Raw genomic sequence first — 144,179 nt, forward strand, 5'->3', positions numbered from 1 at the left:
CAGAGCCTGCACTTGAGTGTGAACATACACATACTATTACTTAATGTAAAAGAAATGGATTTATTGTTATTGATCATCATAGCTGATACCTCAAATTAAATGACACATTTGTCTAAAAAGTTTTCCACTTTATGTTTGTCAAGTGCTTTTGTCAGAGGAGTTTTAAAGGTGCACACGAGGCCATAAGAACTGATCCACTGGCACAATTAAGTGAGCAAGTTGGGATAATAATAAGAAAAAAAAAAGGGGGGGGAATTGAAGAGGGAGTTTAAAGAGCTGTGAAAAGAAAGTGAAAGAACAAACCTCACGTGCCAGTGGTGGAGTCACTCAGCAGTGGGAATAACAAGAGGCGGAGCTGATTCTACAGCAGAGCCCTCTTTATTAGCAGTGCTGTGTGGGCACTCGTGGGACCTGAACAGTTTTCCTTCCTGACAAGAGCTCGTGTGAGTTCTCAAAGTCCTTGTCCATGCAGCCCTGTGCTCTAAGCACATTTGAGGTGGTTCAACACAGTTGTAGAATTTGCTCATAATTTGTGTAGCAAAACAGCTGCAGTGTGAAGCCTAGGTGGTGATGTCCCAGGTGAGGAGAGAATAGAGAGCTGGTCAGCGTGTCTGCTGGGCTGCACTGGAGATCTCAGGACTGGCCCAAAGCAACAGTATCCCCCATCCACAGGCCACCAGTGTATACATGAAACATGAGCTCAGACAGATCTGTTGACCCCCAGGACAGCTACAGCTTGAGTTAATAGCACATAATTCAGCCCCTCACTGAGGTTTTCCTAGAAATTTACCCATGAACTCTATGTGGATTCAGTCCAGTATCTCCTGTCTTGAGAGAGCAAAATTGTGTCTTTTGGTAGTTGTTTATTTGTAGCAGTTAAATGAAGCCTCAGTCACCAGTGTCTACTTTTTTTTTCTTCCTATCTCATATATCCCACTGCTCTTCTTAGAGTGTTATTTGTGAGACATAGTAGGGTATCCCTCCACATTTAGGATTCTTAGCCGTAGGATTTTCCCTTGTGGTGTATGGGAGAGAATCCTGATTTCTTGTCACCAGGAAACAGGGGTATACCTGAGATACAATGAAACTTGAAGGTCAAGGTTTGGGGGGAAAAGATGGAAGAGTGAGTTGACTCAGACTCCTTTCTTCTCTTTAGGTCTAAACATTTAAAAAAATCTTCACCCCACCCCTCACTTTTGGGAACCATCAGCTTGTTCTCTGTATCTATGGGTCTCTTATTGTTTTGTTTATTCATTTGTTTTGTTATTTAGATTTCACATATAAGCTCTATCCCATGGTATTTGTCTTTCTCTGTCTAACTTATTTCATTTAGCATGATACCCTCTAGGTCAATTCATGTTGTAGCAAAAAGCAAGATTTTATTCTTTTTTATTGCTGAGTAATATTCCACATATATATCATATTTATATTTTCTTTATTCATCTATCAGTAGATACCTAGGTTACTTCTATATCTTGGCTATTGTAAATAATGGGACAATGAATATAGGGATGCATATATCTTTTTGAATTAGTGCATTTTTTTCTTTGGATAACTACTCAGAAGTATAATTTCTGAGTCATATGGCAACTCTATTTTTAATTTTTTGTGAAACCTCTATACTTTTTTCATTATGGCTGTATCAATTTATAATCCCACCAACAGTGAATGAGGGTTCTCTTTCTCCACATCCTCACCAACACTTGTTGTTTATTGAGTTATTGATGGTAGTCATTCTGATAGGTGTGAGGTGATATTTCATTGTGGTTTTAATTTTCATTTCTCTGATGATTAGTGAAATTGACCATCTTTTCATAGGTCTTTTGGTAATTTTCATGTCCTTTTTGGAGAAGTGTCTATTCAGGTACTCTGCCCATTTTAAAATAGGATTGTTTGTATTTTTAGTGTTAAACTGCATGAGTTCTTTGTAAATTTTGGATATTAACCCTTTATTGAATGTATCATTGGCAAATGTCTTCTCCCATTCAGTAGGTTGTCTTTTCATTTTGTTGATATTTTAAGTGTACACGTTCTTTGACCATATCTCCCCCAAATGCATGAGGCTTTCAAGGTGACATTTATCTTCTTGGCACTGAAACCTAGAATATTTAGTGTGATGCTATTAAACAAAGCTCCTGTACTGAACCAGGTGTCCTCTTTTTAAAATTCATTTTAATTTTTTAATTGAACTTACTGGGATGACATTGGTAAATAAAATTATATAAATTTCAGGAATACAATTCTATAATGCATCATCTGTACATTGTATTGTATATTGACCAGCCCAAGTCAAATTTCTTTTCATCACCATTTATCCCTCTTTTACCTTCTCCTACCTCCCCCAATACCCTTTCCCTCTGGTAATCACCATACAGTTGTCTGTCTATGAGGTTTTGTTTTGTTTTTGTTTGTTTGTTTTTCATTATATTTTTTTGCTTAATCCCTTCACCTTTTCTACCCTGCCATTCCCAACACCTGTCCCTCCTGATAGCTGTCATTCTATTCTCTGTATCTATGAGCTATTTCTATTTTGTTAGTTTATTTTGCTCATTGGATTCCACATATAAGTGAGATCAAATGGTACTTGTCTTTCTCTGCCTGCCTTATTTCACTTAATATAATACTCTCCAGGTCCATAAGACTGTGTTCTCTTGTATAAAGGGCACAGAAATGGAGAGGAGCTTGATAAGAGGGAGCTGCACATTGCATCTTTTAAAGGTAGTCTCAGAATTTTTTCCTTACATTCTTATTCCCTTAATAATGTGCTTTGCTCTTTGAATCAGAGCCTCCCTGTTCCACTTAAAGTCAGCATTTCCTCTGCCTTTATGATAGCCTCAGAGAAGTTCTCCTGCTAGACAAGGATGGATTTCACATTATGAAAGAAGCAAGAAAAGGCACTCCAGAACACCGTAGAATGGCCAGGGCTCTATTTATTTACTTTAGAGGTGGTGGCAGCTGAAGATGAAGGTTCAAAAGACACAAAGTTGTGTATGAATTATGATGTGATATGTTCAGCTTTTAGCTCACTACTGGGCAGACCTTCAAAGTTAGTTTTCAGTGGATTTTTCTCAGGGGGCCACACCATCATCTTCCAAATGTGAGTTTGAGGATGCTTCCCATCTTACATCACTCTCAAATAACTGCCAGGGCAACAAGAAACAAAAACTATACAATTTACAGTTCACCCTCTTTGATGTAAGGTGGGGTGGGGATGCAAAGCAAAGCCCTCGAAGTAGAATGTTGTGGAGATTGCCACAGAAAGCAAACTTATTTCCTTGAGAAGAGAGCAAGCTGCCCTAGTAAATTAAGAATATTAGAAAGACTTTACTCAGATAAATTGAGCTTGATGTAGGTCAAGGTTGGGGAGGGGAACAGGAAAGAAACCAAACAGCATGTGCCAAGGATTTGCTGAACATGCTTTTTAAAAAAAATGCTGACGGGCATTAAATTAAGTAACAACTGAAGATTACACAAGAGTAAACACTGCTGCTAATGTTTGACTAAAACCTAACTGAGGGCTGGCTCTAAGTGACTCCAGTAAATTTATAGATCATGGCAATAACAGCCCCAGGGGACTAGGGATGCTGAAGGTGGGGGAGATGGTTTTTATAGCCAGAAGCCACATTTTTAAATTTAGAAAAAGAAAACTAGAGCTGAAGGAATTGCTTTAGAAACTTTGGGGAAGGAAGGAGAGAGAGGTGGGGGTTGGGGAGAGAAATTGCTTGTTTGTGGGCTTGGGTTAAAAAAAGAGGGGGGACATGCTACTTTTAAATAACACTCCTAGGAGGAGAGTGTGCTAGGATCAAAGAGTTAACTGTTCCTGTGGGACAAGAGTCTTAATAAATTCTAGATTGTGCCAGAGGTTGCATCTATACCAAATGAGAGAGTGTAAATTCCCCTTGTGATCAAATAAAATTGATTTAACTTTGCAACATTAGCTTCAAGTTAAAATTTAAGTGTACAGTCATGCAGCAAATGATTTTAAAATTATAGTCCCTCTCAGCACAACTTCTTTTGAAACAGTTTTAAGTGCTTTTAAAATGGCATGTGCCGTTTATTTAGTACCAGAGCAGTTGATCCCCTTAGATTGGGGTTTTATCATGTACTTTGATTTCCTAGGACATTGAGGATGACCATAATTGCTGAACAATTCAATGGAATGGAATGGGCTAATTCAGCACTTTTTACTGCATTTTTCCATATGATATCTAAAATCTTCTTTCTCCATCACAGTATGTTTATGAAATGAAGGCATTTAACCCTCCTATTTCCTGGGCTTGAATAATTTTCTTAATAAGGCATTAAAAAGTTTGCAAATTTGCCTCCTTTAGGTTAGTTAGCAGGTCATTACGAAGGAGCTAGCACTGTTTAGTGTGTCAGCGATTGCGTCCTGTCTACCTGTGCTTGGTGACCCTCAGAGGAAACCTAGTCTCTCCAAAAACTCTTTTTTCTCCTCAAGATTTTGTCTTCTCTCAGGCAAAGGAAAAATATCTGCCTTGTTAGTCCAGCCTTTAGTTTAATTTTGGACTCCCTTAAACAAACAATGGTAAAGTCTGGATAACATTGATACACAATTTTCTGTGTTTGCCCAGATGAAACATTAAAAATACTAAAAGCCACCAGAATCTCACCTCTTTCCCTTAATTGCTCTTGATCATCAGGCTGGAGCAATGGAATGGGTGGGTATGTTCCGATGCTATTAAATCTTGTGCTAACTTCACTGATACTGGCCCTTTGACTCAGGAAGTCTACTCTGCTTTCCAACATTCTCCAGGGACCCTCCCAGCATGTTAGAAATCAAAAATCCTGTCTGCAGGGATGGCCCAGGTGCCAGAACTTGTACTTTGCTGGAGAAGCTAGGAAAGAAAAATCATGTTATCTCATCCTTTCTGCACTGTCAGTTGACTCATTTTATTACTTTTATCACCATATCTGAAACTTGATGGGCTACCTGACTTGCATCACCAGCCTCATGGAGCTCTTTTATTTATTTACTTATTTATTTATTTATTTATTTATTTATTTATTTATTATTTTTAATTTTTAAAAATTTAATTTATCTTTATTGTCGAAAGTATTACAGATATTCCCCTTTTTCCCCCATCGATCCCCTCCACCCCACACCCTCCCAGGCTTTAACCACACTATTGTCTGTGTCCATGGGTTGTGCATATATGCATATAAGTTCTTTGATTAATCTCTCTTCACCCACTCCCCCACCCCCACCTTCCCACTGAGATTCATGTCTGTTCCATGCTTCTGTGTCTCTGGATCTATTTTGTTCCTCAGTCTATTTTGTTTATTAGATTCCACACACGAGTGAGATCATGTAAAACTGAATCAGGAAGAATCAGAAAACCTGAATGGGCTAATAACAACTGATGGAATTGAAGCGGTAATAAAAAAAAAAAAAACACACCAAAAACTGCCAGCAAACAAAAGCCCTGGTCTGGATGGCTTCACAGGGGAGCTTTCTAATTCTTTAAGTTGTAGGGTTAGATAGTTTACTAAAAATTTTTCTTGCTTTTTGAGGTAGGCTTGTAGTGCTATGAACTACCCTCTTAGGACTGTGTCCCATAGATTTTTGGATTGCTGTGTATTCATTTTCATTTGTTTCCAGGAAGTTTTTAATTTCTTTCTTGATCTTATTGATAACCCATTCATTGTTGAACAACATGCTATTTAGCCTCCACGTGTTTGAATGATTTTGAGTGTTTTTACTAGAGTTGATTTCTAATTTCATGCCCTTGTGATCTGAGATGCTTAATATGATTTCAGTATTCTTGAACTTGTAGAGACTCATTCTGTGTCCTAACATGTGGTCTGTCTTTGAGCATGACCCATGTGCACTTGAGAGGAATGTATATTCTGCATTTTTGGGGTGCAATATTCTGTAAATGTCAATTAAATCCATCTGACCTAGTGTGCCATTTAGATTCACTGTTTTGTCTGGAAGATCTATCCAGTGAAGTCAGTGGAGTGTTAAAGTCCACGACTATGACTGTATTGCTATTAATCTCTCCCTTAAGGTCCTTAAGGTTATTATTGATAGGTCCTTATTTATTACCATTTTAATTCTTTATGCTTATGCTTCTCTCTCTATGTTTTCTCATTATTACAGCAGTCCCTTTAACATTTATTGCAATGCTTCTATTTCTACTTCTAATCACAGCAGTCCCTTTAACATTTCCTGCAATGCTGTTTTGTTGGTGATAAACTCCTATAGCCTTTTTTCACCTGGGAAACTCTTTATTTCACCATCTATTTTTGAATGATAGCCTTGCTGGATAGAGTACTCTTGGTTTCAGATCCTTGTTTTGCACTACCTTGAATACTTCATGCCATCATCTTCTGGTCTGTAGAGCTTCCAATGAGAAGTCAGCTGACAGCCTTATGGAAGTTCCTTTGTAGGTAGCAGGTTGTTTTTCTCTTGCTGCCTTTAATATTCTCTCTTTGTCTTGGGATTTGGTATTTTAATTATGATGTATCTGGGTATGGGCCTCTTTTGGTTCTTCTTGCTTGAGACTCTCTGTGCCTCTTGAGCTTGTGTGACTTTTTCCTTGACCAGGAAAGGTAAGTCTTCTGCCATTATTTCTTCAAACAGTTTCTCTAAACCTTGCTTTTGACTTCCTCTGACATTCCTATGATGCGAATATTTTTACCTTTCATATTGTCCCACAGCTCCGACTATACTCCCATTTTTTAATTGTTTTTTTTCTTTTTGGTTCTCTGATTGAGTTTTTTCTACCTTATCTTCTAATTCACTGATCCAATACTCTGCTTCCTCTAATCTGTTGTTTATTCCTTCCAAGGTATTCTTTATTTCTACTAAGTCATTCTTTATTTCTGACTGGTCATTTTTCATAGTTTCCATATCTTTTTTCATGCTGTTGAGCATCCTTACAATCAATATTCTGAACTTTATATCTGATAGATTGCTTATCTCCATTTCATTGAGTTCTTCTGGAGACTTCTCTTGTTCTTTCATTTGGGGTTTGTTGTTTTGTGTGTTTTTTGTCCCCCCATTTTAACTGCACATTTGGGCTTGTTTCTATGTATTAGGTAGGCCTGCTAGGACTTCTAGTCTTTTTGGAAGGCCTCTGGTGCAGACCAGTGTCAGGTGCTCATTGTGACTGGCCTTGAGTACTCTATTTGGAGCTACCAACAACCCATGGCTTCAGGTCCCCTCTGCTGGGGCTGGGTGCATTTGGAAAGGACCAAGATGCATACCAAAGTCTGCTTTTCCAAGGCCTGGGTCCAGAAGAAGATTAGGCAAAGACTCAAAGCACCCTGAGGCCTGCCTTTGGTTGCAGGCTGATTAATCTGATTCTCTTAATGAGCCTCAGGCTGTAGAAACTCCAGGGTGTAGGGTGAAAGATTTTCCATCAAGATGGGACAGTTGCTTCCCCCTCAGGCAAAAGCTTCTTGTAAGGTAAATATCTACCTGTAAAAGATGTCCTCTGCAGTATGGAGCTATGACTCGGCACAGGAATCCAGAGGGATGCCCTCTGAGCTCTATCTCCAGAGCCTAGAACCCTAGATTCTCCTCACACAGCTCTAATCCACTCTTCCTTCTCTCTGCTGGAGCCCAAGGTGAGTGGCTGCACACAAAACTTTGTGCCTTGGCTCTTTAAGAGGATGCTTGAATTTCTAGTCATCTCTCCCTGGCAGACTGAAATCTGGCTGCTTTTCACAGTCAGATGTTATGTGGGCCCCTTTCTTAGTTCTGGTGCTCTTGGCTGGGAAGCTGAGCTTGGGGCTTAAGCCCCAGAGTTGTCAGTGGGAACCTGCCACAGCTGAGATATCCCTACGGATGTTCAGCTGCTGCCTGTGGGAGCCCAGCCAAGCCTCTTGTGCTTCTGCACTTCTTACCAGTCTCTATGTGGTCTCCACTTTTCCTCCTTAGTTATGAGAGTGCTCACCAGCTTATCTTCAGTTGCAGTTGATTATTCAGGATGATTTTTCTATATTTTAGTTGTAATTCCAGTTTGGTCTTAGGAGAGTGTCAGTGTAGCTTTGACTTAGTCCGTTGCCATCTTTACTCTTGGGAGCTCTTTATAACATTGAAAACCACTTGGCATTTTCAATTGTTGCCATTTATGAATTTGTTCAAATATTCTGATGAACAATTCTCAAAAATATAGGGCCCTAGTCTGTTTGGCTCAGTGGTTAGAGCATCGGCTTGTGGACTGAAGGGCCCTGGGTTCAATTCCACCCAAAGGCATGTGCCTCGGTTGCAGGCTTGATCCTTGGCCCCAGTCAGGGCACACATGGGAGGCAGTCAATCAGTGTATCTCTTTTACATTCGTGTTTCTCTCTCCCTTCCACTCTCTCTGAAAAGCAATGGACTACATGCCAAAGTGCTTTCAAAGCACTTTATTCAAAGTGCTTTACATTTATTGTTCATTGTGTTTTCACAACATTATGAAATGGATAATTTTTTTAGCTCCATTTTACAGATGAGAAAACTGAAAAAACATATAGGTCATGTCACTAACTTAAAGTCACCTTGATAGGGGATACATAGATGAACTCACACCCAGGCAGCCTGTTCAATGGTCCATGGTCTTAATACTACTCTCTCTCCAATGAGACCAGGCTACTTGAGGTCTAGCAATTAAATGGCTTCAGACAAATAATTTAGACAGTTCTATCACAGTTGATTGTAGAACTGTCCATGTCATCGCTAAAGGGAGCAGCTATGCCTGTGTTCCTACTACTCATATAGCACCTTCTTCCAGAAGAAAGACCCTGGGAGGATCTACAGAGTTCTGACTTATTCTCTCAGCAACTCAAGACTGGCCTATGATTTCTTTTTTTTTTTTTTTTTTTTTTTTAATATATCTTTATTGATTTCAGAAAGAGGAAAGGAGAGGGAGAGAGAGAGAGATAGAAACATCAATGATGAGAGAGTCATTGATCGAGCCTGCAACCCGGGCACGTGCCCTGACCGGGAATCGAACCCCGATCGCCTGGATACTAGGTCGACGCTCAACCTCTGAGCCATGCCTGGCCAAGCTGGCTTATGATTTCTAACTCACGCTTTTCTTCTTGATGCTTTTGTTTTCCTGCCTCAGAATGGAGGCCTAACAATAACCTCTTTTACTTGTACTGTTTTCTAGTTTACAAAGCAATATCTCACACATTTACTAATGTGATGTAAGCCTCACATTCTATAAGTTGTGTGAGCTCTTAGAAACAAGACACCTGCTAAGAAGAGCTCCTTGTGGCTAACTGGGCTTAAATTAAAATGAAACAAAAATCAGAGCATAGCAGCCATTTCTACATGAGGGCCTCTCACACAACTGCACTTCAGGGAGAAGTCTGCACTTAACTACCTACCTCTGCCCTGAACTGCCTGCCTGCACTGTGTTTCTGCCATATGAGCAAGCCCTTATAAAGGAGTTCCTGGAATCCTGTTATTTCAACCAATAGTACTAAGGCTTTCCCCATCTAATTAGGGCTGTACAGCTCTGACCAACCAGAGTGGCCCTATTCTGACCAATCAGGACATTGCTTTTGGGATCACTCAAACTTTGAGGATTTGGAGTCCTTATTTGTTTGAAGACAGACTAATCAGGGACCAGGGTTAGGGACTTCTATCTATATAAGCCAGCTCCCCTCTGGCTCTGGGTGTGCACTTTCCCTTTCCACCTAAGACTGAAGACAACTAGTATCTCCTTGGCTGAGCTGAAACACCAAAGATGACTGAGACCAGAGCAGAGGAGGGTAGGTCAGGGCAGTGCAAAGCAGACCAGCACAGAGCAGACAGACCTTGAGGAGCAGAGCAGAGCTGTCTAGCAGGAGAGAAGCCTGGCCCCAGGACTGCATCACAGCTGTGCTGTTTTTACAAACATGCTGTATCACAATTGAGCTGTTTTCACTGAATAAAGTTCCCGTCTTCTTGCACCCCAAATTGGGGATTCCTGTTGGGGTCGACAGGTGTGATTATGCAATCAAGATCCTCAGGAAGCTGAAGTTTAGAGATACCCAAGGCCACAAAACTGGCCAAAAAAGGATAGACATAAAACCTGGCTTTCTGCTTCTTAGCCAAAACATGTTTAAACCATATCCCCATTTTTTTCTGCAGTAGAAATAATATCTTAAAGCAAGTTTCCCTGTCATGCAGCAGTTTCAGTGGGAGATCTCAAAGCACTTCACAACCCCCTCTCCTTGTTCCTTGTACTAAGTCTCTGTGAAATGGTTCAACTAGCCACCCATACTGGCAGAAGACCCTCCCTTAACTGCTCACCCTGTAGTTTGTACTTGAACCCACTTGTCATGGTAGACATCTACCTCAATAGATGAAGTTATTAGAATTACTTATGTTTAAGAGCACAGATTGGAGCCAGAGCCCACAGACAGGGCAGCAAGGATACCAATCATCAGAGGATGGATGTGTGTTCAAAATATTCTGGGCTTGAGTTTCCACCCTCATGATTGTAGGGAAATGTTGCTTTTTATTAAAGAGAAGAACAAGACCTGTTGGTGGTGAGTGGGGTCAAGTTCAGTGTACACCCCTCCCTCCTCCACTCCCTCTGGCCAGTGTGGGATGCTAGCACAGGGAAGATTAAGCGCCTGGCCTACTTATTCATTGCAATTTGCAGCCCACATGGATTTAGCTTAACTGGAGGTTGGATACTGGAATCCCAGCTCAGAATTTCAGAATAATCTGGGCAGTTTCCACAGATCTGAATTTGTGACCTGGAAACAGGCTCTTACAACCTCTCAGATAATATGACTGGCTGGCTCATACAGTGTTCTTATAAAAGCTGAAATCCTCTGTTCCAACCAGGTGGAGAGAAGGAGTGAGGGGAGGGAAAGAGAGGAAACTTGAGAGAAAAAGGCAAAAAGCCATGTAAAAGGAAAACTCACAAAGCCCCTTTTCTAAGAAGCCCTTAAGCTGAAATTGACTAGTAAAGAACTCACAGACACATCTGGGCAGGTTAATGTCCCTAAAAGCAAGCAGGAGCCAGTAATAACAGAGTCGGGCAAATAGAAAGTTACAGCTGGAGAGGAAGCCTGCGCAGAACCACACCATCAGATACAGACAGCAATTACTCTATATATAGGGCTGTAGAAATGGGTGGGCGCTGCTTCTCATAAAGCATTCTCTCCCTCTGGGACAAATCCCTGGAGAATTAGGAGAGCTTTACAGTAAAATCAAACATTATCTCTACTGGGTTCTGGAGGCAGGCTAGACGCCTGATTATTGCCTACAGCTGAGATGGTTTTGGTCAGCAGGGGCCTAAATATGACAAGTTTCTGAGTGTGGCAATAGCTGCCAATGCTTGCCTGTCTGTCGCCCTGTGCTTTCTTTTCCTAAAGCAGTAGAGTGTCAGCTTCTATTTCACTGGTTTCTATTTCTGTGAAAAACATTTCAGAACCACTTTCCTCATCATTCCCACTAAAAATCAACCTTCCCTTCCTGTTGCACTGGAAGGGTTGACCCACATTTACTCCATCTGTTACCACCAGGCAGTTGGTGCCATTAGATGATGTACCACCCTGGCCAGCACATGTTTTCAAATGACTGAGCAATATCTGTGCTTATAAAAACGAATGGATCTAGGTTGAGGTTCCAGCATGCCGTGGTGATACACCCAAATTCTTTGTCCTGAGTGAGCTGGGCTTTGACTCTCCTCCAGTCAGAAATCTACATGCCCTCATTCAAGTAATTATTTTACTTTTCAAAATAGTTTATGGTGCTCCTAGACATGAAATGTGCACAGGACTCTAGTTCAAAGCATAGGCTTTGAGGTCAAAACTTGACTTGAACTGTGATGTATTCATTTATTGTGTAGGTGCTCCGATGGGTAAGTTTTTTTTAACCTCTATGCTTCAATTTTCCCATTTACAGAATGGGGCAACATTAACATCTGTCTGAATTGGGTTCTTGTGAGAATTAGATGAGATAATAAATGTGAAGGTCTTAGCACAGTGCTTGGTGGTAGAGAGACAAATATTACTTCAATAAAAGTTTTGCTATTTATTACCCCCTTGTTTTACCCAAAAAGTTCCTGATCCTCACATAATCTGTCTATACAGAGAGGTCTGGTGGTTTGGAGGACAGGGAGAGGGAAGCTACAATGCAACAAATGTCACATTTCACTCTATTATCACAAGTCCTCATTCAGCAGCCACCAGCAGCCACTGGTCCACTTGGCCTGACTCCTCCACTTGGGCCCATCCTAAACTGAAACCTAGGGGAAGGTAAAGTTCTGGCTGGCAACAGGACTCTCATGGGAGGGGACGTGGTTGTTCATTAAAGTGTAAACCTTGCTTCACCAGGTTGTCACTTCATACATGGAAGATGATCAGGAAACAGCAAGTGTTGTCCAAGGCATCATTGAAATCCCATGGCACCATGAACCAGATAGGGCCTTCCTCTCCTATAGGAGAAAGTTTGAAGTCTGGGACTCAGTGAAGCACCCAAAGGAAGGCTGGTGATGAAAATGTTCAACTCTGTCTTCTAGGTGATAACTCCTTCCTAAACATCATGCAACACATTCTCCTGAGTCTGTGGTGCCCTTGGTAGTCCCTGTCAGTCAGCAGATCTATAGAGCAGAAAGGCAGAAAACTGGGATGGATGTGGTGAAACACTTTAAACCAATGATTCTCAAACCAGGAGTCCTCTTGGCTCCAACCTTGGGTGAGCTGGACTAAAGGAATTGCCAGGAGCCTTTCTCAAAAAAAACCCAAATAGCCCTGGTCAGTGTGGATCAGTTGGCTGGAGTGTTGTCTCATACACTAAAAGGTGGTAGGTTCGATTCCTGGTCAGGACACACACCCAGGTTGCAGGTTGGATTCTGGTTGGGGTGTTTCTGGGAGGAAACTGATAAGTGTTCCTCTCTCTCTCTTTCCCTTCCTCTCTCTGAAATCAATAATAATAATAAAATGAACCACGTTAGTGAATAGAAGGTTGTTCATTTTAACTTTTTCTCACACCTTTTTTCTTTTTTCTTTAAATTTTATTTTTGTTTAAAATATTATAGATGTCCCTTTTCTACCCAATGGCCCATTCCACCCTGTCCCATCCTTCTCCCCAGTGCCTTTCCCCACCATTGTCAGTGTCCTTGGGTTGTGCATATATGCATATAAATTCTTTGGTTACTCTCTCCCCCTCCACCCATGCACCCTCCTCCATCCCTCTGACATTCGTCAGTCTGATCTATGTTTCCATGTCATTGAATCTATTCTGTTCATCAGTTTATTAAGCTCTTTAGATTCCACATATAAGTGAGATCATGTGATGTTTGTCTTTCTCTGCCTGGCTGATTTCACTTAGCATAACTTTCTCCAGGTCCACCCATACTGTCCCAAAGGGTATGAGATCCTTCTTCTTTATAGCTACATAGTATTCCATGGTCTATATTTCCCACAGCTTTTTTATCCACTCATCTACTGCTGGGTACTTGGGCTGTTTCCTGATCTTAGCTATTGAAAACTGTGCTACTATGGACATAGGGGTGCATATATTCTCTTTGATTAGTGTTTCAGGATTCTTAGGATATATTCCTAGAAGTGGGATCACTGGGTCAAAATTTCCATTTTTAATTTTTTGAGGAACTTCCATACTGTTTTCCACAGTGGTTGCACCAGTCTGCATTCCTACCAGCAGTGTACCAGGGTTCCCCTTTCTCCACATCCTCGAAGCATACAACCTTCCAAAGCTGAATCAAGAAGAGGCAGAAAACCTGAGTAGGCCAATAACAACTAATGAAATGGAAGCAGTAATCAAAAAACTCCCAGCAAACAAAAGTCCTGAACCAGATGGATTTACAGGTGAGTTTTACCAAACATTCAAAGAATAGTTAACACCTATTCTATTCAAACTATTCCAGAAAATTCAAGAGGAGGGAAAACTCCCAAACTCTTTTTATGAGGCCAGCGTCATCCTAATCCCAAAACCAGATAAAGACACTACAAAGAAAGAAAATTACAGACCAATATCCCTGATGAACATAGATGTTAAAATCCTCACTAAAATACTAGCAAACCGGATCCAGCAATACATTAAAAAAATCGTACACCACGACCAAGTGGGATTTATTCTGGGGATGCAAGGCTGGTACAACATCCACAAATCAATGAATGTGATACATCACATAAACAAAATAAAGAACAAAAATCATATGATCATATCAATAGATGCAGAAATAGCATTCAACAAAATCCAGCACCCATTTCTGATAAAAACTCTCAACAAATTGGCAATAGAGGGATCATACCTCAACATAATAAAGGCCATATATGACAAACCTATAGCCAAAATCATACTCAATGGGCAAAAACTAAAACCATTTCCATTAAAAACAGGAACAAGATAGGGATGTCCACTTTTATCATTCTTATTCAACATAGTACTGGAAGTTCTTGCCATAGCCATCAGACAGGAAGAAAACATAAAAGGTATCCAAATTGGAAAGGAGGAAGTAAAACTCATTATTTGCAGATGACATGATAATGTACATAGAAAACCCTAAAGACTCCATCAAAGTACTATCAAATTTAATAAACGAATTTGGCAAAGTAGCTGGATACAAAATCAACATCCGGAAATCAGCGGCATTCTTATACACCAACAATTAACTTTCAGAGAGAGAAACTAAAAAAACAATACCTTTTATCACTGCAACTAAAAAAATAAGATACCTAGGAATAAACTTAACCAAGGATTGTAAAAGACCTGTACTAGGAAAACTACATGACACTGAAAAAAAGAAATAGAGGAAGATTTAAACAAGTGGAAGAATATACCATGCTCATGGATTGGAAGAATTAGTATCATTAAAATGTCTGTACTATCCAAAGCAATTTATAAATTTAATGCAATTCCTATTAAAATACCAACAGCATATTTCACAGATCTAGAACAAATATTTCAAAAATTTATATGGAATCTCACATGTTTTTTATAGCATGCCGTGCCCCTTTTTGTATATAAAAAAGCCAAGTATATGAACAATTAACTGGGGTGTATTAAGAGAAAAAAAAACTGATGAAACAAATAAGGAGGCAATTTCTTTGTGTGGCATACAATTCAGATATTTTATGCTTGAGGTAAAGTAACCTTCAGTGGCCAACTCCAGACTTGAGTAGATTATGAAGTCTGTGTCTTTGGGTTTGAAGTTAAGCCTACCAAATGCTCAGTTCTCCTGCCATATTTTGTACTTCATATTTTTCCTGAGTCAGAATTAATATAAGCTACATATATTCTTCCAGGGCTAGTTATTAATGATGAATATTGGAAGGCCTTAACAAATATGCAATGTTATATATAAACACAAGAGTAAATCAGAGAGTTATTCACATCAAGTGAGACTGAGATTTTTCCTGAAACACTGCAGTCTTTCAGTTTTTCAACAGTTCCAAGGGCAGACCAAAGTTCTGTGGTATAGCTTTTTAATATGGCAGGCCTCAAGGGTAGATTGAGTTAGGCAATTTATCCCCTTTATGCCCTGTATTCACAGACAATACTCCAATGGGGTAACATAAACCCACAGATTGGTTTCTTTACAGTGGTATTTAAGTCAACTAGGAAAGCAGCCTCTGCCATGTGTATAGAACTGGGGAAAGAAGTATCACAGGAGAAAATGGACTTAAAAGAAATGACAAAAACCTCCCTAATTGCTCTAGACATTATGCTTAAAGGTGTGTTTCCTTGGCAACTTGTAGTTTTCTGAAATTGGTTCTCAGGCCTCAGATCTCCCTAAGGTGTTTATGTTGAGATTTGACTCAGTAGGAGCCATCACTTCCCAGACCTTCCAGCTGTCACCAGCAGACCACAAGCTCAAGCCATTCAGAAAAAAGATGACAGAGAAGAAAGGTTTGAAGAGGATAATTTCTCAGAATTAGCTGGCTCATCTACCTTTCAGTATGTTATTCACACTGTAGATGTATAAAACATGTAAAAATATATTGGGACTCTGCAATGTGTACACACACACACACACACACACACACACACACACACACGAGGACCACCCCTCCCACTGGCTCCTCTACCCCGTCAGGCTTGTCTGGGCATGTCAGCCCATCTGAAGCCAGGCTGAGTTTCAGGGGAGGAATTTGCTGGCCTGGAGCTGGAATGCAAGTTTGCTGACATGGAGACTGATCTGTGGGTTGTCAGGAAAAAAAAAAAAAAAAAGGTGACTTTTAAATGAGCAGCAGAGGACATTATGCTAGTTACTAATGGCCAGCTTTGCTTCCAATTGGAAGCTTAAGAAATAAAAAATAATAAGCAGCATATATAGGGACAGAAAACACATCAGAGGTTGCTAGGGGTTAAGGGTAAGAGGAAGGAGGTTGACTACAAAGGGACAGAGGACTCCTCAGGTGTTAAAAATATTGTCTTGATTGTGATGGTGTTACATGACTGTGTATGTTTGTCAAAATTCATACAACTGTGTCCTGAATTCTATCATATATCAGTTATAACTCAGTAAACCTGATCTTAAAACTACTGTAGCTTTGGAGGACATTTAAAACCAAAGAGCATTTTGAGTCTATTGAGTCTAAAATTATCTTGGATTTAATTTTTTATCAAAATGAATATATCCTTTATGGCAAATGTTTACTCTTTAAGACCGTGTGAAAGAATACAATCTATGTGTTTCAAAGTTGTCTATACTTTTTATTTGGTCATTTTATAGACTTAATTTTTTATTTTTTGTAAAAAGAAGTTGGGTTTATGAAGCAAAACACAGCTGTGATTCTGAAAATTGGTTTTGAGATCACAAAGTCATGGATGTGGAGAGAATTTAGGATTTCTAAAGGATAATCTATTTAGAAAACCTAAGCAATCAGCTGTTAGAACTAATAGTTTATTATGATACCTGTATGCAAAATATACAAAATGTAGTGAAGGAAGAGTTTTTTACAATGGAGGGAAAAACAAAGCAAAGCAAACCAAACAACAAAATATAGGATAAGGTTGAAAAAAATGTATAGGGCCGCTATGAAGTTAGGTATAAAACTTCAGTGAATAGTACATAAGCAGCTTTGAATAAATTAAGACATAATCCATATTATCACATGATCTCACTTTTTATTAAATTAATTGTTAGGTCCAATATGATACAAGATTATGCAGAGAGAATACAAAGTTTCTAGTCATTTCAAATCAGTGGAGGAAATAAAAGACTATTCAATGCTTCATTTTTTTGAAGTGAGGAGGGGGATAAATATTATATCTCTAAATAAGTCCTAGATGAATTAAATACATTTAAAAAATAAAAACACAAAGAAATGGAAGAAATTATGGTAAGTAGTCGTCAACTTCCACTGCATGGAAGCAATTTTTAAGCAATTTTAAGCAAAAAGATAGAAGAAATCTATAAAAAGAGAACATAGATTTTTATTTAAAAAAATTTTTTTGTTGTTAATCCTCACCAAAGGATATTTTTTCCATTGGTTTTTTAGAAAGTGTGGAAGGGAGAGAGAGAAAGAGAGAGAGAAAGATAGAAACATTGATGTGAGAGAGACTCATCAATTGTTTGCCTCCCACATACTCCTGGACACAGGCTGGGGATCGAAACTGCAACACAAGTATGTGCCTTTGACTGGAAATGGAACCTGAGACCTTTCGGTACGCAGGCCGACACACTAGCCACGGATCAACACCGGCCAGCACAAGAAGATAGACTTTTAAATATAAAAACTCATGATAAAAAAAAGCAGAAAGCAAAGAGTAATGTGAAAAAATGGCAAAATGCAAGACAAAGGTTAACATGGTTTTTATATGAAGAGCTTCTAGGAATCAATTATTAGAAGATAAATATCCTAAACAGGAAATTTGTCAATGTTCACAAAAAAGCAGTCTGTACAAGCAGAAAATAATTCATGAAAAAATTCCAAGCTTACTACTTATTTAAAAATAATTAAAGGAAGACACTAATTTTTATTAAATTGGCAAATATTTTAAACAAAGAAAACAAATAATTACATGTTTGAGGAAAAAATCAGGAAAAAAAGAAGTATCATACACTACTGGGGGATATATACAGATTTTACAGATTTTCTGATTGGAAATGTGACAGTATATATCCAAAGACTTAAAGCTGCAGATAATATTTTACCTAATAATTCTTCTAAGAATCTGTTCCTAGAAATAAAAAATTTGAGAAGTATAAAGATTTAGGTACAAGAATGTTTATCACAGTTTTATTTATAACAGGGAGAAATTCTAAAACAGTACATCTGTAGGCACTAAAAATTACCTTCTCAAAAGTATTTAAGGTTTTGGAAAAATGTAAAAAAAAATAGTGTGATGTAAAAAAAAAAAAAAAAAAAAAGGATGCAAAGCTGCATGTACATGCTTCTATTTTTTTGTAAAAATGTGGTTTTGGTTACATATGTGTATATATGTACACAAAGAAAAAAAAGACTGGAAGGCTTTGCACAAATGAAATGTTAATAGTGGTTCTCAGGATAATTAAATGGTTTTAAAATGATCTTTATTTGGAATTTCTCCAGATTATCTGCAACAAGAATATATTAACTTTATAATCAGAAACATAAATATTATTTTTGTGACTTTCTTTGCCATCAAGGGCTCCCCCTGCTGCTCACCTAAAAAAATAACGAGGGTTGGCCTCTATTTCTGATTTCCCTCATCTTCTAAATAGCTCCATTCTTGATCTTAATGACCACCTTCTACATCTTATTTGCCATAGGAACAAAGTCATCTAATTTAAATACTTAGAATGATATGTCAAATTCTAGACTTTTTTAAAAACTGAAATATAATTCATCTACACTAGTCATTAAAATGAAGTTTATGATACAGTGGTTTTTAATATACTCAAAAATTGTGCAACTGTCACCATATCTAACTCGTGAGTATTTTCACCCCTCCAAAAAGAAATCTCATATGTATTTAGCAATCACTCCCTATCACCTGTTGTTCGCCAGTCCCTTTCTTTGTCAATGGATTTGCTATTTTGATTATTTCATATAAAAGGAATCATACCATATGTGGTCTTTTGTGTCTGTCTTTTTTTCACTAGCATGTTTGCAAGGTTCATCTATATAGTAACATATATCAGAACTTCATTCCTTTCATGATTAAATAATATTCCATTGTTTAAATATCCTGCATTTTGTTTATTTATTCATTTGTTAATGGACACTTGGGTTTTCCACATTTTGGCTATCATAATTAATGCTGCTATGAATATTTACATATAATTTTTTGTGGAGATCTGTTTTCAATTATATTGGGTATATACTTAGAATTGCTGAGTCATGTTGTAACTTTATATTTAACTTTTCGAGGAACTGATGAACTCTTTTCTCAAAACGATCCTATCAATTTATATTCCCATTAGCATTGTATGAAGTTTCCAATCTATCCTTACCCTTTTCTGATTAAAGCCATCCTCTTGGGTTTGAAGTGTTATTCTGTTATTTTGATTTGCATTTCTCTAATGACTAATGATGTTGAACATTTTTTCATGTGCTTTCAGGCTATTTGTGTGTCTTCTTTGGAGAAGTGCCTGTTCAAATTCTCTGACTTTTTTTTAAAATCTTTATTGTTGAAAGTATTACAAATGTCCCTTTTTCCCCCATTGACCCCTCCGCCCTATACCCCATCCCCCAGGCCTTTACCGCAGTATTGTCTGTGTCCATGGGTTATGCATATATGCATATAAATTCTTATGTTAATGTCTCCCCACCCACTTCCCCACCCCTGCCTTCCCTCTGAGATTCATCAGTCTGTTCCATGCTTCTATGTCTCTGGATCTATTTTGTTCATTGGTTTATTTTGTTCATTAGATTCCACATATGAGTAAGATCAGGTGACACTTATCTTTCTCTGACTGGCTTATTTCACTTAGCATTATACTCTCCAGGTCCATCTATGCTGTTTCAAAGGGTAAGGGATCCTTCTGTTTAACGGCAGCATAGTATTCCATTGGGTAAATGTCTGAGAAGATGCTTGATATGATTTCAATCTTCTTGAACTTGTAAAGACTTGTTTTGTGTCCTAACATGTGGTCTGTCTTTGAGAATGTCCCATGTGCACTTGAGGAGAATGTATATTCTGCAGCTTTGTGGTGAAATGTTCTGTAAATGTCAAGTAAATCCATCAAATCTAGTGTGTCATTTAGAGTCACAGTTTCCTTGTTGATTTTTTGTCTGGAAGATCTATCCAGTAGTCAGTGGGGTGTTAAATTCCCCTACTATGACAGTATTCTGCCAACCTCTCATTTAAAGTCCTCCAGAAGTTTTTCTTTTTTTTCTTTCTTCAGCCTGTGTGAGTCTTTTGTTCTGAGGTGGGTCTCTTTTAGACAGCATATATTTGGGTCTTCTTTTTTCATCCATTCAGTTACCCTATATGTTTTGATTGGCACACTTAGTTCATTTATATTTAAGGTTATTAATGATAGATACTTATCTATTGCCATTTTATTTTTTTATGCCTATGTTTCTCATTCTTTATTTCAACTTCTTATTACATCAGTTCCTCCTTTAGCATTTCTTGCAATGCTGGTTGGGTGGTGATAAACTCCTTTAGCCTTTTTATTTGTTTTTGTTCTGGGAAGCTCTTTATTTCACCATCTATTTTGAATGATAGCCTTGCTGGATAGAGTAGTCTTGGTTTCAGAACCTTGCTTTTCATTACCTTGAATACTTCATGCCATTCCCTTCTGGCCTGTAGAATTTCTGATGAGAAATCAGCTGACAGCCTTATGGGAATTCCTTTGTAGGTAACAGCTTGCTGCCTTTAAAATTATCTCTTTGTCTTGGGTTTTTGGCATTTTAATTATGATGTGTCTGGGTGTGGGCCTCTTTTGGTTCTTCTTGCTTGAGATTCTCTGTGCCTCTTGAGTTTGTGCGACTTTTTCCTTGACCAGGATAGGGAAGTTTTCTGCCATTATTTCTTCAAACAGGTTCTCTAACCCTTGCTTACTTTTTACCTCTTCTTGTACTCCTATGATGCAAACATTTTTACTTTTCACATTTTCCCACAGCTCCCTTATACTGTCCTCCTGTTTTTTAATTGTTTTTTCTTTTTGGTTCTCTGATTGAGGGATTTTTTCTACCCTGTCTTCTAATTCACTGATCCTATCCTCAGCTTCCCCTAATACACTGTTTATTCCTTCAAAATTTTTTTTTTAATTTATTTCTACTACATCATTCTTAATTTCCTTCATAGTTTCTATATCTTTTTTTATGCTGTTGAGCACATTATAATCAGTATTCTGAACTCTAGATGATAGATTGCTTATCTCTATTTATTTATCTCTTCTTCTGGAGAATTCTTTTGTTCTTTCACTTGGGGCTTGTTTTTTGTCTCCCCATTTTTGCTCCCTGTTTGGATTTATTTCTACATATTAGTTAGATCTGCTAGGACTCCCAGTCTTTTGGATGGTCTCTGGTGCAGACCAATGTCAGATGCTGTTTTTGACTGGCCTTGGGTGCCCTGTTTGACTGGCCTTGGGTGCCTCTACAGCTTCTGATTTCTCCTGCTGGGGCTTGGTGTGTTTAGACAGGGCCAGGATGTGCACCAGGGTCTGCTTTTCCAAGCTCTGGGTCCAGAAGCAAATCAGGAAAAGACTCAAAGCACGCAGAGGCTGTTATTCAGTCTCTTAATGAGCTTCAGTTTGTAGAAAGTCCACAGGATGGGGGTCAGAGGCTTTCCAGCAGAGTGGGACAATTGCTTCCCTCCCAGGCAAAAGCTGCTTGGATGGTAAATGTCTGCCTGAGAAAGATATCTTCTGCATATGGGGGAAAGAATCAGCACTGGGGTTCAGATGGGTGCCCTCTGACATCTATTCCCTCAGCCAGGCCCTCTGGATTCTCCTCACACTCCTCTAGTCCACTCTGCCTTCTCTCTGCTGGAGCCCAAGGTGATTGGCTGCACACAAAACTTTGTGCACTGATCTTTTAAGATGGTGCCTGCATTTCCAGCCATCTCTCTCTGGCAGACAGAAACCCTGCTGCTTTTCACATGCAGATATTATGTGGGCCCCTTTCTTAGTTCTGGTGCTCTTGGCTGGGGAGCTCAGCTTGGGGTTTAGACCCCAGAGTTCTCAGTCTGAGAAATCCCTCAGGACCTTCAGCTGCTGCCTGTGGGAGCCCAGGCATCCCTCTCACTCCTCTACACTTCCTACCGGTCTCTATGTGGTCTCCACTTTTCCTCCTTGGTCATAAGGGTCCTCTCCAGCTAGCCTTCAGTTTAAGTTGAGTATTCAGAACAGTTTTTCTATATTTTAGTTGTAATTCTAGTTTGATCCTGGGAGAGTGTCAGTGAAGCTCCCACTCAATCCACTGCCATCTTGGATCTCCCTCTTCTTGTTTTTAAATTGGATAATTTGTCTTTTTATTGTTGAGTTGTAATTGTTTTTATGTATTTTGGGTCCCAGGCCCCCTTCAAATATATGATTTGCAAATATTTTCTCCCATTTTGTGGATTGACTTTTCACTTTCTTAATGGTGTTCTTTGAAACACAAAAGTTTCTTATTTGGATGAAGTTCAGTTTATCTATTGTTTCTGTTGTTGTTGCTTGTGCTTTTTTTGTCATGTTTAAGAAACCATTGGCTAATACAAGGTCATGGATCTCACAGCTGTGGTTTCCTCTAAGAGTTTCATAGTTCTAGCTTTTACATCTAGGTTTTTGATACATGTTGTATTAATTTTTGTATATATTGTGAAGTAGGGATCCACATTTTTTCTTTTGATTGTGGATATCTAGATGTTTCAACACCATTTGTTTAAAAGACTATTGCTTCCTGCATTGAATTGACTTGATATTGATACTCATATAAAAATCACTTGACCATAAATGTATGGGTTTATTTCTAGACTCTCAATTCCACTTCACTGATCTATATGACTGTCCTTTAGCCATTACCACACAGTCTTGATTGCTGTAGCTTTGTGCTATAGCTTTCAAATTTGGGAAATATCAGCTTTCCAACTTTGTTTTTTATGTTCAGGTTGTTTTGCTTATTCTGAGTCCCTTGAATTTCCATATAAACTTTAGGATTAGTTTGTCAATTTTTGCAAAAAAGGCAGCTGGGATTTTGACAGAAATAATGTGGAGTCTATAGAGTAATTCAAGGAGTATATCATTCTTAATAGTTTTAAGTTTTTCAATTCATGAACACTAGATGTCTATTCAGTTATTAAGATATTCTTTAATTTTTTACAATGATATTTTGTATTTCAGTGTACAAGTCTTATACTTATTTTTATAAATTTATTCCCAAGTATTTTATTCTCCTTTAATGCTGCTATAAATAAACTTTTCTTAATTTTATTTTCTGATTGTTCATTGCTAGTTTATAGAAATACAATTAATTTTTCTGTATTGGTTTTGTACCCTGAAAACTTGTTAAAATGGTTTATTAGCTCTAGTAGATATTTTTGGAATCCTTGACATTTTCTGTTTATAAACTCATGTCATCAGTAATATAGATTTGTTTCTCCCTCTCCATTCTGGATACTCTTTATTTCTTTTTCTTCACTAATTGTCCAAGATAGAACCTCCAAAACAATGTTAAGTAGAAGTGGCTAGAAAATACATCTTTTTCCTGGTCTTAGTGGAAAAGCATTCAGGCTTTTAGCATTAAGTATGATGTTTGCTGTGGGTTTCATTAGGTGATGTTTATCTGGTTTAAGAAATTCCTTTTCATTCCAGATGGTTGAGTGCTTTAACATGACAGCATTTTTTATGATGAATGTGGTCAAGTGCTTTTTTTGTGTCTATTGGGATAATCCTGTGATTTTTGTTCTTTTTTTCTCCTATTAATATAGTGGATGACATTGATTAATTTTGGTATGTTGAACCAACTTTGCATTTCAAGGATAAATTTCAGCTCACAATTTTATATAATCTCCCTTTCCTTTTCTTTTTATATTGCTGAATTAAGTGTGCTAATATTTTGTTGAGAATTTTTGCATACATATTCATAAAAGATATTGGTTTTTATTTTTCTTGTAATGTCTGTCTGGTCTTGGTATCAGGGCAACACTGATCTCATAGAATAAATTGGGAAATACTATCTCTTCTTCTGTTTTTTAGAAGAGTTTATGAAGGATTGCTGTTAATTGTTCTTTAAACATTTGCTAGAATTTACCACTGAAGCTATCTGGAACTGGGTTTTCCTTTTGTGGAAATTTTTTTGACAACTAATTTAATCTCTTTACTTGTATAAATTTAGTTATGTTTTCTATTTCTTTCTGAGTCAGTTCCAGTAGTTAATATCTTGTTAGGAATTTGTTTCATCTAGGTTACATAACTTATTGGCATAAAATTATTAAAATAATCCCTTTAATCTTTTTAAATTTTCTATATAAATACTTTTTTTAAAAATTTCTGTAAAGTTAGTGGCAATGTCTCCTTTTTTATTTCTGATTTTAGTTATTGAAGTCCTTTTTGTGACAATTCTAGCTAAAAGTTTGTCAGTTTTGTTGATCTTTTAAACAATCAACTTTTAGTTTCATTGATTTTTCTCAAGTGTTTTTCTGTTTTCCATATTATTTATTTTCTTCCTTTTTGGGGGGAGTGGGTATTTTTCTCTTAGATATATAGTTTCTTAAAGTATTATATTAGTTTATTTATTTAAAATATTTATTTTTTTAATTGCCCAGCCGGGCGTGGCTCAGCGGTTGAGCGTCGACCTGGGATCCAGGCGATCAGGGTTCAATTCCCCGGTCAGGGCACATGCCCAGGTTGCGGGCTCAGGAACCTGCAGGAGGCGGCCAATAAATGACTTTCTCATCGTTGATGTTTTCCTCTGTCTCTCTCCCTCTCCCTTCCTCTCTCTGAAATCAGTAAAGATATAATAAAAATAAAATATTTATTTTTTTAATAAATAGCTGCAGCTGTATGTTCCCTTCTTACTTCTGCTTTAGTTGTATCACATAAGTTTCCATATGTTTTTTTTAAATTTTCATTTATGTCAAAGTGTCTTTTAAAATTGCCCCTGTAATTTCTTCTTTGAACATTTTGCTTAATTTCCATACATTTGTGAATTTTCCAAATTTTCTCTGTAATTGATTTCTAAATTTGGTATAATTTGAATTCTTATCAATTTATTGAGACTTATTCTATGGAGTAACCCTTGCAAAGGGTGTGTATTCTACTATCATGTGGAGTGTTCAATAGATGTCTGTTGGATTTAGCTGATTTATATTGTTATTCAAATTTATATTTCTTTGTTTTTCTTTTGCCTAATTGTTCTATACATTATTGAAAATGGGTATTGAAACTTCCAATTATTATTGTTGAATTGTCTGTTTCTTCCTTCAGTTTTATTTTTGGTCCACATATTTCTGGGCTCTGTTTTTAGATGCATATGTGTTATAAGTGTTATATTTGCTCTATGGATTAACATTAAAATGTTTTTCTTTGTCTCTAGTAACAATTTTTGTTTTAAAGTCTATTTTGTCTACTATTCCTATATACAGTCTACCTCTATTTTGATTACTGTTTGCATGGTATATCTTTTGCATAATTTTCCTTCAATCTTTTGTGTCTTTGAATCTAAAGTGAGCCTTTTGTAGACACCATATAATTGGATCATATTTTCAGTCCATTCTGACAATATCACCATTAAATTGAAATGTTTACTTATTTGCATTTAGTGTGATTACTAATAAAGTAAGATTTACATTTTTTATTTTGCTATTTGCTTTCTATGTTTTACATCTTTTTTGTTTATGTATTCTTTCATTGCTGTATTTCTGTGTATTGATTAGACATTTTCTAGTGTACTGATCATTACTTTTACAATATTTTGTTGAGATAATTTCTTAGTGGTTTCCCAGGGGATTACAATTAACATCTTAATTTGCAAAAATTTTATTCAGATTAATACCAACTTAATTTCAATAGAATAAAAATTTTGCCCCTACAGCTCTATTTCCTTTTGCCTCTTTGGGGTTGTTATTATTAAAAAATTACATACTTGTAAATTGTATGCTCATCAACAAAGTTTTATAATTATTACTTTTTCATACAGATGACCAAGAGACATGAAAAAATGCTCAGTCACTAATCATCAGAGTGATGCAAATTAAAATCACAATGAGATATCACCTCATACTTGCCAGAATGGCTACCATCAACATATCAACAAACAACAAGTGCTGGAGAGGATGTGGAGAAAAGGGAGCCCTAGTACACTGCTGGTGAGAATGCAGACTAGTGCAGCCACTATGGAAAACAGTATGAAATTTTCTCAATAAATTAAAAATGGAATTGCCATTTGACTCAGTGATCTTACTTCTAAGAATATATCCTAAGAACACTGAAACAGTAATTAGAAAGAACATATGCACCCTTATGTTCATAGCAGCATTATTTATAATAGCTAAGATCTAGAAAAGGTCCAAGTTTCTATCAGTAGATGAGTGGATTAAAAAGCTAAGGTAATATACCATGGAATATTATGCAACTGTAAAAAAGAAGGATCCTTTACCTGTTGAGAAAGCATGGGGGGACCTGGAGAGTATTATGCTAAATGAAACAAGCCAGTCAGAGTAAGACATGTATCACATGATCTCATTCATATGTGGAATCTAATGTACAAAACAAACTGACTAACAAAATAGTTCCAGAGACAAGGAATTATTCAACAGAGGGAAGTGTGTATGTGACATTAACCAAAGAACTTATATGCATATATATACATAACCCATGGACACAGACAATAGTGCAGTGAAGACCTGGGGAGGGGCAGGAGCAGGGGAGAGGGAGTCAATGGGGGAAAAAAGGGGGACATCTGTAACACTTTCAACAATAAAGATAAATTTAATATATATATATATAATTAGTTTATAAACTTCAAAAAATAATTTAGGAGAAAAAAGAGTATTATAAACAAAAGTACATTTATACTGTCTTGTATATGTAGGTACCTTTACCAAAGCTCTTTATTTTCCTCATGTGAATTTGAGTTATTGTCTAGCATCCTTTTATTTTAACCTGAAGGACTCTCTTTAGTATTTCTTGTAGGGTGGTCTGCTAGCAATAAGTCATCTCAGTTGTTTTTTGATCCTGATTTCTTATTCAACTTTTGAAGGGCAGTTTTGTTGAATATAGAATTCTTGGTTGATGATCTTTTTACCACCAATACTTTGAATATGTAATTCCACTTCTTCTGGCCTCCATGGTTTCTGATGAGAAATCAGGTATTAATCCAATAAGATTATCGCATCCTTCAATAAAGGATCCTTTGTAATTGATGAGTTTCTTACCTCTTGCTGCTTTCAAGAATCTCTATTTGTGGGTCAGCAGTTTTTTTATGATGTAACTAGGTATGGTTTTCTTTGACTTTATCATACTTGGAGATTGTTGGGGTTTTTGTATGTACAGACAAATGTTTTTCATCAAATTTGGAAGTTTTCAGTCATTATTACTCAAATATTCTTTCTGTTCATTTCCTTCTCTGCTTCTGGAACTACATTTGTGTGTATGTTGGTATGCTTAATGGTTTCTGAGTATCTGTTTATTTTTCTTTATTTTCTATTTCTGTTACAGAGACTGGATAATATCAATTGACCTATTTTAAAATTCACTGAATCTTTATTCTGTCTATTCAAACCTGCTATTGATCTTCCCTGGTGAATTTTTTATTTTATTATTGTATTTTTCAATTCCAGAATTTTAATTTAATTTATTTTTAAATTTTTATCTCTTTATTGATAGTAGCTATTTGTTGTGATATTCTTCTCAAACTTACCTTTAGTTTTTTAGATATGATTTCTTTACTTTTTGCCCATATTTAAAATACTTGATTTAAAGTCCATGTCTAGTATGTCCAATGTCTAGGCTTCCTCAGGGACAATTTCTTTTTGCTATGTTTTTTTCCTCTTTTTATGGACTACACTTTTTTTCATCTTTACATGTCTTGTAATTCTTGATTGAAAATTGGATATTTAAAGTAATATAACTTGGCTGCTCTGGAAATCATATTCTCCCCCCTTTTAGTGTTTGGTGGTGGTGGTGATTTAGTAGTTTTTCTAGATGATTGCTTCAAAGTCTGTAGTTTTTGTTGCATGTAGCCACTGAAGACTCTGCTCTGGTCAGTTAATGATCAGAGAGATTTTTAGTAATTTTTAAAGATTAATTTTAATTGATTTTAGAGAGAGAGGAAAAAGGGAGAGAGAGACAGACATCAATTTGTTGCTCCACTTATTTATGCATTCATTGGCTGATCCCTGTATGTATCCTGACCAGAGATCAAACCCACAACCTTGGAGTATCAGGAGGATGCTGTTACCAACTAAGTTACCCCACCAGTGCTAAAAAAGATTTTTAGCCTGGGACCGTTAAGTTTTTGCTGAACAACTCTGTGTACATGTTACAGTATATCTTCAACACACAGTCAAGACCTTGACAAACTTTACCTTAATCTTCATTTCTTGCTTTTACAGAGCCTTAAGTTTATACAGGGGTGAGAATTTAGGACCTTATCTGATCTTCTTTGAGCATGTGCATAGACATGGGCTTACACACATCCCCACTCATGCAAGTGGCTTTCTAGATACCCAGGAAGTGATTGGAGCTTTGCAAAGTTACCCATGGACATCTCAGATTTTCTTTAAAGTATTTTAATTATTCTATTGTTTGTACCAACTGTTTTTAACTACTTAAGGCAGCTGCAATATTCATCATTTGCCTCTGATCATTTTTAACAAATGCCCCTGATGAAAAGGTACTTTGCATTAGGTGACCTGTGAGTCAGGTCAAATAAAGGCAATCTTACAAGCTGGGATCTACAGGGTACCTCCAGACAAGTCAAATAATTATAATTCTCTGGAAATGAGTATTTGAAGAAATTCTAACCTCTTTCTGCCCCTTCCAGAGGCTATAATGTTGTTGTTTTTCAACATGATGGTGGGCTATTTTTCAATAATATTTGTATTTGTATTTTCAAGGATACCATGGATCTGGGAAGATTGGGTGGAAGAATAATGAGAAGAGGACATGTTAAAATGTCACAAAGTTCTCTATACTTATTGAGATTCAGCTATTTTTATGAAAAAACACTCCTCAGATTGCTCTAAGCTTTTGTTTCATTTCCAGAGTTCTGAAAAGTTAATTGTTACATTTCCCCCCGTTTTCTCATTGCTTTTGTGTAAAAGAGGATTTTCTGAGGTTCTTACTCTTCCATTTTTATTGCCATCACCTTAAGCTCCAGACTTTTAATAAAATAAATATTTTTGGAGAATTCTCAAAATTCCTATTAATCATGCCTAAATGGCCCACCATTTTAAAAAAAATTAAAGTATTTGAAAACTTATTGTCTTAATAATAAAAACTAATTGTCTTTAATTTATTTGTTTAACTATCCTGGCAACCTTCATGAAAAGCACATTCAACTGAGAAAAAAGTAGAGTCAGCAATCCCACTTCTGGGTATATATATATATATATATATATATAAATTCAAACAGTATCTCAAAAATATATTTGTACATCCATGTGCAACACTGAATTATTCACAATAGCCAAGAACTGAAAGGAACTCAAATGTCAATTGAGAGGCAGATGGGTTAAAAAAAAAAAGTGGTGCATAAATACAATGGAATATTATGCAGCCTTAAAAAAGAAGGAAATCCTTTCACATGCTACAACACTGATGAACTTCGAGGACCTTATGCTGTGTGAAATAAGCCAGACACAAAAGGACAAATACTGTATGATTCCACTCATGTGAAGTATCTAAAATAGTCAAAATCATTTAAAGAGAAAGTAGAAAGGTGGTTGCCAAGAGCGGGGGAAAGAGATAAGTGAAATTAATGTTTAGTTGATATAGAGTGTCAATCTTGCAAGGTGAAAAAGTTCTGGGGATCTATTGCACAACAATGTAAACAGATTTAACACTATTTCAATGTACATTAAACAGTTTTTTGCCAGTAATTGAGTTGAACTATTCAATGTACGTGGGAAAGTGGGTCATGGGGTTATTGTTTTTCTGTTTTTATGACAAAACTTTTAGGAAATTAAAATATTTATACTTTGGAAATATCTTGGCTCAGTTTGGGTGGCATGATCTACTCTGACCATCACTAGGCATTGAGTTTTACTTAGAAATTTGGCCTGTATAACTGACATCTTATACTCAGTAGATTGCAAATGCTTACATTTTGCTTCTGGAAGAGGCACACTTTAAGATTGCATAATTTGGATCATGGCACAAGCGTTAGAGATGGAAAGCTCCTTAGGTATCACCTGGCCTTAGGTATCCCAAAAGGTGTGCTTGGGGTATTAATAGGTGCTAAGAACAATTCTGTGAACAAATGCCTTAGGGAAATGATGGTGAAACAAAGTTAAACAAATGTATTTACCCCTGGAATTTTCATAGCCTTCAATATACTATCTTCATTATAAATTTCTAGAAAAGTGATATAGCCTCCTGCATTGGTCAATTAAAGAAAAAATGACCTCTTTTTTAAATTATTATTAAAAATTATCTACCTGAAATAATATTCTGGAAGTTTAGGGAAATACTGGCTTAATCCGATAGAGTTTTTTATTTATGAAGATATTAAAGTTCAGAGAAGTTAAATCAGGGTTGCCAGATTTAGCAAATTAAAATGCAAGACACCCAGTTCAATTTGAATTTTATATAAATAATGAACAACTTACTAGCATTTGCATAAGATAGTCTCATACTACAAATTTGTTTTTATCTGAAATTCACATTTAACTGGGCATCTTGTATTTTACTTGGCAGTCCTACTAATTGACTTGTTTAAAGCCACACAGCAAGTTCATGGAAGAACTTGGGCTAAAATGAAAGTTTTCATACTCTTGTTTAGTGGTTTTATTCTCTAAGGCATGTAAGCATGGTTGATGGTCTAATGGCATTCTGGTATACTAAGGAGATACTGTGATATATACTGAACCATTTCATTCTTCTGTGATGCTTCTTTAAAGAGTCTATCTGACATACTTGTATGATAATACTATGGCTAGTATTACTGTAATTTAAAGATGATAATGATGGCTAGCCTTCATTATTTGCTTACTGCATACCAGACACTGTTCCATGAGGATGCTATCTTGTATTATTGAAGCCTCACAAAAGCCTTATGAGGTAGGAGCTATGACTATTCCATGTTACAGATGAGAAAACTGGGGTACAGGAGGTCAAGCAACTTGTCTGAGATCTCTTCCAGCAAATAAGTAGCAGAGCAGAGAAAGAAAAGATCTTCTGAAAAAGGAAAATAATATTGTCCTATTTCATAAATGACCCTCATTCATTGGGAAGGCATTAAAGTTAACTTTTCCTTTGACCAGAATCTTTGGCTTGAATGAGGCTTGAATGAAGTCACTCATAAGATATAAAACTTTCAAGAAACAGATAAATATTTTTATTGTAAAAGAAGTTCATATAATACAGCTTCTCCTAGGTAAGCAAAGACATAAAACAGATCTGTGATGGGTTGAGGTGTCTCTTTCTAGGTAAAAGTTAGAGGAAGAACCACAAGTTTAAGACCTAGAGCTGCAAACAGCAACAGGTTCTGCAAATGGTACCTATATTTTCAAATTGAAGACAGAGCCACACCTTATTACTCTTCTTTCCTTGCAGTACAGTAGCACAGTACCTCCACTTAGGAGTTCAATAAATATTTGTTGAGTTGAAAGGGAATAAAAGAGAGTGTTTAAGGGTATACAGCAGGGTCAAGGAAACTCTCTGATTCTTTGAATCAGAGTCACACATCCACACATTTCCCAGTGTTGCCACTAAAGCCTTCTTTTTCCACATGAAAGACAGTGTTGGTGTGAGAATGGCTATAGGTTCCCTTTTTGCCACTGGAACTCGGCATTCTTGAGGATTAAGGCCCCAACTAGCTCCCAGATTCCTTGGTTGCAAAGCTGCCTTGGGAGTTTAAGAAAATTGAGATTTCCAGAAAATTAAAATGAGGGGGCTCAAGCCTCTCAAAGCTATAATATAAGAATCAATATGTTGACCTTCATTTCTGGGAGTCAGCCTACAGAGAAGGAGAAGGTGGATTGGGATGCTATAGAATGTGACTTAATTTCAGTGATTAGTCTTGAGTTTATGGGTGTGCAATTCCTCATTCATGTAGTTTTCCTTGCTGATATCCAGCCTTTGTTTTCTAAGTCTCTTTGGCCTTAAAGTGATGGGTTATTTGGATATAAAGCCTATTGAATAGATCCTTAGCCTCTCTTCCTACCTTGAACTGTTGTAGACATTGCCTCTTGAGCTTTTGTCAAAGTTGCTTTAATTATTATATATCTACAGCCCCCAAATCTGAGAAACTATAAATTGGTATCTTAAAATGGCAAGTGAACCCCCTATAGTCTATCTCTACGATTATAAGTAATATAAATAATAATTATTTACTGAGTGACTACTTTGTTTCATGTGCTCTACTAAGCACTTAACATACATTAACCCATTGATCAAATAGGTACTGTTATTTCCCTGGAGGAATAAACAGACTTGGAGAGGTTAAGTGACTTGCTTAAAGTTCTACAGTGAGTTAATGATCTGGTTACAAAAGTACACTAAAGGATTGCAGTAAACATTTACTATTTCTGACTAATGGAGGTGAAGCAACCTGAATTTATGAAACACACTCTTTAATGAACTATATTTAAAGTTAAAGAGTTTACCACCATCTTAGAAACTAAGTAACTTAAACTCTATGGAAAGAGAGCAGTTAGTTACCTCCTAGGGGATCTTGAAAAGCCTACAGATAAGCATTATTTATAATTAGCATGCCATTCTTAGAACATTATTTATAATTAACATGTCATTTTTTTTTTATAGTTGAAGAAATACTTCTAGATTATTTTAAAGGGATTTTAAGAAACAGTTTGTCTTAAGTTATTTAAGTTAGAATTCTTTACTTCCTTGATTTTCTTAGCAAACTTCAGGCCATTCCTGTAACTGACTGAATTAATGGGAGTGTGGACTAATGCAGTTTAATGTCCAGGATTTGTAGCTGTACTTGTTGAGCTTTCTTCTTTAAAATACATGTCTTGTTGACTGGGTCTGGCTGTTTGGATATCTGTGACATTCACTCTTTGTAATGATAATACATTCAAAGCCTCTAAGCAATTAGATTTAGTTCTAAGAACCCTGAGTACTCCTTTGAAGTGACTCTTTAAAATATTAGCAAGTATAGCTTTAATATCCAACTTGTATGCCTCACTGAGTTTTCATGAGATTAGCAGCACTACGAGCTCTCTGTCTCGAAGTTGAAAAGCAAAGAGCTGTAGTGGTCTGAGAGAACTCTCCTGCTCCATGTCCCCACGCCTGCTTTCTCCAAATGACTCAGATATGGTGCTACAGCTGTTTCAGCATTCTTGGGTTTTGTTTGCCAGCTCTATTGGAGACTAAAGCTTATATAAGTAATATAAAACCTCAGCATTTACAACATAAAGGCACCACAAGAACACTCAGACATTAAGCTTTGGTAGGATTTTATTTGGAGGAATTTTATTTTAAAATGTAATATCCTTTTCCTTTCTTTGGCAAATAGAATCAGGAGAACTTGGATGGAACTCTACTGCTTATGAAAAGTCTCACCCTGTTCATATAAGCAAGCCTGTCACCCTTGATTGGAATGTAATAATTCATAAAGCTTAATGTTATTATCATCTCTCTGCCTGGAGTGATAGATATTCTTGAGGTCTTTTCAATAAAAAGTTTAAAATTGAATCTGCAACTCAAAAGATTGGTGGGTTCAAATGTTAGTTTCCTGCTGAGTAACTGTGCAAACAATTCTAAAGTAGCTAGTTGTGTGTTAGGAATGGCAGTTTTATTAAATGTCTTGATGGAGTGCAATGAAAACACACTTTTGGTGACTTTATGCAGCCTTTCCCTCTACAAAAATAATTTTCTTATACATGTTAGTGTTTACCTTTACTCTACTTATTTGGTAATTCTCCCAGTTCAGGTTTTCTGCAAAGTTTTCAGTAAGGAGATGAGATTTGGTTTTATTCATAGCAGAGCATGTGTGAACTGATTGTTTGACACTGCTCACAGATTATTGATTTGCATTTCATCATATAATTTTGTAGAATAAAAAGTCTTATGCCATCCATCCGGTCTAAAATAGGACCACCCAGTATTATGTGCTCTTGGTGATGTGCCTTCTAACACTGCAGATCTTCAGTGAAGTCTGAAGAACCTGGGTCTTGCTGGAAGGAAGAGAACCATCCAGATGTGGGAAGGTTCCTCTCGCCCAGCAGAAGACCAGCAAGTTTATTTAAGAAGGTATCTTTCAATTATAAAAACTGGCAGGCGTCAAAGGACACTTGGCAGTTGAACTTTGCAAAAACATTTGCACTGGCCTCTGAAAGAGGACCTTCCTTTTGGCTGGTTTCATGAAAAAAAAAAAAAAAAAAAGAAAGAAAAGAAAAGAAAAAAAAGAAGAAACATTTTGCAGTTTCACCTCAATTTCCTCTCTTTTTTCCCCACAAAAACAAAAGGTGATTTTTCAAGGTCCCTGTATCAGCATTATTTGACCAAATGACTAACCAAATCAGTCAGGATGAAAATTGGTTGTGATTTCCACCCCTCACCCTCAGTCCTGTCTCCTAGTCAATGGCAAATTGTCTCTTTTCCCAGTTTCTTTATTTTCCCCCCATATGGGCAAAACACTACCGCTATAAAAATAAAAACAGTGAAATTCCAGTCTTGACTAAATTTGGGAATTATTACACACATGAAAAAAATCTTTGTTTCTCTTTGGGAAATTGGCAAAGTGAAAATTGCCAGCTTAGCTCTTCTCACATTGGCACTTTTACTAACTGCAGGAATTGGAGTTTTAAAAGATTTTAAAAATTGCTACTACGTATAAGTGTGGCTTATGTTTATCTCTACACCAAATGTCCTATATGGAGATCTTTATAACCAGACCTGGAGTGTCCTTTTCTTTCTGGACAAGAATGTAGCTGTGTGTGAATGGAGGCATCTTCCTCACTGAGGATAGTATTCCTCGAATCAAGACATTGCCTATTACATCGGAGGTACAGGAGGGTAAGAAAGCCTCAGGCTGCCAACTGCTTGGCCAGTTAACTTCATCCTTGAGTTTCTGGCAGGACATCGAAAAAGCCCTCACATCAGCAAACTGTTAAAATGTTTGTCTATGATATAAAATAAAGATGGATAATTTTATCCATACCATTCAACACACCAGTGGTTCAAGTTTCACTCTATAATTTATGTGTACATGTATGTGTTTTTTTCTTCAGTGTTTATCCTTACAGAATAAAACAGTTGCTCTAAAATTCTATGCATAAACATAGGTATAACAGTGGGTGAGAAGAGAAACAGCAACCCACTCAGATTTTAAACCCCGAATTTAACTCTCTTCTTTCCTACATGTGACTGTTTCATAATTTTGTTCCTAATACCCAAATTAGAAAGAAATTTAGCTGTCTGCTGCAGTTTTGGTGAAGCTTTTGGCCTCATCAGTAAGACATGGAAAGATTGCCTTGCCTTCTGCACTTGAGTGTGCCTGTGAGGAGCATTAGTCCATCCCATTATAAAGGGACAGTGGATTGCTGGGGAAACTGACAGGGAGAAATCTTGGCTATTGCTCATGAGGAGATTAAGACGTTCCCTACTTACCTTCCCACTTCTAGTTTCTGCCCTCCCATGGAAGGCCGAGTCTTCCAAAAATATCCAGGTCCTAATTCCCAGAACGTATGAATATGTTACCTTACACAGCAAAACAGAGTCCGGGGTGGTGGGGCCATAAGCCAAGGCAATTTCTGGGAGCTGGAAAAGGCAAGGAACATTTTCTTCCTTAGAGCCTTCGGAAGAAACCTTCCCTGCTGACACTTTGATTTTAGCTTCTCAAAGCTCCTTTTGGACGTCTAGCCTCCAGAACTGTAAGAGAATACATTCGTGTTGTTTAAGCCGCTAAGTTTGTGATAATTTGTTACAGCAGCCACAGAAAATTAATACACCTTCCCATCTTCCCCTCACTTTCTGTTTAGAATCTCTGACTTTGCTTCCAACTTCATCTTTTTTCTTTCTTGGTCTTTTTATTTATTTACTTACTTATTATTTTTTAAAAATTATCTTTATTGTTGAAAGTATTACAGATGTCCCCTTTTCCCCCCAGTTGACCCCCTCCACCATGCACTCTGCCTCAGGTCTTCACCTTACTATTGTCTGTGTCCATGGATTATGCATATATACATAGAAGTTTTTGGTTAATCTCTTCCTGCTCCCCACTCCTCTTCCCTCTGAAATTTGTCAATCTGTTCCGTGCTTCTATGTCTCTGGATCTCTTTTGCTCATCAGTTCATTTTGCTCATTAGATTCCACATATGAGTGAAATCATGTGATACTTGTCTTTCTCTACTGGCTTGTTTCACTTAGCATAATACTCTTTAGGTCCCTCCATGCTGTTTCAAAGGGTAAGAGATCCTTCTTTTTACAGCTGAACAGTAATCCATGGTGTATATGTCCCACAGCTTTTTTATCCACTCATCTACTGCTGGGCACTTGGGCTGTTTCCAGATCTTAGCTATTGTAAATAATGCTGCTATGAAAATACAAGTGCGTATGTTCTTTCTGATTGGTGTTTTGGGTTTCTTAGAATATATTCCTAGAAGTGAGATCACTGGGTCAAATGGCAGTTCCATTTTTAATTTATTGAGGAAACTCCATACTGTTTTCTATGGTGGCTGCACCAGTCTGCATTCCCACCCTAGGGCAAGAGAAACAAAGGGACTACATCAAAATAAAAATCTTCTGCACAGCAAAAGAAACCATCAACAGAAGGAAAAGGGAGCCCACTATATGGGAGAACATATTTGTCAATGATACACCTGATAAAGGGTTAATATCCAAAATATGTAAGGAACTCATACAACCTAACGAAAGAAAGACAAACAATTCAATTCAAAAATGGGCAAAGGACCTAAATAGGCACTTCCCCAAAGAGGACATACAGATGGCCAAGAGACACATGAGAAAATGCTCAAAGTCACTAATCATCAGAGAGATGGAAATTAACACTACAGTGAGGTACCACTTCACACCTGTCAGAATGGCTACCATCAACAAATCAACAAATGACAAGTGCTGGGGAAGATGTGGAGAAAAGGGAGCCTAGTGCACTGCTGGTGGGAATGCTTCCAACATCATTTTTGCCCTTGCTCCAGATCCTCATCCTTATTTTTAGTCCTTTAGGCCAAGGATTAGCCTATTCTTCCCCTAACATTTTTCCATGTCTAGATTCTTACACAGCCAAGGAACTTTTCAGTTTGCCTTTCCATGAGGACCTGTGGTTACAGGGCCAGAGTTACATTTCCCAAAATGTGTTCCACGACATACAAGTCTTTGAGTAGATGAACAAAGTATACAGTGAGGAAATGTTGCCTATCTCTTAGAGACTCCTATATTAGCATTTAATGATGACAAGACATTCTAAAATTTTGTTTAATGCAATATTTTCTAAATTTATTTGGCCACTGTGCTTATTTTTCTCCATACAACAGATATGAACATGTTTCAGAAATGGCGTTTTTGGGTGCTGGCTTGGGAAAAAGCTGATCTTGGATATACCCAGGATCTTAGGGGTGCCTATATTTTTCAGTCTCCTGAAGAAAATAGCAAATGTCCATTTGGCCACTGGATATGAAAGGAAAGCTAAATTCCATCAATCAGGGGATGAACTCTTCAGACTTCCTCTGGATTAGATAAGGGATGCAATAAAATCAATCAATTGCACAGGCTCTCTGTGTGGAAGTTTCCCACTTGGATTCTTGGGAATTGTGTTTGAAATTCACATAGATATATATGACTCAAGTTTTATAGATCTTCAGTGGCAGGGGTCCTTAAATCCATGGATCTAGCAGATTTGCAGGCAATGATTTGCCTGATCATGGACTATGCAAATACTTTAAGATATGTCACTAAGGTCTGATTGGCCCAATCTTCCTGGTTCCCGAATCCAGGATGGGCACTCACTGGCTTACTTAAAGTCAGTGCCCCATTCTAGACCATTCTGCACTGACTAGCACACAGATCAGCTCTACAGTAGTAAAATTAGCTAACATTTAGGCAGTATTTGCTCTGTGTTTGGCATTGCTCCAAATACTTTGCACGTGTTAACCCTTTTAAACCTCACAACAACTTTAGGCAAAATCCTAAAGCATGGGAGGTTAAAAATAACCCACCTGAGATTATGGCCAGTAAGTGGCAGCGCTGAGTTTGAATCCAGACAGGCTGGCCCCAGGGTCTCTGTTCTCAAAACACTGTATCACACATAAGTGGAAAAAGGGTGAAGTTCAAATCCCGTAGAACTGGATTGAATCAAGCCTCCTTGCTGTGACCTTGGGCAAGTCTCATAATTTCTCTCAATTTCTGTTTCCTTATTGGAAAATCATGATATGGACATCTGGTGTCAGAATCATGTTATATGCTTATCAGTCTGCTAATATCTTCTTCTCTCCCACCTAACTGCCCCTCTCACCGATCTGTTTCAGGAGAATTGTGACTATCAGTAGGTGTCTGATTCCTTTGATGACAGATATCTTATTCTGCCTCTTGATAAACCATGCTGAGTTTAGTTATTGCTTTTTCTTGAATTATTTTCTTCTTAAAAAGTTTTTTATAAGTAAAATAATGCATATTTAGGAAAGAAAGGTAAGCAAAACCAAGAAAAAATTTTAAATCACCAATAACTCTAGAAGATAATCACTATTAAACCCTTGGTATTAATATTGTTTCTAATACTTTTCACTTTATATTCTCTAAAAATGCTTTCATATTCTATTTTTTTACTCTGTATGTTTTTCCTCCAAATGGTAGTATTCTAAAAGGCAGTTTTGTAAAAGCTGCTTCTTTTCATTTGATGTATCTTGGACAATTCTAATGTACTAAGTATTCTACAACTTTTTTTTAAATGACTCTATGATAGGGTATTAATCTACTTTCTTCTCATTGTTGTTAAGTAATGTTGTCATGAACATTTTTGAAATATATTCTGAGTCATGTTTAATGGTCATTCTTGATGTTGACATTTTAGGTTCCTAGAAAGCAGCTGCACTGAGTTGAAAAGAGAAGGACCTGATTCATTCAACTTACTTTTACTTTGTCAGTGCCTAGAAATATAGTTAGATAATAGCTAAAGAAATACATATTGACAAGGATGAATAAAATCTAAAGCAATTGCTTCCTTTCTGGGTAGATTCATGTCATCAGCCTAGCAAGTAGGATCTGTAAGTATGCTTGGGTCTCACCTGGAAGGAGATAGGCATAGAGTCTCACGTGATCTAGCTTTCACTAGCCAGGTATGAATCATGACCAAAAAGGCGTCCCAATATTCTAGAACCAGAAGGACACTTTGGGAGAGGTGTCAAGCTCAGCCTTTCAGAGTATTCCCCCCAACCCTTACCAGAGCTTTGTAATTTCTCTTGGAAATGAATGATGTTGCAGATCACAAGCCATGGGGTTTTAGCTCTTCTGCTGAAAAATAATCATCTAAAGTTGATAGTAAATATTTTTCTCTAGAGGCTTAAATTCTGAAAATTTTTAATCTTATTAAAATCTGTATATTAAAGTCACTTTATGACAATAGAATATCATGCAATCAGTAATAAGAATGTAAGATGCATGTTTTAACATGGAAAGATGTACATAAGAGTATATTACATTCACATTAAACAAATGTATATATTTGTGTACATATGTTTATACATGTACAGAAAAAATAATGTGTACATGAGAACAGTTAAGAGTTGTCACCACTAATGGGTGAGTTAAGGAAGTACTTTATTTTCTACTTTTAAATCTATAGCATTATTTGAATTTTCATAGTGAGTAGGAATTAGCTTTTATGGGAATTAACACAATAAAGGTAGTCTTGATCTTTCAGAAAGATATATAATTTTTTTAAATGCAGCCTGTATTATTGTTTATAATGATACATTTAGTTTGTGTTTAGAATTCAATTTTTATGATTTGAGGACTACAATATACTCTCCCAGCATTTATAATAAATCTTTTTAAAAATATGTTTTAATTTAAAAATAGACTCTATATGCATATGATGTTATTTTTTCTCAAGACTTTAAATATGTGTTCCTTAAGGACTAAAAGTATTTTCCTAGTACACCCATTCGTTCCATCAACAGACATATTTTGAATGATTTCTCTTTTTTGCACTAGGCCACACAGTGAATAGAGTAGTAAGTCCATAGACAAGGTCCTGCACAGAAAATAACACATTCATTCCAAGTACAAAATTGATTTTTCAGAAGAGAATGGATGTTTGGCTAGATAGCATTCCAATGGTATCACTAGTTTAGAAGAAAATTAACTTTGGAAATGTGAAAGTACTGATGAAAAGCCATCAGAAAGAATCAAGTATTTAAGATTTCTTGCACAAATCATATCAAGTGCAAGACTCTCAAAAATTGTTTATAATTAGGATCCCTGATATTATGCTAATTATCTAACTTCCACAGTCTTTAAGAAGAGATTCTTTTATCCTTGGAGAATTCTGAATAATACTGGCCTGATATTCCTCTTTCTCACATTCTGTTCTTCAATGTTCATTACTAGCATGAGGAGATTATAAGCATGTGGGCTTTTGAGAGACTTCAGTACCAAAACCAGGGAAGTTTCAGGCAGACTAGAATAAGCTAGTCCCCTGAGTAAAAGGGAGGTTGTGAACTTCTGTGAAAAGTGAAGAAGAATGGTCTGAAATGAGGTTCCAGATCTTCCTATATTTACTATAATTTCAGAAGAAAGATGTTATTTCTAATTCCTTTATGATAGTAACCTAGGATGTTCTTCCTCCTTACTAGATACCCAGTTTTTCTTTCTTACCTTCTTGTCCAGCCTAGAGAAGTATCAGATATATACAACTGAGAGAGAGCTCCAAGTCAGAAAGCCAGTGAGCTGTTGACTAAAGGAAGCCAAGTGTCCCTGGCTGAAGAGTCACTTCCAGGGGCTCCATTAGGTAGCCACTGCCTGTGCACAGCAGCCAGCTCCACTGTGACAGCACACCCTCAAGAGTTGTCTAAACAAGAGCTTCCCAGAACCAACACCACGAAGTGCATCCTTCATAATCTCTTTGTGATGGCCCATGGAGTGGCCAACTGTAGACTTGGGTAGCAAGACTCTAATCACTTTTTTATTTTTGGAAGCAGAAAGCACGTCTACTTATTGGTAGCTAAAACACAGGCATGGGCCAGGGAGAAAAGTTTCAATTACACGGGTTCTCAGTACCCTTGTTTATCTAACCAACCCCTTGGGCAATGGCTTTGGCAAATTGCTCAGTAGTTGCCTTTGAGGAAATCCATCAGAGGTCTTATTCTTTTGTTTTGCAATGTGAATATCACTTGTAAAAAAAATGAAACAAAACATAATAAACAAAACAATGTTTTCAGTGACCCCAGCTTGGTGTATGCCACCCCACTACCCATCTCTGTACTTTTGCTGCTGCAGTTCTAGGGGGAAGAGGGAGGGGGTAGGTGGGCGATGCCTTCGATGCTCTGAAACTGAATGCCAGCCTTTCCCAATCAGGCCTGATCCAGCAGAACCCACCAGTAGTTATGAAGTCTTTTTGTCTGGATTTGGGTTTCTGCAAGGAGTGGTTGCTATGCCTGGTTTCAGCTGTGGGCACAAAGGGATTGTTACAGTTAAGCTTCATTTTGTTAGAGAGAATCAGAAAAAATTGAATTAGAGATTATTTAGCAGAAATGCATTTGATTCAAATAATAAAAAGTAACAGCTCCTAGAATGAGACTTGGATTCCAGTCTTGGCTCTGCCACTATCTACCCTGTGAGCTGGGTGAGTCCCATCAGTCAGCTCTCTGGGCTTCAGTTTTCCTACCTGGTAAATGAGGAGGGTAGATGGTGTGATCTTCCCCTCAAATAAGTTAATTTGGAATTTTGTATTCATTCATTCAGGTAGTAGTCAACCTTTATTGTCATCATCCAAGTATAAATTCAGTTTAAACATTCTATTAATTACTCCATTATTTAATTCAACATTAACCAGTGTTTATTATGCTCCAGGCACTGAGAGATAAGGAGACAAAGATGCTGCCTGAACCCTTAATGAGGAAAATGGTATAGAAAACAGACAAATTTGTTACTTATGATACTATCCTTTATAGTACTGTTAAATTTTACCAGTATTTTTAGACACATTTTAACAGTCATTTCCTCCATATTCCTCCATTTTCTTTTATGCTATCTTGGACATTTTTATGTGTCTTTCATGGTCTTTTTCATATTCTGCCTTGCATTATTAATTACTTGTATTTATATTTAACCTGCTCTTTCCTCAAGCCATTAAACTTGAAGACACATATAAAATTGGGGTAGCATTTGTTTTCTGTCTCCAGTGGCATGGAGCACAGTGACTGACACAGTAGGTGCTCAATACATATTTGTTTAATTGCATCAACTGGTGAAATACTAATTCATGGCATTTTATTGTTTGTGTCTAGTTGTCCTCTGTCAATGGTGCTACCTTAATGTACAAATGACAAAACTCCCAGACTCCTTTGAAGCTGGAGTGTTAGTTGGAAGCCAGAAAGAAACCTTTCAAAGGAATGGAGGATTGTTTTTTTCTTGAAGACAGAAACTCACACTATCAAAGCCAGGATTGTAAGGAGAGCTTAGTCTAACATTAAGTATTCTGGATTATAGAACAGGTGTTGTGATCTTCCCTTTCACATAAACACCAGGAATATGCCACCAGCTGGAGGTTTGAGTTTCCCTTGAAACAGTTTTAAATCTGGATGGAGGTGAGAATTTGCTAAGGGTCATAGGATACTTTTTGAATTCCATATCCAAAAGGTCAAGGGGAAGTGTTCTTACTACCTCCTAATGCAGCTCAGGAAACAGATATGATCTGGGCTTATTATATTGCAGTAAGATGCAGTAACTTGAAACAGACTATTTTTAATGGGTTCACTTTAAGTAGTGGCAACAACTATACTCTGTTGAGTGTTCATGTGTTTATGAATGTCTGCAAAGTAATATTTCCTACTTTTTATGGAGTGCTTCCAATGTGCCAGGTTCTCATCACATATGTTATTCCAATGAATTTTCACAATGATAGTGTTGGATTGGAAGGCGGGGTGTAGAGGAGGAGGCAGTCAGTGCCTTACTCATTAGTAGAAGGTTGCTGAAATAGGATTAATTGGTATAATCTGACTGATCTTAAACAAAATGTGTTTATACAACAGTCATTTGCTCCAAGATTGTCATCCAGATAATTCAGAATATTATTTTAATTTTCAGAAGATTTTGATATAAGTAATGCCCCCCCCCCAAAAAAAAAAAGTAAATCTTGGCAGGGAACTGAAAACTCAGAAAAATATGCACTTCCATGGTTCAATAGCTCCAAGCTTGAAAACCTATCTTACTGATGCTTAGAAATAAACTAGAGCAAGATTGTCTTTAATAAGAAATATTACAAGCCTCAGAAGCTTCCAGTTGTATTCATCATAAAGGCCTCTGGGTCTTTGCTTCTTTCCTGTTAGCATCTTGAATTGGGAATTACCTGGACTCAGAAACAGGTTTTCAGCAAAGCCTCTGGAGATGGAAAGGACAGAAGGAGACTCACCCCTCTCCAAGTGATACCTTGGATTTGCACTGAAATCAGACTTTCAACCCAATGTGCCACTGAAGTTGGTTTACTCTGGTCAAAGCAAGACTTCCTATTTGTCAGAAAACAGACTTAAAGAGACTTACACAAGAGGCTCAAGAGCTTTCTTGCACACCATAGCATTTTAATTATTTAAGTGCAAGTGAATCAGTAACATCTGAATTAGATTTTCTTGAAAAAAATACAATTGACTTTTGAAACTAAAGGATGAAAGTGCTTGGTTGGCTAAAAACAATTTAGGTTTTGTGGTAACACTAAAGTGTTTGAAAAACAATTTACATATTTGATGAGCTCAAAATGGCTCTAGATTAGGATTTGTTCCCAGGATAACATACACAATAAATGTGCATATTTTAAACAGTGGTCATATTGGGTTCCATCTCAATGGGGTCTCAAATTTGGCAATCAAAAGTTGAAAAGGCCTGACAGTATTGTTTCATGGTACATTTTCAAAACTATTAATTCTCTTTTAAAAAATTTATTCAAATAATAAAAACATCTTCTGAACTAGACTTTTTATGGTGTCAAAGTAGAATAATTTGCAAATGATTTAATAAAATTTTTAGTCTATTTTGTACAAAAGAGAAATTATTTCAAGGGAAGTCTAAGAGTATTTAGATTCTCAGAGAGCTCAGGGACTACAACACATTTTCCTGTAAAATGAGTCACCAAGATAATTTGTAGAACTTTGATTTGGTTATATTCACATCAAATTGGGTTAATTAGTGTTTATGTAATCAATTTATGCCATTGCATTTTCTTAGAAGGCTCCCGTTTAACCAGTGTTTGTTTTCTGGTTGACAGTTATAAATCCAGTCACCAGAGTGAGTTGGGTTTCTGATTGAGCAGTGGTGAAATTTACGTAAAAATCAAAACCAAGAGATATCCTTTGAAAGACAATTACTAATCAATGAGAATTTGTTGATTGAAACTTACTATGAACTAACAATGTGGTCTGTAATTAAATAGAGAGTAATTTAATGGACTTAAAGCTACAAGATTTTCATTTTCCTTCTAAATATGTCACTGGCAAGCAAAATCATTTGGCCTCTTTTTCCTGGTCAGTGGATGCTGTGTCTGGTTCTGGAAAATAGGGAGAAAAGAGGCAACCTGACAATGGGTTTTCAGAGGTTGACAAGGAAAAATTCTTTCTGAGTTTTTACAATGACTTGGATTCTCAAACAGCACATTGGCTTGCTTAAGTTTCTGCTACTTCTATGCAATATTTAAAAGGTATATGCAGAGTCTTTCACTTGAAGCCTGATCTTATTACCTTCCAAAGTCTAGAAAAAAGATGGTATTTAATAAATGATTGTCAAATTGAATTGATTTTATATAATTAGGCTATTCTCTTACATTAAAATGATGTACCCCATTCATTCCTGTATAAGTATTTTTTTGAATATCTGTTCTGATAAATGTGAAGTAGCAATAGGCAAGCTCCTGTCCTTAGCCAGACACTGTATAAGGAACTGTGGACTGAGATATGATAAAATCAATTCTTGACCTCAAGAAGCTTAGGGTGCAGAGGAAAGATAGATGTAAATACAAGTAATTATAGTTCATGATATGGGCTGTGCATCAGAAGCTACCATTTTCTACCCCAACATCTGCTTCCCATTTAATTTTAGAAATTGATCCCAGTTTATATCTGGGAGCATGATCTCCACGAATGACCAATTCTATTTCCCAGCTTGCTTTGCTACTAGGTATGTTCTAGGGAGATGTAAATGGAAATGTATCATGTGGACTTCCAAGAGGGGTGCTTAAAGAAAGCAAACTAAGCAGGAGGGGTTGTATTTTTCACACTTGCCTTTCTTCCTTCTTCTGGCCTAAAACTCCACCAACCATCTTGAACATAAAGTGAAATTGAATTCAGAAGTCAAATGCAGATGTGGTGGAGAGATAGTAGCCTACATCTCTGATGATACCATGGAGCAACTTTACCAACCTAGAATGCTTACTCCTAATCTGTTTTGTTTTTAACAGGAGAAATATATTTTTGTTGAGTTTAAGCCTCTATTATTCTGGAGTTTTTTATTTTATTTATGCAGCCAAGCTAAAATCTAACAGGTACAGGATGTACTAGGGATTTCTGTATAGTAATATTGAAGTCCAGAGCAGAGGGACCTCATTGTAGGCAGGGAGACAGAAAAGTCTCTCCATAGGAGAAAATTCTTTTCCAGAGAAGGAATGGCAGATTGTCAGGAGGACAAGGAGAGAGAACAGGGCTGATATTCTAGGTAAGGGGAAGAATGCTGTGTTAAAGTAGTGGTAAAATATGGGCCTGATGAAGCCCTTGGGGGGAAAGTACCATTTTCCCAAGGTAAGGTAATTGCAAAAGATCAAATAAAGAATCTCAGACTTGCCAAGTGCTACCTGTTCTCCAAGTTAGTTGTCTTTAGTATAAAAATATTGGAGAAACTTTAAGATGGCCCTGGATACTCTCTTGTGACCTGAAATATCTTGGTACTCTTTAAAGCAAACAAACAAACCAAGTAAATAAAATGTGTTCAGAATAGTTACTGTGGAGAAGATCTTGTTCCAGATAGTGGTAAAAAGAGCCCAGGGGAGATTAAAAATAAATAAAATCATTCCTGATCTCATAGGGCTTCCATTCTAAGTCATAGAAGCAACAAAAAACACACACATAGTAACAAGTAAGTAAAAGAAAACTGGGATGGGGAATGGGAAGGTGTTGAACGTGGGTTGAAGGGAGGTGGCTGTTACCCACAAGGTTCTAAATGGGAACTTTGGTGTTTAAGATCCCATCCCACACATAGAACTGGGTGGAATTTCCCAGGGCCTGGGAGCAGAAGTTGGAGGAGCAGTGAGATGGGGTTGTGAGAACTTTTGACACCATCCAGTAGCAAGGTGGATGGTGGCCTGGCCCCTTGGGGAAATTAAGAGGTAAATGTTGAAGGACCCTTTTTTTAAAGCAACCTACACTGAAGAGACCTGGTCACAGGTAGAACACTTCGAAGAAGATGGTAGTTTGTGCATCGTAAGTACAGAAAGACATTGAGACAGAGGTCTGGGTTAAAATATGGGACAAATGCACTGGCAAAACTTGAGCAGGTCATGGCTTCAGGACAGCTTTTAGTGGTCTGAGTAATCATGAAGTCATCTGGCCATATCTCCCCAAAATACTCCTATTTGCTTTTTGTGGTCTGGGATTTTGCAGACTCAACAGGGAACAAGGTAAGAAGAAGAAAACAGTGACATTTGTAGCCTATTATGGGAGGAATTTTTGTAATTGGCATGTGGTGTATGAAGCCCAACTATTGGAAAAAATAGAGCATCTATACAGGGGCTGTGATACTAATTTCAGGAGGTGAGTTATCTAAAAGTCTATAGGAAGTGAAACAAAAATTTGAGTTTTTTTTAAGCCCTGGGAGTATGGTGGAGAAAAAGATGATTAAAGATCTGCTTTGCTTCTTATGCCAGGACATGGCACTGCTTGCTTGAGGGAAGAGGAACTTTCCAGATCCATATAGAGTTTGGGAGGTGTGGGGGGAGGAACAAGGAACAAAATTAACTATATATCAAAACAGTTCCAGAAAAATTTCATTTCCCAAGAAAAATGTGACTTTCTGAGTTCCTCCACTTCTGAAGAAAAAACAGGTTGAGATCTGTTTCTTAGAACAGCTCATGTGATTGGGTTGCTCTAGGAAAGACAGTGTTTCAGGACATAATTTCAAACAGGCCTTTTGTGGTATCTGTAGGGTCCCTGTATTGCAGCTAGTGTCCAGTTCAAGGCTCTATTGACTTGGGCTTGGGATACTTAGGTTAGAATGTGATCCTGGATTCACCACAGAATGCTCTTGTCTGAAAGAGAATAGACACCAGCATGGAAGCCTGCCTCCAATTTGTCCAAGGAAGTTCAGATAAGCTACCCACATGCCCACAAGTCAGAGAAGAAACACTGGTGGTATTTTGCTGTTGGACTGCTTGTCCTTTGTCTATGAATATGGCCTGACATGGAATGGATTCTAGAACCAATCTACCTGGGGTTTGCCATTTAGTAACAGTGTAACTTCATGCAAGTTCCCTTGCTTTTCTGGGACAGTCTTCTCCTCTTCAAAACTGTCTATGTTAAATGATGTATTTTTGTCATTTTACTTGTATATTTGTCAGAATTATTTGTATATTAAGAATACTGGTATATTGTCCTCCAGTGAGAGTACAGCTATTTTTTTTTCAGGCTTCTATGACATTTAGCTATTTCTTAATGATATTTTTAACATATAGGAATTTTAATTCGTTATGTGGTCCATTGTATCAGTTTTTTTTCTTTATGATTTATATAGTTGCTTTTTCTTAGAGAGTTTTCCCCATCTTAATACAGACCCTTGTAAGACAACTTTATGGCATCATTTTTACATTTCACTTTGTAATCCATTTAGATGTTATTTTTATTTTATTATTTATTTATTTAAAAAATATATATCTTTATTGATTTCAGAGAGAGGAAAGGAGAAAGAGAGAGAGAGCCAGAAACATCAATGATGAGAGAGTCATTGATTTGCTGCAGCCCACAACCTGGGCATGTGCCCTGACCGGGAACCGAACCCTGATCGCCTGGATCCTAGGTCAACGCTTAACCGCTGAGCCACTCCCGGCTGGGCTAGATGTTATTTTTGTACAATATATGAAGTAAAGTTCTAGGCAAATATTTTTAATCTGAAAATTCTCAACACTGTTGAATAATTTATTATTTCTCTGTTAATGTGTTTTTCTTTATCACACATTAAATTCTTATATATAATATAGTCTGTTTTTAGCCTCATTTTTGCCAATACCACATTGTTTAATTAAAGTAGTATGACAACATATTTTAATACTAAGTCATATAAATCTTCTGGATTACTTTACCTTTACAAAATCTTCTTACCTGTTTTTGCTTGTTTATATACCCAAGTGAACTTTTAGGTCATTTTATTTCTTTTTATTTTCTTCTTTTTTAAAAAATATATCTTTATTGATTTCAGAGAGAGGAAAGGAGAGGGAGAGAGAGAGATAGAAACATCAATGATGAGAGAGTCATCGATCAGCTGCCTCCTGTACGCCTCCGACTGGGGATTGAGCCCACAACCCCGGCATGTGCCCTGACCGGGAATCAAATCCTGATCGCCTGGATCCTAGGTCAATGCTCAACTGCTGAGCCACGCCCGGCGAGGCAGGTCATTTTATTCTTAAGGAAGTTTTGGCTGGAAAAAAAGAAACAGTTTAGAAATATTTGGTCTCAGACAAGGACACGATCTTTTTTATTCTTTTTACATATTATTATAATTTTCTTTGTATGGGTCATGCACTTTTTGAGTGTCCACTCTAAGAGTCTTCAAGGCTATTTTACCTTTATGCCTGTGCAAACACACACACACACACACACACACACACACACAGCTTGCCATCTGATACAAGCTGCTGCTCTTTCTAATATTTGGCCTTTGTAACCAGGCTAGTGGCCCTTCTCCATTCAAAGAGAGCATCCCTCTAGTATCTCTTTGCAAGTGCTATTTTAATCTCAACATCCTTGATCACTTGCAATGATGTCAAGATGGCAATGGCAACAGTGAATCCCAAACTTTCTTAATAGCTGACTTCACTACCCTTTCAACTAAGGAATAAATGGTCAGGTGCCCATTTTATGAGTGGCAGCCTCCCAGTTCTGCAAAACAATATAATAGACTGAGATAATTAATAAATAATCATTACTGGAATCTTTGAGGGTGCCTAAAAATACCACCCCTGTCCCCTGCCTGATTTACAAACTAACTGGTAAATAAATCATGGGTCAGCAGATGAAGCACTTCATCACTGAGAAAGACTAACTTCAGGATAGAGCTCGGTTTGAGATCCAAAATGAGTCCCTCAGCCATAACATCCCACTAGTTCAGCTACAAAAGAAAAGAGAAAGGAAAGCTCTTTTTCTTAGGACTTTTGATAGGTTATCTTAACCCAGAAAAGCTGGAAAATGGCTTAAATCCTCCACCAAATAAATCTCTTCCCCTTTGATGGGAGGAATAAGGGGGTGTTTAGTGAAAAAATTCCTTCCATGTGAAAACCAGAAGAGAAAAGAGGCAGTTCCTTTCAAAAATCAAGGTCAGGGCCAGGAACTATAGCTCTGTATGTAATTTCACACACCCCCCAAAATAGTCTTGAATTCCCTTTATTGATCCAATTACTTATTTTCTCAGTAAGTATTTCGTGTGTTTTTTTAATCCTCACCCAGTGATATTTTTTTCCATTGCTTTTCAGTGAGAGTGGAAGGGAGACAGAGAGAGAGAGAAGCAACAATGTGAGAGAGACACATTGATTGGTTCCCTCCCACATGCGCCCCAGCTGGGGCACTGGGACCCAGGATTGAGCCTGCAACCAAGGTACGTGCCCTTGATCAGGAATCAAACCAGTGACCTTTCATTCTGTGGGCTGATGCTCTAACCACAATGCAAAACTGGCTAGGGCTTCTCAGTAAGTATTTCTGTGCCTACCCTGCATTGGACATAGTTCTAGTCACTGAGGATCAGCCCTGAAAATTGCAGATAAGATTGAAATTACCTGCTTTCTTGGAACTTGCAATCTAGAGGGGAAATGCAGACCACAAACAAAAAGAGAAATGCTAGATGGTGATAAACCATGAAAAATAAAATAGGATGATGGGACCAGATAGGGGTTGGGGGTAAAGCTTGAGTCTGGATAAGGGGGTGATATTGAGCCGAGGTTCATATTATGAAGAGAAAGAAAGACCATGTGGTGATTTGGAAAGAAAGGGTTTCTGGAAGAGGCAGCAGCAAAGTCCCCAAGGCAGGAGTGACCTCAAAATGTCTTGAGAATGTAGATGATGGTTGGAGGTTATTTGCAATGGAAGAAGGCAGAGAAACAGCATGACCAGGGTTCTCTCCTAAACCTACATCTTGTGTTCTTCAGAACTGGTAGCAATGGCATGGAGAGGGTGCTTGGAGGATCATTGACAGATAGATAGCCATCACCCTCGGAGGCTAAGACACACCATAATTGGGTATGATAGTTCCACTATAACAAGTATCTTTGCCTTAAGTGTTTACTTGTTTAAAGAGCATGTGGTTCAAATTATTGCTTTTGTTTTTGGTAAACCATTATAAGGGAAAGCAAACCCACCTGATCTGATGGGATGGGAATGAATTAAAACTGAGATCACAATCTAATCTCTTAACACTCTTAGCACAGATGACCGACGGTGTTAGATAAATACCTCTCTAGTGTCCATGAGCAGATAATCCTAGTACTCTATGTGCAAGGCACAGGGATACAAAAAGGGATAAGACAAACTTGGTCCTTGCCTTAGTCAAGAGTCTTATGGTGATGAACGATGTTAAGAATAATTAAACAAAATATTGATTTTTCTTGGTTAGGGTTATTCTTAGGTATTTTATTGCTATGTGGCTTAAGTGAATCAAATTATTTCTCCTATTTTATATTTCAACTGGTTATTGCTAGTTGTATTAGTTTGCTAGGATTGCCATTACAATACATCACAGAAATTTATTTTCTCACAATTCTGGAAGCTGGAATCCAAGATCAAAGTGTTGGCATATTTGTTTTCTTCAGAGACCTCTCTCCTTGGCTTGCAGATGGTCTTTGTCATGCTATGTCCTCACCTGGTCTTTCCTCTGTGTACATGTATATCTGTTGTCTCTCCTTGCATCAAAATCTCCTCTTCTAATAAGGATACTAGTCAAATTGGCTTAGGGCCCATCCTAACACCAATGTTAAAAATCAATTGGTTGCCTCCTGTACACACCTCAACCAGGGATTTAATCCATAACCTAGGTGTGTGCAACCTTTTTGGTGTACAGGACAAAGCTCCAGCCAATTGAGCCATCCAGCTGGGACTGATCTTTTATCTTTTTTTTTTTTTAATCTTCACCTGAGGATATTTTTTCCATTGCTTTTTAGAGAGAGTTGAAGGGAGAGAGAGAGAGGAAAAGAGAGACACACATCCATGTGAGAGGGACACATAGATTGGTTGCCTCCTGCACATGCCCCCACCAGGGCTGGGGATTGAACCTACAACTGACATATGTGCCCTTGGCTGGAATCAAACCCAGGACCCTTCAGTCCGCAGGCTGACACTCTAACCACTGAGCAAAACCGGCTAGGGCTGATCTGTTATCTTTTAACAGAATCACTCTGACTGCTGTAGTGCTAATTGATCATAAAGAATGAAACAAAATAACTAGTTAAGAGGCTATTGCAATTACACAGACAAGAAATGATGATGACATGGACCAGAATGATAGCAGTGAAAGTAGTGTGAAGTGAACAGATTCTGAATGTGTGTTGAAGATAGGGTCAAATTGTGTGTTATAAGATAAAGAAAAAAAATCAATGACTCCAAGGTTGTTGGTTTGAAAAACTGAATAAGTAGAATTGCCACTATGAATATGATATTGGGAGAGGAAAATGTCTATGGTAGAAAGGTAGGGGATACTAACCTTGAAATATCTAAAAGACATCCAAAAAAGATGTTGAGTAGGCAATTTGATTTGAAGCTGGAGTTCAGGGTAAAGCTCCACATGAAAGATATCAATAAAGGTGTTGTCAACATGTGATAAACCATGGGGATGAATGCTAAGATGAAAAGAATGAGTATGGGAAGACCAGAATTAGAGATCCAAGGACGGAGCCCTGGTATACTCCAACATTTAAAGATTGAGAAAAAGGGACATCTGTAATATTTTAAACAAAAATAAAATTAAGAGAAAAAAATAAAATAACATTCAAATTTCATCTAAAAAAAAAAAAAAAGATTGAGGAGGGGTGAAGAATCAGTAGCTAAGAAGCAACTACTATGATAAAAGGAAACCCATGGAATGGAATATACTCAAAGACAAAGAATGTATTTAAGAAGATGGAATGGTCAATAATGTAGAATGCAACTAACTGATGGGTCATATAAGATAAGAATTGGCTTTGCAAAAGGATTTAGCAAAAGGGAATTTATTAGTGACTTTGACAAGAGAATTTTATTACTGTGTTAGGTGAAAGCCTGACTGAAACAGGCTTAAGAGAGAATAGGAGGAGGGAAATTACAGAAAACTATGCATAATTATTTCAAAAAGTTTAGCTAAAGAAATAGAGCAGTAGCTGAAAGGGGAACTGGAGTCTAGAGAGGGAGAGGGTATCTTAAAGTTCTTCACAAAACATTTATTGAGGTATAATTTATATACAATAAAATGTACTCATTTTGAATGTTCATTTTGATGAGTTTTGACAAACTTATATGCCCATGAAACCACACCACAAATGAGAGAGAGAACATTTATATCATCCCCCAAAGTTCCCTTGTGCACCTTCCCAGTCAATTCCTCCATTGTAGGCCCAGGCAACCACTAATCTGCTTTCTGTCACTATAGATTATATTTGCCTTTTGTAGAATTTCATTTAAATGGAATCATGCAGTATGTACTTTTTCATGTCTGGATTGTTTTAATTCAATAATAATTTTTTTAGATTCATCCATGTTGTTGAGTTTATTATAGTTCATTCATTTTATTTCTTGGTAGTATTCTTTTGTCTGTATATACCACAATTTGTTTACCCATTCACCTGATGATGGACATTTATATTCTTTCTAGCTTGGGACTATTTTGAATTTAGGTGCTATCAACATTGTGCAAGTCTATGTTTTATTTCCACGGTATAAATAATTTAGAAATGGGGTTGCTGAGTGAAATGGCCTGTATAATTTTAACTCTAAAGTTACTGTATGATTTTCATACCAGGAGTATATGATTTGCAGTTGCTTCAGATTCTTCCAACATTTGGTACTGTCTGTCTTTTTAACTTTAGCTCATTTAGGGAGTATATGGCTGTTATCCTTTTTTCTTTTTTCTTTTTTTTTAAGGCAAAATTCAAGTGGTATTTATAAACTATCAACAGGCACAGACTTTCCAAGTAACTCAAATTCCAACATTAGGTGGTGTCAATACATTTTCTATAGATAGTAAAAGGATCTGAGATGCAGATAAGCATATGAGACACATCAAAAAGGACACTTTAATGAGTAGAATTTAAGCTTACCTCTTTTAGCTTTAAACATAAAAAGCAGAGAAAGCAGTGATCATTTTTAAATGAATTACCCTTTTCATATTTGAGGATTTACTGAACTATAATGAATTAACTCAATTTAGATGTTGGACTAAACTTATATTTATATTGGATATTTTATTTTTAAAAATATACACCATGTAAAAATAAAATAAAAAGAGGTATATCAGATGCTGTTCAAGTAAAAACTATTCATGAGCCAAGTTCCACCTAACACCTGGCCTTTAATTAGTCACTAAATGTGGGAAGACATTTAAATATTGTAAAATTAAGTATATATACTACTATATTAGATATCTTATAATGAATGGTGGTTATCTTATAGTTTTCTATTTCTTTTTAAGGGCATTGTGGCAATTTGGATTTGCAAGGAATTTGTTCACTTCGTCAAAGTTGTCCAATTTATTGTTCTAATATTATTTATAATATTTGCTTATTCCCCTTTAATGCATGTATGGTCTGTAGTGATGCCTTTGCTCTCATTCTTGGTATTAATATTTTGTGAATTGATATTGATATTGCTGTTGATTATGATTAATTTGCTACAGTCTTATAAAATTTGCTTTGTGTTTTCAAGGAGCCGATTTTTTTTTGGAATTGAGATATAATTGACATAATGTGGTATTAATTTCAGGTGAATAACATGATTCAATATTTGTATGTATTGGGAAATGATCACCATAATGTCAATTAAGATCCATCATCTTACATAGTTACAGATTTTTTTCCTGAGATGACAACTTTTAAGATTTGCTCTTATAGCAACTTTCAAACACACAAGACAGTGTTATTAACTATAGTCTTCATGTTGTACCTTACCTCCCTGTGACTTATTTTTTTTTTTAACTGAAGTTTGTACCTCTTGGTCACCTTCACCTGTTTCACTCACTTCCCACCTTTCACCTCTGGCAACCACCAATCTGTTTTCAGTATCTGTGAGTTCAGGTTTTTGTTTGGTTTTTGTTTTTTAGATTCCACATATAAATGAGATCATATGATATTTGTCTTTCTCTGTTTGACTTATTTAGCTTAGCATAATGCACTCAAGGTCCATCTATGTTGGACCTTGACAAAATTTCCTACTTTTTAAAGCTGAAGAATATTCCATTATGTATGTATTACATTATATATCACTGTTTCTTTATCCATTCATTTATTGATAGACACGTAGGTTGTTTCTACATCTTGGCTGCAGTGAACATTGAGGTGTATATCTCTTTTCAAGTTATTGTTTTTGTTTTCTTTAGATAAATCCCCATAAATGGAATTGTTGGATCATATGGTAGTTTTATTTTGAATCTTTTGAAGAACCTCCATACTGTTTACCATAGTAGTGTAACCAATTTACATTCCCAATAACAGTGCACAAGTGTTCTTTTCCCTCCACATTCTCTCTGACATTTAATATTATTTTTTAATAGCCATTAGTTGTGAAGTGATATCTCATCCTGGTTTTGGTTTGCATTTTCCTGCTGATTTTGAGCACCCTTTTGGGTAACTATTGGCTATCTGTATGTCTTCTTTGGAAAAATATCTATTCAAATTCTCTGCCCATTTTTTATTGGATTGCTTAGGTGTTTTTGCTATTGAGTTGTATGAATTCTTTTTATATTTTGGATATTAACTCCTTATCGGATAAATGACTTGCAAACATTTTCTCTTGTTCAGTAGGTTGCCTTTTCATTTTGTTGGTTTCTTTTATTGTGCAGAAGCTTTTCAGTTTGATATATTCTGATTTGTTTCTTTTTGCTTTTGCATTTAGTGTCAAATTAAAAAAAATTAGGAAGCAACTTTTGACTTTGTTCATTTTCTTGATTGTGTGTTGGTTTTCTATTTTGTTGGTTTGTGTTCTCATATGTATTATTTCATTTCTTCCTCTTACTTTGCATTTTATTAATTGATTAACTGATATTTAGATTTTCTTTCCTAATGTAAGCATTTAAAACTATAGATTTCAGTCTGAGTACTGTTTAGCTGCATGCCACAAATTTTTCTATGCTGTTTTTATTTTTATTCAATTCAGTTCAAATGCATTTCTATTTTTCATTTTTACTTTGAACCCTATATTATTTAGAAGTATGTTGTTGTTCAACTTACTACATGTAGAGATTTTCAAGCAATCTTTCTGTTATTGATATCTATGAATGTTGTGTTTAGAGAACACATTCTGTATTATTTTAGTCTTTTATAATTTATTGAAATTTGTTTTATGCCCCAGCATATGGTATATCTTAGTTTATGTTTCATTTTGTCCTTAACAAGCAAATGTGTATTCTGCTGTGGTTGGGAGGAGTCTTCTAAAAATGTCAATTAGGTCAATTTTTTAATACTGTTGCTCAAATCTTTTACATTTTTACTGATTTTCAGGCTTCTTTTTCTATATATTACTAAGCAGGCAGCATTAAAACCTCTAACTATAATTGTGGATTTGTTAATTTTTCTTTTAGTTATGTCAGTTTTTATTTCATATGTATTGAAATTCTGTTATTCGGTACATATATATTTAGGATTCCAATGTCTTTATAGTGAATTGATGCTTTTGTCAGTTGTTATTTGACTTATGCCTGAAGAATTTCCTTTTACATTTTTGCAATGTAGTTCTGCTCTTGATGAATTTTCTTAACTTTGTTCATCTCAAAACATTTTTTATTTCACTTTCATTTTATAGACTATGTAGATTTTTTTAGTCCATTTAAAAATATATAATTCCATTGTCTTCTGGCTTGCATAATTTCTGTTGAGAATTTGTCTATATCTTTGTTCCTCTGTGCATAAGGTCTTTTTTCTTTAAGATGTTCTCCTTATCATTGATTTTTAGCAATTTGATTATTATATGCCTTTGTGTGTTGTGTGTATGTGGTTGTATGTGTGTGTGTTTATTCTGCTTGGGATTTATTGTGTGTGTTTTGAGTCAGTGGGTTTAGAGTTTTAAATTTGGAAAATTTCAGCCATTATTGTTCTCACTCTTTATGACACTAAAATTACACAGATATTAGACTGCTTGATATTATCCCAAAGGTCACTAAGACTCTGCTAATTTTATTTTGAGCCTCACATTCCTTAGTGTTTTGTTCTGGATAAATTCTATTGTTATGCATTCAAGTTTACTGCCCTTTTCTTTTGCAGTATCTAATCAGATGTTCTTTCCTTTCAGTAAAATTTTTTATTTCAAATACTGTATTTTTTATCTGTAGACATTCCATTAGGTTTATTTACATAGCTCCATTTCTCTCTTCATTAAATTCAAGTTTTCTTATAAATATTAATATGTGATCATAATAGTTGCCTTAGCATCTTTGTCTATTAGTTCCATTAACTCTGTTATTTCTTATTCTACTGATAATATTTTCTTTTTTCTCTCGAGTGCTTATTAAGATTTTCTTAATTATTTCCGTCATTTCATGATCAATATTTGAATTTTTTTTGCATTTTTAAAATATTTTCTTCAGACTTATTTGGTTATGTCTCTGTTTTCTTAGTAAAATGTTGTCAGAATTTTATGTTCCATATTGTTTATTTTAAATAACCAACTTCTATAGTTGTTAATTTATTGATTTTCTTCTTTCCAATTATCTTGATTTCCTTAAGGTTTTAAATATTTTATTCATTAATTTTGATATTTTATTTAATAACAAAAATATTGAAATGATTAATTTGCCCTATATTTCAATTTTAGGTCGATCTCACAAGTTTTGATTTCTTAATTTATTTTCTAAATTATTTATTATGGATAGTTTATTAAGTCAAGGAGGAAATGTTAGGGCTTTGTAATTTCTAATTACTAAAGTTTTAACATAGTTTTTGTTTTTATTTCTCGAAGTCTTGGAAAATGTCATTTATTGTTGGTTCTGATTAAATTTGTGCTCATCTGTGCATGAAGTTATGTACTCATCTCCTAATTATTATGGTCAGAGTGATGTGAAATAAGACAATCTGGCCTAACCTAAAACATATGACTGATAATGGGTGACTTGCAGTTCCCCAAAGACTACTTTGAGTACTGCTTGAATGGGGAGAGGAATGGATTCTGGATGGCACATATCCATTAAAGCATTCATCCATTTTCCTTCCTTATTTTATTAATGATAGCATGAATGCTACTTATTTTAGAAAACACTACTCTTGATACAGAAATTAATAATAAGTAGTGATCTTATATTTGCTTATTAATTCAGTTATAAAACTCAGTTTTTTCCTTATACAATATGTATGAAATAAAATATTTATATTAGTTTTTTTAAAGAGAGTGGAAAGAAGAAAGGGAGGGGAAGGGGAAGGAAGGAGAGGGGAGGGGAGAGAGAGAGAAAGAGAGAGAAACATTGATTTGAGAGAGACACATCAATTGGTTGCCTCCCGCACGTACCCTGCCTGGGACAGGGATCAAACCTGCAGCCCAGGTAGGTGCCCTTGATGGGGAATCGAACCAGAAACCATTGGGTCTGTAGGCTGATGCTCTAACCACTGATTCACACCAGCCAGGGCTTTTATATTATTGGTGTTATGTTGCAGATATGAAAACTGAGGCTCACAGAAATGAAATAGCTTTTTAATGTTCTACACTTAGTTTTTAGTTTTTTAGGGGAACTGTTTCTAAGGCTAGCCAAGACAGCATACTTTCCAACTTAAAATTTAACTAAACACTATTTGTCTTCTTCACCTAGATTCCAACAAGTTTTTCTCATTTTAAAATTGCCATACATTTTTTTGGTGTCAATTACCCTATTTTGAATTGCTACTAAACAACCTTTCTCTATTTTCTAAGTTTAATAGTTTAAAATCTTATCTTTTTAACAAATTTATAAAGGTTGCGTTCATATTTGCTAAAATAGTGCTTTCTATAATATCACAATTTGGTGACAGTATCAATTCTTTAAAATTATACCTCCCTGGGTTTCTACCATTTAGTAGGGGCAAGAGTTTTTTCAGTTAAAACTTTCAAGCAAGATACATGCTTGATTTTAATACATACTTGATGTTACAGTATGATAGGGCAATTTTCATTAGGGAATAGATGATTTAACTCTATTCCTTAAGGCTTAATTTCATTTTCTGCACTTAGATGCATTGTCATATATAGTACAGTTGCCCCTTGAACAATGTGGGCATTAGGGCCCTCAAATTCCTGCACAGCTGAAAATCCGTGTGTAACTTAAGTCAGCCCTCTGTACGTTTGGATTCCCAATTACCATTTGATCCTTGAACAATGTGGGTCAGTGGAACTGTGAGAGTCAATTGAACTGTGAGGATCAATTGAAAAAATCCACATATAAGCAGACCTGCTCAGTTCAAACCTGTATTGTTCAAGGGTCAACTGTAGTAGGAATTTCCAGTAGCTTGAGAAACTGTTTTGCAGTTGGCATAAAAATACAAATCTTTGTACTTAAAGATTTGTGATTAGAAGCTCACATTTTAGCTTAAAATCATGCGCAGAATTATTTAGTTTTCTATTTAATGAATCCTAGTCAAACAGCAAAGAGTAAATTAATGTTTTAGAAATAGTTCCTATCTTATCATACAAGCCCTGATCATATGAGACTCTCTTCTTCCTCTGAGAAATATCAGAATGCATTTATTTTATATGGCTCAGAAAACTGATACTTGGAGTGTTACAAACTTATAAAATCTCTAATAATATGGGAAGATTCGGAAAGATGAGGCTGAGGTTTAATCTTGAAAAATGGCTTATACTTAACTTCTTTATTTCATTAGAAGACATATCTATTTCTTAAGCTTTATCTATGTAAAAAGAGCAGGAAGATCTCAAGCTTAGAGTTTGGAAGTTCTAGCTCTAGCATGGCTCTAGGCCTGTGGTAGCTGTGAAACATTGGGTTGGATACTTGGTTTCTCTGAGCTTCTTTTCTGATTTATTTATGGGAATAATAACAATATTTGCCTAACCTTAAAGAGTAGTTGAGAGAATCAAATAAGATAACATATGCAGAAGATACTCTGGGAACTGTCAAGTACAGTGCAGTGTGGTGGCTACATTAGCTTTGCATATGCATCCATGCTTCCGGCCTAAATGTAAGCAAAGCTTCACCAGCCCATCTGGGAAGGGAGAAGGGGGAACAATACATGAAGAAAAGAATGTCATAACAAAGTCCAAATTTCCAATTTTCTCTTGAAAATTTTTAAATATTTGCCGTTAGTCCTGTCTTTGTACGTCATGACAGTCACCTGCAGATGAGTAGAACCTGCCTGCCTTAAATAGGTCAAGTGTTCTCAAGTTCACCCCTATCTGTGCCACATCACATATCCCTCTGCTTTTCACTTCTGAAACCCTCAGTCTTGCTCCCACCCCAGGGCCTTTGCATTTGCTAATGTCTAGTCTGGAACCTTCTTCCTCCGTTACCTATTGGCTCAGTCCCTTGATTCATTCAAGCCTCTGGTCAAAGGTCACCTTATTATAGAGGTTTTCCCTAACCTCCCTCCCTAAAATGACACACTCATCTTATCAGAATCTCTTTATCCTACTTTCCTGTTCTTTGATGCACATATGGCCAGGTGGTGTTTTATGTTTATTTACCAAATATGATGGAACATATGCTTTGTGAGAACATATGCTTTGCCTGTTTTGTTCACTGTGGTTTTCCTATCACTCACCACAGTGCCTGGCGCAGAACAGCACTTAAAAAATATGTGTTGAATGAATGTTGCTCTTGCAATTTTGCTCAACTTCTGAGCACTATAGGGGTGGGGATTAAGGTACACAGGCCTCTGGTATGTTCTGGCTCCTAAAACAAAAATTAAACTGTAATATAACTTGAGTCATTCAAACTTTATCTGAAACATCGTATACACAACATGCATATATTATACATTACACCTGAAATACATATAAGAATTTAAAAATCTGTATTGCGTATGATAATGTTCATGTGAAGCTGTTCCCGGGGTTTGGTTACCCAAACAGTGAATAAAGAATGCTGTTTGACCTTGAGTGCTACAAATTCAAGAGGCTGTGCTATGCACATGATTTGGGACATACAATTCAATTAGGATCAAGCTGAAATTCTGAGCATTTGGTGGTTACTCCATAACACCTGACAGTTTATTGTGCAGTTTTATTTCAGGCCACATTAAAACCACAAAGTTATGGAGATGTAGGGGTGGGAGAGGGGAGGTAGAAAATAACACATCTCATGACATTTTGTTTCTGAATTCTCATAATTCCTGCAGAACTCTGCATTGGAAATAAAAATTTGTCGTGAGTATTGGGGGAAAGAATTGAAGAAACTTTTGACAGGATAGATGAGAAAGAAATAATTATAAGACATTTTCATTTATTCAGAAAAGGTTTATTGAGTGCCTACTAATTTTTGGCACTAAGGATACACAGTAGACCAACAGATAAAGCTTTTGAACACTTTCTATCTGAGTAAAATCCATGGAAAATTTTTACAGATATTGGTTTAAAAAATCCATCAAAGAAATATGTTGAGAAAAAGTAAACAAATAATGTTCCTTTACTGCAAAAGAAAGACACTTAATCCTGGTTTTCTGTGGAAAACTTTACTGTAAGATGTGTAAGGAGGTATGTATGCCAATGGTTCTCTATCAAAATAACTATAGATTCTAACACCCAAAAAGAATGTCTCAGAAGAAGCCAGAACCAGATGTTTCATGACATATGCATAAACAGCACACAGGAACATGCTTATGTATTTTATTAGCTTTTCTTCTTCAGGCAACAATGTCTAACCTAGAGATATAGGAAAGGTTATACCAACACTGTATAGAAAATTCTCAACCTTTCCTGATGCCTAGATAGAAATATAAACACTATTTTGGAGAGCAGCTGAGTAGGTGGCCCCCTGGGTATAAAGGGTGTCTTTTTTTAGCATTGTTTTAATCATCGTGTTATTGAGATGACATCATGTATTGTTTTTAGCCAAATTCTATGGTAAAAGTGAGTAGGAAGGAGCCACAGTACTGTAGGAAAGTTAATCTCATCCAATATTCCTCATATTCTTTTAAAACAAGATTGTAGTGGCAGTTCCAGTAGCAGGAATGCTTGTATTTTGGAAGACATTTCTTTGTTCCTCCACTGGCTCCATAAGTGGTCCTTGTGGGTGTAATTCATGAGAGTTGTGAATGTCGAAATTACAGCATGTGTTGCTGGGCTGTGCACCCATTTGGAGGATCAGAAAAGTTCCTGGGATTGTAGGAGTTAGATAGCCCTGCTGCCTGCTCAACTGAGGCTCTAGGTAACTGGGATGTTTGAGGAAGGCAAGTTTTGATTAACTTTGTTAATAGGAAAACTCATGTGTTTCCATGCTTGGAGTTGAAAATATTTCCAAGAAATCTGCTTATTAGTAAATACTGTTTAGAAACTACAATGGAAGCTATGCTCAAGGTTGAGCATCTTGCATCACTGAATTTTGTAAATTCCCCACACTTATATGGTACAGACCCTAGCTGTGGTCTAACCACACAGGACACTCCATTGCTGTTGGATTTTGGACTAAAGCCCTAATAAAGTCTTGTGTGCTGCCTTTTTGAGAGCTAATAATTAAGATTCTGGGTAGCTGTGTGTGCCTATGCTGCAGACCCTCAGCCACAAGCACTTTGATAAGAAAGACTCTCGGGGATGTTATTTGCAAAAGTTACATAATTAGTAAGTCACAAGGGAATGCTTCAAACCCAAAGCCTTGAAGATTAACAACTCAGAACAATCCCATATCATAAATGAATGAAATAGGACCCAGAGAACAGGAGTGAGTCATTAAAGGCCACAGACCAGGTTAAAAGCAGGGATAGGTCAGGTCTCTGTCTCCCAGGCTAGTCTTTTTACCACAAAAGACATCTGCTGCATGAATAACCCACTACAGTCTCAAGAGAAAACTTGGGACAAAGAGAGTCCCCCACTACATCATCTACAGCGTGAACAGAACCTGGTCACCCCTTTGGGATAGCTTTTTTTCTAGAAGTTATCATTTATTTGACCCCCTACTATACCTGACTGTTTACTTCTATGAGTCTCACAACAACCCTGCAAGGTAGTATCATCATTATGTTCACTTTACAGATGGGTAAACTGAGTCCCAGTTCCATTAAGGAATTTGCCCATGGTCATACAGGTAGAAGGAGACTGAACAGGGATCCAAATCTTGGTCAGTGGGACTTGAACCAATTCTTTTTCCACAACAGTGTCCTTCACTGTTGCTCCTGGTGAGGGAGGGAGGCAATGGTGCCCTGTGCAAACATCTCTTCCTCCCTCAGCCCCAGATATCACTGCCATGCTTGGCCAGGTGCCTGGCACCTGTGAGCTTGACGCCAGCTGCATTGAGACTTGGCCAGCATCAGAGGCTGGACTGGGTAGCATGGCAGTCCCAACTGTGTGAATGAATGTTTGGTTTGCTTTAGCTGACCATTGGGTGGAGTCCTCTTTGGGCAGAACACTTAGTAGCTGAATAAACACTCAGAGCATCTTGGAAAAGCTGCATGGGCTGGTGGTTTGACACTGATTTTGGCTGTTTGCAGAGGCGCCACTGAAAGCCAGCTTTGACCACTAGTGTGCTATTGAGAGACCTTGCCTTCCTAGTTTCTAACTGTCCTAGTTTCATTGGAGGTCAACTGAGGACAAACAAATCCTGCTATTTCTGCTTAGATTCTCTTCTACAGACTGAGGACAGAGGCAGCAGATGCTTCTGAAATGCTGGGCAAAATAAAATTAATGCAGCCAAAATGGAAGAGGCTTGCTTCAGAATCTCACACCTGGGAGGGTGATAGAGACACAAAATATTGGGCACAGATGGAGGAAACTCTCTTTTCTATTATTGGAGGCCTTCAGGGCTGGCCTGTTAGCGGAGCTGTTTCCTATTATCACCTCAAGGACTGGAATAGAGGCTTTGGGGAGCTTATGCTGTGTGGGTCCCTTTCCTGGCTCTGACTTGGATCTCGAAAAGCCATGATTGGTATGACTGTGAGCCTGAGAAAGTGCGAAAGAGTGGAAGTTAGTATGCGATTGTGAATGCTGCTGCACTAATGCTGGAGACATGGACATGAAGAGTGTTCTAAAGGGCCCAAACAGTCCATTACATGGAGGAAGTTGGCAAAGCTCTGCTGTGAATTACTCAAACTTAAAGCTATGGTACGAACATCAGGGACTAATTCATAGTACTTGTTTATTAGTCGATATAAAGATCTAATCTATGCACATGTGAAAATTCATAGATGATACCAAAACTAACTCAGAAAAATGTCTTTGATATCTTAAAATAGTTCTTTGAGTATATAATGTCAGTTTTTCTTTGTCTGGCTGAACAAGGCATTTGTTCAAGATGGTTGGTGATATAATAAAGTGGCACTGTGTCTTCAAAAAAGTAATGAACAAGAGCCAAAGAGGGTAAGACCATCTAGGATGGGAATATGGAAATCCATTTCTGCTAAAAATATCTCAAAGAAAGCCGTCGATAGAAAATGAGACCCGCATTACTGACTTCTTTTTTATATCCTCATCTGAGGATATTTTTTTCATTGCTTTTTGGAGAGAGTGTGCCCTTGGGGCATGGGATTGAGCCTGCAACTGAGGCATGTGCCCTTGGCCGGAACCGAACCTGGGACCCTTCAGTCCGCAGGCTGGCACTCTAAGCTGTGAGCCAAACCCACTAGGGCTGGCTTTTAAAATAGTCTCTTTTTCTATTCGTGTTGATCTCTACCCAAATAAAATAACACACTTGAGTAAATTATTTCTCGCACTGTGTCTCACAGAGAACACTGCAATTACTGTGGAGCTGACAAATTACTGACAGACATAAGGGACATGTTACTCTGAGTAGCCTGGAAAGGTGTCTAAACAGTTCAGTGACTGTGTGATTAATGAGCATGTGGGAGTCAATGGGGAGGTGGGAGCTCTGAGTTCAATTTATTTTCCTTAATTCTAATAAGCAACAAATAGACCCTATCTTAGATTTAGGAAGTTGAATTAGGGCCTGGATAATTTAAAATAATGATAATGTAGCCCTAAATAAGAGTTGTGCTTCCTTCTTAAACTATGTGTCAACATAGGCCTTTTCTATTATGTGAATATTTGGTGGGATAAGTGAAAATAGCATTAAAATAAATGCTGAAGATATTTAAAATAAAATATAAAACCCAGATATTTAAAGGGGCAACAGTGACCTCTTCTTATCTTTCAAGAGTTCAGCTTAAATAACCATTCTCCCTGCCAGGACGCCTTCCATGGCCTGTCTAAAATGTTAGTCCCTGTTCTTATAATTTCATAGTTCTCTGGACTTCCCTTTGCAATGGTAATCACAATTCTAATTCTGTAATCAGTTCTGTAATTATTTAATATCTTTCTTGAGACTGTGAAGACAGGGACTATGTCTGTTGTCTTCTCCTGTATATTTCCAACTCCTGTCATTATGTGTAACACATAGTAGGAATTTAATAATATATTAGAATGAATGAATGTTCCCTCACAACTGTACTAAATTTTGTTGTTGTAACCTCATTCTTTACAAATTATGGTTGTTTGAAACATTCAGAGAGATACTGGTATGATCAATTCAATGTCTTTCAAAGGCTAAAAATTTCTTTACCTGAGCTACTGACATTAAGGATAAATTTTTCCGGAATGAATTCTGGATTTCCAGAGGATAATACCTATTTACAGTTGTTTTATAGCATCAAGCAAGTCAATTTTATACTGGTTTCATATTTTGGGAGAATTACCATATCAAAATGAGATTCCTCTTCTACTTGTCAACAAGCCTCTGTAATTCTTCATAATCAAGATTTATAAAAACATTATTGGGAATGATTATCAGAATCATGAAAACCAAGGAATAATGCTCATTGAGTCTGTCTTATGGGCCATGACTAAAGAGTCTTCATAGTTCGAGGTTTAGGCCATTTCCATGGCTCTGACTTCCTGTAAGCAAGGGTGTTGGTTCTCAGTGTGGGTATACCAGATCTATACAGTAAAAGCTTTGTTGGAATCTTTCAAACCACTTTTTTTCCTGCTTATTTAAGGGGAAATTTCCAGAATAAATGTCAGAGTCATAAGTCAACAAAGGAGAAAGTCATAAAATTGATAAACTGAAGAAAAATGTGATTTTCCTCTCGGCCTTCTTTCAGGACATTGAAAACAGGTTTTGAAAGACAAATTGTTAAAACTAGATGAGGTGTAAACTTTGACCTTCCATATCTGGTCTGAGCCTAAGTCTGTGGTTTCTCAAAAAGCATTTCTAACTCCACAGAACCAATGCGGGCAAGAGGAAATGCTTTGGGCTGCACAAAATGCCCTGTTGGAAGCATCTGCCTTGCGTAGCCTCAAATTGCCACTATGGAGGGTAATAGTCATCCCATGTAGAGTCTGGTGAAGTGTTTTTCCACACCTGAGATGACAGCAGAATGTTACTGTGAAAACAAGTCGGTATTTTTCACTTCTGTTTATATCTGCTTGACTTTGAAATGTGAATTTTCCAGACAGGACTCTGTTCACTCTGCAGTGGTGGAAGTGTGCAGATCCCTTCCACAAGCAATGAAATGCTTTGTTGTTGATATAATGAAGGGAGGTACTTACAGGGACTGGTCCCAGGTCCTAGTTCTGGTTTTAGCACTGCTTTATCTTAGGCTTCCTGTTCTATGAGTTTTAGGTATAATCTTGTTAAGCCTTAATGTACTTATCTGGGAAAATGGGTGAACTGAATAAATCATCTAGTTTGATCTTTAGCAGCCTTGTGTTGTGTGAGTCCATGATGATCAGGTGACTGGATGATCAAATTTCTTACTGAATTTGGCTGAAAATATGAGCTCATCCATGCCAAGGACTGGTAATTTTAGCTGTGTCATCAGGGCCTTCGTATACTCTCTCTCACTCTGTACTTACTCTTACTCTACCTCACCAAGAAATATAAAGAAGGAAAAAATATTTGAAGCATGAGAATATATGCGATTTGCTTACATTTGCCTCTACAGTCTGTACTAGTATGTCCTAAACAGTACTGCTTCATACCGTTAGACAATTGAAACACTTGTAAGCAGTTTTACCATTTCACTATTTAAACACATTTTCCAATACTCAGCTAAGTTTTTTTTTTCCTTAGCCTGTCTTTTCTGTTTCAGATTTTTAAAAATTTACTTCTTTGCACAGAACAGTTTCTAAGTTACAATATCAAATCTACCACCAGCAATATGAAAACAACAAATAATTTTGAAATGTTTTACAGTTGATTTTGTGCTTAGGACACCTCTCATTTGAGGTCCCCAAAACCACTATTTCTTTTTAAAGTTTGAAAACAGTAGGCAAACATGAATGTTATATTGATGAAGGGGGAGGGCAGTGTCTCTCCCCCAGTATCTCTCACTTTGGAAATATCTACTTTATTATTAGCAACAATTTGCATTTCTTTAAAAACCAAAAGTCAATTTGGTTGAGTCTCAAGATTGTGTTTCTAAAGGCTCAGAACTTGATCTTGCCTGATAGATTGACAATTTAAAGAGAGAGAAATAAAGTGTTAAGTGTACAGAGGAGGTGTGTGCAGACCCCTCCTCCATACACCAAGCTGAGAAGGCTGCTTCACAAAGAGCAGAGAGGGCCACACTTTCCCCAAACCAGTGCCACTCTTAGATTCAAGCACCTACTGTGCCTTGCTCCTCCAAGGACTTTTATGACTATCACTCCTCAATGACAAGTGGCCCTGCCAATAAATACCTTCTCTTGATGTAGTGACATCATACTCTCCCAGGTAAGTCTTAAAATGCCCAGGGTGAGGGAATGGCATTTCCTGCACGGAAGAGAGGAATCTTACCACTCTGCCCACAGGCCCTTATTCTTCCTAGTGGTAGCAATGTGTGGAAGGCAGGGGTGTAGACAACACTGAAAAAGCTCACATTGCAGGAATGCAAAGATTACAGCCTAAAGAATGCAGTAGAAGGCATGGTTGGAAGATGTGTTGTTCTATGTTTATTATACAAAATTCTGAACAGTAAATCTAACATGTCCAGAACATAAATTATTGTCTGCATTTGCATACATACTCTGGAGAAAACTTGTATTTGTGGTCATAATCCATGAACCAGGTGATGTAACAACCTTGGAGAGAGTCATTGGAAGCCAGTATTCAGATGGTTATGATGCAGTCAGAGTCAAATAAATGTAAGGATGAGGTCTATGATGTTTCAATACACACAGGTTCTAAAAAGCCATGGTCATGTGAGTAATAACAATGTGTCTGCTTTTTGTCTCATGGTGAAAGGCATGAAATTAGCCATCAAGGGAATAATTGACAATAAAGAACTTAAGAGAGAATTCAATAGGAAGAGGTGGTGCCTGGATGCCATATGCTTTCATTAGATCACAAAGTATATAAGTAATTCTTCTCTTCCAATCACTCCAAATCTTTACTGATAAATCATTATATCTCACATGGACCTATGATTTTGTAATTTTTAAAATTGATGTTAAGTTTATAGAACATAAAATTAAGCACTTTAAAGTGTGCAATTCAGTGGCATATGGTAACCAGCATAGAGTAGAAGCTGGAATTTTTGTTTCACAGTGTGTGTAACCATCACTTCTATATAATTCCAAAATATTTTTATCATACCAAAAGGAAACCCTGTATGAAATAGTCATGAGAATGTAAAATACAGCATAGGAAATGTAGTCAATAATATTGTAATAACTATGTATGGTCCCTAATGGGTACTGGAAATTTGGGGGGAATCACTTTGTAAAGTATATGATTATCTAACCACTATGCTGTACACCTGAAACTAATACAAAATGATATTTTTAAAAAAGGAAACCCTGTCTCCACTAAGCAACCTTCCCCCATTCTTCTCTTTCTCCAGCTTCTGGAAACCATTAATCTGCTTTCTATCTCTGCATTTTCCTATTCTTCAACATTTCATAAAAATAGAATCATATGATATGTAGTCTTTTGTGTCTGGTTTCTTTCACATAGCATATTTTTGAGATTCATGCATGTCATAGCATGTATCAGCACTTCATTGGTTTTTATAGCTAAATAATATTTTATTGTATGGATATAGCACATTTTGTTAATCCATCAGCTGATAGACATTTTGGTTGCTTCCATGTTTTAGCTATTATGAATCATGCTGCTATGAATATTTTTGTATAAGTTTTTGTACTTGTTTGAAAACAAGTATTCTTTTGGGTACATGCCTCTGAGTGAAATTGTTGGGTCATAAAGTAACTCTATTTTTAATCATTTGAGGCCAGTTTTCTAAAGCAGCTGCACCATTTTAAATTCACACCAGCAGCATACAAAGGTTCCACTTTCTTTACATCCTCACTGACACTTGTTATTTTCCATTATCTTTTATGATAGCTATCCTAGTGGGTGTGAAGTGTTTTTTTTTTTAATCAAATTATTTATTTAGACATGGACCCAGCAAAAAATAGTTGCCCAAGGTTTCACATACTCTATAAGCAGTTCAAAACATCTTAGAGAACCAATTAAGGAACAGGCTTCCTCTCCTTCATGCCTTGAAATTCTTGGCTTGAGAAATAATAATATACTTCCTATGTTAGATAACACAGTAGGAGTATTACACAGATGTGGTCATATTTAGAAAGCATAATTTGGAACACTTATTAGCTTGTTAGAAATGCAGAGTATCAGACCTCCACCCCAAACCTCCTGAATCAGGATTTGCATTTCAAGGAGACCCCTAGGTGATTCCTATGCACATTTAAGGTTAAGGTGTATTGAGAGTGTCCTGTTTTGCTGAGGAGAGAGATTAAATCCAAGATAGAAAACTATTTACAGGTGCAACAGAAAGTTCAAGCTTAATAAGATACAGGTGCACTGTGTAACACTAGCATGGTGGTTCTCAAACTAGGCTGCACATTGGGAATTTCCAAGAGTTTTAAAATATTTCAATGCCTGTGTTCCAACCCTGGGGAAATTTTTGGTTAATAGAGACTACTAGCAGGGATTTTTAAAACTCTGCAGGTGATTCTAATGCACAGTTTTGAGAACTATCTGTGTGAATAGCATTAGCTGAACTAATCTAGAAAGAATTCATAGAGATGGCGATTCTCAACACAGTAATTTGAAAATGAGAGGGAGCAAGACTTTGCTGTGAGGGCAGAGGGCAGAGGAGTGGCCATTGTTGCCAGAATGGGTCAGAGCATAGAAGCTGGGCTTGTATTGAGAAGTCATTTGTGGATGCCCTTAAAGGCTTTAAATGGATTTTAATATTATGCAAAAGGCAATTGGGGGCTCTTGTTGAATTATTAGAAGAGGGACAGGTGATTTTCATTGTTTTTGGAGGCGTGAATGCTGACTACAGGGAAGTTGTTATAACACAGGGTTCTGCCAATAAGGTTGAAAGGAAAGGGGTAGGAGATAGGAATAAATAAGACTCCCTGGAGGTTTAGGTATGTAGTCATGACTTTAGAAATTTTCTACTTAAAGTTTCTGCTAATTGAAGACAAGATTGAGTATTCTAAGAATCCATAAAAAGACACTCTGAGTGCCTGGTTGCCTAGGGAAATTTTCTATGCCTATAAAAGGTACATGTATACTGATAGCTAATCATTCTTCAGTGTCTTTAAATTCAATAATTCATGTCTACACCTTCCTTCATTCAAATCTTTATTTATTCAACAAATATTGATTATGCATGTGCTTAGGATGTTACACAAGAGATTCAAGGACCAGAAGTATGTTTGGACTAGATCAGTAATTCTCAACAGCGGCAGTACCCTCTATGGTGGGTTTTAGAAATTTGGGGGTTGTTTTTAGTTGTTGTGGCAATTGGGGTGAACTAGCAGCTACTAGTGGAGGCCAGGGATGTTAAGTGACCTGCTTTTCCCAGGACAGTCCTACACAATGAAGAATGATCTCATTCCCACACAACTTCCTAATGACTTGAACATTCATGTGGGTGGAAACTCTGTTTATAATTATCCAAGCTTAGAATGTAACTCAAATATATGTAATTATCTAAACTTAGAACCTAAACTCAACTATATGTATAAACACAGGCACACACACACACACAAATGTTTCTTCAATAAATATAAGACTTTCCAAGAGTGGTCCTACTGTGCATATTGAGGGAAAATAGTGCTTCCTTTTATTCAGCACTTTACCAAGAATCATTCACTGTTTGGAAAGTGGCACCACCAATGGTAATTCTGAACCTGGTGTCTAACTCTTCATCAGTCTGATATTTTAACTGCCACATTTGCACCATACAGTTATACTGAAGGATAATTTTTGAAAGAGTTTGTAATTGTGACTCTCATTCAGCTATAAAATGAGCCTGTGTGATGATTAATTTTATGTGTAAACTTGGCTGAGCTAAGGGATGCTCACATAGCTGGTAAAACATTATTTCTGGGTGTGTCTATGAGAAAAGAGTATCATTTGGCAAACTGAGTAAAAAAGTTTTCTCTCACCAATGTGGGTAGGCATCATCCAAGCCATTGAGGGCCTGATAGAAAAAAAGTTGGAAAAAGAGTAATTTCTCTCTCTGCTTAAGCTGAGACATCCTCTTTCTCTTGCTCTTGGACATTGGAACTCCGGGTTCTTGGGGTTTTGGACACAATTCCCCCAATTATCAGGTCTTTGGATTTGGACTGAATTATACCACTAGCTTTCTTCGTTCCTCATCTTGCAGACAACTGATCATGGGACTTCTCACCCTCCATAACTGTATGAGTCAATTCCTATAATAAGTCTCTTCTCATATATCTCTATGTCCTAATGATTCAGTTTCTCTGGAGAGCCTGACTACACAGCCTGTGTCAAAAAAACTTAATTAACTCATCAATTAGTAGAATGCTGAGATAAATTTACAAACAGACAAATAGATATAAAACTCATCATTACCTCTAGGGAAATAATCAATTGTACTCTACTCTACACATTTTACCTTTCTGTGGACAAGAATCATTTGCCATACTTCCATTTCCCCCCAAAATGTACAGAGTTTTTAGCTCAAAGGCAACAAGTGAAAGGTAGAGATAACTCAGAAAAGTGTGCCCAATAGGACCCTCGCTAATCTACACTTTTTTTTCCCCATTTCAAGACCTCAATTTTTTTCTGCAATAGTTATCTGATTTTATGTCTTCTAGAGAAGTCATGCTTGAAAAAAATATATATAGCAAACTGCATGCTTTTTAAAAATATATATATCTTTATTAATTTCAGAGAGAGGGGAAAGGCGAAGGAGAGAGAGAGATAGAAACATCAGTGATGAGAGAGTCATTTATCGAGCCCACAACCTGGGCATGTGCCCTGACCCGGAATCGAGCCCCAATCACCTGGATCCTAGGTCGACGCTCAACCACTGAGCCATGCCTGGCCAGGCATGCTTTTTTAATTTATAAATTATTTTTTTATTTTTATGTTATAACTATATAAAAATATTAATTATTTAAAAATTATGAGTGCAAGTAAATTGTATTACCTATGGGGTTTATTATAGAATGCTAAATGAGATGTTAGGAAACATTTGTTATAAAAAGGAACATTAGGTATAATAGAGTTGAGAACCAGTAAATTTAATAATCTTTAAGGCTCATTCTAACCCTGTCCTTCTGAGATTCTTCTTAGTCTAGAGTGGGGATTAAGAACTCGGGCTCTTAGAACCAAAGGTCATTGATTTGAATCTTGGCTGCCCCACTTTCTAGTGTTACGACCTCAGGGAGGTTTGTTATAACTTACATGCCTCATTTTCTCATCTGTAAAAATGGAATAATATCACACATCTCATGCAGTGGTTGTGAAGATTAAGTGAGTTAATCCACTTGTATCTCTTAGAAGATGCCTAGAATACAATGAAGACTCAAGGGAGGACTCATTTTCTTCCCCATCTCTTGGAAAGTTCTATCTGGGTGGTGAACATGATGGTACCAGCAAACCCTGGCTTCCTGTCTATGGGCTCATCAAGCCCACACATCTGATACAACCAGTCCAGAAGGGCTCTAATTGCCTCCATTTTGTTCAGCCTCATCTGTGAACTTGGGCCAGCACCAGGCAGTTCTAACTGGCCAGGCCTGGCTTCATGGTAACCCATGTGGCTGGGGGGTGGGAGGGTCAGCAACACTTGACCCCAATGGAGTAGGTTCCCAGGAAGTAGGGGTTCGGTTTCTAGAAGAGGTGCAAGGGATGCTGACCTGTTCTTGTCTCTTTGTATGAGCCTGAGTTGTTGAAGAACACCCAGTTCTTCATGCAAAGTTGGGGCCATTTCTGGTATCCTTGCCTCCACCCCTGACCTGCTACCAGTCTATTTTCAATGAGAAGCTGGAATGATGCTTCCAAAACATAGGTCCGATTGTGACTCCTCTCCTGAAAATACTCCAGAAGTTTTGCATCTGCTATGGTCTGAATGCTTTCCCCCAAATTCATGTTGAAATCCTAACCCCCAAGGTATTAGGAGTTGGGGCCTTTGGGAGGTGATTGAGTCTTAAGGATGGAATTTCCATAAATAGGATTAGTACCTTTATATAAGAGGCTCTAGAGAGCTCCCTTGCTCCTTCCACTATGTAAGAAGTCTGCGACCTGGATGAGGCCCTCACTTGACCATGTAGCTCCTTGATCTTGAACTTCCAGAGTGCAGAACTGTGAGACATAAATTTCTGTAGTTTATATTTTGTTATTATAACCCAAATGGACTTAGAGTAAAAGCCAAAAGAGACTTAACCGTGATTCTTTATCAGACCCTGTGTGCATGTTCCAAACCCCATTTCATTCTGACTCCCTCTGCTCCCTCCTTCCTCCCATTCCCTTCCCTCCTGCCACACTAGCTTCTTGGGTGTGTCTTGAAAACTCAAGCACTGTTACATCAGGGACTTCACATCTATTGTCCTTTGCCTGAAATTCTCTTTCTGTTGTGTTCCCATATCACATTTCCTCGCTTTTCAGGTCTCTTGTTGAAGTCAACTTAACAGAGAGGTCTTTCCTGATGGCCTGATAAAAAACAGCAACACCAAACTCTCCATGATGTTCAACTCATCAGCATCATTTATTCTTCTTCATGGAACTATTCACCACCTGAAACCTGATTATTTATGTATTTGTTTTTTGTGTTGTTGTTTTTTTTAATTTATTTTTATTGTTGAAAGAATTATAGATGTCCCCTTTTTTCCCATTGATCCCTTCTACCCTGCACCCACCCCTCACCCCAGGCCTTCACCAAACTGTTGTCTGTGTCCTTGGGTTATGCATATATGTGGATAAATTCTTTGGTTAATCTCTCCCCACCCACTCAACCCCATCTCCCCTCTAAGATCCCTCAGCCTGTTCCATGCTTCTATGTCTCTGGATCTATTTTGTTCATCAGTTTATTTTGTTCTTTAGGTTCCACATATAAATGAGATCCTGTGATATTTGTCTTTCTCTTCCTGGCTTATTTCTCTTAGCATAATATTTGTGTCCTACACCCAGAATGTAAACTCCACAGGAACAGGGACCTTGCTGTTTTACTGTTATATTTTCAGTTCCTAGAAGTTCTAGAATGTACTAGATGCATGTTATGGCTAGAATTGTGTACTCTCAATAGATGTTTCAGTTCTAACCTCCCAGTACCTGTGAATGTGGCCTAATCTGGAGACAAAATCTTTTTAAATGATCAAGTTAAGATAAGATCATTTGGGTGGGCCTGAATCCAATATGTCTGTGTTTGTATAAAAAGGAGGAAGTTGATGTGAAGAGACACATGGAGAAGCCAAGCCAAAGAATACCTGAGGCCACCAGAAGCTAGGTACCTGGTACCTTCAGAGGGAGCATGGTCTTGCTGACATCTTGATTTCCAACTTCTGAAATCAAGAACTATGAGAGAATAAATTTCTGTTGCTCTTAGCCACCAGGCTTTGGTACTTTGTCACAGAAGTTCTAGCAAACTAATATAGTGCACAACAAATATTTGTTTAGCAATGAATGAATGAATGAGTGAATGAATGAATGAATGAATGAATGAATAGCTGCATTAAAAGGGCCTGGTAGCCCACCTTGATTATTTATGGAAAGTCTGCCAGAAGTGTCCACTTACTTCCTAAAAGTTGTGGCTATCCATTTAGGAAACAGAAAAGATTATTTCAGATTAGTGGACAAATTCTTCTTAAAAAATAAACTTTTTTTTTTTAATCATTCAATTGTGAAAAAGCAACAAGAGTGTGGTCAGGAAAGTACTGGGGTGAAATCAATGAAATAATAGTAACCAATACTTATAGAAAGTTTACTATGTGCCAGTCATTATTCTAGTACTTATACATATTAACTCATTAATTTCTCACAACAGCCCTCTGGAATAGGCACTGTTCTTATCCCCAGTCTCCAAATGACAAATGGAGGCACAGAGAGGTTAAGTGACTTTTCCAAGGTTAGAAAGCAATTAAGCGATAGAGCTGGAATTTCAACTTAGGCAGCCTGGTTCAATAGCTTAAAACATCCTTAATCTATATACTAAGATTAGAATCTATTAAAAATTCCTTAGTTAGAGCAAGAGGGAGGAGATCAGGAGTCTGGGAATTGGTAAAGAAGATGTGATTAGGTACAAGAAAGAGGGACCAAGGAATGATGCAGAACATAATCTGGCAATGGGTGATGAGCATTTTGTCAGTGAGAATGGCCACAGTAATTTTAGGCACAAGATGTCTAATTTTAAATTGTTTTCTGTGCTGTTTTGCATGTTAATTGCTTGCCGGACTCCATAAACCCCAACCTTCAATGAAAGTCTGCTGCTTTGGGGATAAATTGAATGGGGAGGATACCCTGTATAAGGTCATGGAGTGTAGAAAAGGGTCAGCCCACTCCAGAGGTAAGAAACAGACAAAACAGAATTCAGGAGCAGGAATTAGAGTCAGAAGTGGCACTAAGAACCCAAGTTCCCCAACTCCCTGAAACTCCAGAGGTATCATGGAGTATGCAGAGTTTCTCATGTCAATTTACTTATTAAAGAATAGAGTGCATGTAAACTATGGAGACATTTAGGAACCCTGAAAAGAAGGCAAGCATATGTACCTACTTGGAAGGAGCAGAGCAAAACTTCCCTTCTGACAGAGGCATACATGTGCCTCATAAACTGGGTTTGAGAGGAAATATAGGAGATGAGCAAAGAAGAGGGACTCAGGAAAGAAGTAGTGAGTAAGAAATGCAGGTGAAGGGGGGTGGGGGGCAAGCTGAGCCCTCTCTGTGCTCCAGGGAACACATCTGGTATCAGGTTGTAGCTTTTTTGTTAATATTTTATGATTAAAAAATCCATTTCATTCTTTGGGTTTTATTATTTATGTTAGATGCTTTCTAAATGTAGGAAAATAAGCTGAGTTCTTCATGAGTAAACATCAGCAGAGCCCAGTGCGGTTTTGTTTCCACACAGTGTGACTGGTTCTTACTTGCAGGACTTGGTTCTACTTTTAGCCACCAAGCACTTCCTCTGGCCAGCCTACGTCTCCAGCACGCATCAGCCGAGTCAGCAGATATCCCTAAGACCATAATGCCCCCCTGGGACTCTCAGCAGAGATTTTCTTCTTCAAATCCTCCTTTTATGTAAGTGCTGGCAACAAGGTTATAACAAGGAACACATTTCAAAACCATTTGCTCCATCTCTATCTATTTCTGCAATCTTTATTTCAGTAAATAAAACCCAGGGTCCAAGTCCTGTTTTTCCCAGGACAATATCTGCTCTCACACAACAGTATGTTTCTAAAATATAAAATCAGGGGCAGTTGGGGTGCCCTCAGAACACAGACCAGCATGAGTTGAAACAAACATTTTCTTTACAGAGCCTTTCATCTCTGCTCTTCCACAGACAAACCAAATGAAAAGTCCAGAATGCTGCATTTTTCTTCATGCAGACCTCAGGCTTTCTGACATCTGGAAAAAGTGGTTTGCTATTTGGACCTTCCAGCAAAATTCTCTCTCAATTGGATTCACATAAGACTATAGTGCTCACTTATAGTTTGGACGAGAGTGACACCTCCCCTTTTACTTGGCAATGCTAGAAGCTATTTGGATAAAAATAAAAGCCCTTGAAAAAACATTAGGGAAATTGCCATACCCCTGCTATAAAGGTGTGAGAGACTGTTGCTCAGTCTCCATACCAGAGCTGAAAAAGTATCTTAGCTCCACTGGATCATCTCAGCCAGAACTGAGGTCTGAACTCCTGATTTTAAGAGTTGGCATCTTACAGGTTTAGACTAGGGTATAGAGCAGTGGAGGCACAAGGAAGCCAGGTCTGCAGAGGAGGATAACCCAGGATAAAAAACTCCTCTTGTTGGTTTTTAAAGGCTGGGTGATGCAGACCAATTGTCAATCCCCACTGAATCCCAAGGCCTCAGTCAGCACCTCCCTTCCCTTAGCCTAGAAAATGTTTTCTGTGGAAGAGGATTTTGTGGATCAGAGGGGTACTTGGCAAGAAAATGGAGATGAGAATGGGTGGGAACAGGATAGAAAAATCATCAAAATGAAAAATGAACACGACTTGTGAAGGTGATCCATCCCTCGCCTGCTGTATACTCCCTAAGATAGCTTTTCCAGCTCCTTGGACAAACAGATTTCAAACAAGGCAAATTAGCAGGCTGCCATGCCCTTCTCTGAGAAACTGTCAACAGATTAATAGATCTTCCCAATATAGTAATTCCCTTCAAATTGAGCCAATGTTTTCCATCACATCATTGAATTTATGTTCCCCTTGGAGTAGCCTAAGCCTTTGTTTATGCTCTTGGAGTGCTTCTTTCATATCCACCACTATCATATTTCCTTTTAACAATGTGGCTGCTTGGCCAGGTTATATAGATTTAAACCTTTTGAGTAAATGCTTTAAACCCATAATTATTTTCATGCTGCTCTGCACATTTTCTCTGTGTGTCATTGTCTTCTTGTGTTTTGGATGTGGGGGCAAGATTAGGGGCACAGAGATGAGAAGAGAGAGGGCAGGTCTTGTGTGATTCCCCCAAAAGGGGAAGGGATGTGAAGAAATACAAGTTGCCTTGTGTAACATGAACAGAATTTAATGTAGGTAGAGTGAGAGTTTGAATTTCTTGGAACAAAAGGGTTAAATAAATACACTTCGGGTCGTAATGCACAGTCTCAACGGGCCGCTCATGAGGTCACCACTCCACATTACGTTGGTTGGTGCCTCATTTGCTCTCATCAACAGGCTTCTCTTTTGCTCCCCTGTTCTTGATTTCTTTCTTTTCACCAAACCTCAGGCATTTTGTACTATTTTTCTCCCATATGTGGTAAAATTTTTTAAAAATTCATCAGTGTCTTCTGGTTTTATAGAAAGGTCTTGAGAAAACCTGAAAACCATTAGGACCTCGAAAGGCTGCTTGATTAAGATGCCACCCCTCCTCCATCATTTAAAAAGAAAAGCTCTTCAAAGTCTTACAGCTATGAAGAACATATTTTTAGGCTCCTTGTGGTTGCTTTAATGTCTGACCTATCTTTGACATTGTGTGTGCGGAAGACAGGGGATATCTCCGGAGATAAAAACTTTACCCACCATTTTCAGCCCATGCCAAGTCCCATGTAGCTGACCCTGATTCATCTTGTTAGAATGAAATGCTTGCTTTATTTTACTCACACTCCTTGAGCAAAGCACCACTCAGACCTTTTGGTTCTTCCTACCCATTTTCTCCCTACCTTCTCCCAGTTCATAGAAACAAAAGTTGCCCCCTGTGTCAAGGAACTGAGTATTGTGACCAGGTATTGCTGGTTGTTTTGCCCTCTGTCTTTTCTTCAGTGCTGATGACCTGGGCATGAGGCTTACCTTGGCCCTGTTTCTGAGAGGGCTCCTCTGGGCTCTCCTCTTTCAACATCTGTCTCCAGGGTATAGTGTCCACGTGACCACTCAAAGCCTGCACTGCCTCTTCTAGATTGCCCCTAGATAGCTGGGACCCTAAACCCTAACTGGGTACCCAAACAGCCCAAGCCCCCTTCTAGGGCCTGTGGGCAAACTGGTGTCTGGCATTGAGATGTGGCTGATGAGGGCTGTGTGAGCAGCAAGGATACAGCTTGGATGTCGGCTGTTTGTGATGTTGGACAGAACCAGGGGAGGGAAGGGCAGTAGGATGGCTCACAGACTGGGAGCTGGAGTCAGGTTCCAGCTTTCCCTAAGCTGACCCCATGTTTGGAGCAGAACTCTGAGGAGTCTGTGAATTCTACATGTGTACTGACTGGGCCTTCCAGGTATATTTATCAACATAGAATTGTAGACACATTTAACAGTTTGTTAGCCTGCTGTATAACTTTTAAATATCTAGACCTATATTAGGCAGGCATCCCTTTGTATTCTTTGCCCTAGGCCTACTAGAACGCAAGTTAGGAACAGGCCTACTTGGGACTACACATTAAAGCAGTCTGATTTTGTTGCTGAGAGTGAAAACTATCAGAGAGGGGCGCTTTCTGTTGAAGGGGAGGCTAAAGGCTCAATCCCTCAGCCCAACCTAAAAGGTCCCTAAAGCTTTTTTATCTAAGTGTTTGCCCTTCAAGGGAATGTGGTTCTTTCCCTAGAAGAAAGAAGCTGTGACAGTTTCAGAATCTGCCAACCTCGGGAGTGGCATTAGCACATACTCTGCTCCTGGCACACTAGTGACCTTGCAAAGCTGGCTGGGCAGGGGGCCTGCTCTATTTTATTACAATCATCACTCAAACCGAATTCAACCTGTCACCTTACACCAGTACAGGTCTGCAGGGAACAAGTCTCCCTTTCTCTGTTTTGGCACAGACATTAGTGCTGTTTGATTTCCAAAGCACTGTTCATCTGAAATTGAAGTCACTTGCATCATTTGAGGAAAGGGTTAAATATCACTGTGTTCTTTTCTTTAAGTGAATAAAAAAGAAACATCTTTGAAATAGTGATTTCTTTTTTTAAGCCCCAAATAATATTATTAAACATTTTCATGCTGATGAAATAAACTTTTCAGAGTAATATGGAAAAAGTGATTTCATTTAAACACCTTTAGCCAAAAAAACATATGCTGCTAGTTAAGCAGTGCAGGAGTGGAGACTTTCACAGGGCTTGCCTGCACATCTTGAGGTCTGTGGTTCGGCTACTGGCCCCACCATTGACTCAGGACTTGGCTGGGGTGGAACTCAGCAGGCAGGCAGGTCCATGTGTCCCGGTAGGTCCCCAGAGCACAGGCAGGTTTGCACAGGTGGGTAGGGAAGTGACTGAGTGTGGCATGTGAATGACTGCAAACGCCTCTGCAGAAAAAGCCTGCAAAACTGCACTACAGGCTCTCAAGCTTCAGGTGTCCAGAGTGCTGACCAACTTATGACTAACGCATACATTCCTCTGTAAGGCTACTCACAGATTCAAGATCATAATTACTTGCCAAAGAAAAGTACCCTTCTCTCTTCCCTCTAGTTGCTTCATTTTATGGTGTCAGGAAATCTCATCATAGGTAAATAGTATGCCTACAGCCATAGCATTAGCTATATTCCTCTGCAAATAAACAAGAGAAAACAAAACTACAAAGTTCTTCTTGCAACACTGGATGGGCCTGTGTGAGAAAAAGTTATGCATTCTGCCCTGGCTGGTGTGGCTCAGATTGCTGAAGTGTCACCCCCATACAGCAAGAGGTTATGGATCTGATTCCCAGTCAGGGCACATACCCAGGTTACAGGTTCGATCCCCAGTTAGTGCATGGGAGGCAACCGATTGATGTTTCTCTCTCACACTGATGTTTCTCTCTCCCTCTCCCTTTCCCTCTCTCTAAAATCAATGAAACATATCCTCAGGTGAGGGTTAAAAAAATGTTATGAATTCATTTCATGATTATTTATTGTGAGCCCACTATGTGCCAGTCAGTCAGGGCATGAGGCAGGGATCAAATGGGTAGGCTGAACTGGAATAAATGGAATGCTGGCCTTTTGCCCTGTTTTGTAGCATATTGAGTCACGGAATAACTGTCTTGATGCAAGTTACTCATCTCCCTGTGCTTCTGTCTCCACCAACATTACCATGCAATTTAAGCTTGCTCAATGCTTGCTGTATATACTAGTTGTAAACTATGACAATAAACTCAACAGGGTGTAACATAATTTATTTTAACAAAAACATAGAGCTCTTACCAAACATTACTCTAAGCACTTGACAAATATTCATTTAATCTTCGTAACCCTGTGGGACAGGAATTCTCCCTATCTTACATATGGAGAAGCCATGTGTAAGATACAAAGCTGTTAAGTAATTTGCTCAAGGTCACAGAGCTAAGAAGTGATAGAGCTGGAATTAAAACCTAGGTAGGATGGCCAGTCATCCTGATTTGATCAGTACAGATGGGTTTCCCAGGAGGTGGAATTTTCAGTGCTAAAGCTGGCACAATCCCAGGACAGAGATTATTGTTGATCATCCTGGAAGTCCAGCTTCAAAGTCAAAATCAGTTGTTAGAACTCATTACCTCTTCCTTAATTCTTCTGGAGTCATTGGCTAAAGATCAGCTTAATTCAGAGACTCCCATCTGGTTCCTTTTCCTGGTGGGTGGGAACCTAGACTGGGAGATGCATGGCCTATTGGGGTTCTGGGAAGGGAGAAACCCTGTATATTTTGAAGCTGACACTGAATTCATCAGTCTTTCCCACATCAATGTCTCTAGACACCTACTGTGTACTTGTGATCCTGAGAAAAGTGTGTGTGCTGTTCTCTTGTGTTTCTCTTGATCATGAAACAAATGGAATAATGACTGAAAATACAAATCCAATTGCTATGTGTTAGTTTTGATGAATTTCAAGTTGTAGTTTCAAATATAAAGTACTTGAGACCAAAAGGTGAGTTTTTTCAGAGTGAGAGTTAGCTTTGGCTGCCATGGAAAGTACTGCAGACTGGGTGACTTAAAGAACAAACACCTATTTCTAACAGTTCTGAAGGCTGGGAGGTCCAAGACCAAGCTAACAAGACATATAGTGTCTGGTAAGACCTTCTTCCTGGTTTGCAGCTGGCTGTCTTGCTGTATCCTCACATGGAAAACAAAGAGAGGAAGCAAGTTTTCTCATGTCTCTTAGACAGGTATGAGTCTCCTCATGAGGGGCCCACCCTCATGACCTCATCTAAACCTGATTACCTTCCAAAGACCTCATCTCCACATACCATCACACTGGAGACTAGAGTTGCAACATATGATTTTTGTGGGGATATCAACTTTCATTCCATAGTACCTTTCTGCCCCTTCCTTCCCAGCCAGTGGTCATGAGCAATCTGGAGGTGAGGACATTCTCTGACCAGACTGCTTGTCCACTGTGGACAGACATGGACCACTTAGGGCTTCAGCTCTTTGTGATAGAGGAGTTCTACTCCTTCATCCTCACCCAAGACACAGACCCCTTGCTGTAATGCTATATCATAAGACATGCCTGGAGGAGTCAGAGCAGGGAAGAATCTCAAACGTCCCAATTTTTTTAGATTGTGTTTTATCTTTTGACTTTACTTGCAGTGGCTTTTGCTGTTGGGTTTGTTTATTTGTATTTTAATTCATTTACTCATTATTCCTCTCCATAAAAACTTTTCTTCAGGCTATGTATTTTTATTCTGCATTTTGCCCAATATATTCCAAATTTTTTATAAGAAGGTAAAAGAGAAAAGGATGTAAGGTGAACAGCTATCCATATGTATCAGGTCTTAGAAGAATCAGGAAATTGATAGGAAACACTGAATTTAACTCAGTACTTAAACCAAGGGTTTTGTTTTACATTATTGTATCTACTATAACAATAGTAACTTTCATTAGTGCATAATAAAATAATAGAATATGTTTTACTTTTTAAACAAATATTTGTTTGTCTCAGTCAGAAAGCACACTGTGTGAGCATTCCATAACAATGTCTATCATCTTGCCCCGCTTTCCTTTCTCAAAGCACATTTTGCTTGTGTTATGCATGTGCGTATGTTTTGTTTTCAAAAATGTTGCTACTGTCCTTATTTCCTTTTACAAAAGTCATTAAAAAACAACATTGATTTGTTATCTATGTAAATTATAGATATATCAGGCATTGAAGGCTACTTACCATATTTCCAAAGAAGACACAAGTATTTGAAATACATACTTCCAAGATGAGTGAGGCTCCTATTGAAATCACCAAGTTAATTTTAAATTATTAAAATCAAAACATAAAAATGAAAGTGTGGTTAACCATCTGACACTTTAGTAATATTGTTACGTATACTGTAGCAAGGACATAAAACTGAAATTTAAGAGGAAATAGATCTGAAAATTAGCCAACATGGGTGCTTTATTTGTTGTCTACTCATCATGTGGATCCATTCACGAGCTCTTTGGGCTCCTGTGGCCATTTTCTCCTTCACGTTAAGACTGTGGTTAATTTTCATGTAAGAGGGCCCAAGGGGTGAGGCCAGAGAAGGGGCTCCTGCAGAAGGCAGGCCTCTGTTTATTCACAGCACAGGTGTGGGGAGGGTGGCAGGCAGGCCAAGCCCCTGGGGTTTCCCCCAATCAATCACCCCACCTGGGCCACTGGGTGTCCCCTTGGGCTGATGCACACAAAGTGCAGCCTTTCTCTGTGACATCCCAAACAGGCAGAAGGGCCAGAGTTCACTGAGACCAGGGCTTTTATTGCTAGACTGTTTTTTAAAAAAGTCCAGAAGTTAAATTGGGGAAAGAATCCCAAGTAGTAAAAATCTAAATAGTCTTTTTCCTCTCCATTCTCCCTTCTCCCAACAGCTGTTCTGACAGTGCCTTCCTTGAGCCCCCCCACTCCATTTGAGGAGGTCACTGTTGTTTTTTTCCTCCTATGAACCTCCTGCTTAACTTCCAGTCTTTTGAGGAAGTGCTTAATATTTTTAGCAATGAAAACCTGTCTTCATAAGCTTTAGAAATACAACCTTCTTTAGGAAGAAATAGAGTAAGACCCACAGTCTATTCAGAAGCTGACAGCCTCTACCTAAGTAGATGTTATAGGAGAAAGAGGTAAGAAACAATGTGATACACTTGAGGAACCAATTAATCTCTGAAAAAGGATTAATTACACTCTTCCATGGGGCAAAAGGCTGTATAAGGATGGAGCAGGGAGAGAAAGAAGTAGAAAAGATAAAATAATGGCATAGTACAAACAAGAAACAATAAATCAGGAAGCTCATGGTTTAAATCCTAGCATTGCCAGTAAATAGCTGTGTGACCATTACAAATTGCTTAACCTCTCTGAGCTTCTATTTCCTCTTCAGTAAAATGGGGATAATAATAACTTCTATCTTACAAAGTTGCCTTAAAGATTAAATGAGATCATATATTTAAAGTGCTTATCACTGGACTTGGTGTTTAGCTTGCTTCAGTGAATGTGAATGTCCTTTGGTATAAACTAAGTATATGACAAAAGAGTGAAGTAGACACTAGGACTTCTAGGACTTCAGAAAATGTCAAGGCCCCGTAGATAGGGTGATCAGAGAGAAGTCTCCATGAGAGAAGAAACATTTGGCCTAAGCCTTGAAAGAAGTGAAGAACTTACATATGTGGAGGGATGTGGAATGAATATTTTAGCTTGGGTGGAGGTGGGGAGGGGGAAAAGTGGGTGAGGTTACTCCTTTCTGTGGGCTCTCCATTCTATGTGAACAATAAGAGCTCTACTATTATCATTTATGTATTAGGGGCTGGAGTCTTACAAATAAGACTTTGTTTGAAGTAACAAATTGAAAACCAGTGACTCAATGAAAGGCAATTGTTGGTGAGACAAAAACAGTGTCTGAAAAGATAATTTATATTCTCTAATATTTATCTGAAGAGTCATTCAGTAAACATTTACTGAGCATCTGCTGTGTTCTGGGTAAGGGGGGGATCATAAAGACAACTGATAAACCAATGGTTTGTGCTCCCAGTTTCTGCTCACAAGGCAAACAGAGCAGGAAAATGGACAGCCCACATGACTTAAGTAATAGCACCATGAACAAAGGGCTATTGGAGCCATCAAATTTGCTGGAGTACAATGGAAATACCCAGATTGGAGGATCTGGAAAGGCTTTATGATTAGGAGACATGGCAGGTAAGCTATGTGGTTGAGCCATGCTTACTTCTTTATGTTTCAGGATAGCAAGGGGCTGCCTTGGTCTCCCCAAAGATATACTTTAGGATGGTACCTTCTGTAGAAGGGACAAGGCAGGAAATGTGCAGGAGGAAGAAAGGAGAGGCTGAATTCAAGCATTGGGACCCCAAATGAACCGGGGGAGCAATAGTGGTAACCTTGGCAGAGCATACACCTGAAAAGGTGAAAGTACATTTGAGCCCTGACTGAACTTGGGGTAGGAAGGCAGGGCAGGGCCCTTCAGGAAGGCTTGAGTTAATGTTTTCTAGAATCACTCTGACAGCATTTTCTGCTTTTGCCTTCCCTTTTCTAATGACCACTTCTTAAGTAACTGTGTGACCATAAAAACATCTGAGTGCAGGATCAGAGGGTCTACTGATAAGGTGAGGGGACTCAACAATGTGAATAAAATTAAGCTCACTTAGTTCCTTTTAGGGAGCCCTCATGTTTCATTTTCATATAGCTACAGGCATGTCTCATGTGTCTTTGGAGTCCAAGATGCCTTGTGGAGAATGAATGCATAATAAATATTTGTACAGTGGAATGAAATGAAGCCAAATGGAGCATAGCTTCAAAATTAAATTTACAGATGAAACCTGATAGAGATAGGATCTGGGAACACCAATGACAATTGAGAAACTGCCCCAAAGGGATGGAGGGGAAAGGGACAAGCTATATGGGCAGGAAATAACAACTTGAGATTTGGCCTCAAACAATGGAAGGGTAATTCACCTAGAGTGACATAAGTGAAAACACAGATATTCAGCCTAGAAAAGGCACATTGAAATCTAAATATTGATAAGAGCTTGGAGAGACTTAAGTAGCAAATTGAATTGCAGATTACATGAGGACAAGGTTGCAAAAACTGAACTCCACTGAGGAGTATGCAAGGCTTGTATCTCTGCTTGGCTTCACTGTGGACTGCTGCCAGCAATGGAAAGGCTAGATATCATAAGATAAGAACAAGGGGGCTCTGAAGATCAGTGTCTCCTTTCACAAATGCAGAGTGAAGGCAGACAAGAGCTAATATCTGGGAGGACATTGTTTGGTGAGGTGCAAACGTGATAGAGATTACATCTCTCTTGGCTTGAATTTGTTCCTTTTGAAAGATGCATTGTTGGGATAAGGTGGGGTAGGAAGCCTTCAGAGACAAGCTGGGGAGCTGATACTGGTGAAGAGGAAATTGGTCAGAAAAGGCTCTCCTTATTTATCACAGAATGTGGCACATGATGATGCCCAATCAGAGTTACTGAATGATTTAACTGCAACCAACCCTCTCCCCTGTGGTAAATAATACTGAGGATTCTCCACTGGGGGTGTGGTCTCACTAGTGATCCTGAGGTTCTCCAGGTGGTCTCAAACTGGCATATTGTATATTTTTTAATGGTTTCACAGTGTCTAAGTTTTTGCTTTGGGCATGAATTAACTTTTTAAAGTTGTACGTCTTTTCACTGAATCTCATAAAAGTAGCTCATTTTGTTTTTTCTTTTTATAGTAAGTGAGGATATGGAGATTAAATAGGGTCTCTGGGCCACTTAAATCGCCCACGAGTCAAAACAATCTGAGAACAACACTTTAGAAAGTGCCAATGATCCAGTTTAGAAGCGAATTTAGTATTTGTCATCTTTCCAGTTATGCAGGCACAAAAGGGTTATTTGATTTCTATCCCCTCCTTTTGCCACTTATGTTGGTTGTTCAGTCCAATGGAGTCTACCTCCTGAATACCTCTGCCATTCCTTCTCTCCATCTTCTCAGCACTTGTCTGCTTCACTGAGGAAGTGCAGTGACTTCATCTGTGCTCTTCCAGCTGTTCTCACCATTCTAAGTCTGAGCAACCCCCTTCTCAAAAATCAACTTCTCATTAACTTTTTTATGTATTCTCAAATCATGGTCTGCTGTTCAAGGACCTGATCGCTTGCCCCCTCCTACCTCTGCAACTTTCTCGCTCAGTACCTGAGATGGCTTCTCCTTCCCCAGGTCCTAGGCTTTCCTCCTGGATGTCTTTTCTCCACACTTTCTTCTCCATAACAGGTCTTCCCCATCCTGTCCCTTTCTTCCTTCTCCCAGCTCCTCAGGTCTAAGACCTATGAATCTTTCCAGGCACAGCTTGAAAACACAAGCCTTCCCTAGTTCCTCCATTTTAGGTTCTCCCTCTCTGTCCTGAGCTCCCTTGATACTTGCATGTCAACCGACTATCTCATGGGGGACAGATGGACAAGAGTCACTGTATACTAATACAGTGTCAAGAACAATGCTTTAGAGGTCAAGGCCTGGCTGTCACTTACGAGCCATGTAACCTCTCTGAGCCTAAGCTTCCTTATTTCTGACATGCATGTGACATGCTTAACAAGGTGGCTATGAAGATCGGTTATAATGCTCTTGAACACATGGCATACAATGAGGGGGTCAATAAATGAGAGCTATTATTATCACACACTAATTAACTAACCTAAAGATAAACTATTTGTACATGTTATATTTATACATGTCATGTCTTTATCTGAAGCCTTATTCTAAGAGTTTCTTCAAGGCAGAGCTCTTGACTAACTCATTTTTGTATTTTCGGCAGCATCTAGCATGTCACCTCCTATCAACTAGACTCTCAAAGGGTGCTTGTTGACGGATAGCATCAGTGACCAAATAAACAGAAAAATAATCAATGGCACCACATGGAATGCTCTCTTCAGGCAATCATCTTTTCATTTGACTCAGCCTGACCTTTGCAGTTAAACTAAAGTGACTGAAAATTTCAGGTATTTACAGGTGTTCTGGTGGAAGCACAAAACATGCTAATGAGTGGGTTGTAACCTTAGTGGTTTGCCTGGTTGAGTTATACAGTGAACTAATTCACTTCCATGCCTTACTTCCTCCCTTTATTCAACTAATCTGAATCCACCCAGCAGCCAACATGTGTAACAGAGCCCTGGAAATTCAGGCTGGTTTCCTACTTTGGATCCCCTGGGAGCTTTACTACCACAGCCATTATTAACTTGGCTGGAAACAATTTAGCATCTGGCTCCCAAGATGTATAAATGTATAGAATAGGGAAAGGGGTGAAAGTACATCCAATCCTGTCATTTAAACAATATTCTGGCTTAAAGGAAAGAATCTAAACACATTTTTCCACAAAAATGTGAATGTAGTCATTTTTCCTGAAAGAGCCCAATGTTTCTGGTCTTTTGATAACAGAGACTGAGTCTAAAGGGGAGAGTTCATTGTAGTGAACAAGGTCTGTGCAGAAGACTTTGAGGGAGGCTTTCTTTCTGAAGTAGAATTTTCCCACCTCTTCCCCTTCTCATACTCCATCATGCCCTCAGAACTTAGTTCTTGTTTTCTTGCCTGGGCCATGCATATCCTGGGGTGACTGCTCTGGGCCCATCCTCTGGGGTCTGGGGCCTATATGACCCTTTCTATTTCTCCTCATTTCTCACTTTCATCCTCATCTGCTCCCAAATTAAGTACCCACTGGTCCCTGGATGGAGCCTATGTGCTTTTGAATGAAGCTTCCTGTTGAGATGGTTTTGTAATTCCAAAGAGTGCTTCCAATGGGGGAAAGATTTTGGCTCCACCTGATCTAGATATGTTCAGTGCCAGCTCTGGAAACTGGAGATGTTTTTATGTATCCATCATTTTCCTTCAGGAAAGAGTTAACACAAAAACTAAACTGAGCAATCCTACCTGAAAATTCATATGGGGCGTTTTCATAAAAGTGACACCACACTTATACAGGGTGGGGTAAAAGCCAGTTTATAGTTGTGAGTATATGAAACAGATTTTTTTCTTGTATTACTATTTATTAATTATTGTATTATTTTCCATACAAACAATGGTAAACCTACTTTTACCCCACCTTGTATGTTGTACTGGAGAAATAATCTGCTTTCAGGGAAAGTTACTTCCTACTGGTTTGTAAGCACAATTTGAAGATTTTAAACCTTGGAAAAAAAGAAATAAGACTCTAACTCACTTTCTTCATTCATGTTGAAGCATTTCTGAGCTTAAGCATTTATCCAAAGTCCTGCACAAAATTAGAATAGGTCTGTTGTTGATGCTGAACAGGAAGAGATGGTTGCTCGAAAGTTCTTCTCAAGGTTTATATAGAGCAAAAGGCTTGGTAGGGGGCAAATGTTTTCACTGTCAGGATTCTGAAGCCTTTCCAAACTAAAAGACAAAACAAGATTGGGGTGGGAGACAGTTTAAGAAAAGAGCATACCATGCTAAATAAGTAAAGCAGAAAGCCAAAGACCAAATTGGAACAAGGATAGTAAAAAACCCAAGCTAGATACTCTCTATTTATTGTTCTTAGATGAAAAAGTGAAATGGCATCTGAAATGACAGGAGTTAGTTTCCTTGGTATGAATAGTACACTTGTCTGGGTTTGCTCACTAAGAACAAAATTGCGCTAGCTTTGGTTTCTTATGTCATGTGGGTCCATTTCTACAGTAGTCCACAGATCCTTGTTCTTGGGATCATTAGATAAGACCTTGGCATTTATAGTTAAGGCTCTTGTGACAGAATCCAGGGAGGGAAAATGTCCCTCCAAATTTATATTCTATTTTTAAAAAATTATGTTACAGACTTTGCAGATCAGTATTAGTTACCTTCTATTTTATTGATGAAGAATCTGAAATCCAGGGAGGTTATGATATTTTCAAGGTCTTATTTTTATACTTTTTTGCATATATTAATAGAATTGCTGCAATATGTTTAAATATTGTTCTAGAGCAAACAAAACATTGTGTTAATGAATGTCCCTAAACCTGTGTGTGGTAACATGTTGAGTGAAAAAAAAGATGAATGTAAAAGTGTATTCCAACAAAATTAAACGTATGTTATATATAGAGAAAAAAATGACTGAAAGGAAAGACACCAAAAAGATTAACAATGTTATTCTCTGGTAGGTAAGATTATGGAAAATTATTATTTTTCTTTATTCTCTGCTCTGCTTTCCAACTTTTTTACAGTGAATGTTTACTACTTATTTTTGTTCATTAATTTTTTGATCTGAAAAATAAGCACTAAAAACTTGGAAAATGTATTTTATAAAGCAATAAAATTGTATATGAACATTATCAACCCCAAATGATGGAAGACAACCAAAGGAGGCCATGGAATTATAAAAGCCAAGGTGTCCCAGGAGAATATACACAGACTGTTTTAAGATATTTGTCTAAAGTGTTTAGGCCTATTAGGAGAGAGTTTCGAACCAGGAGTACGAGCCACTTGCATAAATCACAAAGACAGAGACTTCAGGACCCAAACTATGGAAGACCAGGGAGGACAAAGCCCTTGAGGAAAAGGATGGTAGTTAAGATGCCTCCATGTGAAAATAAAAGTGCTAAGAGCTGCATGACTTCCCTCTGGCTCCTCAAGTGCGGGGCTGGCCCCAACAATGCATCAATGGATGCTAACATTTGGATAAAATCCCTGTTCAGTGCTAGTTATAATCTGCATTAGTTCTCCTTCTTCCATCTCAAAACAATTCTACCTTGTCCAAGCCCACACAATTGGGAGATAATAGAGTCAGGAATTGAAAGAAGCCTCCCAACTGCCCTTCCTACTCTTTTTTATTACTGCATGCCCCTTGTGTTTTAAGTCGTTCAATTTACAATATGCAGGTTTTGTGCCTAAAAGCAGGTTCTAAGCTCTTAGATACCAAGTATAGTCTTAAGTGTAAGTAGGGTAGGGCTAGATGGTGTAATAAAAGCTCAGAAAGTCCGTTGATACAAAAATCTCTTTTTCATGTGTGAACGTAAATGCCTGAAAATTTACCTTAGGAAACAATTCATTCCTTTGGGCTAAAACTCTGGGTTTCATGGAGTTTTCTTGTATTAAGGACATTCAGCAGGATTACTGGGTAAGTAATAAGAGTTATGGGGTCCCATCTGAGCCATTATGAACCATTGAGCTAGCAGTTCAAACTCTTTGGGCCTCTACTTGTCATTAATAAAAACTCATCAATACTTGTCAGTCATCAGACTGCTCACCACATTTTTTCCTCCAGCATGACTGCTACACAAGGAAGCAGCTTTGGAGGTTTCAATAGGGAAAGACTAAAAGGACAGCTCTGGAGCATGGGCCAGTCTCCACTGGGTGCAGACTCAGAGGCGAGAATGAAGAGGGTGGCCCTGGGAGCTGAGGTCCAGCAGAAGTGGGAGGACCTCATGCGGAAATGTGGTTCAGACCATGTTTGTGTTGCACTTCTCACCACAAGGACAGTGAAGTTCTCATTCTTGTCCTTTCCTTACCAGCTAGCACAAAGTGTGTTCTGAAGAAGTATCCAGCCCTTTTGCCTAGAGCAATTCTCTCCATTAGAAAACATTAAACCTAGCCCTGGCCTGTGTGGTTCAGTTGATTGGGAGTCATCCAGTGCACCAAGGGGTTGCTGGTTCAATTCCCTGTCAGGGCACATGCCCAGGTTGTGGGCTCCATCCCCAGTTAGGGGGCATGCAGGAGACAGCCAATGGATGTTCTGCTCTCACATCAATGTTGCTCTCTCTCCTTCTCCCTCCCTCTCTCTCTAAAAAATCAATAAAAAATATTTGAAAAAACGCACACAAGAAAACATTAAAGCTATTAGACCTTCTCAATTAGGTCTGTATTATATCCAGGGCCTGGCTGTAGGGTTATATGAGCATATGGACCAAACCTATGTTGCAAATGCCCCAGAAGTTAAGGGAATGTTGGTGGGATTCCTCTCTGCTCTCTGAGTACACACTGACCCCATTTTTTGGAAGTGATTTTTGTGCTTTGGTCCAGCACTTTCATACCTTGTCCTTTTCTAAACTATTCCATAACATGAGTCTACACTCACAATAACATATAGATGGATTCAGGCCCTTTGGACCTGCTGTGTAACATGGTCACTGGGTTTAGTTTGATTGCCATTCCATGGTGGAGCTAAATTTTCCTGTAGCTTGAAAGTGAGAAAGAAGGGACAACCAGACCTGAGATGACGGAGAAGCTGAAAATTACCCTCCAGGTAATTAAGAGTTGCTTGGCTTAACTGGACTCTCATATTCTGAAGTTAAGAAAGTTTTCACCCATAGAATTAGAACCTCACAAGAAACACATGATTATCAATTAGTGGTATTTGCCAACTGTCATCTTATATATTCCTAAGATGTCTATTGCTGCCAGGGTGCTCCACCATTACCTTCTCTAAATATCTGTAAGTTAAGGCCGAAGGCCAACTGTTGTGGTGCTGAGGATGCTGCGGCAAATGGAAGAGGAAGAAGGAGGGATGTGAGGGCCAACATTTGTATTTCAAATAGCAGCAGCAGCTCCTTCAATTTCTCCCTATAACTGAGACTCTTTCTTATCCTATCAGAGAGTTGAGCCACCCATACTAATGCAAGGCATTTTAATTATGAGTATTGGGATATATAAGCTGCCTGTTTATTTCTCTTTCTATCTTGTCAATCTCTACCATTTTACACTGGATCCAAATGGTGTCTCCAAATCTCTGGCATTTTGCATTTCATGGATGAACTAGAAAATGAATATGGTATCAGCAATGATGGAATGGAATGAACTTTTCATCCAGCTGAAAATCACCTCGAGCTACTGAAATATAACAGCATACATCATAGTCAAGTTGTCAAAGGGGGCTATTTCACAGCTATGACCTCATAGCCATAAAACATAAGCCATGTAATGTGTAAGGAAATGTAAGACAACTTTTCCAGATTTTTTTTACTAATAAGATTACCATATGGAAAATAAGTTTAACAAGTTATAATAATCTAATTAAAAGAATACTTGGAAATTGTATAGACTTTTTCACTTACAAGGGCTTAAATTTCATATTTACTATGTATGGCAGCACAACATTAAGTTATCTGTTATCTGCATATCACATGCTCAGCCCCAGAGTGTCCAGGTAAGGGACCAAGTCTTTTCACCCCTTTGACGCTGAGGCTTCAGGCTGCCTTATTCCCCATTACTAACTGGCCCACAGCAACAGGGGGTTCTGGTGAGTTAACTCCCAGCCTACAGCAGAGCTTTGCCAGCAGCTGTCAAAGTCCATCTGAGGCAGGTTTGGACAAAATTATCCTTTTGACCTTTCCCCACACAGAACTCACATCCAGTTCAAATAATTCATCAAGGACTTTTGATGGCAGCTCTGCAAATTTTTGAAGATACTTTAGAAATCTCATTGTTCCCTTTACTTAAGTGTCTTTGGGGTTTTTTTCAGAGTAAATTTGACAGCATTTTTTCTTCCTTGCCTCTTGGCTTTCTTATTTATGATTAAGAAGGCTTATGGCAAGATCACAGTGCTGGAATTACTTGATAACTTATGTAAACATTCTCTCTGATCATTTTCAGCATTCCCATTACTCCTGGATGGGTACCCACCTTCTTTCCTATTTGGAAAAGCATAAGCTGATTTAGGTGAACACTAGGGAGGAGGGACAAGGATGAGCATTATCTAGAAATTGTTGTACAAGAAATGACAAAACTTCAGTAAAATTTTCAATCTTTATTGGACAGGTCATTTCCAACTAAAGTGATGTAATGTAGATTTTTGCTGGTGACATGCTATCCTTAAGGATAGAGCATTCCCATTAAAAACCTTGTGAAAAGTCTGACACCCACACCAAGATTTCTATAAATGTCTGAAGGGTGTACATTTTGAGATCACATTGGACTCCAACTTCCAGTCTTCACTGCATCTTGTTATCTGTTCTCTCTTAGGGATGTTGATTAGTCTTTGCCTTTGCCATTGGCTCCAACATACAGTGTTTCCTTTTCCATGATTTCCCCCAAAACAAAAACCCACAAAGAACTTATTTATGTAAGACTTTCCTGAAGGTTTGGGGAACTGGAGGGGGTTTATATTGCAACAGTGACTGACTGGCATTCCTGGTGTTAAAACTCCCCTGGAATCCCCCATTTTCTTATGCAGGGCCATTGGCTTTCCTCCAATTCTTTCCCAGAGAGTGCTGGGCAAGATGGACCTCTCGGCCCATCAAGGATTTCATTGAAACTTTCACATTTCTAGTAAATTACTTTCGAGATGATGTTCCTCCTTGTCCCCATGCCCGCCCTGGAGAAAGGAATGAGAGTTGATTACCAGGACTGAGTTCTGTTCTCAGTCAGGAGACACATTTCATGAGTCAACACTGAAAACCTATTAAGCAATTGTACCATGAATTTTGCTTTGCTTTTTAGAATTTTTGTGCTCGTTCCCTACAACTTGTTCTTCTATTAGTCCAGTCCCTCATAGACAATAATTCCTTAAACACTGAGCCAAAATCCCTTTTCTGATTAGTAGACTCAAGTATCCTCAGTAGATACATTGGACTGAATCACTGCATGCACCGGTGTGGAGTGAATTGCTGCTCCACTCCCCAGCCGGGGTCTCATCAGTTCAGCGACAAAGTGATTGATGGAGTTGGACAGGAAAACATGCATTTTTGCTGTCCAGCAAAATAATAAATATTTTTAAAATTACTTTTCAATGGACATAGGGGAGATGAACAATTCAGTCTGGCTAACATATGAAAGCAGCAAACTTTTACATGTAGTCACAAAGTTACTGCTTTTTAAAATGATCTATTGACCTGCTGTTACCACCAAATTGAAAAGGAATGAGCTTCGTGAGCCAGAGCTGGAGTTTGGGAAGAGTGGAAAAGAGGGGGAAAGCTGTATATGTGACTGGAGGCATCTCACCCATAGAAAAAGCTCAGCAGTGAGTGTTGTTTAGCATCCTGGTAGTTATTGCTAACATCTCTGAGCACTTCCTATGGGCTCTACATGCATTAATTCAGCTCATAAGGGAGGCTCTATATTTGTCTACCATGGAGAGGTTAAGTACCTGGTGCTTAAGGTTACCCAGCCAGTAGGGGCTGTCTGACTACAATGCTTGTGCCCTTGACCTTCTTGTTATATTGTGTCCCTGGAAGGTTCAGGATGGAATTTCTTTCCCCATATAAAGGTATATAGATAAGAATTCCAATGACTGTAACTATTAGGATACCTTTTGGACCACAGAGCATCATTTTGCCTTACAGAGAAGTGCTGTGAAAAGAGTGAACATCAGATAACTATTATTGCTGGAGGCACTCTTACCACCACTACACATACCATTTTAGTGCTAAGAAAAGCTACTTTATCTTGACACTCGCTGCTGTACTACTAGGTAGGCAAGAAAGGTATTACTCAACCCATTTTATAGATGATGAAAGTGAACATTCCGAGGCTTTTGCATCATAAAAACAAAGGAACTTTAACTCTGTAGGAGGATGTGCTACAGGAAGCTGGTAGAACCTTAGAGACAATCACCAAAAATAAATTTTTAAGAAAACTCACATCAAGTGGGAGTCCAGAAGTCACCAAGTGCCCTGAATCCTGAGATGCTAGCGGCAATAGCATCCTGCCTTCATATAGCACATTGTTTTTGCAAAGACTTCCAAACCAGTGTCTCCCATGCAGCTCATGCAGCATGCCAAGCAGGTGACAGTATCCCCACCTGGCAAAAACCAAACAGCTTTAAGCATAAATGTAATAATATTTGCAAATGCTGGATTCTTTGGAAAATGCTTGTAAGTCATGTAGTGGGTTAAAACTCTGCCCAACTGTCATAAAATAACTCACAGTTGGAAACTAGACTTCTAGGTTAAGATGCTCAGTTCAGCAGTCACCCAACCTTCACTTTGTGTTACATGGATGATTTAAGTACAAACATAAATATATTAAGACTACATATTGACTATTCCTGTAAATTCAGTATTCAATAAATGTTTTGAATTTCTGAAGGTGATTAAAAAATATTTATTGAGCATTCCTTTTGTGCAAGAAACTGCCAGGTGCCTAGGGCATAATACCTTCAATGAGCTCCCTGTCTCCTGGGGAACAGCATACAGTATGATAAAGGCTGTGCTACTATTAATATCAAGAGGGGGAGTGGCCACAGCTGCAAGGAAAAGCCTCACTCAAGATCTGACCCATAAAATGGACCTTGAGGGCATAGAGAAGGGTCAGGGAGGGGTGTGTGTAAGACACTGGCTTTGCCTCTTCCATTCCCACCTATGCTTGACCAGTGTCCAAATACATATGGCTATCTTTAACATAATGAGAAATGGGATTTTCCACCATCCATGCTCATTCATCCCAGGCCATAGAAAGTTATTAGATATCTGTCCTTGTGCACTAATGCCTAGGGCACCCTTCATGTCTCTGCCTGCAATGTTCATCCCTACCTCTAGCCATTTTTTGAGTGACCTTGGACCTCTAACTTCTTAAAAACCAAGTTGAAAGGTGAGCTATGAAGTGAATTCTTCCTGCAATGCTCCTGCAGTGCAGCTTTTACTGCTCCTTCCTTTTCCTATGCAGTGTTGGGGCTCTAGACCTCAATTACAGCACCTTCTCATATGTGTCTCCTCTACAAGACTGTAAACTCCTTATGAACAGGATTTCACTTATACCTATTTCCCCAGAGCCTAGAACAGCACCTGGTACAGAGCAAGTACCCAGCAGATGCTCATGGTAAGAAAATGAATGCAGATCATTGAGATTTCCTGCCAGTTCCAAACAGACCCTGGTGACCTCAGCATATTAAGTGGGGGAGGATTTTTCTTTTGGCTGCAGGGTCTGCTACCACATTCGGACCCTTGAGCAAATTTGAAAACTAGAATAATTTATTTAAAGTGTTTTCCCATGGGCCTTTTTATTCTCCCCTCATTGGTTTTCTGGAAAAACGTTTGAATTGGCCAAAGTCACTTTGCACAAGGCTGTGTACCAGCCTTTAACTTTTAGGGGTTGGAGCAGAGTAAGCATTGGGACCCAGGTCTCTTAACTGGCCAGGGCTTCCTTCCCTGACTCAGCATTCCTAATAGCTTTCTGTAAGTGTAAAATACACACTGCATTTTGAAGACTTAGTATATAAGATTAGTATAAAAAGACTCATTAATATTTTTATATTATGTATGTGTCAAAATGGCAATATTTTGGACCTATTGGATTAAATAAAATATATTATTAAATTTATCTCAACAATTTATTTTTGCTTTTTTACTGTGAATACTAGAAAATTTAAGATGGCATATGTAACTCACAGTATATTTTATTGGAATAATGCTGCTTTATAAGATTCAACATAATTAGTCGTATTCTTATTTATAGAAGCAACAAAAGCATTCTCCAAAATATCATTGTATCTAATTTTAGAGGAAGAGACTATAAGTTAGAAAATAATTGTTAATGATATTAATAATAAATAATAGCAATGATAGCCAGTGTTTGCTGAAGGATTCTTGGTGCTGCATATTGTAACAAACCGTCTGCATGTATCAACATGCTTAAAACTCATAATAACCTATGGAGTGATTATATAGTTATCTTCATTATACAAATAAAGAAACTGAGGTAGAGACAGAAATGATGTTATTATTACGGTGTAGCAGCTAGGATTCAAACACACGCCATTTGGCTTCAGAGTCCAAGTCACTAATTAATGTTGCTCTGATTTGGACTCACCATGGAGAATTACATGACTTTTGAGCCTCTGAAAATATAGCCAGTGATGGAGACTCACTTCAAAGGGCATTTGTCTTGTGTGACATCATTCCAGTTGGCTTATGAAGCCTTTTGGGCTTCCAGTTGAGAAAGTCAATGTTCACTGTTAACACAGCATTGATGTTAGGCCAACCATGATGGTTTTCCTTAGGTTAGAACATGAGCCGGCTGTTTCCTCACATGTCCCAGGGAACCACAGTCACCATCCACCTTTAGAGAAGAGGAGACTAGAAAAAAATGGAGAGCGGGGAGGAATATTCCTCCAACCAGGTTGTTAGAAAACCTTAAATAATACATGTGAAGGCCCTGAGCACAGAGCCTGGGAGAAATCAAGTGCTTAATAATTATCTGTTCCTTTCCCTTCTGTTTTTCTTACTACTAAAATCTAAAATTTAAGGTCCTCTATTAACTCATAGAACATTACATGAACTCAAATGCATTCATTCTCAAAGGTAAAGAGACCATGCAGACATATACCAAGAGTTGAGCTGAATGCCCCCCATATCCGGTAAGAAGACATGCACTCTAACTTTCTAAAAATGTCCATGCCTTTTCTTAAATACATTGTTGAGAAATGCCAGCATCTTCACAGTTTCCCACATTTAAAAAATCATTTATGTTTTTCTCTCCCTATTCTCATCCACTGTCATTTTTCTGGAGTAATTTGAAGCAAATCCCAGACATGCATACACATCACTTATAAATAGTTTATGTGTTGTCTGTATTGCTAACAGATAAGGGGTTAAAATAATCACAATACTATTATCTAACCAAGAAAATTAATAAAAATTTCTTACTAATATCCATTTTCTAGCTTCCTCAATTGTCTCAAAAATGTCTTCTCAGACTTGGTTTGCATGGATTACATTCTTTTCTTTTAAATTCCATTTCTGTAGTTCTCTCTCTTTCCTATTCTAGAAAATATTTAAAGGATCTTTCAAAGATCCTTTATTGGATGGTGAAATACATCTGGGATGGTGAAACACATATGGGATGGTGAAACAAATTAATATCAGAGTCAGTGAGGAGATATGGCAAAAGGTAAATACAAGTAGAAAAGACAAACAGAGCCAAGATTGCATGAGTTGCATGTTCTTTTACCCCAGGAGCCACACAGTTTTTTTCTATGCTTTCTAGCTGGCATTACAAAGAGGGCACATGTGCACTTGTGAAACTCAGAGTTGCTAACACAATAAAATAGATCCCTAGATACATGATCTGAGAGACATTTTTTGCAGATCCTGACAGGAAACCCTGGGTAATCTGACAAACCTGTTCTCCATGTCCTCTTGAAATACAAGAGCAATGAGTTTCATAAGGATTTTTAAAAATCATAACCTGAGTCTTCTTATGCCACTTTTGTTATTCTATTCCCTGACAGCATAAGAATTTCCTGGGGTTCAATCATGACCATAACCAAAACCAGGTAAAGTTGTCTCGCTGATTTTTCCCAAAACAGCTCCCCACCTTCCCTAGCCCAACCCTACTCTCCTGAAGAACTCTGCCAGGCTGAGCTCTCTTGCTCAAGGCTCTCCTGTAGTTCCCTATTGTTCACTGCAAGTTCAAGTTCAAGTTTCTCTACTGCACTGATGCCTCTCAAGTTACTCTGCCAGTACCTCAGATGCTGAGTGAGCAGAGAATTTGAAGTTGCTCAAGAGTTTTAAGACCTTCAGAGAGGCAGAGAAACATGAGGGCTTAAAGAGGCTAATGGAGTTAGCAACTAGAAGGTCATGGAGTGATCTTTAAGAGAGGATTTTCTGAAAAATGGCTGGAGTGAAACTAGACTTAACTCTAGGACCATAATATTTAACACTTAAAACACTCTTTGCTTGTTTTATGTGGACTTTAACTCTGTGATCCCAAAGCCTGGGTTCCAGTCTTAGACATGCCACTTACTATTTTGTGCAAACTACCTAACCTGTGTCTCAGTTTGCTCATCTGTAAAATGGGGACAGTATAATAATACCTCCCTAGGAGGTACTGCTGGGGAGACTGAATGAGCCACACAGGAAGCACTATGTAAGATTTAGCTGTTGTCAGCCAGGTTGAGGGCCTTGCCTCCCTGTACCTAGCACAGCAATTCTTAGTGGTTACTACAGCCTGAATCCCCTTTTCCCAAATTTTCTTCCATCTCTTATCAATAAATCTCTGAAAAGAACATTTTTAATAAGTAAAGCAAAAGAAACGATTTCTAAGTTTAGTTCTTTCAACTTAAAAATAATAGTGAATAATTAGTAGGAATTGGGGGAGGGAACAGAGGGAATTATTGTTTCACAGGTACAGTTTCATTGCGGGATGATAAAAAAGCCCTGGAGATGGATCATGGTGATGACTGAACAACAGTGTGAATTCTCTTACTGCCACTGAACTGTACACTCAAAGAAAGTTAAAATGGTGAATATTTTGTATATTTTATAGTATATGTAACATAAAACTGAATAAAAACTGTAGAAAATATAGGCTAAGAGAATTACAATTTAATTTAATAGAAATTCTAAAATGCATAAACAATTACACAATTATACACTTTGAAAAGTTTACTGGCTTATTTAGTCTTCTAAGGCATCATTTGTTCAATGATATTCAACAATGAGGGACTTTTTGAAGTTCATGAAGCAGTCACGTGTTCTGTTTTGAGGTGCAATAAAAAGTGTGATAAAAACCCCAGCTCACACCAGCAGATGGGCCCTCTGGTACTATTGTCAGATGTGGAAACAGCATTGGTTGGAACACACTGGAGATTCTCAAATTTTATTGTCTGAAACTCCATTTGCATTCAGCCATGACCCATGTTTCCATGAGATCATCTTTCATCAGATCATATTATTTATGAAATCCAATTTTAGAAGAAGTGGATCCAGTATTATTTCTCGGCCACATCAAGGTCTTCATTAGGATGGCAGAGTCAAGGCATCTGGCCCCACTCTTCTTTTTGAAACTCACTGAAAATAACTAAAATAGTTTTTGAAAATTAGAAAAGAAAATATACATAAAACTTGAAAACAGTCCAATTCTGGATCAATGCAGTCAGGTTGAACTTGGTTAAGAGAGGAAGCTGACAGCAAAGGCATGACTCTCAGAGCTCAGGGAACACAAAGTTTGCTTGAAGTGAGTGAGCATTCTAAGGAGAGAAATCACTGGCCTTAGTGAACAGTGAGATCTGGGTAAGAAGGCAAACTTGGGGGCATCTCTGACCCTTGTGAGAAGACATAGAGCCTAACAAGGAAAGGAAGAGACATGCCATCTTTGCTAAAAAGCAGCTTAGAAGAGTGGGCAATGGTCTAGCTGCTGAAGGGAGGCAAATGCGGACCAAGCCTACATCCTGCTGAGTGGGGGACAAAACCACAGGGCAGAGACATCTAAGCTGATGGTTGACCCAGCTCACTTCTCTCTTCTCTCTGCCATATCATCCTTTACAAAATAGCTTACCTGTAAGAAACAGTCCACATAAATCAATGTGTAATCTCATAGTAAAATGAGTAATAATGCAAAATAAGTGTGTATGGAACATAATACAAATCTGCTGCAAGAGAAATAAATGAGAAAAACAGAAAAGAGGCAGATTAACATTCCAGGCAAATGCAGCAAAAAGAAGTAGGGCTCCTGAAATTAATATTAGTTCAGGGTGAATTAAGGACAAAAATATTAAAAAGAAATAAAAACATTAAACAAATATTTTAAGAGATAAAAAGGACATGTTATAATGAAAAGGTATATAATCCATAATAAATCTCTAATTTTCATGAATCTTCATATATCAAAATATCAAAATTCATGACAGAAAAACTATTGGAAATATAAAGAGAATTAAGTAGGAATTTGCTGGTAGGAGTCTTTCATTCACTTCTTTGATCCCATGATTGTAAGAAGAAAAATTAAGAATAAACTGGGCCTAAAAAGCATAATTAATAAGTCTAAGTGGTGCACACACACACACACACACACATATACACATGCCCATAGAAGTCTATTTTTCTAATGATATCACTAAAATAAAAAATACATCTTCTTTTTAACTATGCAACATTATTTAAAACTGCAACAAAGGAACCCTCAATAAATCCCACAAGTTGAAAGGGCACCAAACAACACATTCTCCTAGCTTAATAATAAAAAGCCCTTTAAATGAATGATAAAAATATACAACAAAAGCTCTACTATCCAGAAATTAAGAAGCCAAACAGAAGCAGCAGAATCTTTCATGGGAAAAGCATGGAAAAAAGTCATTACTCATTTCATGCCAGGGATTGTCATATCACTTGCTGGCCTCACCACTTCACTTACTAAGCTTGTTGTTTTTTTCCCAAAAAAGGGAAGAATAAAATGAACATGCTTTTCTAAACTGGAAATTTCCTAATAAACATGTTCAGCTATTCTACAGTGTTCATCCTGAATCCTTACCTAAATGTGTTAAATTTATTCAGAATTTAATTGTACTTGCTATATAATTGTAAGTGAATAGACTATTTTAAATTCTTTGTTTGAATTCCTGCCTTGGTTTCAAATAAACAGGTTTATTTCTTTCCATGTTACCACACCACAGAGCAGTCTGACTTAAGAAGCAGACAAAGTGAGGCTGTTGTCTCCAAGGGGCACTGCCATTGTACAGCTTTGGAATCTGAGGACAGAACTCCTGGGTGAGCATGTTCACCTTCTTGTCTGTACCTCCTGCCTTGGCTGGGTGCTGATGAAGTCCCTGCTCTCCCCTCCATGTCCTGCAGCTAGAAGGGCATTCTTTTCACCACTAGGATACATTCTGTTTTGCCCTCTCCTGAGATCTGGAAGCTGTAGGAGCTTAGAAACTACACAGTTCACTCCCAATTTTCTGCTGGAAATCTAGCACGTGGCCCACACTACAGCCTTCTGGCTGACCATGCTGTCATAAGCCAGTGCCTTCCTGACTAACTCAGGGCCTTGCCCACTCACTTCCCTGGAAGGGGCTCTTCTATGTTTTTTGGCAGAGCTAAAGGTTGACTATGACCCAGAGACATTGTTCAGATTATCTTCTGCAGGAACCTGCATCTAATATTTAATAATTATCCTCCCCTCTTGCAGCCTGGTTTTTGTACACACTGCTCAGTTTTTATATTAATTACCTTTCACCTTCATTTATATGTAAATAATTAGTAAGAAAATAATATTTTATTGAGGGGGAAAAACAAGTAAGCACATGGTTATTGAAAACTCACCTCATTTCTGTACAGTGTGCTTGCTTCCATTCCTTTGTCAAAACCTGGAGTAGGGGAGGGGTTGGGGCACATCTTCTGATAAAATTTACTGTGTCCACCACAATATTCAAACCAACTTTCAGTATTTGGGGGGAAGTTCTTGTAACAAAAGTATCCTGATGCAATATTTTGTGTGATAATGATAAGAGGGCTACTTCCTTTACAAAGGCAACATATCTTGAATATTTCTTAGCTTATCATGGGCACCATTAGTGCAAACTGATTCACGTGTCAAGCATTAACTTATGCTTTCAAAAATCAGGCAAGACTGAGCTCATCAATTTTTTTGTAGTTGCTTGCAATGGTTCACAGAACAAAATTTCTTTTATCTGTTTCTCTTCTATGTATATCACAAATATGGGGACCCACTAAGGCAGTCAACCTCAGAAGACTAATGTAGCATCTTCTGTAACTTGTCTTTTAATGAATTCTAGAAGAGAGCTAGAAGATTACATCATTTTCTCAGGAACCTACTGAGGGTTCTTTTGTGCATCTGCTGCCAATATTAATTTTTGGGAGTTTCTTTTAATGTGCAAGATTTCACTAATTTTTCAACTTTTGTATAGTATTTCTTTCCCTTGCCGCACAAATATGAAATAGGACAGAAAACTTACAATAAACAAGGGCTTCTCAGGTGTCAACCCTAAATATTACAAGAGATTCCAAGAAATAGTCTCAGGTACAGCTGCATAGCCATATTTTGTTGAAAGTTTAAACAGCTCTAATTGTTTGAATTTAAAAAATAGAAATTGCTCACAGATTAAAAGAGATTCAAGAGCTCTTAAATCCCAGTGCAATGTGTGAACATTATTCAGAAAATAATTCAAACCAATGAACTATAAAAATTAGCTATTTTAAGATCATTGTAAATTTTAAAACTAGTTGATGATGTTAAAGAATTACTTAAAAGTTTTTAAGTGTGATACTGGTAGCCCGGTTTTATTTGTTTTAAAGAAATCCTTAGATTTTTAAAGATACATAATACAATGTTATGAATAATATGATATATGTTATCTAGGAAGTCCTTCAAAATAATATAAGGTAGGAATGGGTTACAATATAAATGAAACAAGATTAATTAGTTAGTAATTGTTGAAAATTGGGAGAGAGGTACATGGGAATCTTATACTAATACATTTATTCTTGTACATTTTAAAAACTCTTCATAAAAAGGAGAGAGAGAGAGAGATAGATTAAGTTTTTAATGTCATGTAGCTAGAAAGCAGATGAACCAGAATTTGAACAAACACAATTTTGGTCTAGAATCTACCTCAAAACCATATCTTGAAAAGTAGATAATAACTAAACAATGACAGAATTACTGAACAAATGCAATTTATTACTTTTCATCTTTCCAGTGATAGTCATTTCAATCTAAAATGGTGGGTGGACATGGTGAATTGAATTTTAGAAAACCGACCATTTTCTACATAACCTGGCTGAACAGCAATAATGCTTCTGCATTATTTTTTCTGCCATCTCTTTCTCCAAGGGAGAGCATCTCATTTCCCAGAGGCTGCATACATTCCTGGTAAAGAATCTCTCACAAGACTTAATTATTAAGTATATTCAAAGGAAAGTCTGCCCCATGCATTTACATTTTCTAAAAAATGAAACTTAATTTCAGTCATTTCTTGACTCTGTGTTTCAGGTAAGGATTGTCTAAGTCAATTAAGGATTGGCTGTTGACTTTCTGCTTTTCAGTAGAATTATATTAAAATTCTGGGAGCCTCAAGCCCTCAGGGCATGCAGAGGGGACAAGAAAGGTGTCTAGTCCATGTTTAGCATCTACCCATGGGGCATCTGTTACTGTATCCTTAGTCATATCGGTTCCCAGACATTGGCAGGTACTCTCATGTAAGAGCTGCATTCCTTCATATAGTCTCTGTCTAGAGTCCAGTAAGATCATTGGCTTCATGGTGAGGATCCTCTGGGTCCACAGACTTCTGAGAGAGTGACAGCCTTCTTGGGTGCTCTTCTTCACCCCTGAAGCTGTCTCAGGAGCTGTTACCCAGACCCACTGAACTGCCCAGTCTAGTCTCATGCTGTTTTATCTGTGCAAGGATAGGTAAAAGATCTGCACCCTTACTGCTCTTCTGGGTTCCACCCAGAAAACAAGAGCAAGCCTTCTCCACTCTTATGTCCTCAGACTTACCACAGGTTCCATTGTTCTTCCCCTTGTGTGTTTTGACATCAGGAGAAGGAAGAGTGCAGTGTCCCTCATCAAACTCCCTTAGTGTAGCTTTCTGTTTACTCTGCCTTCTTCTCCAAGCCCAAGGAATTTTTATCTAATATCCAGTGGGCAGAAAATCACTCTGTCTGTTCATGCAACCTTCCAACTCTTTTGTCTCACATCTGGACCTCAGATTTTGAAGCTCAGAAGCTAAAAGTTAATATTTTGTCTATTTTCTCTACAATCAGCTGTCACCCCTTCCTTCCCAGGCAATAGGCTTTCCATATCTAGCTGGATAAGAGGGAGAGTGTCATGGCTTAACAGGGAATATTCAAAAAAGGCTGTAGATGTTGATGTATTAAAACACTATCTTGCCACATGGGGATAGTAATTGTACTGGCTGGGCTGCAGCAGAAGTCCATAAAACCTGGTGTGCTTTTTCTCACATAGTTATATTTGAAGGAAAATGGTTTCCATTGGTTCTTTCCAGCATAAGCTGCTATGACTTATGCCATTCTCTTTTTAGGTGAGACTAAGCTCCTTGGTCTAGTTATAGCTGATTAAACCAAAGAGCAATTTATTAGACACAGGTTACCACTTATGAATTGAACATGAGGGAAGCTGACATATCTCTGAGGTGGTTGGGCAATAAGATCAAATATTTGACCAGTATTAGATGGGCATAAACTGACCCAACCAAATCGTCCCCTTTATGATTAACAGTTGTTAGAAGAACAAAGAGAATAAAGTTCCTCTGAGCTAAGGTAGCCATCCCAAAGAATTCTAAGCAACTTGTTAGTAACTGTAAAACTGCAGCATTGGGAAATTTGGGGATAAAGAGATGATCGTGTTGTTGATGGGGTTAAGTTCCATACTACCTCATGTTCTAATATATATTTGCATTAAATCTGCATCCTTTGGGTAATTTAACATGCATCTTCCTAGGGTCTATAAAGAAATTGATGACTACCATATTACCTAGTGTCTTAGGCCATGCTGCTATAACAAGAATACCACAGACTGGTATACTTGAATGACAGTTTATTTCACACAGTTCTGGAGGCTGGAATCCAGAGATCAGGGGTCAGCGTGGTTGGTCAGGTTCTGGTGAGAGTCCTATTCCTGGTTTGCAGACTGACTTCTTTAAGCTCTCTTATACCTCTGGCTCAGGCTCTCTCAGGAGGTTGCAGCCAACTTGTTGGTTGGGACTGAAGACACATCAAGGCTCAACTGAAGCCAAATGATCTACCTTCCAGACCACTCATGTCCTCATGGATTTTTGGGCTTAGGGTCTCAGTTGCACACTGGCTATTGGCCAGAGGTCTCCCTCATTTTCTAAACACAAGAACCTCTCCATAAGGTGGAGCCCAACACAAAAGTTGACTTTCCACAAAACGAATAATCCAAAAAAGAGCAAGAGAAAGAGTAACCCAAGACAGAACTGTGGTCATTTATAACCTAACCTTGGAAGTGCCATTTCATTACTTCTGTCATATTCTGATTGTTAGAAGCGAATCACAAAATCCAACCCTAGTAAAGGAAATTACACAAGGGCATGAATACCAGGAAGTAGGGAGACACTGGGGGGGTCATCTTGGATATTTCCTACCACACAAGAATACATCTTACACTGTACGCGTGGGGTGGGGTTACTGAGCCTGGAAACTCCATTCCGTGGCTGGGTTGCTTGGGTGATTTTTCTGGCTACGTGAAGAGTTCTAGTATAAGGATATCAGATTTCAAAGAGAGAACTTACCATGGATCTAAAAGTAGATCTAACACCATATTGCTATATTCAATTTAACACATAATAACAGTGAAGGGTTGGAAAGGGGGCTCTGCTCTCATTTTCATAGAGTCTCAGGCCTGCTTAAGCTCACTTACCTTTCAGCAAATGTCACTGTTTTTAGAGTCTTTTGGTTAGAAAACAGCTCCATCCCAAAAGACAATGTAAGGGTATCCTTAGAGACTACCCATGTTTCCACATTTACAGATTTCTCACACAAAGAGCTATCACAAAGTATTAGAAGAGCCAGCCTCATACCACGGTCATCTGCCTCTGTGTTCACTTGGAGTTTCTTAGTAAATATGTGATAATAGTTGTGTCCTTTAAATCTATGGTCTTCTTAAAATACTTCTACAGTAGTACCTATATTTATTTTTAAATTACTAACAGATGATACTTTTACAGGAACACTTCTGCCTTCTGAGGTCTTTGAATCCATGACCAAGAACAACAATGCACAGAAAAGAAATACACATGGTCAGTACTGTGTTGAGTCAGTGGGCAGTGGGTTTCAACTTCGAGGAAGAGCCATGGGAAGGAATGGAAGAAGAAGGTGTTCTTAGAAAAAAACAACAGAAGCCATAGGGGAACAGGCACTCCCACATGTTGCTGTTGGGAGGGTAAATTTTACAACCTCTATGGAAGTTAATTTGGCAATATATATCTTTTAATCCAGAAATTCCACTTGAAGAAATTTACCTTAAGAATACATATGCACATATGTGAAATGATGTATGTACAATATTGTTCATTGCAACACTCTTTGTAGTAGCAAAAAAACTGGGAATAATTTAAATGTTCATCATTGGAAAAGTGGTACAAAAATAATGGCTCATCCTTATAATGCAAAATTTTATAGCTGTACAAAATGTATGAAGCTGTCTACATAAGAACATGCACATGGATAGTTATAACAGCTTTATAATTGTCAAAACTTTGAGGCAACTAGGATGTCCTTCTCTAGATGAACGGGTAAACTCTGGTATATCCATAAATTGGAATAAAATTGAACTATCAAGCCATGAACAGACATGGAGGAGACTTAAATGCATATTATTAAGTCAATCTGAAATGGCTACATACCATATGATTTTAACTATATGACATTATGGAAAGGCAAACTATAGAGATAGCAAAACTATCAGTGGTTGCCAGGGGTTAGGAAAGAGGGATGGATAAAAAGGCAGAGCATAGAGAATGTTTAGGGCAGTGAAGCTACTATTTATGATACTATAATGATGGATACATTCGTTATACTTCTGTCCAAACCTATAGAATATACAACACCAAGAATGAACCCTAATTTAAACTATGAACTTTGGGTAATAATGATGTGTCTATGCAGATTCACTGATTGTAAAAACTGTACCACTCTAGTGCAGCATGTTGATAGTGGGGGAGGCTGTGTATGTGTGGGGGCAGGGATATATGGAAAACCTCTATAGTTTCAATTGAATTTGCTGTGAGTCTAAAACTGCTTTAAAAAGGTTGTCTTTTAAAAAAAATGATATTAGAAAGCTCTTTGTGTAGTAGTAACATGAAACATCTTCAAGATACATTGGTAAACAAAAGCAGGGTATTTCCTTTGAAATCATTCATGGAAAGACAACTTTGGGAAGTGCTATGTACCCATTGTCCTAATGTAGCTCAATAGTATGAGGAGGTGTTTATATAATTTACCACTTGGACTTATCTGTCTTTCCTAATATGCTAAAATGTTTGGGGAAAAGACTATACTCAAAATATACCTTGTCTTATTTTTTTTAAGTTTTATTTTGTTATGGTAAGAACACAACATGAGATCTACCTTATTAACACAATTTTAAACATACACTACATTATCGTTGACTATAGTTATGTTTTATAGCACATCCATAGAGTTTATTCATCTTGCTTAACTGAAACCTTTTGGTTAGCCCCTTGGTTAGTAACGCCTCATTGCTGCCTCTCTGTGGCCTCTGGTAATCACCATTCCACTCTTTGATTCCATGAATTTGACTACAATAGCTACCTCATATAAATGGAATCATGCAGTGTTTATCTTTCTATGACTGGCTTATTTCATTTAGCACAATGTCCTCAAAGTTTATCCACAGTGTCACATATGGCAGGATTTCTTTCTTTTTTAAGGCTGAATTATAATCCATTGTACGGCCTTGTCCAGGTGGCTCAGTTGCTTGGAGCATCATCCCATCCACCAAAAGGCTGCAGGTTCCATTCCCCACCAGGGCACATACCTAGGTTGCGCGTTTGATACCCAGTCAGGGCACATACAGGAGACAACCAAGTGATCCCTCTTTCTCCCTCTCTAATTAATAAACATATCCTTGGGTGAGGATTAAAAAAAATCCATATGCATGTATCACATTTTCTTTATATGTTCACCCATTAATTGACAGGTTGTTTTTACATCTGGCTATTGTAAATAGTGCTGCAGTGAATATAGAAGAGTTCTAGTATCCCTTTGAGGTTCTGATTTCAGTTCTTTTAGATAAATACTCATAAGTGTAATTGCTGGATCACATGATGGTTCTAGATCCAATTTTGAGGTTCCTCCATACTGTTTTCTGTAGTGGCTGCATCATTTTGCATTACCATCAACAGTACACAAAGGTTTTAATTTCTCCACACCTTCACCAATGCTTGTAAAATACACCTTGTCCTAATTTTGAAGTGTTGCTTGGATCCCAAGAATATCAGCAGCATCCTCTGATGAGAAGTACAGATGTACAAACTCCAAAGGTCATCTGTGGGCTCCTCAGAACCAGGTTTCAGATCCATAGTACATTCAATTAGGCAGTTTATCTGGACTTAAAAGCTAACAGTTCATTAATCATAGCATAACCCCCTCTCACCCTATCTCCCTATTGCCTGCCTGTAAGGAAAGCTACATATTTATTTATTGAACAAAGTAAAACCCCTGGTTCCAGCTAGTGGGAGAAAAGGTCAAATTGCCAAGCCATGATGTAATCAAAGGGCTAATGGTAAATAACTTTGAGGTCACATCTAAGGTATAAAACTACTTGTAAGAACAGTGGAGTCTTAGGCAGTTAGATGCCTTTAATGACATTGAAATGGAAAGAATGTGAGCATGTTGGCAAAGTTAACTGTATAGGGACTGCTTTTGGCCATCACCTCAGAGGGTCCAAACAGGCCTGAAATTGATGGGAACTCATAGCTGGTGCCCTTTAAAAGAAAAGAAAAAAGAGGGGGAGGTAGGAGAATGGACCTGTTGTTTCTGGAAGATGCGAGCAGAAATTGCCAAACTCTGATCGTTTGCTTTAGGAGAGAAATTATAAGAAACAGGAGTGACCTAACCCAGGAGGCAAAGAGCATATTCTCATTGGCTCTGATGCCCCTAAAAATTCTTTCCAGATGCCTGACTTCATGGAAGGAAAAAAAGATGTGCCAAAGAGGAAAGTGGGAGGGAAGAGAAGGTAGTGAATATTTCCTTGAAGAAATAGGTTATTTTTGGTTCTCACAGAAATTTCATCAGAGAAAATAACTTTTCTGAAGCCATTATACAACTATAATAATATGTAATTTTATATCAGCTTCTACTCTTATCAGAGTAGTGAAGGTAGTTCACTTAATATTGACCGAGTGGCCCTGTGTCAGGTGCTGAGGTATGAGGTGGGTTTGCCAGGGCTTCATCTGTTTAAGGCCAGGCCCAGACACATGGGAATAGTGACTGGATGTGTTGGGGCCAACCAGGGGCCAGGATTGCCAGGGATTTGACCTTGAATCAGTCTGGTATTTGAGCTCTTTCCCTGGAAGAAAAGTGAGAAAATACTGGTCATGTTAATGTTGAGTATTTTTCAGTAAGCAAGCTTTATTTTATCATGTTATAAAATGTTTATTCCCAAGAATTCTTTTTCACTCTTTATGCGTGTGGTATGGCCTACTGTATCAATTTGGTGCCCTCAAACCAAGAGGCCAACATTTTGATTTTCCTGGGCCCTAGGTACTTTTACCTTTGTATGTTTTTTTCTCTCCCCTCAAAATATTAAAAATTATATTTAAAAATATTTTTTTAATTAAATGTTTAATTGTATTTTGTAACTGCATTGGTATAAAGATGCACATGATAATATTGTATATAAAACTTTTTTTTCAACCTAAAAGTTGATTTTTAAAAGACTTAAAACATTTTGTGGGCCCCTAATGTACTGTGGCCCCAGCATTGGGCCTGTCATGTCTCATGGATAAGCCTCACTGTCACATTAATGCCTCCAGTGGAGATGGCAGTAGATGGCATAGTTCTGAATTCACTTTGGCATCATTTACCAACCAGCGGGCATGTAGAGATGCAGATTCTTTCTTATTTCTTTTTTTATACATGTAGTCAAATCAGTGTTGTTTCTTATTTCTTGTAGCAGCTCAGGGCATTCAACTGCCTTAATTTGTAACTCTATTGCTTGCTCCATGTTCCCAAAGAGCATTCAAAGAGATGAAAAGCAGGAGGGGAGGATGTTCCACCACAGAGTAGCTCAAGCCACAGAGTGCTTCTGACACCCTGGCGGGAGGAGCTTCTTACCCATGTCTCACGGCTATCTGAGAATCAGACGCACACAGCCAGTGATTATTTTGTTTGTAAGGAACGTTGCTAATGGAAAGAATCTACAGAGACTAAAATTGGCAAAGGCTAAAGCTGCACAATGCAAGAATTGTTCTTGCCAAGTATAGATAGGAAAAGTAGAATGTTGGCAAATTTAGATCTGCAAAATTTGACACAAGGAAACTAGATTTTGTAAAAATAAAATAAGAGATATGGAACAGAATTCACATTGGCCAAACTCAATGAAATATGATACATTGAAAATAATCAATGAGCAAAACCTTGAAAAGGTGAAAAAGCAGGATGGAAAATAATTCCTTTTGGTCCAAGTAATTTTTCTAACACAAATGCAAAACATAAAAATATGTATAACTGAATCTTATAGAAAATGTATCATAGATTAAAGTATGGATAATAAAATTTGCTTTGGAAAATTAATCAATGTGAGTAAAATTCTAATTAAAATGTTGATAGGCCTGAACATGTACTCAGTACACCCTTATTAATAAACTAATGGAATTAACAAAAATTCAGAGTTAAAGAGGTATAAAGAGATACAGGGTGTCTCAAGTCTTAGTGCTCTTTTAAGTTATTAAACAATTTATTTATAATTTCTATATATTTGCAATAGATTTTCAGAATTTAATATAGTTATATATATACATACACTATTGTAACTGCATAGAAATGTTCTAGGAGGACAGCTCCACACAGAATACTATGGTTACCTCTGGGAAGGGATATGGGACCGCTTGAGACACTTACAAAGAAAAACTGTTTGCTTTTTATTCTGTCTGAGGTCGTACTTGCCTCATCAGCCAGCTAGGCTCAAAAAGAGACAGATTCTGTCTTTGTAAAAAATATCTTGCTGCCCTGCACATTGCTGGTCCTGCTTGTCCACCACAACAGTGACATTTCTGGTGGCTTAACCACTTCCCTTCATCACTTTACCTGCTTCCTCTCACTCATTTGCTAAAGTTGCAGGAAGTTCCCTTTCAGCACTTTCCTTTCTCTCCCTCACATGGGATCGTTGGTCTTGATTTGTGGTAAGAAAATACATACATCTCTGTGGAGTAAGGAAGGCAGGTATTATCCCAATTTACAGATGGGCAAGTGGAAGAAGAGTTTAAAATTCTTCCCCCAAGGCCACAGGACTGGGTTTATTCCCAACTCAGAGGTCTTTATATTGTAATGTTACTCTTCTGTTAACCTAGTAGGTATAACATAATAAATGTTACTTAAAAGGGAACAGATTCCAGTCCACTTCTTAGGTCAAACACCTACAATGGGTCCCCATTGTCTAATTAATATAGTTCAACTATAGGTATGTTATAAAAATTGGGACTTAGATTCAGAAAATTTGGGAAAAAAGATTATTTATATGGTAAAAATTATTTTCTAAGTAATTCCTTTACATCTTTTACTCCCCTTTGGATCTGCTTTGCAGTTTGCTAATTATAAAGGTGTACTACTTAGAGATGACGAGGAGAGAGTAATGGGACCAAATGAATGCTCCTATCTTATCTCTGAAGGAGATATATAGACTGTAAAGAAGCAACCTCTTAGTAAAATAAAGTCCAGCTCTCTAGGACAGGACTATAAGGAAGTCTTACAGTTTTGCAGTCTGAGGAAGACGGGGACCCAGCACCCCACTCTGCCTCCTGCTGTGCTCTTTCTTGATTTCCCTTGCCATCTGCATGTAACCCCCTTAAGTGCATTGGTCTGGTCCTAGAGTGTGTGTGTGTGTGTGTGTGTGTGTGTGTGTGTGTGTGTGTGTGTGTGTGATGGGGTGAATCTGTGCCTAAATTCATGTTTTAGCAGTAAAGCTGCCAGATGCTTCTCAGTCTAGGAAAAGTCAGAAAGTCACTTTGAGTTACATCTCTTTTGTTCTTTATGGAGATCCTGGGTGACACCATCTTTGTGAAGCAAGTGTGAAGTAAACAGCCACTCGTTGTGTGATAATGAAGAAATAATTATCACACAAGAAAGAGATAATAAAAGCTTTCCCATCACCTATCCCATTAGTAGGCAAAGCTCTGGGAAGGAGTGGAGCGGTTTGCAGAAAGAGGTCTGAAGTCATGATTTGAAGATGCCAGAACCCAAACCCTTATGTAAGACTGAAGTTTGGGAAACCGGTTTAGGTAGAGCAGAGTTGCCACATCAGAGATTTTTGTACATTCAAGAGAGAGAGTCTCGTGGGTTTAGAATAAACTCCCTGCCAACATGAATGTTTTATATCCCAGTTAATATGAGTAGAAATGATTTCATTGGGTTCCTTTATCTGACACAGCTGTGACAGGCTTCGAGCCTCCCAGAACTTGATTCGTTTCTAAGGAAAACCAATGGAAAAATAAACAGTATATAAGATAGGGTCTAATTTCCCCAAATTACTTCTGATCTGATCAAACTAGGTACTCTCAGGGTTTAAAGACTCATCGCCTTTTAAAAGTTACATTGGCTTGAAACACCTGTATCCTAACACGCATTGCTAAAATTTTGCAGCACCTCACCTGTAATTCCACTTCCTGTTTCTTGGAGTGCCAGTGAGTAGAGAACATCTAGTTAACACATACTGTTCAGGAGCTACCTCAGAAACATCTGGAAGCTTCTAAAATCAGGACAAATAAATTCCAATTCCCTTTTGTTCTTTCCCTGGGGTTTTCTTTCTGAGCTCACTGTTTAATCTGAGAAATTCTTCTCCAGGTGTATTTTCACCCAGAACCTTCAGTAGAGGATAGGCCAGTATCGAACAGTAATACAGTATAATAATCGTGCACCAAGACTTTCACCACAACAGAAGTTAAAAGATTGGCTCCAAAAGAATCTTAGAATATAGTAATTTCAGTCTATTCATTTTACAGAAGAAGAAATGTCACAGAGATATAGAGATAAAAGAAAATGAGATGAAAATTCCATACTCTTTTGCACCATCAGGACAAGGCATTAGAGAAAACCATAGGAAAATGAACAGAAAATTATAGGCCCTTCGGTGTCAAGAAGGAAAATTCCATGACCCATCTGGCTTGTTGATTGCTATATCTATAGCTCCTCTCATGCTAGAAACTCAAAGAGCTTTGTTTTATACTCATAAAACAAACAAAAGTGAATGGCAAACTTTGTTTAATTACCTAAATAGGTGCCTGAATGTGGAGACAGCAGAATGGACATGTAAATAGTCTTGGCTTGGGAGCTCTCTCTGGGTTGCCTGACAACAAGGTAGTCCAGACTGAGAGCTCCACCTTTTCTAGAAAGATGGGCCACAACTTCCCATAGGAGCAGGAGCATTTCTTGCCCCAGTGGGAGGGGAAGGGCTGTTTCCAAACTCAAAGTCCCACAGATTTAAGATCCCCAAGGCCCCAGGTGCTTGTCCTCTGGCATTTCCCAACAATCCCCTAAACAGCTAGGGCCTAAGTTTAGACATGTTGCCAGCTAAGCCCAAAATGTTTATTCCTCCAGAATAAGGCTGCTTTCTCATTGAGGTCCATGATCTAAAGAGAGATTCCACTCCAATAAAAAGGGAAGACAACAGGAAGTTGGATCTCCTCCTTGGATCTGTCCCTGAGTGTGTCTGTCTTGGCTCTGGCCAAAGCATGCCTCTCTGGGGATGCCAAGACAAGAGAAGACACACCACCTGTGGAGCCATCATCCTACTTTCAGCTGGTCAGCCAACCCCAACTCACACCACCAAGAGCTAGCATAGAATCATTGTCATTTTTAGAACCAGAAACCATTTTCATTTTACAAATTTGAGAGCTAAAGTCCAAATAAATTGAGTGCCTGATCATAAGTCATGTTGTGAATACTGGCAGGGTAGGAGTACAGTCCCAGTCTCCCAGGGGCAAAGACCTGCCTTATCAAATTGGATATGTGGTCACTGAGGTTGATGCAGGATGACTGATGCATATTTGGAGCCCATGGGGCAAAAGGGCCTTGACATAAGCTTTGGAACTACAGCTTTCCTCCCATGAATCATGGGACGAACGATGCTCTCCCAAGATTTCTGCAAATTTCTTTTGGTCATAATCTCTCAGAATAATCTTTGGTACCCATTTCTGCTAATTAGTTGAATTTAGAGAACCCAGTCTACAAATTTCAATTACTACATAAGTTTGGTTTGCTTGAATCAAAGAATTCAAATGATTTCACGCATTGTGATTAGTAGATGTTTCTTAAGTCTTTTTTAAATATGTAAGCTCCACTCCAACTCTCATTATGTATCCCTTTCAATTTATCTGTTGAATAAATCAAGTCATTTGTCCTGTAAGGTTGCCCATGTTTGTCTGGATTTTGTTGATTGCATCCTTGTAGTATCACTTTACATGTTTCTCTATTAATTCATTAGTGGATTTTAAATAGCAGATATTCTATTAGTAGATATTTTATGTCATTATTTTTTCACTTATTAACCAGAACACTTTTAAATTTTTATTATTTTGCTTTATATTATTATCAGTGACTAAAGGGTAAAATCTTTACATCTCAAAATATTTAGTTACTCCCTTGATATCCAATGTCTGAGTATAACCCAAAGGAAGACTGAATGCTAGAAAGTTCTTCCCACCCTGAGAACACATGTTAATCATTGCTGAGTGCAAGGATCCAGTTTATTATTTCTCTTTGTAGACACAGTTGCCCTGATTGGTCCTAAATTATTTTACATGAGAGAGATTTGTTTTCTATCACCAGGCATGCCAGATGTCAGATTCTTTGAAGAATGGAGGAGTGAGAGATTGTTGATATTGTACAGTCAAAAGACAGATCACTAATGGGTAAGGGTATAGATGAGTGTGTATTTAGAGCCTATTATATGTGTAAAATGGCATTACAGACTCATGATTTAATTAAAAAAAGAAAATATTGCATTCTGCTCCATTAATAATATCTATATTATATACAGATAAAAATTACTTTTTAAATAACTTACTATCATAAAAATTAGGCACTTCAGGAAGCTACATCATGTTTTTATGGAAGGTTTTCAATCTTTTATGACATAATGTTGGAGGTCCTTTGATTAAGAGACAGATGTATTGGGCTATCAGTACTGCTCCATCACACTGTGGTCTAAAATATTTATGGAATAAATTGAAAATAGAGTGCTAGTAAACTTGATTTTGCACACATTATTCTTGCTTTAAAAACATTCTGATTAATTATATTTTTGTAAAGACAAACGAGCTTTTGTAATAGAAACAATTAAAGCTAACATTTGCAGAGCACATACTAAGTTTTAGGTATTATTCTAAATTCTCTTGATGTATTAACTTACTTAATTCCCATTGCAAACCTATGAGCTAGTTACTATTGTTTTCCTGAGTATGATAATGAAGAAATCAAAATACAAAAATTCATAGACAACTTGCCTGACTGAGTATATCGGCCAAAATAGAGTAGGTAATACCATGGTAACCAACAATACCCAAATCTTGGTGGATCAACATGATGAAGTTTATGTCTTGCTCACACTACATGTTCCATAGGAGTCAGCAGGGCAGCTCTATTCATTGTAGGGACAGTCATGGTGTAGACTTATTGCAGCTACTCAGTAATCTAGGCTTCTGGAAGCTCCATCTTAACCTGTGCTTTCACATTGCTAAGGCAGGAAAAATGGAACACCAAGAAAAATGCACATGCTTCTTAAAGCTCCTGTACCAAAATGGTGCACAATACATTGGCCAAAGCAGGTCATATGGTCTAATTACAAGGAAAAGCAAGACATGCAGTTCTACTGTTGTTCCAGAGAGCCAGAAATACAGAATAGCACTAACGCCACCACAGCCAATAAGTGGAGGATTGGAAATATGAATCTGGGTAAGAGATCTTATATACTGTGATCTTAACATTGCTCATATTTTTAAAATAGTGCTTCTTTTCCCTCATCTAATCATTGAAATTTTAAAATTGTTTTATAATGAACATAATAATTTATACAGGAGTACATATATGTCATTGATTAATAAATACTTCTGAGAGGGAGGTACAAGTATTGAAGTTTTTGAAGAATTGTTGCTTCAGGCAATGGAAAGCCATTAAGGTTTTTAAGTGGGAGAAAATTATGATCAAACTTGTGTTTTTAAAATATAATTCTGTCAAGGTGGATTGCCCAAATCATAAACTTACACTGCAGAACCCTGTTGATGCAATTATGCCACAACTACCTGCATTTCCTCATCACAGATCTTATCGGGGCTTAATGTATTTAGTTATTTAATTGCCTGCCTCTCCCCATCCTGCTTATGTCTTCCATGAGGGCAAAGACCACATCTCGTGTTTTTTTTTCCTTGTTGTATTACCAGTCTTTAATATACAGCTGTTAAGTGAGGAGTATAAAACACACACACACACAAACACACACATACCAAATGAGATATAATGTCCTGGAAAGTTGCTCTCTTTGCATTTCTCCTCACAGATCTTCATGAAGAGGGTTGCACAGAGCTGTTTGGTGAGAACAGGGCCAGGCTTGTGATTTGACAGCTTGACCCTTCAGGACAATACTCTCTTGCCTGTTTGAGGTGCAAAGAGCCAGCTGCTTACCAGTCTGCAACCTTGGGCTGGAGTGATAATCGGGACATCAACAAGTCCAAATATAATGAAGAATGGGAAGGAACAGAGGAGAGGAGCCATGTCTCCCTAGTGTGAGTTCTTTCATGCACCTCATTTGCCTTCCTTTTCTTTGTTCCCAGTATCCCTCTCTTCAGGACAATCTATTTCTGTTTCTTTGATCTTTGGTGTCTTCTCCATGTTTATCCTTAATTTTTTTCTCTTCTGGACTTTTTCTTCCCAAAAAGAACTCAAGAAACAACCATATTTTTCAAGTCCTGGTCAATTCTTTCCCCCACTCTCTGAGATCACTCTTTCACACCTCTCCCATCTGCTCAGATCTACAACATCCTATCGTTATTCCTCATATTCCCATTTTCCTGAAAATCAAAACAAAACAAAATTGTATCATTTCCTTCCAGTACCTCTCCCAACTCACTTGCATCTGCAATGTCCCTTTATTTTTGCCCCCAAACAGTGAACTGATCCTGCTCCCATCTCAAGACAACTTCCCTGTGCACTGGCATTCATCACCCCTATCTTGTGCAAAGTTTTTGCTTCTGCAATTATCCTCTTTTTCTTTGCATCATAATTTTTCCTTTATACTGAATTATTTCTATCAATATCCAATCCTGGTATGATATCTTCCATATTAAAACAAGAAACTCTCAAGAAAACAAAACTCTCTTAGACACTGCATACCCCCACCAACAACTACCCCATTGCAAAGCTCTTTTATGCAGCCAAAGTCTTTAAGAGTTGTCTCTACTCACTGTCGTCATCTCACATTTTGCCCTACCCTATCAGTGCTCATAAGTGTATTATGGGTTCACTTGTGTCCCCTAAAATGATATTTTGGATCTTATTTGAGAACAGGGTTGTTGCAGGTGTAAATAATTAAGATTAGGTCATAGTGGAGCAGGCAAGTGTTTAATCCAATATGACTACTGTCCTTACAAGAAGAGGAGAGAGAGACACACATGAAGGGAGTATGCATATGACAATGGAGGCAGAGATTGGAGTGATATGTCTACAAGCCAAGGAAAACCAATGATTGCAGCTCCAGAATTTTTTTTTTTTCCTATCACTTTATTGATATTTCCATCTTGTTCACACATTGTTTCCTTGACTTTCTCCACATCTTCCTTTAGTTCTTTGAACATTTTTAAGATGATTGTTTTAAAGTCCTTGTTTAGTACAACTACCATCAGGTCTTTTTCAAGAGCAGTTTCAGTTGATTAAAATTTTTCATTTGAATGGGCCATGCTTTCCTGTTTCTTGATATGCCTTGTGATTTTTTTGTTGAAGTTTTTTTGTAGAAAACTAGACATTTGATTCTAATTATGTGGTAACTCTGGAAATCAGATTGTCTCCCCCATGGTTTGCTGTTTTTTATTGTTGTTTTGTTTATTGCTGTTTTAAAAATTTGCTTTAAGCTGTCTCTGTGCCAAGAATCAGCCTGATGTGTAAACTAAAGGTCTTCCCAGGTCTTTTTTGAGCCTGTGCCTTTTCCTGGACATGTGTGGTTACTTTTAAATTTTCCCTGTATATGCAATTGTTTTTTAATGTCTTAGCCTTTAATGCCTGGCTCCCAAAGGGATGAGAAATGAAGGAGGGGTAAAGGGTTTCAGGCTACATCTCCTGGAAGTCCCTTCAGCCTTACAGGAAAGGGTTGCAACATGGGAGGGAGGTGCAGCAACAATGGCTGCTCACCTTTTTGTCTATACCTCCCTGATCAGAAGCAGAAATCGGCTATCAGAGCACAGGTCCCTGATATTTGCAGGACAGGGCTCTTTTTGCCCATCCCCCACTCCTGTAAGCTACGAAAAAGCTGCTCTAGGAAAAGGTACACAGCTGCCTGCCATGGGGTGGGGGTAAGGGATGGATAGCTGCTACTGTAGTATGAGCTAAAATTGACCAAAATTAACCACAATTTACTGTCCAAGCCTTCCCCCTGGAAGTTGCAAGACTTCATTTGACTCCAGAGTTCCAAAATAGTTACATCAGAAAGATTATGCCAGCGCAATTGTTGTGTAGATAGGGAGACAGATTCCTCGTGCTTCCTACTCTGCCATCTTCCCCAGATCCTCTCCCACTGGTGAGTTTTTGAACAGAGCTCTTCTATGTCTTGAATTACTTTGGGTGCTGCGTTGAGAACTAACCCCAGAAACACTAGGATGAGTACAGGGGAACCTGATAAGAGGCTCCACCAATAATCCAGGTGAGGTATAGTCATGCTTGACATCTACAGGGTTGTCATGGTAATAAATATTGGAATCTGAATATATTTTGAAAGTAGAGCCACAAGGATATGCTGCTGAATGAGAGACAGATAAACATTTAGGGGGAAAAGTAAATGTAGAAAATGTCTACTAGCTCTGACATTCCCTGTCTTCTTTTTTAAAAAATATATCTTTATTAATTTCAGAGAGAGAAAAGGAGAGGGAGAGAGAGAGAAACATCAGTGATGAGAGAGTCATTGATTGGCTGCCTCCCGCATGTTGCCAACTGGGGGTCGAGCCCACAGCCCAGGCATGTGCCCTGACTGGGAATCTAACTGTGGTCTCCGGGATCCTAGGTCGATGCTCAACAGCTGAGCCACACTTGGCCGGGCTCCCTGCCTTCTTTATTATGAGATTCTTACCACTATTTTTGGCCAGACCATTGATTGATATTATAGACTCAGTCCTTTCCTTTGAGCTGCATTGCCATGACTTCGTTGTACCAGATTTTCTCATGGATGAAGCTTCTTACTACCTTTTTCAATGGACCTGCAAACGTCCATTTTGACTACAAAGATGAAAGCCGCCTGCCTCTTCTCAGCTGAGGATGCCTCAAAAATAATTGCTGATGCTTTTGCACCAATAGCTTTATTTGGACATACACACAACCACCTGAAGAGTAAGTAAAGTCTGTCAGTAGAGCTCCTGAACTGCTCTGTTAGCATCAGACCCTCCAAAATTTTAGCAAGTGTTTTCAGTTGTATTATTCTGAAATCAGTATTTCTTTCTAACAAGGATTTGGGCTACGTGCTTCAAGAGTGACAACAAAACACATCACTCACCTGCTTTTCCAGCCTCTGATACTCTCTACTGGGGGAGTTTATTCTTGAGGACCAGGAAATATATATATATATATATATTTTAATATATCTTTATTGATTTCAGAGAGAGGAAAGGAGAGGGAGAGAGAGAGACAGAAACATCAATGATGAGAGAGTCATTGATCGAGCCCGCAACCCGGGCATGTGCCCTGACCGGGAATCGAACCCCGAGCGCCTGGATCCTAGGTCGACTCTCAACCGCTGAGCCATGCCCAGACGGGAGAACCAGGAAATATCTTTGAGATCAATAATAGACATTGTGAGTGTGGGGGAATCCCTCTCATGACAGACATTTTAGGGACTGTAGTTGTAACTAATATTGTCTTCAGACTCCTAAAAGTGAAATTCAGTCGACACCGTACATCATGGAACCCTTTCGATGGTAAGCCCCCTTTCAGGGGTGTTAAATGTCTCGCCTGGCACTTTGTTTTGTTTAGCTAACTTCTCAGCCTGTTTTAACACGTGGAACCTTCTGAAACATGAGCCAGAGAGCCCACAAATCTAGTTCCATTTCATTCTGGTCTGTCACTTTGGTGTTAGCATTTTCCTCACTCTTGTTTCCAGTTTGAGTTATGAAACCATTTCAGTTCAGTTTTAATAACCTCCCTGGCATGGCAAGCTCCACAAGAGCTGCCAAGCTTAATACGTTGACTTCCTGTAAAGAGGGCAGCAGCTCTGGCCAGGGAGCGAGAGGTGGACTTACTATAAATGCATCCGTTTTCCATTACAGCCCGTTCTGATTTGGTAGCAGACTGCCAGGTGCAGCTGGTTTGCTCTTCTACACACAATGACTTTTGACTTTGGTTTCTGAGTTTCCTTGTCTCCTGACTCACCCATGATCCTCTGACTAAATAGACCCCCTCATGACCAATATTCCTGCTTCAGGAATAGGTCCCGGGTCTCCACACTTATGAGAGAGTTTATCTTCGTCCTGCAGGACACTCTGGTCAGTGGCTTCCACATGTGTTTGTGGAGGCTTCCATGACCACCAGCTGTTCTCGTACTGAGAGACAGCTGCCTTTGTGGAATGAAAGCAGGATTCTCTTCCACAAATGGAGTTCCACATAAGCTACAGCCATGCTGCTGAAGGTGTCAAAGCTCTCTGAATCTACACTAGTGAGAACTCTACAACCCCCCCCCAAAAAAAAAATCCAAGGCAGGAGTCCGGGTCCCTATTGTTCATTTTCATCCTTCTCTTAGAATCTGTGTTTAAGACATAGACACATTTATGTCATTGGATGGACGATACGAACATTTTCATTTCTTGTTCAATAGACCATAGGTCTTATGGGCTTGTTTACAATATAGAAACTCCCTGCTCTAAGTCAATGAAATGCATAAGGTTCCAAATTTATAAACAAATAGACAAGTTAAGGCAGCATACAATTACTTGCTTTACAAAAAAAAAGAAAGAGTAGCCATAAGAAACTTTAAATAGCTTTGCTCTATTAGGGGGCAATAATATACTATAATTTGTTTGTTCAAATAAGGTCAGCTATTCCTATAACAAGAGTAGGTAGTAGAAAAGTAGGTCATGGACAGAGCCAAAAGGCTGCCCAAAACAGGTATATGAATGCCCATTAGGGAGTGTAGCCACCTATAATTTCCTTTGGAACCTTAGCTTAATCTTATTAAATTTCCACTAAAATTGTCTAGGAGAATTAAACAGTGAGGTGAGGGGTAAAGTTTCCTTGGGTTTTAGCTGCTTTTCATCACACATGTGTTTGTGATCTCTGGAAGTTGAGACCTCAGAACAGAAATCTCACAGACTGCAGATTCACTGTGTGGAGAGAGGGGTAGCCATCTGGGCATCTCATCACCTAACAAGTCTTCATCTTTTTTTTTTTTTTTTGCCATCACATGTGGTGGGTGATGCCCTCTGGGTGACTTATACCCATGGACACAGATGGCAGGCCGCTGCATCAATAAAGTAGATAAGTGAGGTTCAATTTTGCAGGTGCTGGCCAAACCTCACCACTATCTCCCCTGCTCAGGAAAGTGCCTTAGAATGCAAGGGAACAAACAAAAAGAGGCATTATTAGAGGGATAACTTGGAATGCATTCTTATTGTTTTTAAGTTTATTATCTAAAAACTTTGGCATCCTCTAACACTTTTAAATAGAAGTTTGTTTGTTATAAACCTTCCCCCTGAGATCTTCTGGTGCAGCCTGCTCTTGTGAGGCTAAGGAGCAGAGGCCATGGGGGTGTTTCCCTGTTCTCTGACCATCCAGAGTCCAACTAGGCAGGGGAAATCTTTCCTCTGGGCACTTCCAGGTCCTGGCAGGTTTTCTAGGGGATGCAGCTACAGAAGGAGTGGAAAGGGAAGGCTCTTGCAGGCCCTTGAAGTACCCCTCTCATGCCTTTGAGTCAGATCTTTTGCTTCAGACTGTTCCCCATGCAGGTAGATGCCCATCACACTGACCTTGACAGCTGTTTTTGTTTCATTTTGTGTGTTTTTTTCTTTTTCTGTTGCTTATGGTCTTCAAATATAGGGTGTTTTATATTTCTGAAACATCACAGAAACTTCTAATTAGCAACCTTTGGCCATGAGAAGTTGCAGCTTGTTCTATATGTCTCAAAATAACTAGGCTTTTGCAAGTTTTTAAAACCCAAAGTTTGATTTAGAGACATATTCTTAATTTATTGGTACCAAGGTAAGGAGCACAAATTTGGAGCACAAATTCTTTTGTAATATTAAAAATTATTTTTAAATTTACCGAAAATATTCACTGAACTATTTTTTTTTTTTTTTTTTACTTCTGGGAAAAAGAAAATATGATAGCAACAAAAAAAAGGGCCTTAAAGAATGAAAATATCTATTGTTTCTCCAGTTTTTCCCCTTCTATCTCCCTGTAGCCACCTACAGAATTCAGGTTCCTTGAAGAGGGGGGGACTATTCTGGAACTGGTGTCGGGTGTGGGGGTAGCTCTATTGATTCATCAAATCTATATGTTCATTAGAACAAATCTGGATTTGCAGAGTCCCCTAGTGGGCGTGGGGTAAAACATGTAGTGAGAGAAGGGAGCTGCTATAGATGGAATGTTTGTGTTCCCCACCACCCCAAATCCACATATTGAAGTTTTAACCCCCAATGTGATGATATTTGGAGATGATTAGGATTAAATGAGGTCATGAGGGTGGAGCCCCCATGAGGGTTAGTGTCCTTTTAAGAAGGTGAAAAGATCAGGGTCCTTTCTCTCTACCAGATACAGTACGAAGGAAGTCTTGTGCAAACCAGGAAGAGGGCTTTCACCAGAAGCCTGTTCTGCTGGACCCTGATCTTGGACTTCCCACACTCCAGATCTGTGAGAAATAAATGCTTGTTGTTTAAACTCCCCAGTCTATGGTAATTTGTTGTAGCAGCCTGAGCTGACTGAGATGGGGAGGAAAAACTGATTCAGGTTTCTTCCTCCAACTAGAGAAGATCCACTTTCAGGAAGAGAGAAATTATCTCCTTTTATTCAAACAACCGTGTGTATGTGCATAGACATTCTCCAGGCTTGCGATTTGATATTAATGCTCTATTGTCATTTAATGCCAAGTGTAATTTAAAAGTTGGGGCGAAATGATTACATTCTAAGAAATTGCCCAGATTTCCTGTCTCCTACTGTTACTGTTACAGCAGAGGAGGGAGCAGAGAAACATAACTGGATTTTAAAAATTACAAGTAATGAAAAATATAATTCTATCTTTTCTTTTTTTCTTTTTGCTATGGACAACTGCACTTACTATTGCGAAATCAAGTGATATATACCTCCAAGAACTCTTTCAGAAAGAGCTACTCTGTAAGGGGAAATTCATCATCAGTGCATTTAGAAATTACGGCTTTGGTAAAGTTTTTGTTTGTTTTTTTTTAGATGACCAGATGCAAAGGATCATCCATAGTCATGTAAGCTCAAGAACAGAAAAGTCAATGAATATATTTAGAAATGTGTATTCCTCTCCTGCTAAAAACTCCCCTTTTACCTGAATGGCAGCTGTGTCCTTGATTTGAATAACTGCTTCTAATCAAACAAAACTCAAGCTAACAGACCCTTTCATCTTATCAACACAGTCCATCCTGTAATAGAATGGAAGATGTGTTTTTGAAAACTTGATTGTTAGTGATGTCTGTTAGTGTCTTTCAAATAGATAAACAGTATAGCATATAATCATAAATTCAGGTTACAATAGCATGCAGTATTATCATTGTGAAAAAAAGAGAATTAGATTCTTCTTAAGCTAGACAATGTTTAGAGAAAACTCTATCATGGTCTGAGTCCCTCAAAAAGCATCTAGTCTATTAACTGAGAAGATCTGGCATTTATAATAAAAAGGGTACTTCATAATACAAAACCTGTGCCCAATAACCTGTTGTTTCTGTCATTATGACACCAGCAGTAAGACGCTCAAAGATGGGGTGGTGGTAGGAACATGTGCCTCAGAATTTGACTAGTCCAGGTTCATATCCCAACTATTAACAGAGTCAGTCATCTGGGCAAATTATGAAGCTGCTCTGACTTACATTTTCCTCCTTTATAAAATGAGAACAAAACTACGCATCTCTCAAGGTCAAATGCGATATGGAAATTAACCAGCACAAAAATACCTTGCCCATAGCAGACACTCACATATATTGGATTTCTTTTTTCCTCCTTTTCATGCAGGCAGTCCAAGAGAGGATGTGTTAACTTCTCAGGGGTTAAGGAAAGAAATTTTGAGGGATTCAGCAAGGTTTCCCTTTTGATGTTTTTCTGCCTGGTCCAGAATGCAGGGTCAGTACCTGGAAAAATTGTCGGGCATGTCCAGGTAGAATATTTATGACAGAGGCTGCATGGCAGTTGCTCCAAATAGCTCCCATTCACTAACAACAATTTGTGTTTCCCATCTTCAGGTTCTGCTGAAGTGTGTGGGGTGCCTGGGTGTTAACCTATGTGGCAATTGCACTGCTCATAAGCAGTGATGAAACTTAGTTGAAGAAGCTTATAGAGTCCTTTGAATCTACTTCTTTTGGAGATGAAGAAGGGAAAAATCAGTTTTTTTGGAAATTCTTCCAATCTGGTAAGTATTTTGAAAGTTGATGGAAGCATTAAAATTATTAAGCAGCTTCACTCTGTTTTAAATATTAGATTGACCGATGAGGTTTCACTGAAAAAGATTTCTATGGCCCCAAAGAATTTGTAAACCGGCCTAGTGAACTTTGAATGAGACTGAGTCCTGTCACTCATTTTCTGTGGGATGCTCTACTGATGTATGTCACTTTCTTCACTTAGAACAGAGAAAAGATCGTGTTTTGTGGGGACAATAGATTTTTAAAAGTTAAAGCAGTATATATATCACAGAGATCATCTGAACACCCCAAGTTCACTTTGTCCCCAATAGGTTTGCTGTTGTTTAAATTATCTCAGTATCATAATTGCCTTAATGACCCATGTCAAAACACAGTTGAAATTAATTACTGTAGTTCAGTGGACATCTTTTTGTCTGCTTATGTTTTTTGAACATTAGTTATTAAGAAGTTGCCTAGTTCTTTCAGTTAAAGAAATAACATCTATTTTTGTATAAATTTGTTCTCCCATCAATTCCAATATTTTCATGGGCCAAATCCCAAGAATAACCAAAAAAAATTTCCCCCAATTCCAACTAATTGGTGTTTCTTGAGAGTTCATCAGTCCAATTCAACTGAAAGTGAAAACCACTTCTGTTAAGTTCCAGTATGCGGGACACTGCTTTTTTAGCAAACACAATGTGCAAACTTATACTGTGAAAACATGTATCTAAACATCCTCACCACAAGAAAAATTTGCCTGAACAGTGATTTGTAATTAATCAGCATACTTGTGAGAATTCACAAGAGCATCGTGTAATAAACATCAATAATTTGATTACTTAATAAATGTAAATGTAATATGAAATGTAAGTAACAAACATTGATTTAAAAGCTGACATTAATTGCCAATGGAAACTTAATCATGAACTATTAGTTTACTATGACATCTGGGGGTCCTGCTTAAAATTTCAAAGAATTGTAACCTATTACACTCAATTTAGAAAAAGCAAATAGTGACCATTTTAATTGTAAGCTTTTGTCTTGCTCACAGCGCATAGCTCTCACCAAATGCTATCATATCAAGAGATAACTTTTCTATTTTTGAAAAATGGTGGGTGAATACAGTTTACAACAGGTTTGTATAGAAGCCAGATTTAGAGCTGAAATAATTGTGGGAAGTTACAATTTGTGACATTTACATTTTTATTAAAATTCAGATTTGGTTTAGGAAAAATTTTTTAACCATTTGGGCTGAAGTGGGTTCCAGTCTATGTTGGGAAGAGGAGATACAGAGGAAGGAAAATCACTTCCCTGGGTCCTTCACTCCCAGCCCCTTCCTGCCCCCGCCCTTCATGGGGCTGTCATGCTCTGCCCACTTGGGGGCCTCCTTAATGCTCTCCATTACAGAAAGAGTCTCTGTTCTGATTGGTCAGAGTTTGAAATTTATCAGAGCACATTTTCAGGGATCAAAATCTGCAAAAGGGCCACCCTCCTGCTGTTTTCCCTGTGCCCAGGTGGGTCATTAGCCTCCAAATCTGCCCAGCAGGAGCATATACAGTTCCTCTCTCTCTCTCTCTCTCTAGGATACATCCGGTACGGTAACAGAGAATCCAAGATTTAGATTCAAGGTGAGAAGACTCGCATTTGCTTTGGTCACTTTTTTCCATCCAGTGTACCTGAAGTCTTGCCTTTCCTACTTTTTGCTTCTTGCTTATATTAAGAAGTTTGATATTTCATGTTTCATTTGTCTGGTTATTATTTGCTCTGTCAGAACTGGAGTGAGGAATAGAGGCAAGTAATAGGAAGTATTGGGGTGAAGGAGGGACAGAGAGCTTAGGTGTCCTCTTCAGTTCTCAGAAGAAGAAAATACATGCAAAACAAGGTCAAAGCATGCCAAGGAGGGATATCCTGGAAGGAAACTTTATCTTCTTTCCTCCCATCTTTCCTGCCCTAGCCACCCGCTGCTATCTGTAGAAGGACTTTCTGGAAGTGACAATTGACAGAGTCAGAGCTGCTTTTAGTGTCTGAACCATTAAATACTCAGAGACAAAAGCAAGTGCCCAGGAAATGAGTAACTGGGAAAGATAAATTGAATGCAACATTTTATTTTTCAAAATAGCATATTTTTTATTTGATGTGTAAATGTACATTCCTATTTGGAAAATAGAGAAAAGCATAAAAAGGAAGACAAATATCTGCAGCCTGTCAACCAGGAAGAGTGATTTCTCCTTGTTTCTGAGCTCCCTTCTCTACCTCCAAGCTGTTGGCTTCCCCACCTGGTTCTGCTTAGACTCAGCTGCTGGTTGGAGTACAGGTGTTAAAGACCTCATTAGCACAGTTTTGCTACTCACTTGGAGAATTAAATACTCTCCAGTGACTCTTAAGTTCTCCCAGCACAATCCCTTTCTCCAGCTGGCAAGTTCAGAGTTTTAGAAGTTTGTGCGTTGCCGCTGCCTTCCACGTGAGCTGTTCTGATTTGTCTTTCAAAAAAGACATGTACAACTGCACTGTGTTAGGCCCAGCTGTTCCTGATTTTGTGGCTTCAGGTTACTTCCGCATGGCATATTGCCTGTTTCATTCTTTAGTATAGTATATTATAACTGTTCTATTTTATTACTGTTGTTAATCACTTACTGTGCCGAATTTATAAATTAAACTTTATGATAAATGTGTATGTATAGGAAAAACATGGTATATGTAGGGTTCAGTACTGTTTCCGGTTTCAGGCATTTATTGGGGTCTTTGAACATGCCCCCCATAGGTAAGGGGGCACAACAGTATACCACTTCACAGGTAATGCAGGGATTTTTAAAATAATGTTCTCTTTTTTTTTTCTTAATCTCTTCACCTTTTTCACCCAGTCCCCCATCCCCTCCCCTCTTACAGCTGTCAGTCTGTTCTCTGCATTGACCAAAATAAACTAACAAACAAAATAAAAACACTCATAGATACAGAGAACTTGTTTTATTTTATGTGTGGGGGAGGGAACTACCAACATTCTTTTCTTCAACTAAATGTAGAAACAAAATAAACAAAAAGAGATGGGCTTATCCCAGTTTTTCACAACTCCATCCTAAATTGTCCAAGGAAAATAGGCCCCCACATGATAGAGAGCTGTTCAGCTTCTTATACCATATTCCTGGATGAAATGCTAGTAGATTATATTATGTTCCTGACTGTTGAACAGTAAGACACACAAAACTAAAATCCTAGGCATGGTGTTGGGCCTACAGTGCTCCAACATACTGGTGACCACAGGTGTGGAGGCCATGATTTTTCTCTCATAAAATCAGGATGAGATCTCAATAACACAGTTCAAGTAACAGAATATAAAATTACTTTTTCCAAAAATGTAAAATCAACCCTTAAACATCATGGAGTTTATGGGCACAGACCCACTGTGCAGTAGAAAATTTGTGGATAATATTTGGCTCCCCCAAAATTTAACTACTAATAACCTAGTGTTGACCATCAGCCTTTGGATAACATAAACAGCTGATTAACATATTTTGTATGTTATGTCATATGTAATAAATATTATAGTCTTAGAATAAAGAAAGCTAGAGAAAAGGAAGTGTTATTAAGGAAATCATAAACAAGAGGAAACACATTTACAGTGCATATCTATTAAAAAATATCTGCATCTAAGTGAACCCCCCCACACACAGTTCAAGCCTGTGTTGTTCAGGGGTCAACTGTATCTCTTCCCAACATTTTAAGTTACCCTTATTAAGTTACATGGGTTTTCTTTTCTCACCACTCCTTTTGCTTTTCTTGTCAGCCTCCTTTTTCTCCTCCAAAGTATCAGTATCTCCAGGGTTCTAATCTTGATTCTTTGCCTTTCTCTTTACCAAACTCCTTTCAGGGAGTTTGTTCTAGCTTAGCTTCAGTTACCACTGCCCTGCTAAGGGTTCCTTGACCCTCCCTGAACTTTTCAGAAAGGCAGTCTAACAAATCTATAATAATGTTCATTTTCTAGTACCCATCTGACATCATACACAGTGTTTACAATATCATTGACTATATTTCCTATGGGTACTACATTTACTGGGATGATCACTTAGTAAGTTATATAATGTCTAGTCACTGGGGTGTATATCTAAAACTAATATAACATTTCAGCTGTAACTGAATAATTTTTTAAAAAGTTTAAAATAATAAAATTAACAAAAAAGGTAAAACTAAAATATAAAATAAGAGCATTTATTTTCAAGTCCCAGAGCTATACACCTCATTGCTGTGTGCCTTTAGGAAAGTTTTTCAGTCTCTGGGCCTCCTCTTTTCATCCATGGAGTTGTGAGCAATGTATGAGGTAGTACTAAAGGCATTTCAATATTAGTGAAGGTGTGCTGGTTGTAAATTATCTCAGGAGTGTTTGCTTGAAAATGTCTGTATTTTGTTTTGATTGAAACCAATTTAGGTTTCCTTTATCTTAAAAAAAAAATAATATATGCATATGTAAACTTTCAAAATGTACAACAGAGTGTGCATGAAAAGTCTCTCTTAACCTTTATCCCTCAGCCACCCTTCCATAAGCAAATTTTTTCTAGCTGCTAAGAATATTATCTTGTATGGATATACAACAATTTATTTATTCATTACTGAATTTGGAGATTTCAGACTAATTCCAATTTTATTATTAAGATCAATGCTGGACATGCCTGAATTTAAATGAGGATAGATTCCTAGAATTGATATTTTGTAGTTAGGTGTTTTTGTAACTATAATTAACATACAATAAAATTAATCCTTTTATGTGTACAGATCTACAGGTTTTGATAAATACAAACAGTTGTATAATACCTCCAAAATCAAGATATGGAACACTTCTATCTCCTCAAAAACTTTTCTTGTACTTAGTAATATGTTGGAGCTAGTCAAGAGTTAAACTTTAAGGAATTTTCCAAGCCAGTTGTTAAAAACAGCCATTATTTAAAATTAAATTATATAAACTTACAATGCAACATATTATATTTTTAAAATGTTATCCGTTCCTTTTTTTTTTTTTTAATCCTTACCTGAGGATACTTTTTTATTGACTTTAGTGATAAAGGAAGGGGGAGAGAGAGAGAGAAACATTGATGTGAAAGAGAAATATGAATCAGAGCCTCGAATATGACCAGGAATTGAACCCAAAACCTTTTGTTGTACAGGATGACATTCCAACCAACTGAGCAACCTGGCCAGGGCATGATAAATACTTTTAAAAGGTGATTGTTGGGTTGAATGATAAGCATTTGTTTAAATTTATAAGAAACTGTCAAACTGTTTTTCAAAGTGGTTGTACCATTTTGCATTTTGACAAATAATGTTTAAGAGTTAATAAAATGCTTGAAACATCAGAGCCAGAAAAGAAAAACAAAAATGTAAAAAGACAGCAAATAAGAAAAATACACATTTACCCAATGGGATACTACCAAAGTAGACTTAGTGGCATATAAGCATTTCTTAACATGTAGCACAATAAATTATTACAACATAATATTAGTAAAACAAAAGAGTTCGGGTTGCTCTGCATCCTTACAACAACTTGTTTTGGTCAGTTTTAAATTTGTAGACATTTGAATAGCTCATTGTTGCAGCAGGAGTACTGTCTTGACATAACCTATTATAAGCTTCTTAGAATTAGAATCTATTACCTTAATTTTTGAAGAATATTTTCACAAAAAACATAATTTTAAGTTGGATGTTATTTTCTTGAAGCATTTTAAAGATATTACTTCATTGATTTGGGGCTTTTAATTTTTCTGCTGTGGAGGAAACAGTTTTATTATTACTCCTTTGACTGTGATATGTCTTTTTTTCCCTGTGTCTTTTTGTTGTTTTTGTTGTTTGTTTTCGGAAGTTTCATTACTATGTGCTTATGTATGATTTTATGTTTATTTATACTGTTTAGAATTTGTTGAACTTTTTGTATCAATGATTTGATATCTTTCCTCATTCTTTAAAAAATTTCACAGCAATTATCTCTTCGCATTTTACTTCTTCCCAAACATTTTCTTATCTACTTCTGAGACTCCAATTACCTGAACTTTAGACCTGTTAATCTTTTGTATTAGGTTATTTTCTCTATCTACTTCTGTATTTCTACATCATCTCCATTTAGATATTTTCTTGTTTTTCACTCTTTATTGACTCAGCTATTAAACTTATCCTTTGATTTCTTAATTGGTAATTATTTTTCATTCTATTTTTCCATTTGCTCATTTGTTGTAATTTCCATTCTTTCTGAAATTCTCCCTCCTGTTATTTAACCCCTCAAATACATTAATCATAGTTATTAAAAGTCTATGTCTGATAATTCCGGACGTGGAGTTTATAATAACTATCTTATGTTTTTGTTTCTATTGTCTGATTTTTTTCTTGGTTTTCTGTCAAAATTTGTATTTTATCTGTACTTGCTAATTGTTATTTTGTTTTGTTTTTACAGAAAATTTCAAGTAAAAAATTTAGTTTCAGAAGCTGAGTTCACCATTTGTAAATACCCTAAACATAGTCAGTACAAAGTTAGATTAATAATAGGTATGGCATTTTAACAAAACAGCAACTTTTCTAAGAAGTCATAAGCAAATGAGTGACTTGTTTTACCCAGAATGTTTAATTGGTATGAAATAAGAAAATAAACCATTTTCTAGATGTTGAAGCAAAAACAGTAAAGACATATTATTGTTAAAAGTATCTGACAAATGACACTTCATTCCGATGTCCTAGGATTCTAAAATACCTGTGATGGCTGAATTTTCCTTATTATTAAAAAAAAAAAAAAAAAAAAAAAAATCAGAACATCTAAGGCTATTTTTACTATTGTACTATAACAATCTTTAGAAGCCACTTCTAAAAAGAATTTTCTACATACTTTTATCAAATTTGGGGTCACTACACAAATTTCAAAAGACAACTTCAAAGTGTAGAGACACTAAGTCAGAGGTGTGGAGGTTTGATCACCAGAACTGCTGTAAATGTGTCATGTGGTGCGCTGGCTGGACAACAGGCAGCAAGGAGCTCATCATAAATAGTCTAGATATCTCCTAGTTAACCATCCACGTGAAACATGAATGGAAAAGTTATTCTTACCAATCCCCATATAACTGACATTTCATGATCATTCTAATTTTAGTTTTGTCTTCAAATGTCATACCTCTGTTGTAGTAAACAATTATCTTCCAGAACATTCTCTGCACTCCTCACATACTTGAGAGCTGCAGTTAAAAACTGCTTAATCAGAATGGCTTCAACTCCACCTCCTATTTACAGATTTTATTTGACAGCCACAAAAACTGTTTTGTTGCAATTAAAGAAATTTTTAATTAAAATACAGTACCTGATTTGTTTGGGTTTTTTTTACATAATTGAATAAAAGCATACAGAATAAAATTATTTACATCTTCTCTGTCATTCTAGTAAAAAAAATTACTAGCTCCCAACTTTTAAACAACTGTACAGTTATGGATTAAAACTTAATCATCATATTCCATAGTTGACAAGACGAGCTATTTTAGTGGGCTTCTTAAAAAACACACTGAGATATCTGGCCTGAAGGACTAGGAGGAAGGCACATGTACACATTATGGTGAGATGTAGAGGGGAAACTCAGCGTAGGCCTGAGAATGCCTGATCTGAGGCCCTCCATGGCTCCAACTGGAGTAAGCCTCCAGCTCTAAGACAAACAGATGGTGCCTAGTGAGCAGCAATATCTTTAGCCTTGTGGCTCCATTCTAAGTTTCAACACTGAAAGTATGTTAAGGGAAGATTCACTTTTAAAAAGATAAGTTTTTCAAAACGTTCCATCGTGAGCCTGGATTGGCCAAAGCTGCCGTCCCCAGTAGATGTGGTGAATAGTCTTTCCAAAAGGATCATACTTGGGTACAGCCCAAAACCCTGATGGCCAAAGCTGAGAGGCCTAGCCAGGCTGACTTCTTTAGGTTCCAGTAGCTAAGCAGGTCACCTCCATGGGAAAACTGAGATTCTGTTTTCCTCCTCCTCCTCCTGCAGGTACTGGAGCACCATGGCTTCAGGCACCTTTGTCTTTTCTCTCACGTTGTTCTCTTTTATTTTGGCATGAGTGACCACAAGTTCTCCTTCCCACCAGAGTCTTTCCATGGAGAGCCTAGATCACACCCACTGGAGACGGGTGTGTCCTCTGGGGTAGAATTCGGCATTTCTAGTTACCTAATTAAATCCTGCCTATACTGCTCCACCTCCTCAGAGAACAAGGAGGCTTTGTAATGAGGGTCTAAGCAGTATAGCAAAGATTTGCCTGGGGTCATGGAGGATGGCAGACAGTTGGCACCATGGCTTCATGATGCCCATAGTCCCCACAAACAGCATCTCAGTTTTCCCATTCAGGATCATCGGGAAGACCTGAGTGAGGGTGAACATGTGGCTATTCAACTCATCACTCGAAGCACCTGAAAGGCTACAGTGTGACACATAGACTGCATGGCCTCCCACTGGTCACAGTGAATCAGTTCTCTGAAATTGCACTTGATTGGCATCTCCTTAATTGTCCTCTTTTGTTCAATGAGCTGTTTGAGCATGTGAAGTGATGTGTTCCGTTTGAACAGGACATCCTGAATAAGACCGTGCAGTGGCCACTCATACTCCTGCAGCAATGCGAGTTTCTCTTTTGCTTTGCTTGTTAGTTTTGATTGGGTATTGGACATTGTCTTTGAACATTGTAGATATAATTTAAGTCTCTGGATGATATTATAATCTTGACTTTCACCAGAGATAATTTAATTTTACTTCTGAAAGGCAGCTAGACTAGAATAGGTTCACCTTAATCCAATCAGAATGAGAAGATCAAATCTTGCTTTCTGTTCTTATAAGGCCTGTTTATTTCTAGAAAATCCTTACTCCTACTGTGTAAAATTTGGGGATCCAAAATGAAGTTCAGGGGTGTATATATACCAAGCCTAAACTACTCTGGTGAGCTCTGAACTCCAACTCTTACCACTCCAAATCTCCAGTCTTACAATGCTACTGAAAACTCTTCCACTTTTCAGTCTCTTAGGCACTGATTTTGAAACTGGCCGTGAGTCCTCCTGAGGGAAAAAGTTGCCTCCTGAGGGAAAAGGGTAAATCATGACTCAGGTTTTTCACTCTTCTGGGTCTTGGCTCTCCAAATTATCAGTCTCTTGGTAGTTTTCTGATGCTCAAACAGGTTTTTAAATGCATTTTTGTCTAATTTTTAATTTAATTTTTTAAGAAGATGGGCCCTAAACAGTGTAGATAGTTGTTTTTGGATGCAACGGTAGTTCCAAAAAAACTTACCAGGTGATTCCAATGGGCAGCTGAAGTAACCACAGACAGAGCATAAAGAGCATGCAAGATTCTTCATGAATTGACTCCTTCAAACCTATGTCTTCTAATGATTGACCACAGCCCTTTCTCCACTCACTGGCCTCCAAGCCCACATACATTCTGGCCTCACTGTTTGTGATGTGCCAGGCCACGGTGCTCTCTTATACTCAGCCCTTTGCATCTACCAGACTTCTCTGCCTGGCCCGCTCTTATTCATCCTTTATATCTCTTTTTAAGTGTTACCTCTTCATTCACTTTACTGAGATATTATGTCTTTTCCATCAGTGTGTGAAGCAGAGTTCCTAGCTTACTGGAAGCTGTTTGCTGCTTTAAAGGCAAGACTAAGTCCTCTAGGATGTTCTATTAGTCTAAGGTCCTGTATATTTTCCTTCAAGCTTCTTCCCATTTCTTCCTCTTCTGAAAGGCACAACTACCCACCCAATCATTAAGGTTGTGAGCTCCACAAAAGAAGGAGCTGACACGGGTGCTTAAATAATGGTTGTTAAATGAAACATATTTTTCAAAAATAATAAAATTTCATGAAAGTAAAATTGTCTCAGAAATAAGAAGTCTGTACTTAACCACAGTCTTGGTTAAACTCAGTCCATATCTACCTGAACTAGTACAGAGAAAAATATCATTTGAAATGGTGCTCAATTCATAGTCTATTGATTAATTATTTTCTCTGTGCTGACTTCCTTGGAGATATAATGTTAGCTAACTTTACTAGTGCTTGATATATGCCAGGCATTATGCTATTTTTCCCATGTGCTTTCTCATTTAATCCTCGCAAAAATCTTATGTACTACATGCCATTATTATTAAGGCTAAGAGATGTTAAGTAATTTTACCAAGATAATATCTGGTGAGTTGCTGAGCCAGGACATAAACCAAGGTATATCTGACCGTAAAACCCATACTTGTTAACACTACGCTAAACATTGGTAGGAAAAGCATGGCTCTAGGATTAGCTATACCTGGACTCAGACTTCAGTTTCATCAATAATTAATGGTGTATCCTTGGACAAACTATGTAACCTTTCAGACTCTCAGTTTCTTCATCTACAATAATTGAATTCAATACGTCCCTGAAAAGTTCTTGAGGAAAGGGTCTGGCATGATGTCAGGTGTGTTATAGGTGCTTGAAAAAATAGGTTCACACAAACAATTTTGTTCATGTCTTTATTTCTCTTTTTGTTGTCTTTTCCACCCACAACATCTCTTATTTGCTATATCTAGTTATTTATGCATTCTTTTGCTATTCTCTAGGTGGTGATACCATGGTTTTAACTAACTTCATCTGAATTAATTTTGTACCAGTAATGACATATTTATTATCAATTGCACAATTGCTTTATGTAGTTCTAGTAAAACATTACTTCAAGTGTAAAATATGTCTAGTTAAGAACAAATCACCCATGCTAATAAACAAATTTGACAGAAGCCATTATTTGCTGAACTTAAAGCTGGTATTTGTTGAAAAGCCTCAAGTCATTTTATTTTTGCTGAAGACTCATATTCAAGTAATTGTGTAATATAGTCATTTATTACTGTCATGTTATATTTCTGTATTTTCAACAAAGAAAACAGCCTAGCATTTACTTCGTGTTCCACAGAATTGTTTCTCATTGGAGAAAAAAAGCCAGAGAGATTTATAGTAATCAAGGATGAGAGGAAAAAGTAATGGATTAGCACTGCTCAATATATTATTCATAAGCTGGTCATAAAGTGGTCATAGCTTAGCACACTTGCTTTTAGTCTGTCCACCTAGCTTTATCATATCACCTTGTTAAAGAAAAAAGACCACACTGATATTAGTTCCCTTGGCTATTAGCTTCCTTGATTAGTTTGAATATTGAGGTCTGTTTGACAACTACTTCCTGCACATCCAATTGGTTCAAACATGCCGGGATCCATCTGTGACACTGAAATGGGTGAAGACACCTGGAGGCCATTTATAAGACTTACTATCTTATACTACTGGCCAGAGAGAGGGGTACAGCAAAGGGCTTAATTTCCTGAACTTTTTCTGAATCACTTTGAGCACTTGTTAAACACAAAGCTTTCTAGGCTTGCTCCTACAGATTCTCATTCAATGCACCTGATCTAACAAGAAGCCAAGGTAACTTTTCAAATTTATGCTCAGTTACATTTGGAAAACACTGTTAAAAAAGTTATATGAGCTTTAAAAATATTACTTTTCTATTTGAGAAAATGGAAGCAATTTATTCTCTTGTGCTCCAGGATGTACACAAGACTCTGGAGGCTCTACCTTCAAATGTGCCTCTCCATAAATCAGCTTTTCTACAAAACAAATTACACTAAGTTTATCTGAGGCCATTGGAGAAAACAGATGAACTTATACAAAAGTCTCTGGAGACAGACAGGAAGAGAAGCAGCACTTTAATATGAAAGTTGGGGTCCAAGCTCTGAGAAGCCACTTTCTGGGAGGATTCAGCACTGGAATGGCTTCATTAAGTCTATACAAAAACACACTTACTTGCCCCAACACAGTTTCTACTTTTAAAACAAAGTAGCATTCTGTTGGCTTTATGAGTGTTATGATGACTCTTGCTATCATGGCTCCAACTGGCTGAACCAGGAATCTGTGGGGAAATTAAAAGCAACCATACATATGTTAGACACCCCAAAGCCAGATGACTTTGCAAAGGCTTGGCAAGAAATTTTGTCCAATGGTAACAGTTCCTACTGGATGAAGGTATACCAATCAAATGAAACCCCATTTTGGAAAAGAACAAATGATAAAGTACAAAAAGAAGGCAAGTTCTCAAGTTTAGACTGCATATCTAATGATTCTGGCCAATTGTCCATGTTTTCTAAAGCTACTGAGATGTGTCATTTATTATACCATAATTCCATGAAATCTTTAAAAAAGGCATTTCTCCCAAAGTAATCTGTCCATGTCCCTTTCTTGCAAGCCTAAATATCCAAGTAATATGAGCACATACTCTCCCAAAGTGGGCATAGACTCCATGTCAATTGACAACCATGAGAGAGCTGTGGGTCCTGGAAAGATTGGCATATAGCATCAGTTAGCTGCTTTGCCTTTAGTCCAGAAACCTGACTGTATTGATGAAGGTTTATGTAATATTAAATTTATACAATAATCAATACAGCATAGTACCATCTAACCAGAATGGATGCCACTATCAAATATCAATTTTGCTTGAGGTTCTTAGTTGTGACAACAATCTATTCTATTTTAAGCAGAAAGGGATTATTTAGAGAAGTTAAAGTTCACATAATCATTGTGAGGGCTGAAGAAATAGACTCTGATTTTAGGATACATCTCAAAACAACACTCCAGAACTAGAAAGTCAAGGGAGCTGCCACCTCTGACATGATCAAAAGCTGAAGAGTCAGGAAACGGCTGCTATATCTCCTGGCCCCAGAACCATACACAGGTAAGTGGATGCTTTGTGATCTATCTCTCTCCCACATGTAGTGAATACTGTAGTGTCACTCAGAAACTCCTTTGAGGTCCGAGACATGGTCTTGAAGCATGGTCCCCCAGATGCCAGGAGTGTTGGGTGCAGATCACCACTTAGAAATTTCCCTTAGTCATAGAAAACTGCCTAGCCTAAAGTATATATTCCACTCCAAAGACTCAGCCTCTTTGTTTCAATTAGGGACAACTCTAAGGAGCCATCCTAGCTACAGAGCACCTCACAGAATCAGCTGAGGCCTCTGTTGCTATTGGATCTTAGTTCAGCTTCTTCTTCCCGTCAGAACCAAGTGGTGCAATTATTGTAACGAGCAACAAAGTCAGAGTGGCAGCTACAGAGCCTGACTCACAGAGAGCTATGGAGATGATTAATAGAGTATGGCATTCCTGGGGGCAAGTGAGATGGACAGCCAATAAGATATTGCTCAATTTATACAATCAAAAGGAATCAAGAATGGGTAGTTAGGAGACTAAGGGCAGTAGCTTCAAGAAGTAGACATGACCCCTTGCTCAGTTCCTAGAATTGACCTATACTCTTATCTGGAATCCATTGACTGAAGGAGAAGCTAAGTCACCAGGAGCACCATGGAAAGTGTATAAGGTAATGATTCTTCCTGCCCTCCTAAAAGGGATCTATACTTACTTGGGTATCTATCAGTTGGGAAAAGGAAAACACTCAGACATTTTGAGGACTAGTGGACATGGACTCCAAGTTGACTTTGATAGCTGAGGACCTGAAGTGAAATGACCCTGCTGTGAGATGTGAAAGTGAGTTAATAAATGCAATTCTGGCCCAGGTCTGGCTCACAGTGGATCATTGGGTCCACAAACCCACCCACTGGTCTTTTCAATGGCCCCTACATGGATATTTTGAATGAACATGCTTAGTAGTTGGCGAATATTCCAACTGGTTTCTTGGCCTCTGAGTTTAGAGCTATCACAACAGAGAATGGCAAATGGAAACCTCTGAAACTGCTTCCCTCTTCCTGCCAAGATCATATAAATTGTATAAATCACACTTCAGGGATAGTGACAGAGGTAAATGCCAAGACAGATACTTTGCAGGCTCTGGAAAGTCAATGAGCTCCAGAGGATAGAAGATACTCTATGAAGTTCAGAGGCCCCCACATCAGTGCAGTGCTTAGGGTTTGAGGTATGTCAGGGCATCTTTTCCAAAGTAAAGGACAAGCATTGCATCTCACAAATCCCACCACTAAGCACAATGTCTGATAGACCTCTTTGGTTCGGAGTGCAGCAAATTCCACACTTCAAATACTTCTGCAGTCCATTTATTAGGGGACACAGAAGCCAGGATGGGTAGAGGTGAAATGGGGAGGGGAGGGAAGTATGGGCTGTGCAGTAGGACCAGGCTTCTAACACAAGCAGCCTTGTCACTTAAGCAATACTAGAGTACTAGGATAGAGCTATCTCTGGGGGAAACAGATGCCTTGTGAAGTTAATACCAAGTTTATCCCAATGCGGGAACCATAACACACACCTAGCCAGACAACTGATACTGCAGCAGAAAACCATATTCCAATTGAAGAATAGGTCCTAGTATGCCATCTTGAGGAGCTGGCCATCTGTAAGATCCACCAAGTCATATGGTGGCCCAGCAGCAATCTATTGTGTGACAGAACTGGTGCATCTGGGGTCGGCACAAATTAGTTGCACAAATTAGCCTTGCTTGAGGTAAGTCCTGTTCCTAGGGTCAGCTTACATCCAATGACTAATAGATGTAGGTAAAATATACTGGTTCCTTCTGCCTCAATTAAAGACACATCTGAATGGCCTTCCCAGTGCACAGCACCCTGTAGGGACTGGTTGAGGTCTCACTTGCAACTATATTGAAGTTCAACTCTTCCAAACTCTGTGGAGTCCTGCTTCCCTCTTTGCCTTCTAAGGGTTGTTCCGAGTGTTGTTCCTAATAAACCTTCTGTATGCCAAGCTTTACCTCAGATTCTGTTTCCAGAGAATCCAATCTAGGATACCATGTAACTTAATTTCAAACTCAAGTTTTATGTGGTGCATTTGATTACTGCAATCTCCATCACATGTGAAATGCTTACTGTAAAGGTCTGGAAATGTACTAACTAGTTAGTCTTGCAAACTGAATTACTGGAAAGCATGCCTGAGTGGTACTAGACTGTGTACAAAAGAAATCAATCCACACTATCTACCATGCCAACCCATAAAAATACATGTAAGAAAACAGTCTGGTATGCTGATCTGCCTTTTAAATTAGGAAATGGTAGCTGATAATTACTATAACTTGTATCAGAGAGAATACCTGCTTTGGCCTCAATGTTTTTGTTGCCCTCTTTGTCAGCACAGAGTGGTTTCTCCTTTGGAGTTGACCAATCACTGCTAATAGGCGGTTGCAAATTGTTTAAATATGTGCGTAGGATGATTGTCTATCATGTGCACTTGAGTGCTTTGTGAAGGACACTGTTATTCATTGATTATTTACTTTGTGTCAGGCATGGTATGAGGTGATTTCCTAACAAATTCTCATAGCAACTCTATGTTTTGGTATTACTACCTAGAAAAATGGAAACAGAGACTCAGGAGTTAAATCCTTTTTGTTTCATTTGTTTTTGTATCATATTGGCAGTTGTGGTATTTGAACTTTCCTCTGACTCCCAAGCCCATTCTCTTTCCATAATATTGTGATATCTATGTAAAGGTGAGAGCAAGGCTTCCTTTTCAACCAAAGTCAGGCAGAGCTGCTTACTCTGTAGAGCTGATGAAACTTGGAAGTTGGTTTAATCCAGATAGACTTAAAGGCTAGATGCAGCTTCACTACCATCCCCATGAAGCTAGCTTGGAGGTCAGGGCCTGCCAAAAGCAGGTCAGAAGGAGTGCTTTTGTGCCTTAAAAGCAGTGCACAGTTGCCCCAATGTTCCATGACAAAGATGAGCTTGAAGCCAACACATGCAACTGCAACACCTCAGCAACTTCATCAAGCCAAAGGGCAAGGGGTCCAAATTTCTGTTGGCAAATTAGAAGGCAATTTGAAACTTGTCAATTATTTACCTGAACATATGCAATAATTTTCCCATCTTTGTTTAACCTGGTCTGAAAATTGCATTTTGGGGACAGGAACCAACATTTGCTGAATACCTACTGTGCACCGGGCACTGAGAGAAGCAACTCTACAAATGGTTTTTTCAGTCACACTGGGAGTAGGCATTGTTATCCAACATTTATGGGTAAGGGCATTGGGAGTTGGAGATATTTAATAAGTCAACCAACATCCTCACACTGAGGAATATCAGACTGAAATTCTAATCTAGTCTGTCTGGCCGGGAGTTCACACTTTGTCTAATACACTATTTAAGCAGAAAAGCAAGACAAAGTGAGCACTGTAGAGCTACTTTAATCCGTGAACTCCTTTGCTAAAAATGCATTTGCTTCATCTATCTTGGGAATCAAAGGTACTTTTGCAGCATCTCTCTGGAAGGGATGTGTTCACAGATGGTGCAGAGATTTCTCAGCCAAGAGCTCTTAAATATTACGTAAATATATTCTCCTGAGGAATTCACCAAGCATGCTGCATCTTCATGCCTTAGTCTACCATGGACACCTGCACACACAGAACTCACACTTTGCCCTCCACGTCCTCACACAGGTGCACACCTTCTTGCACTCTCTCGCACACGCTCGTTCTCTCCCAACACACCTGCTACTGCCTCTTGACAAAGGCGGGTTTGTGCTGTGGAAGCACCATTTCAGAAGGAAAACATAAACCATATGGAGGAAAGGGCAGAAGGGAAGCTCTTAAGCAAATAAATAACGTAACTTGTCTCATGAATTTTCCCATTTTCCCTAGGGTGAAGATGAAGTAAAGGGAATCAGTGCCCACCTGCCCCAGTGTTCTTGCCAATTGCAGTTTGTTTCCAATTTTAATAGAGAAAAGTAGCCATTTCCTAAGACTGTTCAGTCCATGACAGAGGGAGGCAAGCCTGGAACTGTCAGTCGCTAGAGAAACTGGATATGATGCAGCAGATTCCAGAATATTGAGGGAAGTCAGGTTGTTCCTTTGCTGAGATTAATTCCAAGTCCCAGATAACAGAGAAAAGATAAAAATCTTGTACCAATACCTACACTTTTCTGATTATAGCTCTAGCTAAACTATATGTATCTGTAAGTGTACAAGTTGGCAAATTAATAAAATATTTTTTTCCCCCAAATCATCCCACTGAGTAGAAAACACCACTGTGGATCCTGCAGGAAAGTCTCCAGTTGTCCTTCACACAAAAAATGTCCTGAAAAATCCAAGTGCTTGATGTGAAACACTCAACTCAAAACTGAACAGTAATGGGGTTTTGCTTCCATTTTCTTTTTTCTATCCTCCTAAAGAAGAGAGAAAATCTTAGCAAAATAAATGAAAGCAGATAAAGTGGCCAGTGAAGAAGTGAGAACCATGGAGTTGCTGGAAATGAGGTTTCTGGCCATTTCTGCAGTTCTCTCATTCTATAAGTAAAGACACAAGAGGCCCAGGAGGTTGCTGAGATGGCTCTACAGGATCAACAGGTGGCAAGGGGGCAGCGGAGCAGGGTTCTGACCCCATATATCCAGTGTGTGCTGTACTGCATTACTTGCCCAGAGAGTGAATTGCTAAAGAGGGTAAAAGGGAAGCCTGGAACTCTCCCCACAAGAGTAATCTAGCCATAAGACAACATTAAAAACAATTGTCAAGTTGACAACATTTTTTAAATGATCCCTGTTTCCAGGGATTCATGAAGTTTTTATTATTTGGAATAAATCTGGAGAAATATTAATTCACTCCCTCCAGTGCCCCAAAGTGGGTGGGATGCTGCAGTATTTGCATTGCATGGTCCCTAACCTAATTCCATGGAGTGTCTTGGGCAGCAAGAGGGCTGGAAGCCATCATTTAGTATTTCTGTCTCAAATTACATTGGCAGGATCCATGAACATCCATTTTCTAATTCCATTTCTCATGAAACAAGCCAACATCTGCCTTTTGTTATTTCTAAGCCTTATTGTTTTTGAAACACTTTAGTACATTTTGAGTAAAACTGCCTTTACAATGACTGCCTGGTGGGGCCTGGGCACAGTCATACTATTGGCAGAAGGCTCACACCCTCACTTTCCCCTTGTCACTCAGATACTCACCGGTTTATAAGCACCCATGGGGCAGGATGGTTCCTGAAGCTATATATGGGGTTTTCCCAAAAGATGGGACTTCAAGATCTCTGGGAATGATGAAAAATAAATAGTCACCCAGGCAATTTGTAGTGAAGGGATTTTACAGGATTAGGTGGGGACAGAGCAAGAGCCTTTTCCTCTTTCCTTCTCACACATGACCAAATTTGTTATTCTCTCCCTCTTTCTTCATAAGGGACTGTAAGAAGAAACAAAAGAAAAGCAATTAAGCTATGTTTTGGGTGAAAGCAGAAGTGGAAAATTAAAGCTTAAGTCCTACAAAGATGATCTGAAATAAACTCTCCCACATCCCACCACTGCAAGGAGACAAGAATAGAATGCTTCAGAGGAGAGAAGGGAGTATTTGTTCTGCTCTGGTCACGTGGAAATGGGAGAGGGACTTAGCAGATGGGAAGGAGAGCTGCAAGGGTCTGATGAACCTCTCTAAGATATAACACAGTGGTCCCATCACAAAGGAGTTTGTTTAGGTCACATTTTAAATCTATCTTTTATTCATTTGAGTCAACTCATATTCCTTTGAAACTAGGGACTCACTGTTGCTGGCTGGAGCTACAGAGAAACTGAGGTTTTGGGGATACAGCTGGTATAAGCAAAGGTACCCCATTCCCCCACCATGCTCACACAAGGAGTTGTA

Source organism: Miniopterus natalensis, chromosome 2 (assembly GCF_054644295.1).
Source record: "Miniopterus natalensis isolate mMinNat1 chromosome 2, mMinNat1.hap1, whole genome shotgun sequence".
NCBI classification, from domain to species: Eukaryota; Metazoa; Chordata; class Mammalia; order Chiroptera; family Miniopteridae; genus Miniopterus; species Miniopterus natalensis.